This window comes from Notolepis coatsorum (assembly GCF_963971535.1).
Source record: "Notolepis coatsorum genome assembly, chromosome: 6".
NCBI lineage: Eukaryota > Metazoa > Chordata > Actinopteri > Aulopiformes > Paralepididae > Notolepis > Notolepis coatsorum.
Window position 1 is genome coordinate 52,958,564 of NC_140170.1, and position 144,179 is coordinate 53,102,742.

General features: G+C 45.9%; 1 protein-coding gene across 3 annotated transcripts; it reads right to left on the reverse strand.

Moving 5' to 3' along the window:
- Nucleotides 1-6,953: 6,953 nt before the first annotated feature.
- Nucleotides 6,954-107,109, reverse strand: LOC311229918 (phosphatidylserine synthase 2). 3 transcript variants are annotated; one of them, XM_084315990.1, is made up of 13 exons: nucleotides 106,917-107,109; nucleotides 94,392-94,727; nucleotides 69,269-69,370; nucleotides 58,293-58,375; nucleotides 42,628-42,695; nucleotides 32,531-32,665; nucleotides 29,617-29,667; nucleotides 28,675-28,788; nucleotides 25,365-25,483; nucleotides 22,137-22,251; nucleotides 20,709-20,854; nucleotides 7,612-7,797; nucleotides 6,954-7,121 (listed from the first exon to the last, which is right to left on the reverse strand). In XM_084315990.1, exons 2-13 carry the CDS (start codon nucleotides 94,610-94,612, stop codon nucleotides 6,962-6,964), a joined length of 1,500 nt encoding a protein of 499 aa, XP_084172116.1. In that variant the 5' UTR covers nucleotides 94,613-94,727; nucleotides 106,917-107,109; the 3' UTR covers nucleotides 6,954-6,961. The 3 variants fall into 3 exon arrangements, with proteins under 3 accessions (XP_084172116.1, XP_084172118.1, XP_084172117.1); XM_084315992.1 differs by lacking the exon at nucleotides 106,917-107,109 and adding an exon at nucleotides 106,095-106,327; XM_084315991.1 differs by lacking the exon at nucleotides 106,917-107,109 and adding an exon at nucleotides 106,091-106,327.
- Nucleotides 107,110-144,179: the final 37,070 nt, after the last annotated feature.

Below are 144,179 nucleotides of genomic sequence, written 5' to 3' on the forward strand. Positions count from 1 at the left end.
GAAGACGTATCAAAACCCTTTTTACGGCCTAAGTTCTGTTGATTAGATGTAAGACTAAGACCCCGTGGGAATATGGCCGACAACAAGAGAGACTTGTGGACATGAGCTCGAATCTGGTGACTGGACAGACCAGACCAGTTAGTAGGAGAACGTCATTGTATGTCAATTTACGTCAATTTATGATGAATTGAAAATGGGGGACCTGATGTAAACGAGACGAAAGTCTTTCTCTGGTCTGCATCCCCTTAACAATTGTATGTATTGAGCTGTACTGTACTGTACCCATTCTGCAATCTGTTAATAAACTTTTCAATCAATCAATCAATCAATCAATCAATGTTTTTTACTCTAATACACCGCTGTAAAAACTAGGGCTGGGTAAAAAGATAATAAAAAGATTTCCCCATTCTGAATCGATCTTCATTTGAATTAGTGATTATCGATTCATAATCCCTAGATCGATACATTTTTTTATCCCCAAATTTTGCCATTCCCCTTCCTGGTCGTCTCGTGTCCACTGTCCAGATCTCGCACAACGTGTTTGAATCTAAAAACATGGATCAAGTGAAAGCATCACTGAAGTCACCGCCAGGTGCAAAAGGCAGATGTCTGGTTGCATTTTGTATTTAAAAAACATGACGACAGAGAAGAGCTGGACAAAAGCAAAGCCATTATGTATACGCTGTGCAAAGTGGAGGTAAAATATTGTGGAAATACAACAAATCTATGAAACCACTTACTGAGACATCACCTAGATGTGATTATGCAAACACCAATGTTCCAATAAAAAGTACATTCATGTAACTGCTTGAGAGTCAATTATTAATGTAAACATTGATATTTTTAACAATGCAACATGTTAAGAGGGTTCCTTGAACCATTTATAGCATTGAATCAGAAATCGAATATCGAATCGTTTTGGGAAATCAGTGGCGATACCCAGCCCTAGTAAAAACATATAGGATTTTATACACATTCTAAACTTGCCTCGATTTCCAAATTAGTTTCTGTTCGCCTTGAGTTTTTAAAAAACACTTCAGGGATTCAGTGATAAAAACAGACACCATGTGCTCCAGGTTTTCTCTTGATTTTATTGAAAACATTATAAAACAACATGAGCTACAGCAGCATTTAATTTCTCTTGTCCCTCAACAAGCCAATTTAAAATGGCTCCATGTTCTACAGCACTTGGCCCATGGTGTTCACTCTACCGCCCTCGTGTGGCTGCAAGTGGAACTGCCCTGGACCCAAAAGTGCTAATTGGCTCGCGGTGCGACTGAACAGGTTTGATTGGGACCGATTCAGTTCAGCAGGCCAACCCTGAAATCGGGAGTTGATTCACAATTCATGAATTGAATTGGGTCACCCTCTGGAATTCACTGTGGCCTGAAATAAATGCACTTGCACCGATCCTAAACATGGATTTTGGGTACAAATCAAGAAGGATTTCCAGGCCGGGTAGAGTGGATAAAGTAATGCTATCAAGTCCTCCAGAGATGGACACGTTTAGAACCCTCTTATTGACAGCAGACTGCAGAGGGGACAATTAAAGGCGCTATAGATAACATCCAGCCAATATATGTGGCACTAGCGCACCAGCATGTCATTTAACCAATCGGGTGGATTCCACGTGGGGAAATGGGGAGTAGGGAGGGGATACATGCCTGCAACATGTAAACCACAACATTAATTTTGGACCCGCAAAAAGTCTTTTAAATTATAAATTCATTAATCAATATTTCTTTGGGGGGGAAAAGCAATACCTTTATTACACATCTTTCTAAAAGCTCTGTATGTATTTGAAATGATTACTCTACATACAATTATTATCTATAGCATAATTGGGAAAAATCCAAGACAAAACAAAGTGAATCCATACCAATACCAGTGTTATTTCCTGTCAAAACAGTAACCCCCCCCCCCCCCCCCCCACACACACTTTCAGATTCCACTCTGCTGTATGTGGCAACACAGATCTGCTTTATTAGCCAGGACAGAAACCATAATATGAAGGAAAGAGCCTTCAGACATTAAGTGCTGCTTACATTCAGTTAGAATGGCATTATTTCAACAGCTTCCTAGCTCACAAGACATTTTTGGCGCTATATATATATTCACACAAGCAGTTTTCTCTTTCATCAACATGAGTATGTTTTCTCTCATCAACATGAGTATGTTTTCTCTTTCATCAACATGAGTATGTTTTCTCTTTCATCAACATGAGTATGTTTTCTCTCATCAACATGAGTATGTTTTCTCTTTCATCAACATGAGTATGTTTTCTCTTTCATCAACATGAGTATGTTTTTCTCATCAACATGAGTATGTTTTCTCTCATCAACATGAGTATGTTTTCTCTCATCAACATGAGTATGTTTTCTCTCATCAACATGAGTATGTTTTCTCTCATCAACATGAGTACTACATGTTCACAGTATCCTACACACAACTGATAAACCTAGACCTGAACAGAGTGAAGACTAGACTCGCTAGTCCTCTGTCATCTTTGGGAAGTGCTTGTTCTCTCTCTCGGTCAGCGGGAGGTAGAGTCTACAAAGACGTCCAACCAAAGCTTATTTATTCCCCTCTATTGCTTTTAGAGAAGTCCCTTTTTGTGTCCATGTTCAACTCTTACGTGTATTTACCCTGTGATTCTAGGCAACACAAATGCTAATCGTTTGCTAGTAGTGTCTTAAATTCTAAGTCGTTCCAATTCTCGGCTACGTCACTTTTGTAATTCCACCTACCATGTGCTGATAACACGGTATCCAGAAAGATATACATTAGCCTTTGTTACAAGCAGAATGAGCTGGCTAAGCAGGTTAGTCCATATAGATTACTTGTTTATTCAGTTTGGGAAGATACACAATATACACACTAGCTAGCATATCTGTCACGCAGTTCAGCACCTGGAAGTACAGCTGAGGTGGTTCTGGTACCATGATGGTACTATGATGGTAAGATTACTATGATCGCACCATAATGGTAAGATTACTATGATGGCACCATGATGGTAAGATTACTATGATCGCACCATAATGGTAAGATTACTATGATGGCACCATGATGGTAAGATTACTATGATGGTACTATGATGGTAAGATTACTATGATCGCACCATAATGGTAAGATTACTATGATGGCACCATGATGGTAAGATTACTATGATGGCACCATAATGGTAAGATTACTATGATGGCACCATGATGGTAAGATTACTATGATGGCACCATGATGGTAAGATTACTATGATGGCACCATGATGGTAAGATTACTATGATGGCACCATGATGGTAAGATTACTATGATGGCACCATGATGGTAAGATTACTATGATGGCACCATGATGGTAAGATTACTATGATGGCACCATGATGGTAAGATTACTATGATGGCACCATGATGGTAAGATTACTATGATGGCACCATGATGGTAAGATTACTATGATGGCACCATGATGGTAAGATTACTATGATGGCACCATGATGGTAAGATTACTATGATGGCACCATGATGGTAAGATTACTATGATGGCACCATGATGGTAAGATTACTATGATGGCACCATGATGGTAAGATTACTATGATGGCACCATGATGGTAAGATTACTATGACGGCACCATAATGGTAAGATTACTATGATGGCACCATGATGGTAAGATTAGAATATCTTTGACAAAGTTCCCTGCATTGTCCTAAGCAGAGCGTAAAGTAAATTAACCGGTGCTACCTATACTCACATTATTTTCCCTTAACATATTGAATAAATAATATTATATTCCCCCATATTCTTTTGTCTCTTTTATGAATAACAACCGAAAATGAGTTGGAAAAAGTGAATTCGATTCCCCGGCGTCTGTGCGGACATAAAGGTCTGGCTTCCTCACGCAGTAAGGACAGAACTAATAGTCCCGTTTACTTTTCTGATAACTACATCACTGCATAACCCGTGATAACTACATCACTGCATAACCCGTGATAACTACATCACTGCATAACTCGTGATAACTACATCACTGCATAACTCGTGATAACTACATCACTGCATAACTCGTGATAACTACATCACTGCATAACCCGTGATAACTACATCACTGCATAACCCGTGATAACTACATCACTGCATAACCCGTGAATGTTCAGACCAGCTCTGGTTATGTGTGATGCTCTGCATGTACCCAGTTCAACGCTAGAGCCGCATTTTCGAATTAACTCATTCGGTGGCGAATGTCCGAATTTGATACAGATTTTGTCTCTCTTGGGCAGAAGTGTTTATCAGGCTGTGACGTACAGGTGTAGAGACAGAGGTGTTTAGCAGTACAGGTGTAGAGACAGAGGTGTTTAGCAGTACAGGCGTAGAGACAGAGGTGTTTAGCAGTACAGGCGTAGAGACAGAGGTGTTTAGCAGTACAGGCGTAGAGACAGAGGTGTTTAGCAGTACAGGCGTAGAGACAGAGGTGTTTAGCAGTACAGGCGTAGAGACAGAGGTGTTTAGCAGTACAGGCGTAGAGACAGAGGTGTTTAGCAGTACAGGTGTAGAGACAGAGGTGTTTAGCAGGCTGTGACGTACAGGTGTAGAGACAGAGGTGTTTAGCAGTACAGGTGTAGAGACAGAGGTGTTTAGCAGTACAGGGGTAGAGACAGAGGTGTTTAGCAGGCTGTGACGTACAGGTGTAGAGACAGAGGTGTGTTTTAACAGCATTACATCCCTTTACAAACCCATCTGGTCTGTCCTGATCTCTCCTCTATGGCCTCCGTGATACCAGGGGCTATAACTAACCCTGGCACCGTGTTATCCAACCAGCTGTCAAATCTAACTGGCACACTGCTATCCAACCAGCTGTCAAATCTAACTGGCACCATGCTGCTATCTTCCTGAACAGAACAGAGCTGAGCATGGCTTAGTATGAGTGTGATTGTCCAAGGAGCAGCCATTCATTCCACACTGCTGCTCATTTCTCATCACGTCCGAATTTAAATGAAGAGCAACGTTGTGTACAATCTTATGTTTAGGATTTATTCCGTTTAGAATCCTTCAAATAACCTGACATTTACAAAAAAACACCCAACCTAGATTTTTTTTTTAACATCATATGTCATTACTTAGGTGGATAGAATATGTTAAGACCTTTTTACAAACTAGAGTCCTTCTTTTCAAGAGTCTCCCCTGATGTCACCGTCACTGAAAGGGTCCATTCACTTTCAATTCATTCAGTTCAAAATGTTTCGGGTATATAAGTAAAATGTGCTCGATACGTAAAGATAACTCAAGGACAGAGCATTTATTCTGTTACTTGAAAAGGTGGCCAGAACAAGGCGGCTGGGTGGCACAGAGGACTAAGCGCTCGTCACCAACGCGAGAGACACTGGTATCGAATCCGGCTGTCAGCGTTGCCTCCGGCTTGGCCGGCCGTCATACTGGCTCAATTGGCAGTCAGCGGGAGGGAAGCCGGTAGGGTGGTATTCTGGTCGTTGTAAACAGCGACTCCTACAGGTAGGTCAGGGCGCCTGCACAGCGAGGGAGGGAATTGGGGAAGGTAGTGTGAGCCTCCCACACGTTACACTTCCCCAGTGAGAGTCCTCGCTGCCAGGTGAAAAGATGCTGCTGGCTGTCTCCTATGTCTCGGAGGAAGCATCTGATAGACTTCAGGGCTCCCTAGACCGACCGGCACATGCGAGCAACGACCAGGAAGGGGAGGGGGGAATTGGCATAACGACTAAATTGGGATGGGAGAAAAACACAATAAAAAACAGGAGGAGAAAAAGTGGATAAAAAAAATAATAAAGTGGCCAGAACACAGCTTCTATGTTTTTTTCTTTCTTTTCAATGAATGAATTCAGAAGAAAATCCACTTTCTCGAATCAGCTGAATTGACCAGTGAATTGATCCCCAAACCATGACCGACCGTTATAGGTTCCAGGGACGTTGTCCACTAGAAGTGCAGCGTGGCAAAGCGTTAGGGAGAATGTTCAATCATTTCATCAGAAACAATGAACATTCCAACGCTGCTTAGTTGTGTCGTCTGTCAAGGTCTAGTGTTGCATAGCAGTGGACAAGAAGTCCACCCTGAATCCATTCAACCGTTGACGTACACTAAAAACCACCAGCACTGGTAAAAATGTATTCCAACCCCCCCCCCCCCCCTCCCCCCCATCATCTGCACTGATCTGACAACACGGGATGGGGCCAAGCTAATGTATCTCCACAGCACTAACACCCATCCCTTGTTTCTGTGCCGACGAGAGAGAGAAAAGCTTTAGAGATTATAGGTATAAAGTAACATCACATCATCTACACAGATGTCGGTCAGCACCTCCTTCTAAGTAACAACCAGCTTTGTTTTTAACTACAAACCCAAAACCAGCATCCCTTCCAACACATAAATAACAAAAGATACATATTCTCCCACTTGCAATTGACCTTAAAATAAAAAATAAAAACAATATCAATAATACGATGAGGTAAATCCCTGTGGTATGAGAATAACTAAGACTGACTCCGCCCCCCCCCCCCCCCCTGCTGTAGTGTGATGTTTAACGATTAGCGTTAATGATGAATAACCCAACGTTGGAATGACTCTCGTCTGTTCAGGTGGTCACAGGAACGACAGGCCCCTCCCCCCTGCCCTCACCTGCCCTCGTCACACACAGACCCCTCCCCCCTGCCCTCACCTGCCCTCGTCACACACAGACCCCTCCCCCCTGCCCTCACCTGGGCTCGTCACACACAGACCCCTCCCCCCTGGTGCATCATGGTTCTACTTCATTTAGTCCTGCCCCCGCCCCCTCCCCCTAATTTACATTAGTCCCTTCTTCTTCTTTTACTTCTTCTTGTTGTTTCAACCAGTACAGACCGGGTACAACCCCTCCTCCTCCTCCTCCTCCTCCTCCCCCTCCCCCTCCTCCCCCTCCTCCTCCTCCTCCCCCTCCCCACCCCTCCTCCTCCTCCCCGCTCCTCCTCAGGACTTCCTGTGTCGCAGTGGGTCCATGTTCCCGTTCAGTCTGCTTCTCCCGGAGGGGGTCGTCGCCATGCTGCCATTACCCAGGGGGCGCTGCTCTCGCTCGCCGGGAACTTCCTGTTTGCGTCGGCGGGTCTCTTTGTAGCGGAGCGTGATGTCACTGTGTGGGGGGAGGGAGGGCGGGGGGGATATACACAGAGGTAGAATTAAAGGTCACATATTATACTCCTTTTCGACATGATAATATAGGTCTATTTTGTATAATAATTAAGGCTGTCAAAGTTAATGCGGTATTAACGCGTTATCGCCCGATTCTATTAACGCCACTATTTTTTTTAACTCACGATTAACTTTTAATAAAAAAGTTTTTTTTTTACTTTATTTTTATTTTTTTTTACTAGACTTCACTCAGGTGTATTATTGATGCTCTCATTGATACTATGTTTGTTTCTGAAGTGTGTGTGTGTGTGTGTGTGTTTGTCTGTGTGCGTGCATGTGTGTGTGTTTGTCTGTGTGTGTGTGTGTGTGTGTGTGTGTGTTTGTTTGTTTGTCTGTGTGTGTGTGTGTGTGTGTGTGTGTGTGTGTGTGTGTGTGTGTGTGTGTGTGTGTGTGTGTGTGTGTGTGTGTGTGTGTGTGTGTCTCTCTCTCACCGGAAGAAGAAGCGCCACAGGGTCCAGATGAGGATGAGGAGGATGCCCAGGTACCAGCATCGCGTGACGAAGAAGGGGATGGGCAGCATGATGGTGTTGGGGTCGTACTTCACCACGATGAGGAACTCGGTCACCGTGATGGCTGCCACCAGCCACGCCTGCTGCCCCAGCTTCCTGTGGAACCTCCTGTGGGAACCAGGGGGTCAGGGAACACTTCTAACAAGCTGGAGCAGGGCTTCTCACTTTTTCATACCGTGGATTTTTTTTGGCGACCCCACACTTAATGCAGGGAACAAAATTAACTTTTTGACTTACCAGCCATTTGGCTGGTAGATTTTATAAACTACCAGCCAGGCAGATTTTTTACCAGCCAAAAATTATAAATAGCTTTTTAGTACATCGCCATGTGTTATTATTACTATATAATACTCTCATATGCTATTTTCAATTAATATCATAAACAACATAAGGAATATTAGCATAATTATGAGTGGACTGAAGGAATGAGTCAGCGTTAATAGTTTTAAATGCAAATAATTTATTGAAACATAGAAGTGGGGTCGGGACACACACACTGTTTCAACTCACCACCCCCGCATCATATTGTAGTCTAGTCTGTCTTCAAACTTCCACTCCTCTCGAAACTTTTTTATATTTGAATATCAACATTATCTGTCCATCCTCAGTAATCCTCATTTTACTATAATATACTCCTGTCCTGAGTCCTGACTAGTGACTTCATCGTCTTTCCAAACGCACGCACACACACAGGGAAAGGGAGAGTGCCCCCCCCCCCCCATTTCTCTTTCCCCAGTCCACACTTTCTGCTGCCTCTGATCAGGATTAGCTTGTTAGCTTACGCTAACGTAACGTTAATTTCGGGCGATGTGGGCATAAAGGAATGACGACGATGCAAAGCATGTTAGATGCATTTGACCCGTTGTGAGAAGCTGCACTTGGGGCGGAAATGAGACCCGGCAGAGATTTTCAAAATAAGAGTATCGATATTAACTATTTTGTTACACGCCAGGTGGCGGGCAGACCTCTCATTGTTACTCGCCAAACCTTAAATCTGCCCGCCATTGGCGGTTGGCGGGTATTTATTTTGTTCCCTGCTTAATGTATTGCGTAATTTCACCGTGGAATTAAGGAATGTCAAAATAAAAGCACACGTTGTTGAACTTGATCATGCATATTTATTAGAAAATGTAATTACGGCACTATGTTATCAATACACATAAAATAAACGAGGCATATTTAGCTAAAATATTTTGCCAGAACATTAAAAAATATATATAATTCATTTTTTTTTCTTTTTAGTCTTTTTTACTTTCCAATGGACTGTCACCTACCCGCGACCCCAATTTGGGTCGCGACCCGTAGTTTGAGAACCACTGTACTAGAGTTAGGGAACACTTCTAACAGTTAGGGAACGGCTCTAACAGCTAGAGTTAGGGAACGGCTCTAAGGTGAGTTAGGGAACGGTTCTAAGGTGAGTTAGGGAACGGCTCTAACAGCTAGAGTTAGGGAACGGCTCTAAGGTGAGTTAGGGAACGGTTCTAAGGTGAGTTAGGGAACGGCGTTAGGGAACGGCTCTAAGGTGAGTTAGGGAACGGCTCTAAGGTGAGTTAGGGAACGGCTCTAAGGTGAGTTAGGGAACGGCTCTAAGGTGAGTTAGGGAACGGCTCTAACAGCTAGAGTTAGGGAACAGCTCTAAGGTGAGTTAGGGAACGGTTCTAAGGTGAGTTAGGGAACGGCTCTAAGGTGAGTTAGGGAACGGCTCTAAGGTGAGTTAGGGAACAGCTCTAAGGTGAGTTAGGGAACGGTTCTAAGGTGAGTTAGGGAACGGCTCTAAGGTGAGTTAGGGAACGGTTCTAAGGTGAGTTAGGGAACGGCTCTAAGGTGAGTTAGGGAACGGCTCTAAGGTGAGTTAGGGAACGGCTCTAAGGTGAGTTAGGGAACGGCTCTAAGGTGAGTTAGGGAACGGTTCTAAGGTGAGTTAGGGAACGGCTCTAAGGTGAGTTAGGGAACGGCTCTAACAGCTAGAGTTAGGGAACGGCTCTAAGGTGAGTTAGGGAACAGCTCTAAGGTGAGTTAGGGAACGGCTCTAAGGTGAGTTAGGGAACGGCTCTAAGGTGAGTTAGGGAACGGTTCTAAGGTGAGTTAGGGAACGGCTCTAACAGCTAGAGTTAGGGAACGGCTCTAAGGTGAGTTAGGGAACAGTTCTAAGGTGAGTTAGGGAACGGCTCTAACAGCTAGTTAGGGAACGGCTCTAAGGTGAGTTAGGGAACGGCTCTAAGGTGAGTTAGGGAACGGCTCTAAGGTGAGTTAGGGAACGGCTCTAAGGTGAGTTAGGGAACGGCTCTAACAGCTAGAGTTAGGGAACGGCTCTAAGGTGAGTTAGGGAACGGCTCTAAGGTGAGTTAGGGAACGGCTCTAAGGTGAGTTAGGGAACGGCTCTAAGGTGAGTTAGGGAACGGCTCTAACAGCTAGAGTTAGGGAACGGCTCTAAGGTGAGTTAGGGAACGGCTCTAAGGTGAGTTAGGGAACGGTTCTAAGGTGAGTTAGGGAACGGCTCTAAGGTGAGTTAGGGAACGGCTCTAAGGTGAGTTAGGGAACGGCTCTAAGGTGAGTTAGGGAACGGCTCTAAGGTGAGTTAGGGAACGGCTCTAAGGTGAGTTAGGGAACGGCTCTAACAGCTAGAGTTAGGGAACGGTTCTAAGGTGAGTTAGGGAACGGCTCTAAGGTGAGTTAGGGAACGGCTCTAAGGTGAGTTAGGGAACGGCTCTAAGGTGAGTTAGGGAACGGCTCTAAGGTGAGTTAGGGAACAGCTCTAAGGTGAGTTAGGGAACGGCTCTAAGGTGAGTTAGGGAACGGCTCTAAGGTGAGTTAGGGAACGGCTCTAAGTAGGGCTGGGCGATATGGCCTAAATATGATATCACGATATTTTCTGACCTTTCGGCGATACACGATACGCATCACGATGTTTTTCTTTTTTTCCCCAAAATTCATTATGAGGCTTACCAAGACAGTATTTGAGTTTGCAAGCTAACATTAAAGACAAAATAAAATACCCATGCATTTAGCATTTTTATATTATATATTAGATTTAGATTATTGGATTATTAGATTATATATTGCATATATTTAGCAATGAGATATTATATGATTTAGATATGAAATATGATGAATTGAAAATGGGGGACCCTGATGTAAACAAGACGAAAGTCTTTCTCTGGTCTGCATCCTCCAGTCCGCTGTTGACTGTTGTTGTATTGAGCTGTACTGTATTGTACCCATGCTGCAATCTTTTAATAACGTTCTCATTCATTCAGTCGGCAAACAGAATCATTTTGATTGACAGTCGCGTCTGCCAATTACGTCACATCGCTTGCACCCGCCCTGCTGTTCTTAGCACCAATCGGAAAGCGCGTATTTATTTTTTACTTCCGCCATTGGAGAGCTCAATGACAATAACAATGGCAGCTCGCCGCGGCCGACGTTTAGCTTTTAGCTCCGCAGAATGACTAAACGACTGGAGGCATAATGATTTTACTGGAACGGATGTTATAATAAAAGCCTTTCCATACATCTGTCTGATTGAAAACGTTATTAACAGACCGCAGAATGGGCACAACTGAGTCAGCACGGGCTGAGATATGAACGAGCTTGCTATATCTAGGTCGACCTCGGTCGGCACTATGTAAATACGCTGATGTTATTGAAAGTGTAACTATATAGAGACCTCTGAACAGGTCCTGCATTATTATTATTATAACGTTAATGCCACAAAACGAATGCCTTTGTTATCATAAGTAGTCACTTTTGATGCAGTAGTGTGTGTGGGGCGGCGCTGTTCAAAAGTGTCAACGTGTGGACCAGATTGACGCGACACAAGCCTCTTGGGCAAAACATCACGATATCCACGATACGTTTAAAAAGTGTATCGTTAATGAACTGTACCCGATATTTATATAATATCGTCATATCGCCCAGCCCTAGCTCTAAGGTGAGTTAGGGAACAGCTCTAAGGTGAGTTAGGGAACGGCTCTAAGGTGAGTTAGGGAACGGCTCTAAGGTGAGTTAGGGAACGGCTCTAAGGTGAGTTAGGGAACGGTTCTAAGGTGAGTTAGGGAACAGCTCTAAGGTGAGTTAGGGAACGGCTCTAAGGTGAGTTAGGGAACAGCTCTAAGGTGAGTTAGGGAACGGTTCTAAGGTGAGTTAGGGAACAGCTCTAAGGTGAGTTAGGGAACGGTTCTAAGGTGAGTTAGGGAACGGCTCTAAGGTGAGTTAGGGAACGGCTCTAAGGTGAGTTAGGGAACGGCTCTAAGGTGAGTTAGGGAACGGCTCTAAGGTGAGTTAGGGAACGGCTCTAAGGTGAGTTAGGGAACAGCTCTAAGGTGAGTTAGGGAACGGCTCTAAGGTGAGTTAGGGAACGGCTCTAAGGTGAGTTAGGGAACGGCTCTAAGGTGAGTTAGGGAACGGTTCTAAGGTGAGTTAGGGAACGGCTCTAAGGTGAGTTAGGGAACGGCTCTAAGGTGAGTTAGGGAACGGTTCTAAGGTGAGTTAGGGAACGGCTCTAAGGTGAGTTAGGGAACAGCTCTAAGGTGAGTTAGGGAACGGCTCTAAGGTGAGTTAGGGAACGGCTCTAAGGTGAGTTAGGGAACGGCGGCTCTAAGGTGAGTTAGGGAACGGCTCTAAGGTGAGTTAGGGAACAGCTCTAAGGTGAGTTAGGGAACGGCTCTAAGGTGAGTTAGGGAACGGCTCTAAGGTGAGTTAGGGAACGGCTCTAAGGTGAGTTAGGGAACGGCTCTAAGGTGAGTTAGGGAACGGTTCTAAGGTGAGTTAGGGAACAGCTCTAAGGTGAGTTAGGGAACGGTTCTAAGGTGAGTTAGGGAACGGCTCTAAGGTGAGTTAGGGAACGGTTCTAAGGTGAGTTAGGGAACGGCTCTAAGGTGAGTTAGGGAACGGCTCTAACAGCTAGAGTTAGGGAACGGCTCTAAGGTGAGTTAGGGAACGGCTCTAAGGTGAGTTAGGGAACGGCTCTAAGGTGAGTTAGGGAACGGTTCTAAGGTGAGTTAGGGAACGGCTCTAAGGTGAGTTAGGGAACGGCTCTAAGGTGAGTTAGGGAACGGCTCTAAGGTGAGTTAGGGAACGGCTCTAAGGTGAGTTAGGGAACGGCTCTAAGGTGAGTTAGGGAACGGCTCTAAGGTGAGTTAGGGAACGGCTCTAACAGCTAGAGTTAGGGAACGGCTCTAAGGTGAGTTAGGGAACGGCTCTAAGGTGAGTTAGGGAACGGTTCTAAGGTGAGTTAGGGAACGGCTCTAAGGTGAGTTAGGGAACGGCTCTAAGGTGAGTTAGGGAACGGCTCTAAGGTGAGTTAGGGAACGGTTCTAAGGTGAGTTAGGGAACGGCTCTAAGGTGAGTTAGGGAACGGCTCTAAGGTGAGTTAGGGAACGGCTCTAAGGTGAGTTAGGGAACGGCTCTAACAGCTAGAGTTAGGGAACGGCTCTAAGGTGAGTTAGGGAACGGCTCTAAGGTGAGTTAGGGAACGGCTCTAAGGTGGGTTAGGGAACGGCTCTAAGGTGAGTTAGGGAACGGCTCTAAGGTGAGTTAGGGAACGGCTCTAAGGTGAGTTAGGGAACGGTTCTAAGGTGAGTTAGGGAACGGCTCTAAGGTGAGTTAGGGAACGGCTCTAAGGTGAGTTAGGGAACGGCTCTAAGGTTAGTTAGGGAACGGCTCTAAGGTGAGTTAGGGAACAGCTCTAAGGTGAGTTAGGGAACGGCTCTAAGGTGAGTTAGGGAACGGTTCTAAGGTGAGTTAGGGAACGGCTCTAAGGTGAGTTAGGGAACGGCTCTAAGGTGAGTTAGGGAACGGCTCTAAGGTGAGTTAGGGAACGGCTCTAAGGTGAGTTAGGGAACGGCTCTAAGGTGAGTTAGGGAACGGCTCTAAGGTGAGTTAGGGAACGGCTCTAAGGTGAGTTAGGGAACGGCTCTAAGGTGAGTTAGGGAACGGCTCTAACAGCTAGAGTTAGGGAACGGCTCTAAGGTGAGTTAGGGAACGGCTCTAAGGTGAGTTAGGGAACGGCTCTAAGGTGAGTTAGGGAACAGCTCTAAGGTGAGTTAGGGAACGGCTCTAAGGTGAGTTAGGGAACGGCTCTAAGGTGAGTTAGGGAACAGCTCTAAGGTGAGTTAGGGAACGGCTCTAAGGTGAGTTAGGGAACAGCTCTAAGGTGAGTTAGGGAACAGCTCTAAGGTGAGTTAGGGAACGGCTCTAAGGTGAGTTAGGGAACGGCTCTAAGGTGAGTTAGGGAACGGTTCTAAGGTGAGTTAGGGAACGGCTCTAAGGTGAGTTAGGGAACGGTTCTAAGGTGAGTTAGGGAACAGCTCTAAGGTGAGTTAGGGAATGGCGTTAGGGAACGGCTCTAAGGTGAGTTAGGGAACGGCGTTAGGGAACGGCTCTAAGGTGAGTTAGGGAACGGCTCTAAGGTGAGTTAGGGAACGGCTCTAAGGTGAGTTAGGGAACGGCTCTAAGGTGAGTTAGGGAACGGCTCTAAGGTGAGTTAGGGCAGTGGTTCCCAAAGTCGGGGTCGCGACCCAAAGGTGGGCCGCGAGCAGCCACGGGTGGGCCGCGAGATGATTTAAAAAAAAATAAAAAAAAAATAAAAATAAATATTATTTTAATTTTTTATTTTTAAATTTTTAATTTTTTTATTTTAATTTTTTTTGTCAGGCCACTGAACTTAGAAGCAGGCCAGGACAGTGTTTCTAGTTGTATTCTAAAATTCTATTCTATTGTATTCTAAAATGTGACTATATGGTTTTATATTAACTTAATAAATAAACAAAAACGAAAAATCTACTTATTTCAACGAACATTTCAAACTAAATAACAGATTATGCACATAAAACGCTGAAAACAACCGAAGCAACAATAGTATTTTAATGAGGCTATTATTATTATCATTATTATTTTGCAACAAGTTAGCCCTCTCATAAATAGCACATATAAATGAATAACTAACTTGAACTAACTTAATAGGATTGAAGTGATATTTGGCTTAAAAAATCGGTCGCCTGGCAAAAAAAAATAAAAAAAAGCCAGACGATGTGCATTGGGCCGCGGCTCTCTGACGCCTTATTTTCTGGGTCCCGGCCTGAAAAGTTTGGGAACCCCTGAGTTAGGGAACGGCTCTAACAGCTAGAGTTAGGGAACGGCTCTAAGGTGAGTTAGGGAACGGCTCTAAGGTGAGTTAGGGAACGGCTCTAAGGTGAGTTAGGGAACGGCTCTAACAGCTAGAGTTAGGGAACGGCTCTAAGGTGAGTTAGGGAACGGTTCTAAGGTGAGTTAGGGAACGGCTCTAAGGTGAGTTAGGGAACGGCTCTAACAGCTAGAGTTAGGGAACGGTTCTAAGGTGAGTTAGGGAACGGCTCTAAGGTGAGTTAGGGAACGGCTCTAAGGTGAGTTAGGGAACAGCTCTAAGGTGAGTTAGGGAACGGCTCTAAGGTGAGTTAGGGAACGGCTCTAAGGTGAGTTAGGGAACGGTTCTAAGGTGAGTTAGGGAACGGCTCTAAGGTGAGTTAGGGAACGGCTCTAAGGTGAGTTAGGGAACGGTTCTAAGGTGAGTTAGGGAACGGCTCTAAGGTGAGTTAGGGAACGGCTCTAAGGTGAGTTAGGGAACGGCTCTAAGGTGAGTTAGGGAACGGCTCTAAGGTGAGTTAGGGAACGGCTCTAAGGTGAGTTAGGGAACGGCTCTAACAGCTAGAGTTAGGGAACGGCTCTAAGGTGAGTTAGGGAACGGTTCTAAGGTGAGTTAGGGAACGGCTCTAAGGTGAGTTAGGGAACGGCTCTAACAGCTAGAGTTAGGGAACGGTTCTAAGGTGAGTTAGGGAACGGCTCTAAGGTGAGTTAGGGAACGGCTCTAAGGTGAGTTAGGGAACAGCTCTAAGGTGAGTTAGGGAACAGCTCTAAGGTGAGTTAGGGAACGGCTCTAAGGTGAGTTAGGGAACGGTTCTAAGGTGAGTTAGGGAACGGCTCTAAGGTGAGTTAGGGAACGGCTCTAAGGTGAGTTAGGGAACGGTTCTAAGGTGAGTTAGGGAACGGCTCTAAGGTGAGTTAGGGAACGGCTCTAAGGTGAGTTAGGGAACGGCTCTAAGGTGAGTTAGGGAACGGCTCTAAGGTGAGTTAGGGAACGGCTCTAAGGTGAGTTAGGGAACGGCTCTAAGGTGAGTTAGGGAACGGCTCTTCAACTTCAACGTCAGGGTTTTTCGAACAGAAATAAAACAGTCCGACCCGGTTGACAGTCACGACGGCCCCGAGAAGCGACGAATTCCAGCCAGAGGCGCTGTGCAGCCCGGGCCACGTGCCACCTTCGCCCCCAGACCTTCCTAGCCGAGCCCGGAGCCGGTCGCGGCGCACTGCGACGGAGGAAATGCGCCTGGCGGTGGCACGGGCACGACGGGGGCCGAGTCCCACGAGGGGATCCCGACACACCCGCCGGCCGACCGTCGCCGAGTTGAATCCTCCGGGCAGACACCACCTGTTTACCTCTCAACGGTTTCACGCCCTCTTGAACTCTCTCTTCAAAGTTATTTTCAACTTTCCCTTAAGGTACTTGTTGACTATCGGTCTCATGCCGGTATTTAGCCTTAGGTCGCTTTCACATATAGTTTTGCTGGACTCGTGCGGTTCTGGTGGTGAAGTTGCAACATTGTTGCATTCTTCATTTGGTTCGCCTGCGTTCACATAGCAATCCGTCAGGCGCACCGAACCTTCTGAACAATGTCACGCGGTCGAAAAGGGCGCTCGTCTATTGCAGGGGTTCCCAAACTTTTCAGGCCGGGGCCCAGAAAATAAGGCGTCAGAGAGCCGCGGCCCAATGCACATCGTCTGGCTTTTTTTTATTTTTTTTTGCCAGGCGACCGATTTTTTAAGCCAAATATCACTTCAATCCTATTAAGTTAGTTCAAGTTAGTTATTCATTTATATGTGCTATTTATGAGAGGGCTAACTTGTTGCAAAATAATAATGATAATAATAATAGCCTCATTAAAATACTATTGTTGCTTCGGTTGTTTTCAGCGTTTTATGTGCATAATCTGTTATTTAGTTTGAAATGTTCGTTGAAATAAGTAGATTTTTCGTTTTTGTTTATTTATTAAGTTAATATAAAACCATATAGTCACATTTTAGAATACAATAGAATAGAATTTTAGAATACAACTAGAAACACTGTCCTGGCCTGCTTCTAAGTTCAGTGGCCTGACAAAACAAATTAAAATAAAAAAATAAAAAATTTAAAAATAAAAAATTTAAATAATATTTTATTTTTATTTTTTTTTAAATCATCTCGCGGCCCACCCGTGGCTGCTCGCGGCCCACCTTTGGGTCGCGACCCCGACTTTCGGAACCACTGGTCTATTGGACAGTGGAAATGTGTGTGTGGCTGCGAGCCTGTGTGTGCGCGCGCGCGTGTGTGTGTGTCTGTGTGTGGACTGCGAGCCCTCAGATCAGCGGAGGCGAGTTGTTCTATTGAAGCCGATTACCACCATCCTCTCGCTAAACAACTTGTACACCACGTTGTTATATATATATAATAATAACAATATAATAAGCCGCGTTTTTTCTTCCTTCTTCCCAAGATGCACAGTTCCCTAGATAGATAGATAGATAGATAGATAGATAGATAGATAGATAGATAGATAGATAGATAGATAGATAGATAGATAGATAGATAGATAGATAGATAGATAGATAGATGCAGTGTGCTTGTTTTGCATTGAATGCTGCGAGCAGTGGTAATAATTAGCACTTCCTATATTTGGTTCGCGTTTGGTCCGATGAAGCGAACCGAGACCTACGTTTTCAGGCGGACCAGAGTTCGCCTGCTTGGTCCGCGGACCGAGTTCAACGCGCATTCACACAAACCCGAAAAACCGGACTATCGAATTCTGGTCCGATAATCCGGACCAAACAGCCCCTGTGTGAAAGCGACCTTAGATGGAGTTTACCACCCACTTTGGGCTGCATTCACAAACAACCCGACTCCGAGAAGACCAGACCCCGGCGCGACGGGGGCCGATTACCGGCCTCACCCCGTCCACGGGCTGAGCCTCCTTCAGAAGGACTCAGGCCCCCGAGCGACACCGGGTAAACGGACCTCTGTACGCCACATCTCCCACGCCCGCCACGGGCGGGGATTCGGCGCTGGGCTCTTCCCTCTTCGCTCGCCGCTACTGAGGGAATCCTGGTTAGTTTCTTTTCCTCCGCTTAGTAATATGCTTAAATTCAGCGGGTTGTCTCGTCTGATCAGAGGTCGTAGTCGAACGTAAAGGGTGCGGCTCCCCCTGGGCGGGGGGAGGCTCGCGTTCTGCATGGGGTGTGAGGTCTCGTGACCGGCGCCGCGATCCCCCGGTCCCGAGTCGACTAACGAGCACGGCGGTAGACAGCTGGATAAAGACTGACGTCTCACCGGCAGCCACACGCAGACTCAAGAGAGCGACAAGGGGCGTGGGGGGAAAGGACTACGGAGAGAGGCCTCGTCTGCACTTAGGGGGACGAAGGCATCGCTGCCTGCGACGCCCCAACAGCAGAAGCCGGAGCTTCCGATTGATTGCAAAGCGACCCTCAGTCAGGCGTGACGCCGGGAGGAACCCAGGGCCGCGAGGTGCGTTTGAAGTGTCGATGATCAATGTGTCCTGCAAGTCCCATTAGTTCTCGCAGCTAGCTGACTTTTTTTTTAATAAATACCCACAAACTAAATCCTCAATTTGAATAAAGTGATTAATCTGATGAAATTAGTATTTTATTTATTTTATTAAATCAACTTTCTTTAACACTTTCAGTGCCCATCACGTCATATGACGTTTTATCAGCCCAATGCCTGAATGCCCACAACGTGTGTTAGCGTTTAATCTTTTTATTAGCGATCTGATTTCATATTTCATCAACCGAGTCTCCCGTTGGTACAGCAGCTCCTCCAGCAGCTCAGAATGGAAAAAAGCGCCCCCTATCTTCTATCCCAGGTCGCTTAGACTGACCTGGGATCAATCGATATGTAGAGGCTGATATGGCAAGCTGTCTGCTCAACATGGAAGTGATCGCGGGACGGGAATCAGCCTGGAATATATATTCACAGTAGCCAATCGATAGTAGACAGTAGTGATCGATTTTTGGAATGGTGATCAGGAATTGGAATGATCTTTTTGGAGAACATCTGATCTGAGGTAAGGAATCTATTTTACCAGTCTTGGGATAATCAGAGTTGTATTCGCTGAGATATCAACGTGTCCCCTATGTGTGTGTGTGTGTGTGTGTGTGTGTGCGATCGCTGATGAGGAACTCAGATAATCGATTTTCAGCTTGCGGCCCCAGCGTGCATACGTACACATATACTATCGATAATCTAGCGTTTATTTGAAAACTATTCATAAATAGGCAGAAAAATTACAATGTTTTTGTGTATTCTAGAATATTCCAGTAAACGTCTTTTATCATGGAATCTTTTTATTTTCCTTGAAAACGAGGGCTTTTCAAAATGCTATAAAACTAAAATGAACCGATAAAAAAACAATACGCTTCGACAATGTTGACTGGAAAACGAGTCATTGATAAGCGACGGGCAGATTAGACACATAGCCATAATTTGAAACATAGATTAGGCGTTATTAACGCTAACATTGAAGTGGATGGTGGGCATTCAACCGGTAAATCAAGGTTAAGCTTGGGCTCTGAAAGTGTTAATGAATATAACTCATCAGTTTTTATTTAATACTATAATATTAGTGTAGCCTAATCTTTATCTGCAACTGTGAAGAAAAACCCCATTGGTTTAAACAGAATGAATAGACACATTAAAAAAAAAAAAAAAAAAAAAAAAAAAAAAATGTTGATTTAGAATTTGAATGCCGACGTAACGAACGACGGTCCAAACGTTGGAACGTCTGGGCTCAGCCCTACTAGGGTGAGGGAACAGTACTCACAGGTCAGCCCCACTAGGGTGAGGGAACAGTACTCACAGGTCAGCCCCACTAGGGTGAGGGAACAGTACTCACAGGTCAGCCCCACTAGGGTGAGGGAACAGTACTCACAGGTCAGCCCCACTAGGGTGAGGGAACAGTACTCACAGGTCAGCCCCACTAGGGTGAGGGAACAGTACTCACAGGTCAGCCCCACTAGGGTGAGGGAACAGTACTCACAGGTCAGCCCCACTAGGGTGAGGGAACAGTACTCACAGGTCAGCCCCACTAGGGTGAGGGAACAGTACTCACAGGTCAGCCCCACTAGGGTGAGGGAACAGTACTCACGGGTCAGCCCCACTAGGGTGAGGGAACAGTACTCACGGGTCAGCCCCACTAGGGTGAGGGAACAGTACTCACAGGTCAGCCCCACTAGGGTGAGGGAACAGTACTCACGGGTCAGCCCCACTAGGGTCAGGGAACAGTACTCACGGGTCAGCCCCACTAGGGTGAGGGAACAGTACTCACGGGTCAGCCCCACTAGGGTGAGGGAACAGTACTCACAGGTCAGCCCCACTAGGGTGAGGGAACAGTACTCACAGGTCAGCCCCACTAGGGTCAGGGAACAGTACTCACAGGTCAGCCCCACTAGGGTGAGGGAACAGTACTCACAGGTCAGCCCCACTAGGGTGAGGGAACAGTACTCACAGGTCAGCCCCACTAGGGTGAGGGAACAGTACTCACAGGTCAGCCCCACTAGGGTGAGGGAACAGTACTCACAGGTCAGCCCCACTAGGGTGAGGGAACAGTACTCACAGGTCAGCCCCACTAGGGTGAGTGAACAGTACTCACAGGTCAGCCCCACTAGGGTGAGTGAACAGTACTCACGGGTCAGCCCCACTAGGGTGAGGGAACAGTACTCACGGGTCAGCCCCACTAGGGTCAGGGAACAGTACTCACAGGTCAGCCCCACTAGGGTGAGTGAACAGTACTCACGGGTCAGCCCCACTAGGGTGAGTGAACAGTACTCACGGGTCAGCCCCACTAGGGTGAGGGAACAGTACTCACGGGTCAGCCCCACTAGGGTCAGGGAACAGTACTCACAGGTCAGCCCCACTAGGGTGAGGGAACAGTACTCACGGGTCGTCCATGAAGTCGTAGATCTCCCTCATGGCCACGCCGCCCACGTTGACGAAGAAGACGAGGCGCAGCAGCACCAGGCAGTGTTCAGGGGGCATCCAGAGCACGAACTTCAGGTAGAAGGTGTTCAGCTCCGCCAGCAGGAACTGTGGAGCAGGGGCGGAGTCAGTCTGCCGTCTGTCTGTCTGTCTGTCTGTCTGTCTGTCTGTCTGTCTGTCTCACCCCCTTCAGTCTGCTGTCTGTCTGTCTGTGTGTCTGTCTCACCCCCTTCAGTCTGCTGTCTGTCTGTCTGTCTGTCTGTCTGTCTGTCTGTCTGTCTCACCCCCTTCAGTCTGCTGTCTGTCTGTCTGTGTGTCTGTCTCACCCCCTTCAGTCTGCTGTCTGTCTGTCTGTCTGTCTGTCTGTCTGTCTGACCCCCTTCAGTCTGTCTGTCTGTCTGTCTGTCTGTCTGTCTGTCTGTCTGCCGTCTGTCTGTCTGTCTGTCTGTCTGTCTGTCTGTCTGTCTGTCTGTCTGTCTGTCTGTCTGTCTGTCTGTCTGTCTGTCTCACCCCCTTCAGTCTGTCTGTCTGTCTGTCTGTCTGTCTGTCTCACCCCCTTCAGTCTGCTGTCTGTCTGTCTGTCTGTCTGTCTGTCTGTCTGTCTGTCTCACCCCCTTCAGTCTGCTGTCTGTCTGTCTGTGTGTCTGTCTCACCCCCTTCAGTCTGCTGTCTGTCTGTCTGTCTGTCTGTCTGTCTGTCTGTCTGTCTGTCTGTCTCACCCCCTTCAGTCTGTCTGTCTGTCTGTCTGTCTGTCTGTCTGTCTGTCTGTCTGTCTGTCTCACCCCCTTCAGGCTGCTGTCTGTCTGTCTGTCTGTCTCACCCCCTTCAGTCTGTCTGTCTGTCTGTCTGTCTGTCTGTCTGTCTGTCTGTCTGTCTGTCTGTCTGTCTGTCTGTCTGTCTCACCCCCTTCAGGCTGCTGTCTGTCTGTCTGTCTGTCTCGCCCCCTTCAGTCTGTCTGTCTGTCTGTCTGTCTGTCTGTCTGTCTGTCTCACCCCCTTCAGGCTGCTGTCTGTCTGTCTGTCTGTCTGTCTCACCCCCTTCAGGCTGCTGTCTGTCTGTCTGTCTCACCCCCTTCAGGCTGCTGTCTGTCTGTCTGTCTCACCCCCTTCTGTCTGTCTGTCTGTCTGTCTCACCCCCTTCAGGCTGCTGTCTGTCTGTCTGTCTCACCCCCTTCTGTCTGTCTGTCTGTCTGTCTGTCTGTCTCACCCCCTTCAGGCCATGGTTACACTTACAACGTTTCATTTTCAAATGATTTTGTTTGCATGTCCAAGTTAAAGGGCAACGCCGTTTTGGCAGGCAATTTAGTTTTTCCTAGCGGCAACGCTCAATACAGGGGAAATGATCCCCAGCAGCCTGTCTCACCCTCTGTTCACCCCCCCCCCCCCCTCACCATGAAGATAATCCCCAGCACGGCCAGCCAGCGCCGCAGGTTCGATGCCGGCTTCCACTCAAACTTCACCCAGCTGTACGGAGTGAACTGGAACGCTATCCTCTTGATCTTCCCCCTGGGGAGAGAGAGACACCAACCATCTATACAGAGTACTGAGAGAGAGAGAGAGAGAGAGAGAGAGAGAGAGAGAGAGAGAGAGAGAGACCAACCATCTATACAGAGTACTGAGAGAGAGAGAGAGAGAGAGAGAGAGAGAGAGAGAGAGAGAGAGAGAGAGAGAGAGAGAGAGAGAGAGACCAACCATCTATACAGAGTACTGGAGAGAGAGACCAACCATCTATAGAGTACTAGAGAGAGAGAGAGAGAGAGAGAGAGAGAGAGAGAGAGAGAGAGAGAGAGCGAGAGAGAGATAGAGATAGAGAGAGACACCAACCATCTATACAGAGTACTGGAGAGAGAGAGAGAGAGCGCGAGAGAGAGAGAGAGAGACCTCCGCAGACCAATGTCTCGCTACATGTCTCACGCTGTTTAGACTTCTGTCATGTCGTCGTCATCCGATGTCAAAATAAAGAGTCTAGGTTATCTCCGTTTTCCAATATTTCTAAATAAAACTGGCAGTTTTACACACTTCAATTAGAAAAGCCATTCAAACTTCTCAAGTTTCTTCAGATGATGAAAAAAGACATGGTCCAAATGTATATGAATTGGAATGGATGACGCTTAGCGATAGTAAAACTAAATTTAGCGTCATCGTTTTACCGGACCAATCCTACTCATTTAATCATGATCTAGCCCCTTTCATTTACATTTAGTCATTTAGCTGACGCTTTTATCCAAAGCGACTTACAAGTTCTGTACGACAGGTCATCAGGAAGGGTACAACTCTATCAGCTGAGTAACAATATTCATCAAAGTGTTGCGTGTTACAGTGTAGGTTAGTATATTAGGACAAGTGCATGACAGTACGGTTAGTTAGGTTTTTTTTTATTTTTTATTTTATTATTATTTCAGATAATGGTTGAAGAAGTGCGTCTTTAGTCGACGGCGAAAGATTGGACGTGTTTCGGCTGTCCTAACTGGGGTGGGTAGTTTGTTCCACCATTGTGGGGCAAGGACTGAGAATAGGCGACTTCTCTTTGATTACCCTCCCGGAGCTCGGATAGGAGTGGGTCTGAGGCGGCCAGAAGATGCAGAGCGTAGGGGTCTTGAGGGTGTGTAGTTAGAGACCATTGACCGGAGGTAGGCGGGAGCGGTTCCCTTTGCCACACGGTACGCTAGGTCGAGGGCCTTGAAGCGGATTCGTGCAGCAATGGGGAGCCAGTGCAGGTCTCTAAGAAGTGGGGTGACATGGGCCGACTTCGGTAGGTTTGAGATCAGGCGGGCCGCTGCGTTTCGTGACTGTGATGCACGCCAACAAGGTTTGGCCGAGTGAATCCACACTCTGTTGCTCCCCCATAGGCAACCACCCTATTTTAACTCTGAAGAACTGGTCCGACGCGAAACGTTCGTTATACAAGCATCGCAGAGAAATCTCAAAGGTACTCACAGTTGCATGAGGGTCTTGGACAGAGAACGGCAATGGTTTGAAAGCTCGGCGTTGCTAATAAACATTTGAAATAATTTTTATAAACGTGTAAACAGCGAAGAACTTATGGCTGCTCTCCCCCGAACGCCGCAATGAGGAGTAAGGTATATCTGCAGAGCCGCACTGCCGTCTCAGTGATGTTTATAAAAATGATTTAAAATGTTTATTAGCAACGCCGAGCTTTCAAACCATTGCCGTTCTCTGTCCAAGACACTCTGCAACTGTGAGTACCTCTCTGCGATGCTTGTATAACGAACGTTTCGCGTCGGACCAGTTCTTCAGAGTTAAAATAGGGTGGTTTCCTATGGGGGAGCAAGGGACTGTGGATTCACTCGGCCAAACCTTGTTGGCGTGCATCACAGTCACGAAAGGGGCTAATCATGATCCTGCCCTACTCTCACTTGGCACGGAGCGAGTGGTCAGAGTAAAATGCAGGTCGATGTCAACCAAAACGCCGAGCAGCGTTTTGTGTAACACCAAGTGAGTGGCGCGAACGTCCCGCGCATTCGAAAATTGGAGCTTCGCACTTGGAGTCTGCTTTGGGTCCACGCGGACCTCCACGGAGTCCGGTCCGCTCGACTATGGGAGGGCCTTAAGGGTTAGGATAAGACACCTAGTTTAAAGGTAAGGGTTAGGGGAAGACACCTACTTCAAAGGTAAGGGTTAGGATAAGACACCTACAGTACTTTAAAGGTAAGGGTTAGGGGAAGACACCTACTTTAAAGGTAAGGGTTAGGGGAAGACACCTACAGTACTTTAAAAGGTAAGGGTTAGTGGCTAGGTGGTGTAGTGGGCAAGGCGCTCGCCACCAATGCAGGAGACGCTGGGTTCGAGCCCAGCTCTCCGCATTGCTATCAGCTTGGCTGGTTGTTCATACTAACACAATTGGCAGTGTTAGGGGTGGGAAAGCTGATGGGTGGGGATCGGACGTTGTGGACAGCGACTCCTACAGGTCGGTTGGTGCGCCTCCCACGCAGACCCCCGCTGCTGAGAGATCGCGCTGTGCAGGTGAAAAGATGCGACGGCTGCTTCCTCGAGTACCGGAGGGGACACGTGATGTAAGGCTTCGTCCACATTGCAGCCGGCTTGTGGGAGGCATGGCCTAACAGCGTTCGAGACAGGGGAGGGTAGAATTGGACGATACGAAATTAGGATGGGAGAAAAATTTAAAATGAGAGAAAAAAGTTTATCAAAAAAAAAAGTAAGGGTAAGGGTTAGGGGAAGACACCTACTTTAAAAGGTAAGGGTTAGGGGAAGACACCTACTTTAAAAGGTAAGGGTTAGGGGAAGACACCTACTTTAAAAGGTAAGGGTTAGGGTAGGACACCTACTTTAAAAGGTAAGGGTTAGGGGAAGACACCTACAGTACTTTAAAAGGTAAGGGTTAGGGTAGGACACCTACTTTAAAAGTTAAGGGTTAGGGTAGGACACCTACTTTAAAAGGTAAGGGTTAGGGGAAGACACCTACAGTACTTAAAAAGGTAAGGGTTAAGGTAAGACACCTACAGTACTTTAAAAGGTAAGGGTTAGGGTAGGACACCTACTTTAAAAGGTAAGGGTTAGGGTAGGACACCTACTTTAAAAGGTAAGGGTTAGGGTAGGACACCTACTTTAAAAGGTAAGGGTTAAGGTAAGACACCTACTTGTATGTGGGGATGTGCCATAGGCCCTGCCACTGATATGGCTTCATAGACAACCAGCCAAGAGTCTTCATACCACAGTAGATACCCAGACCATTACAGACCAATACATCCATGATCCACTAGAGACAGAGAGACAGACCAAGACAGGGAGAGAGAGAGCGGGGGAGGGAGAGGAGAAAGATAATTGTGTGATAGGGTCAGATCAGAAGTGAGTATGAAGATCAGGATCACTTCACCTTCTCACCTGCTCTCAGGTTAGATAATAAAACATCTGCTCTGAGGTTAGATAATAAAACATCTGCTCTCAGGTTAGATAATAAAACATCTGCTCTCAGGTTATATAATAAAACACCTGCTCTGAGGTTAGATAATAAAACATCTGCTCTCAGGTTAGATAATAAAACATCTGCTCTCAGGTTATATAATAAAACATCTGCTCTCAGGTTAGATAATAAAACATCTGCTCTCAGGTTAGATAATAAAACATCTGCTCTCAGGTTAGATAATAAAACATCTGCTCTCAGGTTAGATAATAAAACATCTGCTCTGAGGTTAGATAATAAAACATCTGCTCTGAGGTTAGATAATAAAACATCTGCTCTGAGGTTAGATAATAAAACAGCTCTCTGCGTTGCTACCAGCTTGGCTGGTCGTTCATACTAATACAATTGGCAGTGTTAGGGGGTGGGAAGCTGGTGGGTGGGGATCGGACGTTGTGGACAGCGACTCCTACAGGTCGGTTGGTGCGCCTGCGCAGCAGAATCAGGAAGCATCGGGGGCAGCGTGAGCCTCCCACATGTTACTCCTCGCCACTGAGAGATCGCGCTGTACAGGTGAAAAGATACGACGGCTGCCTCCTCGTGTACCGGAGGGGACACGTGATGCAAGGCTTCGTCCTCACTGCAGCCGATCAGTGGGAGGCATAGTCTAGCAACGTTCGAGACAGGGGAGGGTAGAATTGAAGGAAGAATTGGCGAGGCGAAATTGGGATGGGAGAAAAATAGAAAAATAAGGAGAAAAAGTGGATCCAAAAAAGACAATAAAACATCTTCATCTGCTCTGAGGTTAGATAATAAAACATCTGCTCTCAGGTTAGATAATAAAACATCTGCTCTCAGGTTAGATAATAAAACATCTGCTCTCAGGTTATATAATAAAACATCTGCTCTCAGGTTAGATAATAAAACATCTGCTCTCAGGTTATATAATAAAACATCTGCTCTCAGGTTAGATAATAAAACCTTCTCATGGCAATATTTAATATTTCTTACCCAATACTGTGGTAAAAAAACTACTTTAATGTATCAAACTGCTGACTACTTAATTAAACAAGTTAAATTGCATCTTAACTACACGCACAAATTCTATTTTTCAATTTATTTATAAAAGATATATATATATATATATATATTGCTGAATTTCCCTCAGGATAAATAAAGTATTTATATTCTATTCTATATATATTTAAACCAAAACTTGTCAAATGTGGGTCAACTACATCCAGACTATAATGATGATCAAATCAGAGTCTGAATGTCATTCAATCTAACATTATGAACGTGAATAAACATAATAACATGCAACTAGGGGTGGGAATCGCCAGAGACCTCACGATATGATACTATCACGATACTTGTGTCACGATACGATAGTATCGCGATACTAAATATATCGCACTACACTGAGTATTGCAAAAAAAAAAATAAAAAAAAAATGTTGGTCTAATTTTATTTATTACCTTTCTTCAACTGCAAAGTAAAACTTTGTCAACATGTTTTATCTAATAAAATAAAGTTCAGTCTGTTCATCTCACTTCAATAATTTTTATTGCAGCTGGTCGTCCGTACTAATACAATTGGCAGTATTAGAGGGTGGGAAAGCTGATGGGTGGGTCCTGGGCGTTGTAAACAGAAAAATACTCCTACAGTTCGGTCGGGGCGCCTGCTCAGCGAAGGAAGGATCTGGAGGGAGGTAGTGCGACCTTCCACACGTTACACTCTCCCAGTGAGAATCTGCGCTGCCAGGCTGGCTGCCGGCTGGCTGCGCATGTGTCGGAGGATAGCATGTGATAGTCTCCGGCCTCTCGGACCAACAGTAGGGGGGGTGCGCAACAACCAGGAAGGGAGTTGGGAATTGGCATAACGACTAACAGTGGGATGGGAGAAAAATCGGAAAAAGAGGGGGGAAAAAGATAGTAAAAAAAAAAAAAGAAAAAAAGAAAAAAAGGTATTGCAGAACATGGTCTTTTCTCAAGCAGACAGATGTAAACACTGTAATCTGTGTTGCATGTACCTGACAAACTGAACTGTTTGTATTAGTCATATTACAACTTAACTGAATGCACGTGTGTGTGTGTGTGTGTGTGTGTGTGTGTGTGTGTGTGTGTGTGTGTGTGTGTGTGTGTGTGTGTGTGTGGACTACTGTACTATTACAGGTATTGAAATGAACAATGCAACTTCATTTTTTAAGAATAATTAAATATAGATACTTGGCGTCCCCGTATCGATACAGTATCGCCACGCAAAGTATCGTGATACTACTACGTATTGATTTCCCCCGCCCCTACATGCAACTGACCCGTTTCACATATCATATAAACAGTACGTTCAATACGTCTATGGTTCAGTGATTATTCACAGTGTCAGCTGACTGAATGACTCTGGTGTTCTCTGTGTGTGTGTCTGTGTGTGTGTCTCTGTGTCTGTGTGTGTGTGTCTGTGTGTCTGTGTGTGTGTCTGTGTGTGTCTGTGTGTGTCTGTGTGTGTGTCTGTGTGTGTGTGTCTGTGTGTGTATGTGTGTATACCTCTATTTTGAATCTCAGTCTTTGTTCTGGTGAATTACCTAGCTCATGGAAGTCGGCCATGGTTCTCCCCTTGTTAACTCATTCAACGCCAGTCACGAGTATAGTCGGGTTAACTAGCCATCCGTTCAGCGCCAATCACGAGTATAGTCAGGTTTTAATCGTTATTTCTTTTATTAGCGATATCCATTCATTTTCATCCATCCAACCTGATGTTATCGTTGGGAATGGGTCTGAGCTCGCAAAAGGGCAAATACCGCCGCCTATCGTCTCCCGGATGGTATTGCACATAATTGGATTGGATTGGCTGGGACTGTGCATATAAAAAAAAAAGTCCGGTACGGGTTTTGCTTCTCGGGCATGCAGTATCGTTGTTCCACGTTGACTGGGGGGACTGTGTGTGTGTGTGTGTCTGTGTCTGTCTGTCTGTCTGTCTGTCTGTCTGTCTGTCTGTCTGTCTGTCTGTCTGTCTGTCTGTGTGTGTGTGTGTGTGTGTGTGTGTGAACGTACGTGGTCCCACCAGCACTCTGAGAAGTTAGGCAGCTGGTGCTCCAGACTGTACTCTAGAAACTCAAACATCACACTGATGATCAAACACATCCACCAATCACGTATCACCAGAGTCTGAGGAGAGGAGAGAGGAATAGGAGAAGAGAGGAGAGGAGAGGGAGAGGAGGGGAGAGGAAGAGGAGAGGGAGAGGGGAGTAGAGTAGAGGGGAGAGGAAGAGGAGAGGGAGAGGGAGAGGAGAGGGTGAGGAGGAGGGGAGAGGAGAGTAGAGTAGAGGGGAGGAGGAGGGGAGAGGGAGGGGAGAGTAGAGGAGAGGAAGAGGGAGAGAGGAGAGTAGAGGAGAGGAGAGGAGAGGAGAGGAGAGGAGAGGAGAGGAGAGGAGAGGAGAGGAGAGGAGAGGAGAGGAGAGGAGAGGAGAGGAGAGGGGAGAGGAGAGGAGAGGAGAGGAAGAGGGAGAGGGAGAGGGAGAGGGAGAGGGAGAGAGAGAGGGAGAGGAGAGGAGAGGAGAGGAGAGGAGAGGAGAGGAGAGGAGAGGAGAGGAGAGGAGAGGAGAGGAGAGGAGAGGAGAGGAGAGGAGAGGAGAGGAGAGGAGAGGAGAGTGGAGAGGAAGAGGAGAGTAGAGGGGAGAGGAGAGGAAGAGGAGAGGAAGAGGAGAGTAGATGGGAGAGGAGAGGAGAGGAGAGTAGAGGAAGAGGAGAGTAGAGAGGAGAGTAGAGGGGAGAGGAGGAGAGGAAAGGAGAGGAGGAGAAAGGAGAGGAGACAACAGGAGATCAGCAGAAAGACAATAGAAAAATAATTCTAGAAGATTATACTAGAAGTGATATTTCACGATGGAACAGATTTGAACACATAAACACCAACACTAACATAAACACTAACATAAACACCAACACTAACATAAACACTAACATAAACACCAACACCAACACTGTATCCAGACCCACCTTGATGTACCACCCCAGGAAGTGAGCCGGTACAAAGCCATCTATCTTGTCCTGGAACAGAAACACAACATGTTCATGTCTACTGATCATAGTCCAGATGGAGCCCATGCTCCACTGGTTACAGTGGTTATAGTGGTAACAGTGGTAACAGTGGTAACAGTGGTTCTAGTGGTTCTAGTGTGATAGAATGGCCCTGTTTTTCGTTGCTAGGGGAAAGACGTTATGAGCTGTGAGTTTCTTCCGGTGTAAGTTAGACTAGGACACGAGGCTGAGACGAGCAGACTTTGAAACGCAGCTGACCGCAGAAATCCCTCCTCACCCTCGCAACGGGAGGGTGGGGGAGGGGAAATGCCACGACATCGCTAGCTTCGGCTAACAGGGAAGGTTTTTTTGGATAACAGCTAGGCCGCAACAATCACCGAGCGGGCCACAGGGGAGATCATTAGAATAAGGAATTTAGTTTCTTCAAAGACTTTCAAATTGTTTCCATCTTGTACGAGTCTATGTTTATGAAAATAAACATCACGATCTAAGGAAAGAGAGCACTTTGCCAGTGTGACGACCCCCACTTCACCATGCAAATGGGGAGTCTGTTGACTCAGAGAGCATGGTGGAGTGGGTAGGTCGTTACCCCAACTGGAAGCACCTGTGCAGTGCAGAGAGCTGCCTGCAGCACCAGTATATATGTTCCCCTGTCTAACCCCTCTGTCTGCTTTTCCCATCTCCCAGGACAGGTTGTAGCAACACTCAACTGGGAATCCTTTGACAATTCTGATTCCCACATTTGTTGTTTATGTCAATTATTGTTTCTTTAGATGGGTTTACTTTAAATATATTCTTTGTTAACTTGGTATCACGTGTGGACTCCCTATTTGTGACAAACCCCTGGTTTGCCATACCAGTGTTGAATTCTTTTTGAGACGAACGTATCCACGGAGTAGGATAGAGGGAATCAGTCAGTACTAGGGATGTCCCGATCCGATCACGTGATTTTCCGAAGATCGGGATAGACAAAAAAAATAAAAAATAAAAAATCTGCAATTTTTTTTTTATTCAACAAACATGACCATGTTCACGTCTTAAACTCATACTGAGGCCTTAGTTTTGGTTTTAAATTGCATATCATCATTAATTTATTTATTGTCACACAGAGCAGAAGAATTTTGCCAAAACAAACCAATAGTATCCAGCTGCAGAACGGCAGATCAGCCACACTCTCAGACCCAAATTTAATTTTTTTTTTTTTTTTTTTATTTATCCCAATTTCTCACATTACATTCACCCTGAATGTTGACGTTATCCAGGTGAAAAGTTAACTTCATAAATCATTTGATGTATAATTAAATCAAAGGAAATGCGTTTGGGTCTGAGAGTGTGGCTATTCTGCCGTTCTGCAGCTGGATACTATTGGTTTGTTTTGGCAAAATTCGTCTGCTCTGTGTGACAATAAATAAATGAATGATATGCAATTTAAAACCAAAACTAAGGCCTCAGTATGAGTTTAAGACGTGAACATGGTCATGTTTGTTGAATAAAAAAAAAAAGTAAAAAAAAAGTAAAAAAAAAAAATGTATCGGATCGGGAAATATCGGTATCGGTAGATACTCAAAATCACATGATCGGGATCGGATCGGGAGCAAAAAAACGTGATCGGGACATCCCTAGTCAGTACAATAAGAAAGAGATAAACACAACGCAGACAACTTCACAGAACCACAGGTGACGAGGTGATACTGGCTGATTACCAAATAATCCAACAACTGGTTATAGTGGTTACAGTGGTTACAGTGGTTATAGTGGTTACAGTGGTTATAGTGGTTACAGTGGTTATAGTGGTTACAGTGGTTATACTGGTTATAGTGGTTACAGTGGTTACAGTGGTTACAGTGGTTACAGTGGTTACAGTGGTTATACTGGTTATAGTGGTTACAGTGGTTATAGTGGTTACAGTGGTTATAGTGGTTACAGTGGTTATAGTGGTTACAGTGGTTATACTGGTTATAGTGGTTACAGTGGTTACAGTGGTTATACTGGTTATAGTGGTTACAGTGGTTATAGTGGTTACAGTGGTTATACTGGTTATAGTGGTTACAGTGGTTATAGTGGTTACAGTGGTTACAGTGGTTATACTGGTTATAGCGGTTACAGTGGTTACAGTGGTTACAGTGGTAGCAGCCATCAGGCTACACAACAGTTGTCAGCAGCTGGAAAACTAACGGTGGCAGAACTTGAGAACCTGTTAGAACATGTTGTGTCATGAAGTCTTAACCCAGATGTTGTGTCATGGACTCTTAACCCAGATGTTGTGTCATGGAGTCTTAACCCAGATGTTGTGTCATGGAGTCTTAACCCAGATGTTGTGTCATGGAGTCTTAACCCAGATGTTGTGTCATGGAGTCTTAACCCAGATGTTGTGTCATGGAGTCTTAACCCAGATGTTGTGTCATGGAGTCTTAACCCAGATGTTGTGTCATGGAGTCTTAACCCAGATGTTGTGTCATGGAGTCTTAACCCAGATGTTGTGTCATGAAGTCTTAACCCAGATGTTGTGTCATGGAGTCTTAACCCAGATGTTGTGTCATGGAGTCTTAACCCAGATGTTGTGTCATGGAGTCTTAACCCAGATGTTGTGTCATGGAGTCTTAACCCAGATGTTGTGTCATGAAGTCTTAACCCAGATGTTGTGTCATGAAGTCTTAACCCAGATGTTGTGTCATGAAGTCTTACCCAGATGTTGTGTCATGAAGTCTTAACCCAGATGTTGTGTCATGGAGTCTTAACCCAGATGTTGTGTCATGAAGTCTTACCCAGATGTTGTGTCATGAAGTCTTAACCCAGATGTTGTGTCATGGAGTCTTAACCCAGATGTTGTGTCATGGAGTCTTAACCCAGATGTTGTGTCATGGAGTCTTACCCAGATGTTGTGCCAGGGGTCGGTGGTGTTGCCTGGGTCGTAGATGAGGCAGTTCCCTCCGTAGTCTCTCTCCGGGAGCGGCACGCCCAGCCGGGGGTCGATGTACTTCATGAACTGTCGTCCATCGTGCACCGTCTGGGGGGAGAACAGGGTGAGTCGTCTGGGGGGTAGGGCTGAGCCCAAATGTTCGAACCTTCGTTCGTTACGTTGGCATTCGAATTCTAAATCAACATTCGAATTATACATTTTTAATACAAATATATATATATTAGGGCTGTCCCCGGCTAAGGATTTGGATAGTCGACTATGATTGGCGAAAATTTGCCGTTAGTCGACTATTAGTCGGCAAAAAAGAAATAAAAAAAGTATAATTTTTTATTTTTATTTTTATCATTCCATTTGGGCTGTGGGGGGTGCTTAACACATTCCCGCCCGACCACGGAGATGTCCGTGTTTCGGCGCCATGCTTAAAGGACGTCCGTGGCAAGGTTGTTTTGGCTTTTATTCCATTTTAATAACCTACTCAAGGTCACCGAGCAGCACTGCAGAAGTACCCTACTCTTTGAATTCTGAAAAGTGCATTACCGGCCAGATCCTCTTAGGGGCGCTGTCTCGATAATGCAGTGTGCCCTGTGGCAGAACGGCGCTCTCTTTTTTTTTTACTTTCAATGGAGTTTCCAGTTAGCTGGATTCTATACTGTAGCCTGTAGCTTGGAATACCTTTTGCGACGCCGAATTCACTATGCAGTAAAGGAATATATAATAATAATAATGCAGGACCTGTTGCAGAGGTCTTTATTCGGCATGCAACGACACTCAATGTTTTAGCGGTACACACAGCGGTTAGTTTTTTAGCACACACACCGGAACACACACGCATTGTCTCTTTAGAATCGCCGATGCGTCCAGGGTTGTCACCAGCTTGGCTGGCCGTCTGCACTGATACGATTGGCTGTATCAGAGGGTGGGAGAAGCTGGTGGGGTGGGTCCGGGTCGTTGTAAACAGCGACTCCTACAGTTCGGTCGGGGCGCCTGCTAAGCGCGGATTGGACGTGAGGGGGATAGTGTGGTCCTCCCACACGCTACGCCCTCTCAGTGAGAATCCGCGCTGCCAGGTGAAAAGAAGCGGTGATTGGCTGGACGTGTGTCGGAGGAAGCACGTGGTAGCCTCCACTCTCCCATATGATCTGACTGTAGGGGGTAAAGCGCAGCGACCAGGAAGGGACTGGGAATTGGCATACGACTAACATTGGGATGGGGAGAAAATCGGAGGAAAATGGAGGGGGAAAAAGACAAAAAAAAAAAAAAAAAAATCGCCGATGCGATTCGTATCTGCGATTAACCCATCCCATCGTCCTTCCCCCCCAAGGGCAGCCGGGAGCAGACAGGCGTCAACGTGAGCTGCGCCAGGGGACCAATCCAAGTGCTCCTGCCAGTCTTCGTCAAGGACGCCACAGCGTTAGCGATCTGTTGTTGTGCATGTTTTTCCATTGGGTTTATCTTATCGGGGGGGAAACCCTTGCGAGCACGGGGAGAACATGCAAACTCCACACAGAAAGGCCCGGGAGATACCCCACCTGAGTACCTGGCATCATGGAAACCTGGTCCCCAAGCGGGAATCGAACCCTGGACCTTCTTGCTGTGAGGCGACAGTGTTAACCACTACACCACCGTGCCGTATATATCATCAGCCAATGGATATATCGATCTACCAGATGGCGATCGATAACTGGGAAATCCTTTTGGGGATCCAACCGGCCCACGGTAAGATCTTTTTCACGTAAATTACATGCTGATCAGGCCTTGTTATGATAGCCATCCACCCGATCAGCGAATGTGGCTACTGAGGCTAACGCGGTTATTGGTAATCAATAATCAGAAACGACGTCCCCCGCCCCCCCCCCCCTTTCATGCATTCATGGTGGACCATGAATACCGACAATATGCATTTTGAGTTTTAGCTCTAGCTTCTGTAGTGCCGAAGCGCCCTGTATCTCGCCTTCCAGGAAATATACTAGCCCAAATCTCATATAACGCTTATATTCACGAGGCTATAAAATGAGAACGTATTGATGAATATTTTTTTTCTTTAAGCCATTTTGAAGGGACGGTTTATGGTCTCAATTGACAATGAGAATGGACAGATAGCAATACTATAAAGTATAGATTTAGCTCTACAAACAGCCTCACGAACTATGCAAGTCTGGCCGTCTAGAGTGATATTATACGGCCCCCAATGTGTTCATGTCTGAAGGAGTCGACTGAAGGCTTCTTGTCCTCTGCAAAAGCATGCAATTGGACCACTGATGGATACATCTTGATATTTGTCTAGTCTAGTGTGTTCATTAGATGGGTGAAATCCTCTTTCAGTGCCTCTGTGCCTGTTTTCGTAGGCAGTTAGCCTCTGGTATGCGTGCCATTAGCGTTAGCCACGCTTCTAGGCCTCTTTTCTTTTGGAAAGAATGATTAAAAATATATAAATATATATTTGTTTAGGTTTAGGTTTACTTTATTTGTTCAAGGGGGACAGTGTACATTAATAAAACATTTTACAAATGTAAATGCACCCAATTTTAGCCAAAAGGCTAATTTCCATTTATAAATATTATTATTATTTTTTAATAATTTTTTGTATTAGACTAAGAGTTGGCAGTCGACTACGGCTCCTTTCGACCGATTAGTCGACTAATTGAGGTCAGCCCTAATATATATATATTTTTTAAATATTTTTTAAATATTGAAACGTTGGAAAGTTGATTTAATAAAAAAGAAAATACTAATTTAATCAGATCAATCACTTTATTCAAATTGAGGCTTGAGGATTATTTTTTTATTTCTTATTTTTTAAGGTCCCATGCATTATAAATGGCCTTTTCCAGTGTTTAGCATTGTTTCCTAGCAATGGGGGATTATATCAATGTGGTCTGTGTCTCTAATTACCATATTGACTCATCAGTCTAGTCTCGAGTTCACGAGATCTTCCCTCACTCAACTAAGGCCATGGTTATACTTACAACGTTTCATTTTAGAATTATTTCGTTTGCATGTCCAAGTTAAAAGGCAACGCCGTTTTGGCAGGCAATTTCGTTTTCCTAGCGGCAACGCTCAAAAGGGGGGTTTCATTTTGAAAACTCGCCGGCAACAGTGCCACGTAAATATGCGCGAGCCAGATACGGAGCCGCTCACGCCCCCAACACCCATGCGCAGTAGACGCCGACGTCCGCATGCCCTTGATATGACAGATGATGATATCACAGAACGTTGCTAGAACAAGACGCAAATATTATTGCTCAAGATGTAAAATACGCTAGTGAGCAGGGGAGGCACTAGTGAGCAACGCATGGAGGACAACCCGTCACTTTCAAAACATTCTATCGACTATTAATAAGATGAACAGCGGCACGAACGAACGATTCGCCAAACTGGAGATACCTTTCCCCCTTTTTTTTTATACTACCAGCGGGGGGAAAAAAGAGTAAATAAATAAGGATACAAATTTATAAATTGTTCTCTTATTAATATAGACTATGCTTGATTTTTCCTCTTTAAATGCAGCTCTAGGACCATAGCCTAAATTAAGGCTGACTGAAGATAGCCTATTCTCTTTTAAATTATTATTACAATACTTCTATTATTATTATTATATAAGCTTAATTTTCGTTATCAAAGCATTCCCTCGAACGGACGGGTATGTCATGTATATGCGTGTGTGTGTGTATATATATATATATATATATAATTATTTCTTTTACTCCCAGGCTACATAATAATTTCCTGGTCAGGTCAGAGACATGACTTAATTTATTTGTTATTGCCTATACTGTAGCTACATAAGAGCGGGAGGATGGGGAGGTGTGTGATGTGTTTATGTGTGTTATTGTGCTCTCTTACATTGTTCATGATGTCCTATATCACACTATAAAGTCTGATTATGATGACTCCTAATATCAACCCTATACGGGATGGTAATATCACTTTAGCCAGCTGGAATGTCCGAACGTTAAATACTCCCGTTAAACCTAACCAATAAAAGGTAATATGTCTCGGAACATTGGCTTGCAGTTGCATTATTGCAAACTAAAGAAATGTGAATTCAAGAAGTTTAAAACGAAGTTTAGCCTATTAAATTGTTTAGAAGCCTATAGCCAATGTTCGAGACAAACTGCTCTGAAGGTCCAGATTAATGATTAGACTTAAGTCAAAAACACACGGCAGGCCACGGATAATAAACTATCAATTTATTTGGAATTCGTTAAAACGTATCCGTTGTCTTACTTATTATTAAACGTATTATTTATTTCTCCCAAATGAAGGTTCCGAAAAGTCCGTCTCCGTCACAAGCGTAATGTAGGCTAGACCGATAGACAGGTCGGTTCTTTATAAACGGGCGTTTATTATCTCGGGCTCATCATCACAACTCCTCGTCCCTCTCACGCCGTGAGAAGAACTATATTTATTGAATGAACAGTACAAATGCAACGGTTACTTACAATACAAAGGCGCTTAGCTCGCGCATCAAACAAAATTAATTTGCTCAAAAGAAATAAAATACCTCGTTGGCCGCTTGTCAAGAAAAGAACACTTGTTCAATGTCGTCCATCAGAGCGCGCCCGCTCACTCTTTCCACGGTTAAATGTGACAGAGATATATAAGAGATATATCTTTACACCGTTTATTTACTTGATAGTATTTTTATAATATGTCCTTTTACCGCGCTGTATAGACAGCGTGAGCCCACGCACCTGCGTATTGTAAATGCCAGTGTTGGGGCTGGACGCTGGAGAAAAGAGGCTGGTCCGACGTGCAGAAAATAATGGACGGTGAAGAGACGTTGGGCTGAGTTCGGTTAATGATGCCATAATTCTCTGCTGTGCTTAGACACACACACACACACACACACACACACACACACACACACACACACACACACACACACACACACACACACACACACACACACACACACACACACACACACACACACACACACACACACACACACACACACACACACACACACACACACACACACACACACACACACACACACACACACACACACACACACACACACACACACACACACACGCGACAAATACCTCCTGCGCATACAGGAGACAAACGGCGTCTAACCTGACTGCATAAACGCACCGTTCAGAAAAGTGAAATGAAACGAAATCGTTTCGTCTCTAATGTAACCGCAGCCTAAGCCGTTCCGATTTGACAGTATTGCTGACGTGAATAAGGTACTGATTCGCATATCTCCGCCCCCTCAACAGCAGAGCGAGTGGAAATACCTTCACTTCCTCAAAGTGAAGCGAGGCAGAGAATAGAGCCATATGAAATCTGCGTTCACGGAATCGCGGACGGAATCGCGGAATTAACCAATAAAAATGGAATCAACTGCAAAACGTGGAATATTGCAGAATTTGGCCTAATCTGGACTGAAATTCCGTTTTTGGGTGGAACGTTTGGTGTACACGCGACCGGGGAGGCGGGGACGCTACAGCGTGTTACACACAACACAGCGGTGCTCAAGCGTCTGGCTGCTTCAGTGTTAACATCGTCAAGAAGCTAAGAAATTCTGCAATAAGCCCTCAATTCAGAGCAGAACAGTATCCTAATGACTTTTATGCCTCCGGTGATAAGGTGTTTTGCAAATTCTGTCAACGTTCCCTGGACTGGACCCGCAAAAACACTTGCGACACTATTGTGATTAAATAGCTATAACGTTAGGACATGATAGCTTCTAGCTAAATCTAGTGCACCCATCCATTTGTTTAATGCAAACGATTGTCATTATACACTGCCCTTTATAATCTAAATAAACTTAAATAGCTATGAAACGTTACAGTACATAGGACTATAGATGGAAATGATAGCTTCTTGCTAAATCTGGTGCACTCATCCATTTGTTTAACGCAAACGATTGTCATTATACACTGCCCTTTATAATCTAAATAAACTTAAATAGCTATGAAACGTTACAGTACATAGGACTATAGATGGAAATGATAGCTTCTTGCTAAATGTAGTGCACCCATCCATTTGTTTAATGCAAACGATTGTCATTATACACGGTCCTTTATAAACAAAATAAACTAAACTAAAGGTAACTAAATTATGCATTACTATATTTCATCACAATATAATAGATATAGCTAGGCTAACATTGTCATTGTGATAATGTCAGTAGTAGCTAGCTGTATCTATTGTTTACACTTGAAATGTGTATTTTTATTTTGTCACAATATTAATTGAAAAATATTGTGTAAAATTGAACTGTATTTCTGAGTTGCAGCACTTAAACACATTAAATGGACTGTTATATCTTATTCAATTGTGGACATTTATTCATTCCCACTTATTAGACACTATTTCTGATGGTAAAATGAGCATAAAAAGCAAAATACAGAATCCTGAAATATTAAAACGGAAAAAACGGAATTTGGGGAAAAATAAAATGGAATTTGGAAAATAATAAAACGGATTTCATATGGCTCTAGCAGAGAACAAGCGAGCGAGAGAGGGAGAGAGATAGAGAGGGAGAGAGAGAGAGGGAGAGAGATAGAGAGGGAGAGAGAGAGAGGGAGAGAGATAGAGAGGGAGAGAGAGAGATAGAGAGAGAGAGGGAGAAATAGAGAGAGAGGGAGAAATAGAGAGAGAGAGAGAGAGAGAGAGAGAGAGAGAGATAGAGAGGGAGAGGGAGAGGGAGAGGGAGAGAGAGAGAGAGAGAGAGAGAGAGAAAGAGGAGCTTCTGTCGGGGAAACAAACACACACGCATTTTACACACAACCTGACGCGCGGGGCTTCTCCCTGGTAGAGAGAGGGAGGGACCTCGGGAGCACTCCATATCACTGTCAAAATATCTTTGCGCACGCTCCCACGTATTCCGATCCGTGCAATAATATTCACAGAGGTATATATTGTCATTTGAAACAAATTACCAATACATTGTCCCGTGGGATTATGCCCCCCCCCCCCCGCGGCGAAATTAATTAGTATCCCCATCAATCTCTCTATCTCTCTCTCTGTCTGCCAGTCGCAGACTGTGTGGGTGACTGTCACTCAAAGCACTTATGGGCGGAGCCCAGCACAAACTGCATGAAATCCTGAGGTTGAAAATTTTTGGTTTTGAGTACTTGATAAAAAATATAAAACAATGAATCTTTTGGAAAAAAACTTTACAGATGTGTTCCATAGACTCACAGGAATTGTGTAAAGTTGCCCAAATAGTGCTAGGAATAGCAAAGCATGGGACCTTTAATTAAAAACGAAAACGAAAAACCCTGACGAAGTTCGAATCCCAAAAACAAGCTTCGGGGAAACAGCCTTACTGGGGGGGAGAACAGGGGGAGTCGTCTGGGGGGGGGGGGGGGGAGAACAGGGGGCCGTCTGGGGGGAGAACAGTGGGAGTCGTCTGGGGGGAGAACAGGGGGAGTCGTCTGGGGGGAGAACAGGGGGAGGGGGGGAGAACAGGGGGAGTCGTCTGGGGGGAGAACAGGGGGAGGGGGGGAGAACAGGGGGAGTCGTCTGGGGGGAGAACAGGGGGAGTCGTCTGGGGGGAGAACAGGGGGAGTCGGTCTGGGGGGAGAACAGGGGGAGTCGTCTGGGGGGAGAACAGGGGGAGGGGGGAGAACAGGGGGAGTCGTCTGGGGGGAGAACAGGGGGAGTCGTCTGGGGGGAGAACAGGGGGAGTCGTCTGGGGGGAGAACAGGGGGAGTCGGCTGGGGGGAGAACAGGGGGAGGGGGGAGAACAGGGGGAGTCGTCTGGGGGGAGAACAGGGGGAGGGGGGAGAACAGGGGGAGTCGTCTGGGGGGAGAACAGGGGGAGTCGGTCTGGGGGGAGAACAGGGGGAGTCGGTCTGGGGGGAGAACAGGGGGAGTCGTCTGGGGGGAGAACAGGGGGAGTCGGTCTGGGGGGAGAACAGGGGGAGTCGGTCTGGGGGGAGAACAGGGGGAGTCGGTCTGGGGGGAGACAGCTAATAGTTGTCGTCGAAAATGTATAATAATCACAAGATACATTCAGTGCTGGTGGATCTAACTACATGGATTTATGGAAAGTTCAAGACTGGACCACAAAGCTTCTGGAAGCAGGGTTAAAGAATGACACGCCAAGGCGCTTCCAACATTCGTACCACGATGGTCTACCGGCAGCTGAACCAGTTAGCGTTAAGTCAGCGACGTTACATGTTACAAGAACCTGCCGATTCCTCCTGAGCAACGTCAGAAGGATACGCCCCTTCCTGACAAAAGAAGCCACCCAACTCCTCGTCCAATCAACAGTCATCTCCCGCCTCGACTACTGCAACGCACTGCTCGCTGGCCTCCCGGCCACTGCCACTAAGCCTCTTCAACTCATTCAGAACGCAGCGGCCCGCCTGATCTCAAACCTACCGAAGTCGGCCCATGTCACCCCACTTCTTAGGGACCTGCACTGGCTCCCCATTGCTGCACGAATCCGCTTCAAGGCCCTTGACCTAGCATACCGTGCGGCAAAGGGAACTGCTCCCGCCTACCTCCGGTCAATGGTCTCTAACTACACACCCTCAAGACCCCTACGCTCTGCATCTTCTGGCCGCCTCAGACCTACTCCTATCCAAGCTCCGGGAGGGTCATCAAAGAGAAGTCGCCTATTCTCAGTCCTTGCCCCACAATGGTGGAATGAACTACCCACCCCAGTTAGGACAGCCGAAACACGTCCAATCTTTCGCCGTCGACTAAAGACTCACTTCTTCAACCATTATCTGAATAAAAAAAAAAAAAAAAAAAAAAAATCTAACCCTAACTAACCATACTGTCATGCACTTGTCCTAATAAACTAACCTACACTGTAGCACTCAACACTTTGATGAACATTGTTACTCAGCTGATAGAGTTGTGCTCTTCCTGATGGCTTGTCGTACAGAACTTGTAAGTCGCTTTGGATAAAAGCGTCAGCTAAATGACTAAATGTAAATGTATCATTTTGTGCGCTAAGTGCTAACGCTAACGTTTTGAGAGTTATAGCGTCAAGAATTTAAGTACCCTAACTTTTCAGTTTTTTATAGCACTTTATTGTAAATCATCCCTCAGGGCAAAACGATGTTGTTTAGTCACATTTCTAGGAATTGTGTGCCTTAATATTTTTTTTTTTTTTATCCACTTTTTCTCCCATTTTCTACATCTTTCTCCCATCCCAATTTCGTATCATCCAATTCAACCCTCCCCTGTCACGAACGCTGTTTCTTGCCTCCCACAAGCCAGCTGCAATGTGGACTAAGTCATACATAGCACAAGTCCCCTCCGGTACTTGAGGTAACAGCAGTCGCATCTTTTCACCTGCGCAGCTCGATCTCTCAGTGGCGAGGAGTAACGCGTGGGAGGCTCACGCTGCCCCCGACACTTCCTGATTCTACTGCGCAGGCGCACCAACCGACCTGTAGGAGTCGCTGTCCACAACGCCCGATCCCCACCCATCAGTTTCCCACCCCCTAATACGGCCAATGTGTATTAGTATGAACGACCAGCTAAACTGAAAGCAATGTGGAGCGCTGGGCTCGAACAGGCGAGCCCAGCGTCTCCGCATTCGTGGCGAGCGCCTTGCCCACTACGCCACGTAGCCGCCCCCATGCCTTAATTTTATTTAAACAAAACATGAAACAAGTATATATTATAGGCTACTGTAGGCTTAGTGAACAGATATTGAATAATTAATTGACAGAAGCATCATATGGTACGCCAATGGTTTGATTACTATTTCACGTTTCATGTCAAGGAAAATATATTGTTTGATGTTTATCACGCCTTTTTCATTTTTGTGTATAAATGTCCGTTCTATATACTGTGAACTTTCATTAATTTGATCTTACTCCGAGAGACAGACCCTTCTGAGAGATTGAAATTATACATTATTCTATTTGTATGCTGTTGTAGGTATGTTGATATTTATTTTGTTTAAATAAATGACCTATAGCCTACTAGTTATGTCTCCCGTTGTATTGGTTTTCCCTCTTGTGGACATAATGTGCAACAATAGATATTCGAATGGTTCGAACCTATGTGTCTTTTTAGAAGGAATATTCTGTGTGGTAGTGATTTAGTTTCAACACACCCACCTGGAACAGGATGAAGATGAGGAACAGCTCGTACACCACGCTCACACATAACCAGAACCGCCAGTATGCTGTAGGATAGAGAGACACAGAGAGAGAGAGAGAGAGAGAGAGAGAGAGAGAGAGAGAGAGAGAGAGAGAGAGAGAGAGAGAGAGAGAGAGAGAGAGAGAGAGAGAGAAAGACACAGAGAGAGGGGAGAGAGAGACAGAGAGAGCGATGGGGGGGCAGAGAGAAAGACAGAGAGAGACACACACACACTGTGAGACCCTAAAACTCTACAAACGTACACTCAGAACCAAAAAACAACAATATGACAAACAGCAACTGACACTAATTGAGGAGGCAATCAATACAAACAACTTTTGGCAACATTGGAAACACATAAACAAACCACAAAAACAGGAATTGGCTATACAGAACAGTGATATATGGACAACCCATTTTAAAACACTATACCACACTGTTCAAATTGATGGAAACACAGAACAATCTCAAATTCTTGATAGATTGACTAAATTGGAGCTTGCCATAAAAGACAATGAAAACCCATTAGACTCCCCAATTATTGAGCAGGAACCGATTAAGAAACTACAAACTCTTAAATCTAAAAAGGTTTGTGGACCTGATGGCATCTTGAATGAGATGATGAAAAATATGAACAAGAAATTCCAATTGGCTATATTAAAACTATTCAATTTGGTCCTGAGTGTAGGATATTTTCCTGACATCTGGAATCACGGACTCATAACCCCAATCTATAAAAGCGGAGACAAATTTGACCCTAATAACTACAGAGGCATCTGTGTGACCAGTAATCTGGGGAAGGTTTTCTGTAGTTTTATGAATACCAGACTTTTAAACTTCCTTACCAAGCACAATGTCTTGAGTAAAAGCCAAATTGGATTTATACCAAAACACCGCACAACCGATCATATTTACACCCTACATACCCTAATTGATAAACATATAAACCAAAATAAAACCAAAATATGTGCCTGTTTTATTGACTTCCAAAAGGCTTTTGATTCTATTTGGCATACAGGATTGTTCTATAAAGTCATAGAGAGTGGTGTAGGGGGTAAAACATATGATATTATTAAATCAATGTACTCTGGTAATATGTGCAGCGTAAAAATTGGCAAAAAAAGAACAGAATTCTTTACCCAAGGGCGAGGCGTTCGTCAGGGCTGCAACCTCAGCCCGGCACTCTTCAATATCTATATTAATGAATCGGCTAATATACTAGAAAAGTCCTCTGCCCCCGGTCTAAGTCTCCACAATCGGGAAGTGAAATGCCTGCTCTTTGCAGATGACCTGGTTGTGTTGTCCCCCACAGCAGACGGCCTACAGCAGAGCCTGGACCTGCTAGAGCATTACTGTCAGGGCCCTGGCAGTAAACCCCAAAAAGACCAAAATAATGGTATTCCAAAAAAGATCCAGATCTCAGGACGTCCTACCAAAGTTCTCAATTGGTACAAAACATGTAGAGTACTGCACACATTACACATATTTAGGCCTACAACTAAGTTCAACTGGACATTTTAGGGAAAGCACGCCGGGCTTTCTATGCCATAAAAAGAAATATCCAAACAGAAATACCAATTCGAATCTGGTTAAAATGTATTGAATGTGTTATTGAACCAATTGCACTCTATGGCAGTGAGGTGTGGGGTCCACTTACAAAACAAGACTTTACCCAATGGGACAAACACCCCATTGAGACCCTGCATGCAGAGTTCTGTAAGATTCTCCTACATGTCCAGAGGAAAACTACAAACAATGCATGCAGGGCAGAATTAGGCCGTTACCCACTAATACTAAAAATACAAAAAAGAGCAATTAACTTTTGGACACACCTAAAACGAAGTGACCCCCTCTTGTACCATTATCAAGCCCTGCAGTGCCAAGAGCAGAGGAGCATCAGGAACCCCCTTACCCAGCTGGTCCTGAGGCTGAGTCCACAAACTTGCTCTCTTAACAGGAACAGAACACATCACCAATCAGAATAAATCAAATTACTACACAGCTAAAACAAAACTACATCACCTATTGGAAAACACAAACAAAAGCACAGAGCAAAATGCAGTGCTATCTGGCTCTAAATCGACAGTACACCATAGCAGATTACTTGAGCATGGTGACTGATCAACAACTAAAAAGAACCTTGACAAAATACAGACTGAGTGAGCACAGCCTCGCTGTTGAAAAGGGAAGGCACAGGAAAACCTGGCTCCCTGCAGAGCAAAGGCTATGCTGTCATTGCATCCTCAGTGAGCCTGAAACTGAGTTGCACTTCCTCACCAAATGTGAAAAATATAAAGATATTAGAGAAACGCATTTTTTAAAATTTGAACTAATAACTAAAGGTTTTCTTGCACTACCAGATACAGGAAAACTACCAGTCCTACTAGGGGAGGACTCAACAAGCTGTGAGCTAGCAGCAGCCTATGTTGCTGCCTGCCATAGACTGAGGGACAGTGAGTGACAGTCACCTGACATGTTTATGCCGTAATATTTTATGTTCTATTTTATGATGAAAATCTTTGTATATACTATGACATTAATATGTGTTTTGTAATCCATGCTTATGTTATCAACCATTTGCTTTGGCAACATGTACAAGCTGCGTCATGCCAATAAAGCCACTTGAATTGAATTGAGAGAGGGGGGAGAGAGAGAGACAGACACACACAGAGAGAGGGGGGCGAGAGAGAGACACACAGAGAGAGGGGGGCGAGAGAGAGAGAGAGAGAGAGAGAGAGAGAGAGAGAGAGAGAGAGAGAAAGAGAGAGAGAGATTATAAGTGTCTGTTCCCTGGAGCACCTCAGAGCAGTCTGTTCCTGCTAATGGGCCACTGTGGTGGTGTGTGCGTCTGTGTGTGTGTGTGTGTGTGTGTGTGTGTGTGTGTGTGTGTGTGTGTGTCTGTGTGTGTGTGTGTTGACATAAAACATCCTAATTGAGCTTCAATCTGGGAGTGGGAGTGTTTAGAGTCTAATTGTAGAAGTTTTCAATGGTCGTACTCGGTGCATCACAGTCCCGAAAGGGGCTAGCGTTACACCCTACTTAAACATGTCTGCAGCAGTGTGGCAGGCCTACCTTGTTGTTCACTCATGTTGGCTGTTACAGTAGTTAAAGTTACAACAGTTGTGCACGTTGGAATTCAGCTTGTTTCCAGGCAACATATGAAGTGCATTTCCATAGTTACTGAAGAGCAATCTGGTTGGGCTTTGATTTGATTTGATTAGACATTTAAAAAAATACAAGATTCCAGAAAAACGTCAAGGATGCTACACAAAAAAGTCAAGACTTATTTCCATTGTGGTCCTTGGTCTCAAGACAGACAATCAATACAAAACATGACCATAAATAACAATATGACAAACTAAACATAGACATAAACATTTTAAATGCAGTACAAACGTAGCCACAGACAACAATGTATCAGACAACATTTTCATGCATTTTTAAATCTAGTTTTTGACATTGTCGAGGAGCCATGATTTGACTTTTTTCTTAAAATTGTGTCTGTAGCAAAAAGAGGCGTGTGTGTGTGTTTATCCTAATGCAGAAAAAAGGATCCTGCAGCCTGTGTGACAATTTTATTCAAAATATACACAGATTAAAAACATAATATTTTTTAAAAATGTTATCTTTCTTAAATTGGGAAAACCGTGAAACCGTGATATTTCCTCAGACAATAATCATACCATCAAAATCTCCCAGGGAGACACAGGGTCAAAAGTGGAGTAAACAGGACTGAAGTGGACTGAACAGGACTAAACAGGACTGAACAGGACTGAACAGGACTAAACAGGACTGAACAGGACTAAACAGGACTGAACAGGACTAGCTCCACTGAAGTGGACTGAACAGGACTAGCTCCACTGAAGTGGACTGAACAGGACCAAACAGGACTGAAGTGGACTGAACAGGACTAAACAGGACTGAAGTGGACTGAACAGGACTAAACAGGACTGAACAGGACTGGCTCCACTGAACAGGACTAGCTCCACTAAACAGGACTAAACAGGACTAGCTCCACTGAACAGGACTAAACAGGACTAGCTCCACTGAACAGGACTGGCTCCACTGAACAGGACTAGCTCCACTGAACAGGACTGAACAGGACTAGCTCCACTGAACAGGACTGGCTCCACTGAACAGGACTGGCTCCACTGAACAGGACTAGCTCCACTGAACAGGACTAAACAGGACTAGCTCCACTGAACAGGACTAAACAGGACTAGATCCACTGAACAGGACTGAACAGGACTAGCTCCACTGAACAGGACTAAACAGGACTAGCTCCACTGAACAGGACTGGCTCCACTGAACAGGACTAGCTCCACTGAACAGGACTGAACAGGACTAGCTCCACTGAACAGGACTAAACAGGACTAGCTCCACTGAACAGGACTAAACAGGACTAGCTCCACTGAACAGGACTAGCTCCACTGAACAGGACTAAACAGGACTAGCTCCACTGAACAGGACTAGCTCCACTGAACAGGACTAGCTCCACTGAACAGGACTAGCTCCACTGAACAGGACTGAACAGGACTAGCTCCACTGAACAGGACTAAACAGGACTAGCTCCACTGAACAGGACTGGCTCCACTGAACAGGACTAGCTCCACTGAACAGGACTAGCTCCACTGAACAGGACTAGCTCCACTGAACAGGACTAAACAGGACTAGCTCCACTGAACAGGACTAGCTCCACTGAACAGGACTAAACAGGACTAGCTCCACTGAACAGGACTGGCTCCACTGAACAGGACTAAACAGGACTAGCTCCACTGAACAGGACTAGCTCCACTGAACAGGACTAAACAGGACTAGCTCCACTGAACAGGACTAGCTCCACTGAACAGGACTAAACAGGACTAGCTCCACTGAACAGGACTAGCTCCACTGAACAGGACTAAACAGGACTAGCTCCACTGAACAGGACTAGCTCCACTGAACAGGACTAAACAGGACTAGCTCCACTGAACAGGACTGGCTCCACTGAACAGGACTAAACAGGACTAGCTCCACTGAACAGGACTAGCTCCACTGAACAGGACTGAACAGGACTAGCTCCACTGAACAGGACTAGCTCCACTGAACAGGACTGAACAGGACTAGCTCCACTGAACAGGACTGGCTCCACTGAACAGGACTAGCTCCACTGAACAGGACTAAACAGGACTAGCTCCACTGAACAGGACTGGCTCCACTGAACAGGACTAGCTCCACTGAACAGGACTGGCTCCACTGAACAGGACTAGCTCCACTGAACAGGACTAGCTCCACTGAACAGGACTAGCTCCACTGAACAGGACTAAACAGGACTAGCTCCACTGAACAGGACTAGCTCCACTGAACAGACACCATGTGTGTGGACTCGGAGGACAGAACGTCAGGCTGCAGATTAAAAACAGAAATACACCCGGCTGCTTTCACAACAGCCATGAATAAAGTCCTTGTATTTCTTAAATTAACTTTAGCCCAACACAACAGATTCAGGATCAGCTGACGCGTGCTGCCGCCCGACTGCACCAGACAGACCATCCAAATACAGGCGGAGAGAGATTGTCAAAATCACCATCTATAGTCTGCAGACTGACTACATAGTCATTAACAAACAGTCTACATGTCTCTCTAGTCTACATGTCTCTCTAGTCTCTCTAGTCTACAGGTTTCTCTAGTCTCCGATAGTCTTGGCGTTCGCAGCAGCCTCGGCCCCATGATGCATCTGAAACAGTTCACACAGCGAGGGAATCAATCTGGAATTTCTTTGAGATATTTGATGGCATTTCTGCTTTATTAGATGAGGACAGTGAGTGACAGGCAGTGTTGCAGTACTCGAGTCAGAGTCCTAAACTGATTTTCAGGACTCGTGACTCGACTTGGACTTGAGAGAGCACTGATGACTCGGACTCGAGCATTGACTGCATTCGGACTCGGAAGGTGCAGGCGAAGACTCGGACATGTTACATGTTAATTGATCAATTATTATGAACATTTTTGTAATAGGCCCTAATCATTTGGCACTACTATATATTGATGGCTATTGTGTCACAAAGTAAATTAACTCATTTTGAAACGGTGACCGCCGTGTCATTTATGTTTAACTCATTCTGCGGCAATCACGGGTTAACTCGCCAACCGTTCAGCGCCAATCACGAGAAAAGTCGGGTTTTAATCGTTATTTCTTTTATTAGCTATATCCATTCATTTTTCATCCATCCAGCCTGATGTTATCATTGGGAATGGGTCTGAGCTCGCAAAAGGGCAAATACCGCCGCCTACGCCTTCCAGCCGGTATTGCACTCCATTAGAAATTATGTAGTTTCTTTTCTGGGCCGATCTGAGCCGTGCGGGCGGGGTTTAAATACTCCGGCAGGACGAGCGTTTACAACGATACATCTGCGATGCTGCCCCCCCCCCCCCCCCCCCCCCTTCATATGCAATGCCAGACAACGTGGGACGGACCTCCACGAGCAGTATTTGGAATGGCGATCAGCAGTAGTGCAGTGGCAAATTGACAGTAGGTCAACCGCTCCACGCGCGTGCGCGCACAGGTTTTTTTGGCACAGATTTATTTTTTTTTGCCTTGAAATAGAGAAGCTGAAAAAGGTAGCAGCGTATGAAACTTTTGTATCACAAACAGTACTGTATTTGCAAATCTGGTATATGTCATAAATGTATAGATGTAGCAGTACTGTCTATCTGTATGTCGTGTATGTCATATATGTTATGATGAATTGAAAATGGGGGACCCTGATGTAAACAAGACGAAAGTCTTTCTCTGGTCTGCATCCCCTTAACAATTGTATGTATTTAGCTGTACTGTACCCATTCTGCAATCTGTTAATAAAGTTTTCAATCAATCAATCAATCAATCAATCAATCAATTCAGCCATTGGGTGGGACGGTCATGTGACCCAAATCAGCCAATGGAAGCGAGGGTCCTTAAAGTGTGGGTCCTTAAAGTGTTGCGGTCCTGAGAGTGTTGGTGCTCTCGTCCTGCAGCTGGATACTATTGCCTCACAGCGCGGCCGTCAGCGCGCGGCCCAGATAGCGCCGCTGGCTCTGCGGCTCTGCAGCTGCATGCTTCTCCGGGAGTCGGGTTGGATAATGCCATGTAAAAAGTCGCATGCCTGACATATCGGCATGTAACTCGAGAACCGAGGCACGGATTTTGGCGATCCAGATGGCATTCGAACGGCAACGAATAGCGCTTTTTTCGGTAATTTATATGTTCGGCGAAAAATGCAGCCCCGAGCCTTCAGATGCTCGCAAAGGGCCGTGAAACTGAAACTGAAACTGAAAAACAGTGAAACCCCGGACATTTCGATGAATTAATAAACCCCCCCACCCGGACGCCCCGGACAGGGCGTGAAAAGAGGACATGTCCGGGCAAAAGAGGACGTTTGGTCAGCCTACTCTACCTGTGCTTTTGTTATGTAAAAACGGTGGCCGCGGGCCGAGCCGATACTTAGTTACAACGAATGGGAACAGCGGATTTTTGTGTGCGTGACTGCGCATACACGCGGGAACATATCCGTGCACGATTGCGCGTACTTCAGCCTCAGTGACCGAGGTAAAACGCCGTTATACCGCGTTATACCAGCACTGCAACACTGGCAATCAGATAATTGGATTCTTTTTTTTGCATTACATCAGAAACAAGGTAAGAACACTATATATCAAATCTTGCGTTGATCTGATATTTCTTTCTCCCGCGATCGAAGCTGTGTCTGTGGAATGTGTTGTGCTGTGTACCGTTGGCTGCGGGGGGGGGGGGGGGGGGGGGGGGGGGCAAGCGCCCCGCTACAAGCCTTGTTTCATTCTTGCATGAGGAAGGATCAAGTCAAGTCAAGAGTTTTATTTGTCACAGCATACAAGTATACAATGAAATGCGGGTGGTCTTGCCCGCAACGATGTGCAATATAGTAGTACAACATATAATGGAATCCAATAAACAACATTGTGCAATAAACAGGTAACATAGTGGGACATCACGGTATTTGTACATAGTTATTTACAGAGCATGAAGGACATGCTAGGTCCCTTGGTAGTGCAATACACTGTTACTATATGTTAAAGTGACCTTTCCTTTGTGGCCATAAGTGTGGGCGTGTGCAGCATGAGTGAGTGCTTTCTCATGTTAAAGTGGCTGCTAGTGTGCGAGCGTGCACAGCGTGCGTGTCGTGTGTGTGCTAATGTGTGCTTGTGTGTGGAGAGTTCAGTGTTCATTGTTCAAGGCTCTGATGGCCTGGGGGAAGAAGCTGAGCCGAAGCTTCTCTGTCCTAGTAGCTGGTGTTCGCAGGCGTCTGCCTGACCTCAGCAGCTGGAACAGGCTGTTATTGGGGTGGTGAGGGTCTTTCATTATTCTGCAGGCTCTGGATTTGCACCTCTTGTTGTATAGAACCTGCAGGGGAGGTAGTGCAATACCTGTGGTACGCTCGGCAGAGCGCACCACTCTCTGTAGGGCCTTCTTGTCCTGTGCCGTGCTGTTTCCATACCAGGCAGTGATGTTTCCAGTCAAGATGCTCTCTACAGCTCCGGAGTAGAAGGACTGGAGTATCTTCCCCAATACTCTGAACTTCCTTAACTGTCTCAGGTGGTAGAGGCGCTGCTTCGCCTTTTTTACGACTGAGTCTATGTGTGTTGACCATGTCAGATCCTCTGAGATGTGGACCCGCAGGTACTTGAAGCTGCTCACCCTGTCCACGGTGGCCCCGTTTATCCTCAGTGGTGTGTGTGTCTCCTGCTGTCCTCTCCTATAATCCACGATCAGCTCCTTGGTTTTACCAATGTTCAGGAGCAGGCTGTTGTCCTGGCACCAGCGTTCCAGTACCTCAACCTCCTCCCGGTAGGCCTTCTCGTCGTTGTTCGAGATCAGCCCCACCACCACCGTGTCGTCTGCAAACTTCACTATGGAGTTGGAGCTGAACTTGGCCACACAGTCGTGTGTGTATAGTGAGTACAGCAGGGGGCTCAGAACACAGCCCTGGGGGGACCCGATGCTCAGGGTGATGGTGTTGGAGGTCTGACCCCCCACCCTGACCGCCTGGGGTCTTTCACTCAGAAAGTCCAGTATCCAGGCGCTCAGAGCGGAGCTCAGACCCAGCTCGATCAGCTTGTCCACCAGTCTGGTGGGGACTATGGTGTTGAACGCTGAGCTGTAGTCAATGAACAACAGTCTCACATAGCCCCCCTTCTGACGGTCCAGGTGAGAGAGGGTGCTGTGCAGTACTTGGGAGACCGCATCGTCAGTGGACCTGTTTGGTCTGTATGCAAATTGCATAGGGTCCATATCACTGGGGAGGGAGGCACAAATGTGATCCTTGACCAGCCTCTCGAAACATTTCATGGGCACAGAGGTGAGTGCCACCGGTCTGTAGTCATTGAGACCTGCTGGGGAGGGTTTCTTTGGTACCGGGATAATGGTAGACATCTTGAAGCAGGCAGGGACCACTGACTCCTTCAGGGATCGATTAAATATGGTGGTGAACACAGGGGCTAGCTGGTTAGCACAGGACTTAAGTATGCATCCTGTTATTCTATCTGGGCCAGCCGCCTTCCTGGTGTTCACCTGCATAAATGCTCTTCTCACACTGTGTACCGTCAATGAGAGAGCGTCCCCGCCCCCCCCGCCTCCACAACAGCCGGCGCACCAGTGACGTCACTAGCTGTTGAGCTAGCAGCGCCACTGTTTGCACCAAACCGCGCGTAGAAGGTGTTGAGCTGGTCCGCAAGGGAGGCGTCGTCGCTCCCCATTGAGGGGGCGCTGACTTTGTAGTCAGTTATAGTCCTCAGTCCCTGCCATAAGCCTCTTGTGTCATTCTGTGCCATTTGTGCCTCCATCTTGTCGGCATACGTCCTCTTAGCAAGTTTAACAGCCTTGCGCAGAGTGTAGACTGTTGTCTTGTACTCTTCCATGTTTCCTGACTCTCTGCCAAGGTTATAAGCATTGGTGCGAGAGTTCAGAGCTGCTCTGATAGTACTGTCCACCCATGGTTTCTGGTTCGGGAACACCCTCGCCTTTTTTGTGGGGACAATACTGTCAGCGAGTGTTGTTATGAAGGACACCACAGTGTCTGTGAACTCGCTGACGTCACTGGTGCTTCTCTCGAACATTCCCCAGTCGACGCCATCGAGTGCGTCCTGAAGCGTGGCCTCTGATTGGTCGGTCCATCTTTTTACCTCACGTGACACGACGGCGTCACGTGATCTTTGTTTGTAAGCGGGGACCAACAAGATGGCGGCATGATCCAACGTGTTCATCGCTCCCGCTAATGGTGGAGCCGGTACAGCCTTGTATCCGGCTCTAAACAGGGTATAACAGTGGTTGAGTGTATTTCCTCCCCTTGTGGAGCAGACAATGTGCTGAAAGAAAGACGGCATGACTTTTTTCAGATTCGCCTGATTGAAATCCCCGGCTACAATCATGGCCGCGTCTGGATGCTTGATCTGGTGTGTGTTTAGATGGTTGTGTAGTTCTGCTAGTGCCCTGCCGACGTTCGCTTGGGGGGGAATGTATACGGCAGTCATGATTACTGCAGTGAACTCGCGTGGAAGATGGAAGGGGCGACATTGGATCGAGAGGTGTTCCATGTCGGCGGAGCATGAACGGGAGAGTATCTGCACTTCCCCGGAGCTAGTCCAGCCGTTGTTGGTCATAAGGCAGAGACCCCCGCCGATGCTCTTCCCGGAGGCCTCTGTACGGTCCACTCTGAAGATGGTGAAGGAGTTGGAGGGAGAGATGCTGTGATCAGGAGTCACTGGTTTCAACCAGGTCTCCGTGAAACACAGGATATTGCAGTCCTTCATCTCTCGCTGGAATCGGACCCGTGCTCGTAAATCATCCATCTTACTCTCTAGCGAACGTGCATTCGCCAGGAAGATAGATGGAATAGCCGGACGGTAAGCAGATCTTCTTAGCCTTAATCTGATCCCGCTCCTCTTCTCTCTGTGTTTCTTCTTTGTCCTGCGGCCGTCTTTGTCCCTTCTGATCTCCGTTGGCCATTCTTTGCATGATAAAGTGTCTCTAAACTCCTCTTTGAGTCCGGAGTTTAGGTCAATAAGTGACTGGCGGTCGTATGACAATGATAATGATAATAACGATAATCTAGCGTTGATTTCAGGAAGATTCGATAATCAGGCGAGAAATGACAACGTGATAAGTGGATTCCACTAAAACGCTATTATCGCGTCTTTTCCTGGGATTACTAAGGCCATGGTTACACTGGGCTAAAACAGCAACGTTTTGTCGCTGAATGATTACGTTTGCATGTCCAAGTTAAAAAGAAATGCAGTTTTGGCAGGAAAGCGCGTTTCCCTAGCGGGAACGCTGAAAAGGTGTTTTCGTTTTGGAAACTCGCCGAAAATGGTGCCATGTCATTTGCGTGAGCTGGATATGGAGCTGTTCTGCCCAATGCCCATGTGCAGTAGAGACTGAAGCCAAATTCTCCCCCTCCCAGACCCATGTCATGTCAACAAACCCTTACCACGCAAGAGTCGACTGCATGAGCAGCTCAGAGCTCCTCTTTCAACATAACAAGCATTAAACAAAATGGCCCAGTCATCTATTCACTTTTGTTTAATACATGAGGCGTTGTCTCGCTCGTGAGCTAATGTTAGCTACCTAGCTAACGTTACTTTCAGACCCTGTTAGTCAAGTTGAACAATCGCGCTGATTAATATAACAAGCTACAACAGTCTGCATTCCCTTAACAATTGTTTGTATTGAGCCGTATTGTATTGTACCCATTCTGCAATCTGTTAAATAACGTTTACATCCATTCATTCTGCTAGCATTAACGTTACTTGGCTGCTAGCCACAATGCTATACTGTTATACTGGCATATCCCAATCACGTTAGCACGTAAGCTAACAAAATCAGCGATATTTTTGTGGGACTAAACTCCGCTCTTGGTGGTCAATTGTGTTGATGTTAGTTTTGTTTCATCAACAAATCATCAACAAATGAGGCAGAACACACAGTGAATGTATCCGTTTTTGTTTATTGCACTTTATTTCTTGCTGAAAAATAAATGCTATGTGGCTAAATGGCTCATGCGAGGTATAAAGATGGTGTTTTATTTTTTTTTTCGGCTAGGTGGTGCAGTGGGCAAGGTGCTCACCACCAATGCAGGAGACGCTGGGTTCGAGCCCAGCTCTCCGCATGGCTATCAGCTTGGCTGGTCGTTCATACTAATACAATAGACCTGTCTCAAACCCTGCCCCTTTTCTTGATCCTCCAATCACAGCTGTCGCTTACCTCTGACTTCCTCGTACAAACAAAGTTTGTACGAGGAAGTCAGAGGTAAGCGACAGCTGTGATTGGAGGATCAAGAAAAGAGGGCAGGGTTTTGAGACAGGTCCATTGGCAGTATTAGGGGGTGGGAAGCTGATGGGTGGGGATCGGACGTTGTGGACAGCGACTCCTACAGGTCGGTTGGTGCGCCTGCGCAGCAGAATCAGGAAGCGACGGGGGCGGCGTGCCCTCCAAACGCAGACCCCCGACGCTGAGAGATCGCGCTGTGCAGGTGAAAAGATGCGACGGCTGCTTCCTCGAGTACCGGAGAGGACACGTGATGTAAGGCTTCGTCCACATTGCAGCCGGCTTGTGGGAGGCACAGCCTAACAGCGTTCGAGACAGGGGAGGGAAGAATTGGACGATACGAAATTGGGATGGGAGAAAAATAGAAAATGGGCGAAAAGGTAGATAAAAAAAATAAAAATAAAATAAAGATGGTGACTTTTGAGATTGAGCAGGATGTGGAGTGTCTCGTTCAACCTTTCTGATTGGTTAAAAATGGCCTTCATGTATGAACTACATCGCTACCTACTGCTTTGGCATTGTACTACATGTATATAGTAGACGAGACAAAACAACGTCTAACTTAACTCTTACTTGCCTGCCAATACGCAGCGTTCTGAAAAGCGAAATTAAACTAAATGAAATGGCCCTAGTGTAACCGCAGCCTAAGAATCACCAAAACTATACTCATATTCAAAACGGTATAAAACGGAAATGTACGGATGAAAAAACAATCTGTTTTTTGCATGTTGACCAGAAGCAACTCAATGACAATTGACGGTGTTATTAGACCCATAGCTATAATATAAGATATATTTTAAGCACTCGCAAATTTCGCAGTCTCCCCATTGATTAAAGCCCTGGCGTTCTAGCCAGAAGGTAGACAGCGACCCCTGGCGCTGAATGAGTTAAGGTAGACCTTTTTTTTTTGGTACGTCAGCTCTTTGACTGCCAAAGTGGAGTGGACTCAACCTTGATGACTTGGACTCGGACTCGGACTAGGGTAATGGGGACTCGACTCAGACTCTTCTTTGGTGACTTGGACTCGGACTCGAACACTGGGGACTCGAGACTCGACTCGGACTCTTCTTTGGTGACTCGGACTGGAGACTCGACTCGGACTCTGGATTTAGTGACTCGACTACACCACACTACAGAAGGTTAACCCTTTCACTACCACACTACAGAAGGTTAACCCTTTCACTACCACACTACAGAAGGTTAACCCTTTCACAACCACACTACAGAAGGTTAACCCTTTCACAACCACACTACAGAAGGTTAACCCTTTCACTACCACACAACAAAGGGTTAACCCTTTCACAACCACACTACAGAAGGTTAACCCTTTCACTACCACACGACAAAGGGTTAACCCTTTCACAACCACACTATAGACTGTTAACCCTTTCACTACCACACTACAGCAGGTTAAACCTTTCACTGCCACACTACAGACAGTTAACCTTTCACTACCACACTACAGAAGGTTAACCCTTTCACTACCACACTACAGACGGTTAACCTTTCACTACCACACTACAGAAGGTTAACCCTTTCACTACCACACGACAAAGGGTTAACCCTTTCACAACCACACTACAGACTGTTAACCCTTTCACTACCACACTACAGCAGGTTAAACCTTTCACTACCACACTACAGACGGTTAACCTTTCACTACCACACTACAGAAGGTTAACCCTTTCACTACCACACTACAGACGGTTAACCTTTCACTACCACACTACAGACGGTTAACCTTTCACTACCACACTACAGACGGTTAACCTTTCACTACCACACTACAGACGGTTAACCTTTCACAACCACCCTACAGAAGGTTAACCCTTTCACTACCACACGCCAAAGGGTTAACCCTTTCACTACCACACTACAGCAGGTTAAACCTTTCACTACCACACTACAGACGGTTAACCTTTCACTACCACACTACAGAAGGTTAACCCTTTCACTACCACACTACAGACGGTTAACCTTTCACTACCACACTACAGACGGTTAACCTTTCACTACCACACTACAGACGGTTAACCTTTCACTACCACACTACAGAAGGTTAACCTTTCACTACCACACTACAGACGGTTAACCTTTCACTACCACACTACAGAAGGTTAACCTTTCACTACCACACTACAGAAGGTTAACCTTTCACTACCACACTACAGATGGTTAACCTTTCACTACCACACTACAGAAGGTTAACCTTTCACTACCACACTACAGAAGGTTAACCCTTCACTACCACACTACAGACGGTTAACCTTTCACTACCACACTACAGACGGTTAACCTTTCACTACCACACTACAGAAGGTTAACCTTTTCACTACCACGCTACAGACGGTTAACCTTTCACTACCACACTACAGAAGGTTAACCCTTCACTACCACACTACAGAAGGTTAACCTTTCACTACCACACTACAGACGGTTAACCTTTCACTACCACACTACAGAAGGTTAACCCTTCACTACCACACTACAGAAGGTTAACCTTTCACTACCACACTACAGAAGGTTAACCCTTTCACTACCACACTACAGAAGGTTAACCCTTTCACTACCACACTACAGAAGGTTAACCCTTCACTGCCACACTACAGACGGTTAACCTTTCACTACCACTACAGAAGGTTAACCCTCTCACTACCACACTACAGACGGTTAACCTTTCACTACCACACTACAGAAGGTTAACCCTTTCACTACCACACTACAGACGGTCAACCCTTTCACTACCACACTACAGAAGGTTAACCCTTTAACCACCACACTACAGATGGTTAACCCTTTCACTACCACACTAGAGACGGTTAACCCTTTCACTACCACACTACAGAAGGTTAACCCTTTCACTATCACACGACAGACGGTTAACCTTTCACTACCACTACAGAAGGTTAACCCTTTCACTACCACACTACAGAAGGCTAACCCTTTCACTATCACTACAGAAGGTTAACCCTTTCACTACCACACTACAGATGGTTAACCTTTCACTACCACACTACAGGTTAACCCTTTCACTACCACACTACAGACGGTTAACCCTTTCACTACCACACTACAGAAGGTTAACCCTTTCACTACCACACTACAGACGGTTAACCTTTCACTACCATACTACAGAAGGTTAACCCTTTCACCACCACACTACAGACGGTTAATCTTTCACTACCACACTACAGTCTGGTAAAAGGATGTGTGTGTGTGTGTGTGTGTGTGTGTGTGTGTGTGTGTGTGTGTGTGTGTGTGTGTGCGTGTGTGTGTGTGTGTATGTGTGCGTGTGTGTGTACGTGTGTGTGTGTGTGTGTGTCTCACCTGGATGTGGTCTGGTAAAAGGACCGTCTTTTGCTTGAGTGACTCCGAAACACAGGAACACCAGGATGCTGGCCACGATCCCTCTACACACACACACACACACACACACACACACACACACAACGTGAGTACCATTTCTATTTTGTCAACATAAGAAACAGACAAACTGTTTAACGGTGCTGTAGACAAAGAAGAAGAAAGCCTTGCTCTACCCACTGAGCTACACAGGGAATGGAACCCCTAACCCTGGCAGTGTTGACCTGGCGTTCTCCGACAGCAGGAGAGCTGTTGACCTCTCAGATACAGGAAGTGGGCCAGGAGCAGGGATGAAGAGTGAGGAGGAGGAGGAGGAGGAAGATGAAGAGGAGAAGCTTAGCGGCTGGACTGTGTGTGTGTATATGTGTGTATATATATATATATATACTGTATATATGTGTGTGTGTATATATATATTATGTATGTGTGCATATATATATGTGCGTGTGTGTATATGTGTGTGTATGTGTGCATATATATACTGTATATATGTGTGTGTATATTTATACAACGGCATGCAAATTTCTCGATTCTGATTGGCTGAAACAGTCAACTTACACGTGGGTATTTGTCATAACCCAACGCTCTTGGTCCCAGGACCCGCCCACAACCGCATTACTATCACTCCGCCATGCAAGTTTTTAAGAAGTGTAAGCAAGATGGCGGACAAGCCGGACAGTAACATTATGTAAGGGATAATGTATAGCTACGAGGTCATTGTCGCAAAATAATTGACCGACACGGAGTTTAAAATACCGAGGCGCAGCGCCGAGGTGTTTTAAACGTCAATGAAGGTAAATTATTTTGCGACAATGATCGAGTATAGCTATACATTATCCCGCTTATTACATGGCTAACTTACTAACAAATATACCTAATTCATTGTACACCATCGACAAGACGAGATCAAATGCAAACGCAGTTGTTCTGTGGCTCTGTCAGACCAAATAAAGTGATTATTATTATCGGCAGTCGGCAGGTCTGTGGTCTGATTGCACTGATGACTGAGTGCAGCTGTGCATATGCTGAGCAGCACTGATACAGTGTTGTAGTGGGCTTGATTGCGAACAGCTGCGCACAGCGGTCATTATTGCTTGGCAGAGGTCCGTTATCGTGTGATAACGGACCTCTGACGCGCGCTATTGACCAATCACAAGCAAGCATTTCACATGTAATAAGAAAGGATATGGTGATAGGGTCATAACGACTAAATGAAAAACGATTCTGTCACGGCGAATGTCTTAGTTTCTTAAACAATGTTGGATGATGTAATTGATGGGTCATGAGTCATTGTGGAACAAAATAAAAACTGTGAGAATTGATTGATTAATTGCAAAAAATAAATAAAAAAATGTTTACCTACTTTCTATAGAAGCAGCTGGGAGGTGCGCTGTTTTAAGTGAGCGTGGACTATTGAATTGATTGATTGATTGCTAATTTTATTACTGTCCGCCTTGTTTCCAACTGGTTAAGTTTAGGCACTCTTTCGAAGTTGGTTAAGGTTAGAGTTTGTCTTTAGAGCAGGGCGATAGACCACCAGCCCTGATTCCAAACTCTAACCTTAACCAACTTCAAAAGAGAGCAACTTCGAAAGAGTGCCTAAACTTAACCAGTTGGAAACAAGGCGGACAGTAATAAAAATAGCAATCAATCAATCAATCAATCAATTCAATAATCCACGCTCACTTAACACTTTCAATGCCCAAAACGTGATAAGACGTTTTATCAGCCCAATGCCTGAATGCCCACGACGACAATTAGCGCTTTATTTTTTTATTAGCGATCTGAATTCATATTTCATCAACCGAGTCTCCCGTTGGTATGCAGCCCCTGTAGAAGCTCAGATGTGAAAAAAACGCCCCCTATCGTCTCCCAGATGGTAATGCACCCTTTTGGAATGGACTCAATGAAAATGGATGAGAAAAGAAAAATCCGGAATCCACATTTTACTTCTCAGGCATGTAACCCGAGCCGATCGGATTCATTGTGGAGCCTCAGAACAGCGTGGAATACATAATACAGTATGTAGCGTTGGATCAATAAAAGCGATTGATTTTTGGAATGGCGATCAGGAATTGGAATGATCTTTTTGGAAAACATCTGATCTGAGGTAAGGAATCTATTTTACAAGTATTGGGATAATCAGAGTTGTATTCGCTGAGATCTCAGCGTTCGCCCTATGTGTGTGTGTGTGTGTGGGCGATCGCTTTGAGGAAATCAGAGAATCGATTTTTCAGATCGCCTATATAGCGTGCATACGTACACATATACTATCGATAATCTAGCGTTTATTTGAAAACTATTCATAAATAGGCCGAAAAATGACATGTATTCTAGAATATTCCAGTAAAGGGAGATTATCATGGAATATTTATATTTTCCTTGAAAATGAGGGCTTTTCAAAATGCTAAAAAACGAAAATGAACCGATAAAAAAACAATCCGCTTTGACAATGTTGACTGGAAAACTAGTCATTGATAAGCGACGGGCAGATTAGACACATAGCCATAATTTAAAACATAGATTAGGCGTTATTAACGCTAACATTAAAGTGGATGGTGGGCATTCAAGCGGTAAATCAAGATTAAGCTTGGGCTCTGAAAGTGTTAAAACAGCGCACCTCCCAGCTGCTTCTATAGAAAGTAGGTTAGTTGTTTTACCTACTTTCTATAGAAGCATCTAAGAATAGAAAGTAGGTTCAAAAAGAAAAGAAAAGTTGGATGTGTTAGTTTGTTGGATGTCTAGTTGAAAGACAGTTGGATGTCTTGGTTTGTTGGATGTCTAGTTGAAAGACAGTTGGATGTCTTAGTTTGTTGGATGCCTAGTTGAAAGACAGTTGGATGTCTTAGTTTGATGGATGTCTTAGTTGAGAGACAGTTGGATGTCTTACTGAGAACAGTTGGATGCACTTCCGAGCTGCTTCCACATGGAGGCAACTTCTCTCCTTTTTTTTGGGGGGGGGGGACTACTTTTTCTGGCGGATGGTTTTTTCAATAAATCTTCAATTAATGTGTGTTTATTGTATAGCAATAAAGTTGGATGAATGCGCCAGTTGTATAAAAGCCATTACACCATGTGCAGTCGTGGGTTGTGATGTAATGCTTTAATATATTATGTATGTGTGCATATATGTATCGGCTATTGTAATAATTCTGCCTCATGAACATTGGCAAGCTTTCCATTTTTACACAAAATGAGTTCCCTTCTATCACTATCATTATTGTTTAAGCATAAAATTTGTTATAAGGTTGTTTAATTTGTCCTTAAAAAATAACTACACTTGGGGGAGCTCCAGTAGCTCACCACGTACCGCGCGGATCTGGGGCTGAGCGCGTTCGAATCCCGGACGGCAGCCGTGCCTTTTCCAGAGTGTCTTTCCCCCCCACCTGAACCCTTTCAGCCTGCTCTGTCGGTCGAACTTGACCAAGTATGAATGCGAAGAAAAAGCGATAAACGCTAAAAGAACCAGGTGACTGGTCAAAGTTTAAAAAAATAAAAATAACTACACTTACCAGTAGAACGCCTGTCATTCAGTGCTGTCGCCTAACACGTCACGGCCATTGACAGTTGCGCTGATACAGAGCTAACTAGTTATCAGTATAATCTAAAATACCTAACGTTAGTTAACATTATCTGATCAATTGAAAATGGGGGACCCTGATGTAAACAAGACGAAAGTCTTTCTCTGGTCTGCATCCCCTTAACAATTGTGTGTATTGAGCTGTACTGTATTGTACCCATTCTGCATTCTGTTAATAAAGTTTTCAATCAATCAATCAGATTTCTTTTGCAGCCTGGGGTTAATGTAAATAGTTAATGTAAATGTAAATAGCGTATTTTTTTACACAGCATTGCTAACACTTTGCATTAAGCTAACATTAACTTTACCCATAGCTAACGTTACCTAGCTAAACATACTACAGTCTTAGTAGCGCCAAAGTGTAGTTCCTCAGTGAACGAAAACGTAAACATTGTTATTTTGCTACTTTTACGATTAATTGTGAATCGTTTCATGTTGAGCTATAGATTGTGGATGAATACACACAGAAAGGTACACCGTGCCAATGTTCATGCTTTATTTGTTTTAAACGAGACGATTTAGAAATGTGTCCATTGGAAATACATTGCAATTTCAATTGAGGTGGACCGGCCGGAAACAACAATGACATAACCACTACACCTCCCTATATATGTGTGTGTGCATATATACAGTATATACTCTCTACTGTTCACTAGTTTTATCATATTTAAATGACTGCGCTGAAGTCTGGGGAAACACTTATAATTCTACACTACAACCACTTTTTATACTCCAAAAAAGAGCCATAAGGATAGTTCACAATGCAGGATATCGTGATCACACAAACATACTATTTTTAAAGTAAAAAACATTAAGGTTAACTGATCTTGTGGAATTCAAAACAGCACAAATAATGTATAAAGCAAAAGGTCATGTACTTCCAGGAAACATTAAAAAAAGAGAGGGGTTTTTATTGCATTTCAATATGTGGAGTGAAACTGTGGAACAGTCTGAATATTGTGCTAAAGCAATGTCCAAACATGAGACAATTCAAACAGAGTTATAAAGAAATTATTTTCACGAGGTACAAGGATGAGGAAGGGATTTGACATTCACAGGTGTATATATTTTTATTACATTTTCTTCATATTTTACATATATTTTTTATATATATTTGTATATATACAGTATATATTTGTTTTGTAAGGATTTAAATCAGTAAGGAATTACATTAATTTTGAGTAGTGGAAAAGGGGTAGGATTAAATAAGTGTATAATTCTTCCTACTCCTTTTCGAACTTTATTTCTTTTTTATTGCTAGAGATTAATGATTTGTTTTTGTTTTATTTACATGTTTGAAATAAAGATTTCAAATGAAAATATAAATGTGTGTGTGTGTGTGTGCGCATAATATATATATATATATATATATGTGTGTGTGTATATATATATATTAGGGCTGACCCCTATAAGTCGATTAGTCGACTAATCGGTCGAAAGGAGCCGTAGTCGACTGGCCAACATCTTAGTCGAATATATTTTAAAAAAAAACAAAAAAAAAAACAAAAAAAAATTATAATATTTTTTTTTATCATTCTTTCCAAAAGAAAAGAGGCATAGAAGCGTGGCTAACGCTAATGGCACGCATACCAGAGGCAAACTGCCTACGAAAACAGGCACAGAGGCACTGAAAGAGGATTTCACCCATCTAATGAACACACTAGACTAGACAAATATCAAGATGTATCCATCAGTGGACCAATTGCATGCTTTTGCAGAGGACAAGAAGCCTTCAGTCGACTCCTTCAGACATTAAGCACACCCCACAGCCCAAATGGAATGATAAAAAATTATAATAATAATAAAATTTAAAAATATTATTATTATTATTATTTTTTTTTGTCAACCAATAGTCGACTAACGGCAAATTTTGGCCAATCATAGTCGACCATCCAAATCCTTAGTCGGGGACAGCCCTAATATATTAGGGATGTTCGATATTGGCTTTTTTACCGATTTCCGATATAGTCCAACTCTTAATTTCCGATACCGATATCAACCGATACCGATATATGCAGGGTTTCCCCCCCCCCCCCCCCCCCAAAAACTGAATAATTTCAGGTAATTAACATTACATATCTCTTGTCGTGAAATTAACACATTATGCATACTTTGACAATAAATAAAATAATAATTTGTTCTTACTTGCTTGTCTGGGTAAATAAAGGTTAAATAAATGTAAAAAAAACTATATAATATCGGACATCCCTAATATATATATATATATGTGTGTGTGTGTGTGTGTGTGTGTGTGCATATATATATATATGTGTGTGTGTGTGTGTATGTGTGTGTGCGCATGTGAATGAATGAATGAATGAATGAATGAATGAATGAATGAATGAACACTTTATTTAACAGATTGCAGAATGGGTACAATACAGTACGGCTCAATACACACAATTGTTAAGGGGATTCAGACCAGAGAAAGACGTTTGTCTTGTTTATGTATATATATATATATGCATGTGCGTGTGTGTGTGTGTGTGTGTGCATGTATATATATATATGTGTGTTGCCAGAAATACTCTCCAGTAGCTTCTTATCCTGACGAGTTGCTGACCAAACCAGCTAATCCTGTTAATGACCTCACACCTCAATGACCTCAAATACTGCACACACACACACACACACACACACACACACATACACACACACACACACACAGCTCAGCCATCAGTTATTCCAGTCCTACTCCCGAACATAAACAAAAGCTCTGCAGAGCTGTGAGTCTCTATCTCAACCCCACAGACAGACAGACAGACAGACAGACAGACAGACAGACAGACAGACAGACAGACAGACAGACAGACAGACAGACAGACAGACAGACAGACAGACAGACAGACAGACAGACAGACAGACAGACAGACAGACAGACAGACAGACAGACAGACAGACAGACAGAGAGACAGACAGACTAGAGGGACTAGATTACAGTCTCATTATAAACCTAGAGAACAGGTTTCATAGAACTTGGAACAGCCAGAGAGCAAAGCGTCTAACGACCAAACATCCTCTGTTGCCGTTGGTAACATTGACTACCAAACACTCTCTCTCTTTCTCTCTTTTTAAAATCATGTTCTACTCTTTCTTTCCCAATCCTCTCTCGCGCATTCTTATCAAGGGGACGCTCTCATGAAGATAACTGTGTGTGCAGACAGATAGAACAGGTCAACAGGGACAGAACGACCCGGTCACTGAGACCTGGACAGACTCCAGAGAGGAGACAGACAGAGAGAGAAGACAGACTCAGAGAGGAGACAGACTGAGAGAGAAGACAGAGAGAAGACAGACTCAGAGAGGAGACAGACTGAGAGAGAAGACAGAGAGGAGACAGACTGAGAGAGAAGACAGACTCAGAGAGGAGACAGACTGAGAGAGAAGACAGACTGAGAGAGAAGACAGACTGAGAGAGGAGACAGACTGAGAGAGGAGACAGACTGAGAGAGGAGACAGACTGAGAGAGAAGACAGACTGAGAGAGAAGACAGACTCAGAGAGGAGACAGACTGAGAGAGGAGACAGACTGAGAGAGGAGACAGACTGAGAGAGAAGACAGACTGAGAGGAGACAGACTGAGAGAGAAGACAGACTGAGAGAGGAGACAGACTGAGAGAGGAGACAGACTGAGAGAGAAGACAGACTGAGAGGAGACAGACTGAGAGAGAAGACAGACTGAGAGAGGAGACAGACTGAGAGAGAAGACAGACTCAGAGAGGAGATAGACTGAGAGAGAAGACAGACTGAGAGAGAAGACAGACTGAGAGAGGAGACAGACTGAGAGAGAAGACAGACTGAGAGAGAAGACAGACTGAGAGAGAAGACAGACAGAGAGAGAAGACAGACTGAGAGAGGAGACAGACTGAGAGAGGAGACAGACTGAGAGAGGAGACAGACTGAGAGAGAAGACAGACTGAGAGAGGAGACAGACTGAGAGAGGAGACAGACTGAGAGAGGAGACAGACTGAGAGAGAAGACAGACTGAGAGAGGAGACAGACTCAGAGAGGAGACAGACTGAGAGAGAAGACAGACTGAGAGAGAAGACAGACTGAGAGAGGAGACAGACTGAGAGAGGAGACAGACTGAGAGAGAAGACAGACTGAGAGAGGAGACAGACTGAGAGAGAAGACAGACTGAGAGAGAAGACAGACAGAGAGAAGACAGACTGAGAGAGAAGACAGACTGAGAGAAGACAGACTGAGAGAGGAGACAGACTCAGAGAGAAGACAGACTCAGAGAGAAGACAGACTGAGAGAGAAGACAGACTGAGAGAGAAGACAGACTGAGAGAGAAGACAGACTGAGAGAGAAGACAGACTGAGAGAGGAGACAGACTGAGAGAGAAGACAGACTGAGAGAGAAGACAGACTGAGAGAGAAGACAGACTGAGAGAGGAGACAGACTGAGAGAGAAGACAGACTGAGAGAGAAGACAGACTGAGAGAGGAGACAGACTGAGAGAGAAGACAGACTGAGAGAAGACAGACTGAGAGAGGAGACAGACTCAGAGAGGAGACAGACTGAGAGAGAAGACAGACTGAGAGAGAAGACAGACTGAGAGAGAAGACAGACTGAGAGAGGACAGACTGAGAGAGGAGACAGACTGAGAGGAGACAGACTGAGAGAGAAGACAGACTGAGAGAGAAGACAGACTGAGAGAGGAGACAGACTGAGAGAGAAGACAGACTGAGAGAGAAGACAGACTCAGAGAGAGGAGACAGACTGAGAGAGAAGACAGACTGAGAGAGGAGACAGACTGAGAGAGAAGACAGACTGAGAGAGGAGACAGACTGAGAGAGGAGACAGACTGAGAGAGGAGACAGACTGAGAGAGAAGACAGACTGAGAGGAGACAGACTGAGAGAGAAGACAGACTGAGAGAGAAGACAGACTGAGAGAGAAGACAGACTGAGAGGAGACAGACTGAGAGAGGAGACAGACTGAGAGAGAAGACAGACTGAGAGAGGAGACAGACTGAGAGAGAAGACAGACTGAGAGAGAAGACAGACTGAGAGAGGAGACAGACTGAGAGAGAAGACAGACTGAGAGAGAAGACAGAGAGGAGACAGACTGAGAGAGGAGACAGACTGAGAGAGAAGACAGACTGAGAGGAGACAGACTCAGAGAGGAGACAGACTGAGAGAGGAGACAGACTGAGAGAGAAGACAGACTGAGAGAGGAGACAGACTGAGAGAGGAGACAGACTGAGAGAGAAGACAGACTGAGAGGAGACAGACTGAGAGAGAAGACAGACTGAGAGAGAAGACAGACTGAGAGAGAAGACAGACTGAGAGAGGACTGAGACTGAGAGAGAAGACAGACTGAGAGAGGAGACAGACTGAGAGAGAAGACAGACTGAGAGAGGAGACAGACTGAGAGGAGACAGACTGAGAGGAGACAGACTGAGAGAGAAGACAGACTGAGAGAGAAGACAGACTGAGAGGAGACAGACTGAGAGGAGACAGACTGAGAGAGGAGACAGACTCAGAGAGGAGACAGACTGAGAGAGAAGACAGACTGAGAGAGGAGACAGACTCAGAGAGGAGACAGACTGAGAGAGAAGACAGACTGAGAGGAGACAGACTCAGATAGGAGACAGACTGAGAGAGAAGACAGACTGAGAGAGAAGACAGACTCAGAGAGAAGACAGACTCAGAGAGAAGACAGACTGAGAGAGGAGACAGACTGAGAGAGAAGACAGACTGAGAGAGAAGACAGACTCAGAGAGGAGACAGACTGAGAGAGAAGACAGACTGAGAGAGGAGACAGACTGAGAGAGGAGACAGACTCAGAGAGGAGACAGACTCAGAGAGGAGACAGACTGAGAGAGGAGACAGACTGAGAGAGAAGACAGACTCAGAGAGGAGACAGACTGAGAGAGAAGACAGACTGAGAGAGGAGACAGACTGAGAGAGAAGACAGACTCAGAGAGGAGACAGACTGAGAGAGGAGACAGACTGAGAGAAGACAGACTCAGAGAGGAGACAGACTGAGAGAGGAGACAGACTGAGAGAGAAGACAGACTGAGAGAGAAGACAGACTGAGAGAGAAGACAGAGAGGAGACAGACTGAGAGAGAAGACAGACTGAGAGAGGAGACAGACTGAGAGAGGAGACAGACTGAGAGAGAAGACAGACTCAGAGAGGAGACAGACTGAGAGAGGAGACAGACTGAGAGAGAAGACAGACTGAGAGAGAAGACAGACAGAGAGAGAAGACAGACTGAGAGGAGACAGACTGAGAGAGGAGACAGACTGAGAGAGAAGACAGACTGAGAGAGAAGACAGACTGAGAGAGAAGACAGACTGAGAGAGAAGACAGACTGAGAGAGGAGACAGACTGAGAGAGAAGACAGACTGAGAGAGAAGACAGACTGAGAGAGAAGACAGACTGAGAGAGGAGACAGACTGAGAGAGAAGACAGACTGAGAGAGGAGACAGACTGAGAGAGAAGACAGACTCAGAGAGACAGTGAGACCTTGTGTTTCTTTTGGAAAACACCTTAATGGAAATGTCAGTTCTGTCTATCTGTTAATAAAAAAACTGAATAGTGACGGTAGTCAACGTAAACACAAGAAGGTATGGAAGGCTTCGAATTTCACAGCTTTAAGTGTAATTGATGGGGAGATTATTATATATATAGCCACATCAAATCATATAATTGTTATCAAAATCATACTTCGGGTATCATAGAACACTGCTATTCACAATATTATTGCATGTCCCAAGTATTATGATGAAGTTGTAATTGTACCAATATAATCACAATACTTGGGTCTAGATGTGACAACATTGAGAGTGGGAATAAACACTAGCCACCAACTAAATGCTGCTACGTGTGGCTGATAAATCAGATTGTACGCCGACGATAGCTTCATGTGGGTTATAAATCAGATTATATGCTGACGATAGCTTCATGTGGGTGATAGGGGTGTAACGATTCGACCTCACAACGATTAGATTACGATTCTTCAGGCAACGATTCAATGCATCATGAAATCTCTTCGTTTGACCACGATTCGATTCGATTCGATTAATTTTCGATTAATTTTCTATCAGTTAATTACCCCAAAAATGTTGAATACACAAATGTGGCTGGGGGAACTGATTCACTCAGCATGAATGGACTATAGGTCAATAAAAACAATACACACAACAACAAAAAAACATAAAAAAAATAATAATAATAATTTCGATTAATTTCGATTATAACCGAATACTTTTAAACACAGAAGCTATGGGTCACTACTGTTTAACAAGTTGATGATATTGCTTTCTACCGCGCTCTACCAAAGTAATAATATGATGGTTTTCATCACGACTGAACTAGCCGGTGGCCGTGCCGGTCCTCATGTGACCCACCTCTTGGTGTTGTAGGCAGTGTCCTGAGGTGTCTCCTCCAACAGGGTGACGTACACCAGAGCACAGGTCAGGATGAACAGCACCGTCACTGTGTGGGCTCGCCTGGAGGGAGGGAGGGGGGGAGGGAGAGAGAGAGAGAGAGAGAGAGAGAGAGAGAGAGAGAGAGAGAGAGAGAGAGAGAGAGAGAGAGAGAGAGAGAGAGGAGAAAAGAGATGGGGAGAGAGAGAGAGAGAGATGGCGAGAGATAGATATAAAAGAGATGGGGGGAGAGAGAGAGAGGGAGAGATAAGAGAGATTGTGGGTAAGGAGAGCGTAGGAAGGAGAGATGAGAAAAGGGGTTGAAGGATAAACGGTGGGAGAGGAGGAAGGGAGAAAGAGAGACATAATATTTAATATCAACAGTTGACATACAGGTGGTGGCAGGAACATACATCACCGGTGTGCCCTTGCTGTTGTCAGCAGCTTGTACCACAATCACAACACACATATTGTGCTCTCAGGAGGTAAAGAGACATTGTTATGACCCTGTGTGGTAAGGGTTTGATATATTGTGTACTTTCATATATTTGATACCGTTACTCATCCATTCACTTTCCTTCCTGGGTGCTTGTGTGTGTGTCTTAGTGCTTGTGTGTGTCTGAGTGCTTGTGTGTGTGGGTGTGTCTGAGTGCTTGTGTGTGTGTCTGAGTGCTTGTGTGTGTGGGTGTTTCTGAGTGCTTGTGTGTGTGTCTGAGTGCTTGTGGGTGTGTCTGAGTGCTTGTGGGTGTGTCTGAGTGATTGTGAGTGTGTCTGAGTGCTTGTGAGTGTGTCTTGTGGGTGTGTCTGAGTGCTTGTGGGTGTGTCTGAGTGCTTGTGGGTGTGTCTGAGTGCTTGTGGGTGTGTCTGAGTGCTCCCTAGACAGAGCAGAACACATATTTTTCAAAAACCAAAAAGTTAATCTTTTAATCTATACCTTATATCAGTAGATGTGTGAAGATCATCTCTAAACATTATTTCTAGTTTACCTGCTGTCCTACAGATGTCTCTAGTTTACCTGCTGTCCTGCAGACGTCTCTAGTTTACCTCCTGTCTGTCCTGCAGACGTCTCTAGTTTACCTCCTGTCTGTCCTGCAGACGTCTCTAGTTTACCTCCTGTCCTGCAGACATCTCTAGTTTACCTCCTGTCTGTCCTGCAGACGTCTCTAGTTTGTCTCCTGTCCTGCAGACGTCTCTAGTTTGTCTCCTGTCCTGCAGACGTCTCTAGTTTGTCTCCTGTCCTGCAGACGTCTCTAGTTTGTCTCCTGTCCTGCAGACGTCTCTAGTTTACCTCCTGTCCTGCAGACGTCTCTAGTTTACCTCCTGTCCTGCAGACGTCTCTAATTTGTCTCCTGTCCTGCAGACGTCTCTAGTTTGTCTCCTGTCCTGCAGATGTCTCTAGTTTACCTCCTGTCCTGCAGACGTCTCTAGTTTGTCTCCTGTCCTGCAGACATCTCTAGTTTGTATCCTGTCCTGCAGACGTCTCTAGTTTACCTCCTGTCCTGCAGACGTCTCTAGTTTACCTCCTGTCCTGCAGACGTCTCTAGTTTGTCTCCTGTCCTGCAGACGTCTCTAGTTTACCTCCTGTCCTGCAGACGTCTCTAGTTTACCTCCTGTCCTGCAGACGTCTCTAGTTTACCTCCCGTCTGTCCTGCAGACGTCTCTAGTTTACCTCCTGTCCTGCAGACGTCTCTAGTTTACCTCCTGTCCTGCAGACATCTCTAGTTTACCTCCTGTCCTGCAGACATCTCTAGTTTACCTCCCGTCCTGCAGACGTCTCTAGTTTGCCTTGTGTTGAGTTTCTGCTAAACCACTACCGAAACTCTGGTTGACCGACTGTGTTCACTTATGTACAGGTCAGTCTGGTTGGCGTTCAGTCAAGAGCTATCCGGCTGCAAGCTAGCCTTAGCACAAATTAATGGAAGCGGATACCGACCACTGGCCTAGCTTAGAACTCCGGGAGAGGTGTTTTTGACCGACAGCAAGCTAGTGGCTGGTCCGTATTCGCTTCCATTCATTTGGGCTAAGCTAAGCTAGCTTGTAGCCAGATAGTGAATGTACTCCCAGTGTCAGAAATATTGTGTCTATTACTAGGCTTGCTTAAATTGTGATGAAACAAAGAAGAATATGAATTATGATTTGTCTTTGCATCTTTGACGGTGAATAACACCATGCTAAAAATGACCAGACATGAAAAACTGCCACTGAGCTCGTTCAGTACCTTCTTGAGATCCCGTGTACACAAAATCTAAGGAAATGAATAAAGGGAAGATGATTAAACAGAAGGTTTTGTAGATACAGTACTGCATTCTCCCATCCGGACCAATGCAATTTGAAATATTATTATAGAATATAGAATAGCAGTGTCTCTCCGTTTGGGGGACATTTACATCCGAGTCGGGCTCAAGGACTGATCTGCTGTCTCTAGCGTATCAGCCGGTGTGGAACGCTGGGTCCAGGGCAGAAGGAACACAAGGTCCAGGGCAGAAGGAACACAAGGTCCAGGCCAGAAGGAACACAAGGTCCAGGCCAGAAGGAACACAAGGTCCAGGGCAGAAGGAACACAAGGTCCAGGGCCAGAAGGAACACAAGGTCCAGGGCAGAAGGAACACAAGGTCCAGGCCAGAAGGAACACAAGGTCCAGGGCAGAAGGAACACAAGGTCCAGGGCCAGAAGGAACACAAGGTCCAGGCCAGAAGGAACACAAGGTCCAGGGCAGAAGGAACACAAGGTCCAGGGCCAGAAGGAACACAAGGTCCAGGGCAGAAGGAACACAAGGTCCAGGGCAGAAGGAACACAAGGTCCAGGGCAGAAGGAACACAAGGTCCAGGGCAGAAGGAACACAAGGTCCAGGGCCAGAAGGAACACAAGGTCCAGGGCAGAAGGAACACAAGGTCCAGGGCAGAAGGAACACAAGGTCCAGGCCAGAAGGAACACAAGGTCCAGGGCAGAAGGAACACAAGGTCCAGGCCAGAAGGAACACAAGGTCCAGGCCAGAAGGAGCACAAGGTCCAGGGCAGAAGGAACACAAGGTCCAGGGCAGAAGGAACACAAGGTCCAGGCCAGAAGGAGCACAAGGTCCAGGGCAGAAGGAACACAAGGTCCAGGCCAGAAGGAACACAAGGTCCAGGCCAGAAGGAACACATGGTCCAGGGCAGAAGGAACACAAGGTCCAGGGCAGAAGGAACACAAGGTCCAGGGCAGAAGGAACACAAGGTCCAGGGCAGAAGGAACACAAGGTCCAGGGCAGAAGGAACACAAGGTCCAGGCCAGAAGGAACACAAGGTCCAGGGCCAGAAGGAACACAAGGTCCAGGGCAGAAGGAACACAAGGTCCAGGGCAGAAGGAACACAAGGTCCAGGCCAGAAGGAACACAAGGTCCAGGGCAGAAGGAACACAAGGTCCAGGGCCAGAAGGAACACAAGGTCCAGGGCCAGAAGGAACACAAGGTCCAGGCCAGAAGGAACACAAGGTCCAGGCCAGAAGGAACACAAGGTCCAGGGCAGAAGGAACACAAGGTCCAGGCCAGAAGGAACACAAGGTCCAGGGCAGAAGGAACACAAGGTCCAGGGCAGAAGGAACACAAGGTCCAGGCCAGAAGGAACACAGGGTCCAGGGCAGAAGGAACACAAGGTCCAGGCCAGAAGGAACACAAGGTCCAGGGCAGAAGGAACACAAGGTCCAGGCCAGAAGGAACACAAGGTCCAGGCCAGAAGGAACACAAGGTCCAGGGCAGAAGGAACACAAGGTCCAGGTCCAGGGCAGAAGGAACACAAGGTCCAGGCCAGAAGGAACACAAGGTCCAGGGCAGAAGGAACACAAGGTCCAGGCCAGAAGGAACACAAGGTCCAGGGCAGAAGGAACACAAGGTCCAGGCCAGAAGGAACACAAGGTCCAGGGCCAGAAGGAACACAAGGTCCAGGGCCAGAAGGAACACAAGGTCCAGGCCAGAAGGAACACAAGGTCCAGGCCAGAAGGAACACACTGTCCAGGCCAGAAGGAACACAGGGTCCAGGCCAGAAGGAACACAAGGTCCAGGCCAGAAGGAACACAAGGTCCAGGGCAGAAGGAACACAAGGTCCAGGGCCAGAAGGAACACAAGGTCCAGGGCAGAAGGAACACAAGGTCCAGGGCCAGAAGGAACACAAGGTCCAGGGCCAGAAGGAACACAAGGTCCAGGGCCAGAAGGAACACAAGGTCCAGGGCAGAAGGAACACAAGGTCCAGGGCAGAAGGAACACAAGGTCCAGGGCAGAAGGAACACAAGGTCCAGGGCAGAAGGAACACAAGGTCCAGGCCAGAAGGAACACAAGGTCCAGGCCAGAAGGAACACAAGGTCCAGGGCAGAAGGAACACAAGGTCCAGGGCAGAAGGAACACAAGGTCCAGGGCCAGAAGGAACACAAGGTCCAGGGCCAGAAGGAACACAAGGTCCAGGGCCAGAAGGAACACAAGGTCCAGGCCAGAAGGAACACAAGGTCCAGGGCAGAAGGAACACAAGGTCCAGGGCAGAAGGAACACAAGGTCCAGGGCCAGAAGGAACACAAGGTCCAGGGCCAGAAGGAACACAAGGTCCAGGCCAGAAGGAACACAAGGTCCAGGCCAGAAGGAACACAAGGTCCAGGGCAGAAGGAACACAAGGTCCAGGCCAGAAGGAACACAAGGTCCAGGCCAGAAGGAACACAAGGTCCAGGGCCAGAAGGAACACAAGGTCCAGGGCAGAAGGAACACAAGGTCCAGGCCAGAAGGAACACAAGGTCCAGGCCAGAAGGAACACAAGGTCCAGGCAAGAAGGAACACAAGGTCCAGGGCAGAAGGAACACAAGGTCCAGGCCAGAAGGAACACAAGGTCCAGGGCAGAAGGAACACAAGGTCCAGGGCCAGAAGGAACACAAGGTCCAGGGCAGAAGGAACACAAGGTCCAGGCCAGAAGGAACACAAGGTCCAGGCCAGAAGGAACACAAGGTCCAGGCAAGAAGGAACACAAGGTCCAGGGCAGAAGGAACACAAGGTCCAGGCCAGAAGGAACACAAGGTCCAGGGCAGAAGGAACACAAGGTCCAGGGCCAGAAGGAACACAAGGTCCAGGCCAGAAGGAACACAAGGTCCAGGGCCAGAAGGAACACAGGGTCCAGGGCAGAAGGAACACAAGGTCCAGGGCAGAAGGAACACAAGGTCCAGGCCAGAAGGAACACAAGGTCCAGGCCAGAAGGAACACAAGGTCCAGGGCAGAAGGAACACAAGGTCCAGGGCAGAAGGAACACAAGGTCCAGGGCCAGAAGGAACACAAGGTCCAGGGCAGAAGGAACACAAGGTCCAGGGCCAGAAGGAACACAAGGTCCAGGGCCAGAAGGAACACAAGGTCCAGGGCAGAAGGAACACAAGGTCCAGGGCCAGAAGGAACACAAGGTCCAGGGCAGAAGGAACACAAGGTCCAGGCCAGAAGGAACACAAGGTCCAGGCCAGAAGGAACACAAGGTCCAGGGCCAGAAGGAACACAAGGTCCAGGGCCAGAAGGAACACAAGATCCAGGGCCAGAAGGAACACAAGGTCCAGGCCAGAAGGAACACAAGGTCCAGGGCCAGAAGGAACACAAGGTCCAGGGCCAGAAGGAACACAAGATCCAGGGCCAGAAGGAACACAAGGTCCAGGGCCAGAAGGAACACAAGGTCCAGGGCAGAAGGAACACAAGGTCCAGGGCAGAAGGAACACAAGGTCCAGGCCAGAAGGAACACAAGGTCCAGGGCAGAAGGAACACAAGGTCCAGGGCAGAAGGAACACAAGGTCCAGGGCAGAAGGAACACAAGGTCCAGGGCCAGAAGGAACACAAGGTCCAGGGCCAGAAGGAACACAAGGTCCAGGGCCAGAAGGAACACAAGGTCCAGGGCAGAAGGAACACAAGGTCCAGGCAAGAAGGAACACAAGGTCCAGGCCAGAAGGAACACAAGGTCCAGGCCAGAAGGAACACAAGGTCCAGGCCAGAAGGAACACAAGGTCCAGGCCAGAAGGAACACAAGGTCCAGGGCCAGAAGGAACACAAGGTCCAGGCAAGAAGGAAAACAAGGTCCAGGGCAGAAGGAACACAAGGTCCAGGGCAGAAGGAACACAAGGTCCAGGGCAGAAGGAACACAAGGTCCAGGGCAGAAGGAACACAAGGTCCAGGCCAGAAGGAACACAAGGTCCAGGCCAGAAGGAACACAAGGTCCAGGGCCAGAAGGAACACAAGGTCCAGGCAAGAAGGTCGAAAGGGGGCAGAGAAGAGGACCTTGGCACTTCGTATTCAGTTCGGAGTTGAGAGGATCCACTGTTCAGCTTAATGAACCGTTTGTCAATAAACCTGTTACCAAAAGAATACAGAGGCCTGTCTCGTGTATCTTATCTCAAGGGCAGCTTTCATTCCATCAAACAACACAACGCAGAGACCCATCCTAAGGAATACAGGATAATTACTATAGTAAAAAGGCGACGAAAGCTAAAAAGCACCCGGCTGGTGCACCTTCTCTTTCTCCGTTTCTTAAGTTCTGTATGTTGTAACTGTCTCTCTACACAATAAGCTGGAAGTAAGTGATCCTCTAAAGATGGAGAGCGGTGTCCATATAGCTTCGACCGTTCCCGCCCGAGGCCAGGGGGTGGACATTGATCTTTGTTACGACAGCTAATACTACACCGAGAGTCTGGCAAACACCACAACGCTATCTGTGGGCTTTTATCTCGTTCCCAGCCCATGGCTGTGGGCCAAGCTGTGGCGCAAGTCTTACTATCCACACAATGGTGCAAGTCAGGGTCTTTCTACACAGGGTCTCACCCCTAGACTGTTTTTTGAGAACAAAATAACTTCAATCAGAGCTAGTATCATTAGATGAAACCGATCTCAGTAGAGTATGCAATGTAACCATGAGTAACTTTACATGCATCACACTAACCGTAAAAAACTGTCTCAGAAGCGAACTCCACAACCTCAGATATTGATCCCATCCCCACAGGAGTCTTTAAGCGAGTGTTTGATAGCGTCTCCAGTCCGGCCCTGGACATGATAAACACACATACCTTAAAACTGGCGTCTTCCCAGATGCCTTTAAAACAGCTGTTGTAAGCCTCTATTACAGAAACCTAAACTGGACAACAACACAGGAGCAAAACACAGACCAATATCATCGACCATTTATCAGTAAAATATTGGAGAGAAGAGTCTCAGTCCAAATAAATTCCTATCTTAAAGAAAACAACCTCTTAGAAGTAGTGCTGTCAGGCGATTAGACAAATTAATCTAATGAATTGCATTTTAATCGCATAACCATTTTATGCCTGATATTCTATATTCTATAATCATATTTCAAATAGCATGTGTCCAGATGGCAGAATTCAGTACTGTATCTACAAAACCTTCTGTTTAATCATCTTCCATCTATTAATTTGCTTAGATTTTTCAGGTCTGGATTTTTTGAGCATGGTGTTATTCACAGTCAAAGATAAAAAAAAAATGTATTGATATTCTCATTTGGTTCATTACAATTTACTCAAAATAAAGTTTTCATTCAATCAATCACCGCGCAGATTGATTGATTGAATGAAAATGTTATCAACAGATTGCAGAATGGGTACAATACAGTACGGCTCAATACGGATGCAGACCAGAGAAAGACTTTCATCTTGTTTACATCAGGGTCCCCCATTTTCAATTCATGATGAATTGTAAGTAAGGGTGCAACTTGCACCGTGCAATCCATTCTTTGTGGATCTAGCCCACAGTATTTCTGACACTGGGAATACATTCCCTGAGATTCATAGATGTCCCTAGAATCAGATACAGTACGAAGAACATGCAAATGGACCATATTAAAAAAAAAAGTCTGTAAATGTGTATTCTACATTCTTATGGAATGAATGAGATAAAAAAGAAATTATAATTTATTTTTTATTTTTTTGTAATTAATTTTGAGTTAATTTTCATAACGCGATAATTTGCTGTGTAATTAATTAATCGAATTAACGCGATAAACTGACAGCCCTACTTAGAAGTCTTTCAGTCAGGTTTCAGAAGATACCACAGTACGGAAACTCACAAAGGTAATTAGTGACCTCAGACTCAACTCTGATGCAAATAAAATCTCCATCCTTATCCTATTAGATCTCAGTGCAGCTTTTGATACTATTGATCACAACATCCTAATAAATGGACTTGAAAAGCGTATCGGTTTCTCTGGCTGCGTGTTGAACCGGATCAAAACATATATCAGAGGAAGGATGTTTTATATTAGTCTAGGAGGCCATACACCAGAGAAACATGAAAGCCGCTACCGGGTTGCACAAGGCAGCTGTTTAGGTCCATTGCTCTTTTCTCTCTATATGCTACCGCTCGGCGACATCATCAGAGAGTATGGTATAGATGTCCACAGCTATGCGGATGATACACAATTGTACATATCCGCTGAACCAAATGATGAGACAACGATAAACTCCATTACCAACTTGCCTGTCACCAATAAACAAATGGATGAACGATAATTTTCTCAAATTAAACGAGGACAAAACGGAAGTCCTACTTGTTGGGCCCAAATCAAAGAGAGAGACGCTAACAAATAATCTAGGAATTTTAACCACTTTGATTAAACCGGAGGTGACGAGTCTCGGTGTCGTCCTGGACTCCGATTTGAACTTCAACACCCATTTAAACAAAGTGACCAAAATAGCCTTCTTTTATCTCAGAAACACAGCGAAGGTACGACCATTCATAAATCAAAATGATGCAGAGAAGCTAATTCATGCTTTTATATCTAGCCGACTAGACTACTGCAATACACTACTCACTGGTGTTCTGAAGGTCCAGATTAATACCTAAAGTCCACGTTTATTATTTTCTATACCATATATATATATATATATATATATATATATATATATATATATATATATATATATATATTGTTTTATTTATATACGATATATATATTTACTGTAGACCTGATAGTGTTTTATTGTTCGCCTGTGCTCCTTGTATCGCGCGCTGCATACAGCACGCACCCATTGGAACAGAGAAAGTTACCGTTAGTTATGTACATACAGCGCGAGCCACTCACCACATATTGAACGGAGAAAAAAATATACCGTTAGTTGGAGAATAAAGTGAGGAGAGAGAGGTGTTTTTGTGGTGTGGTGGTAACGTTAGTGCCGTTATTAGTTAGAAACGGTGTTGTTGGAAGTGGAGTGCCATACTCCAGCATCAATCTGCCGACGGCGACGGGGCAGAGGATAACAGAGAGAGAAGACGTTTAGACCGAGTTCGGTTGAGGCTGAACTCAGATAGCATTAGCAACCAACGGACTGTTAGCTAGTTAGCCCCAGTATAAAGGGCTAACGAACTACCAGAAGCTCGGGCGTTGTTTGGACAATAGGAACCCGGTCCGTATGAGACCCTTCTAGCCAGCGACTACCCGGCGGTCCTCATGGTCACCGTCTACATCAGCCTCTGGAGGGTCGTCGTCTCCGCCCTCAGACTCCTCCTCACCATCCACCTCCAACGGCCTGGTGCCATTCATTTAGGAACCATAATTCATTCGGACATTGTTATATATATATAAATTATATTAAAGTATAATAATTAGGATACTGTTTATAAGAAAATTGTATTAACCCCATTATATTTGTTGTTGTTTATATTTATTTACACATTAAATGTGATTATTCAACCTGGTACCCCTGTCCCCTCCCATTTAATGAGTGCCCGCCATTTTGTGTACATTTAATATTGGTTAATTAATCATTTAGTATTTGTCAAGCTCATTATTTAAATACAGTCAGGGTTGTGTAGCCCCTCAGCTACAACTGGTCTCCCCAAGAAAACTACGTACTGAAAGACTCCAGGTCCTTCAAAACTCTGCAGCTAGACTACTAACTAATACCAAAAGGAGGAACACATAAAAATGGACCCTCACCTGACCTTTGAAGCACACATAAATCAACTATACAAAAATTCTTTCTACCACCTTAGAAACTTCGCCCCTCACTCACTCTGTCAGATGCCGAAAAGCTCATCCACGCCTTTGTTTCCTCCAGGCTGGATTACTGCAACGCACTCCTCATTGGGATCCCTAGCAAGAACATCCAAAGGCTACAATGTATCCAAAACAGCGCTGCTAGGATCCTGATGAGAGTACGGAAATACCACCACATCACTCCCACCCTCAAGTCCCTTCACTGGCTCCCTGTCTCACTCAGGATTGAGTTCAAAGTCTCCCTGCTCACCCGCCAATGCCTCTACGGAAACACCCCACCTATACCTCAAAGAACTCATCACCCCTCACTCCTCCTCTCGACATCTCCGCTCTGGCCAGGCAAACCTCCTCCAGCGCCCAAGGATCAATCTCTGCACTATGGGAGATCAGGCTTTTTGCTCTTCCGCTCCCAGTCTGGGGAATGCTCTCCCCGACTACCTGAGAGCACCACAGACTGTGGATGCTTTTAAGAAAGGCCTCAAAACTCACCTTTTTAGTAGAGCCTTCTGTTGATTTTTATCAAATGTTTAGCTCCACACATTTTATGTTCTTTTACCAATTTCTTTTATCAGTTTTATTTATTCTATGTTTCTCTATGTTATTCTATGTTTTAGTCTTGCCTATTTTTATATTCTTTCTTTCCTTTATTCTCGCTAGTTTTTAAGTTCTTTTAACTGTAGCGCTTTGAGATTTGCCCCGCAACTGTAAAGCGCATTACAAATAGAATCTATTATTATTATTATTATTAGTCCTGTCTTAGCTACTCTACTAGGGCCGTCTTAAATACTTTGAAGCTTCGTTCGATGGGCATGGGATTCGAATATGAAAATAAAATTTGATTATTAAAAAAGAAATTTTTATTTTCCTTTTTTTTTTTGCTAAATCAACTCTGCCTCTCTTTGTTAATTACAACAAGCAATGCTGTTTGTTATTTAAGATGAGGTCGGACTCGGCACTGACAGATTTGTGTTCATTGTGCTGCTTTTATAAAGCCTCAAATGACGGCTTACAATATTTCATGAAAGCAAAGTGTTTTGTTTGTCTAAGATTTAAAAAGGTTTAAACTTTACAGCACTGACAACGTTGAACAAAGTGCTGTACAAGTTCTCACAACATTAAAAAAATTATTTAAAAAAATATATATATATATTTTAATTATTTCTTTATTATTTTTTTTATTTCGAAGCTTCGAATTAAAATAGAATCTCGGCCCCGAAGCTTTAAAAAAAAATCGAAGGTCAGCCCTATACTCTACACTGGCTTCCTGTAACTTTTAGAATTGATTTTAAGGTGCTTCTCGTCACATACAAAGCTCTAAATGGACAAGGTCAGCTACATTGCTGACTCTTTAATAAACTGCACACCCGTCAGAACACTGCGATCATCAGATGCAGGTCTATTAGAGGTCACCAGAAAGAGAGTCATAAGATCGGTGACGCAGCCTTTGTAAACTACGCCCCAAAACTGTGGAACACGTTACCCAACAATATTAGGGAAGCCAATACGTTAGACATTTTTAAAAGGCAGCTTTACCAAAGCATTTGACTGACTTTACACTATTATACTGCACTATTTCTCTGTGATTGACATTGCACTATTTATCTATGTTTTATTCCCCATGTTTTTATTCTCTTTTATTTTATATATCCGAGGCTGGACATCCGACATCCGTACTAGTCAATTACTGTTTTCCCACAGATAGGCAGGATGTTTTGGGACCGTGAGCAGGAAATGTGAAAGGCTTTACAGACCAAGTCTTGGTGTCTTTATTATTTATTATTATTTGTATAGCACTGCACTATTTTACTCTGTCTATTGCTTTTTATTACAGGTTCGAAACTGTCGGGTATTAAACTGTGTGGGTATCAAGCAAGAAAGACTGTCAGCCAGGCTTTAAAATTGTGTAGGACCCAGGCCTAGAACTGCGCCCTGAGAGGGAGGTTTGAAGGGTCAAACAAGAGGGAAGACTGTCAGGTTTTAAACTGTGGATACCAAACAGAAGGTAAAGACGACTTTGAACTGTTAAACAGTAATCCAGAACTATTTTATTGCACTGTAAAAAACTGTGATTTTATAGTATGGCTGCACTTTATGTGCTCATTTCATCATTCATGTCTTTCACATTCTACTAAAACTCAATCAAACCATAAACAAGGTGGCCTGTTGGGATGTTAGATCCTAATGTGAAAAACTGTGATTTTATATGTCTGCTCATTTTACCCTTGGTATTATTTTACTTATTATTTAAACTTTTATTTCTACGCCCCACTATCCGCTGGGTGCATACTATGACCTTTATCATGTTTTATAACAGATTACAGAAATTCAAGAAGCCTATTGGAACGTGAGGTTCTGATATAATTTGATTAATATATCTGCATTATTTTATCCCACTTTATGCTTTGCTCTTGCTGCTTGTTTTACACTGATTTTATATCTTATTTCTTACTGATGTAAAGCACTTTGCACTGCAATCCCCTGTATGAAAGGTGCTATACAAATAAAGTTACTATTATTATTATTATTATGCAGAGGGAATGCTCTCTAACCTATTTGTGAAAGACCCTCACCACCCCAAAAACAGCCTGTTCAAGCTGCTGCGGTCAGGCAAGCGCCTACGGTCACACGCAACAAGAACAGAGAGACTACGGCTCAGCTTCTTCCCTCAGGCCATCAGAACACTGAACTCTCCACTCACAAATACACATGAGCACACACACAACACACACGGCAAAAACAATCACTTTAAACAAAATGTCACTTTAAAAAATAGAATATTTAGAAACACTTTAAAAGGATATGTATGTATATAGTTTAGATACATTAAGAGTTAACATTGTAAAATGTTAGCCTAATGACTGGACCTGATGCCACGCTCGCTACAGCTGAGATGGAGGGAAGCCCAACCTGAGACTGTCCTGATGCCACGCTCGCTACAGCCGAGATGGAGGGAAGCCCAACCTGAGACTGTCCTGATGCCACGCTCGCTACAGCTGAGATGGAGGGAAGCCCAACCTGAGACTGTCCTGATGCCACGCTCGCTACAGCTGAGATGGAGGGAAGCCCAACCTGAGACTGTCCTGATGCCACGCTCGCTACAGCCGAGATGGAGGGAAGCCCAACCTGAGACTGTCCTGATGCCACGCTCGCTACAGCTGAGATGGAGGGAAGCCCAACCTGAGACTGTCCTGATGCCACGCTCGCTACAGCCGAGATGGAGGGAAGCCCAACCTGAGACTGTCCTGATGCCACGCTCGCTACAGCTGAGATGGAGGGAAGCCCAACCTGAGACTGTCCTGATGCCACGCTCGCTACAGCTGAGATGGAGGGAAGCCCAACCTGAGACTGTCCTGATGCCACGCTCGCTACAGCCGAGATGGAGGGAAGCCCAACCTGAGACTGTCCTGATGCCACGCTCGCTACAGCCGAGATGGAGGGAAGCCCAACCTGAGACTGTCCTGATGCCACGCTCGCTACAGCCGAGATGGAGGGAAGCCCAACCTGAGACTGTCCTGATGCCACGCTCGCTACAGCTGAGATGGAGGGAAGCCCAACCTGAGACTGTCCTGATGCCACGCTCGCTACAGCTGAGATGGAGGGAAGCCCAACCTGAGACTGTCCTGATGCCACGCTCGCTACAGCTGAGATGGAGGGAAGCCCAACCTGAGACTGTCCTGATGCCACGCTCGCTACAGCTGAGATGGAGGGAAGCCCAACCTGAGACTGTCCTGATGCCACGCTCGCTACAGCTGAGATGGAGGGAAGCCCAACCTGAGACTGTCCTGATGCCACGCTCGCTACAGCCGAGATGGAGGGAAGCCCAACCTGAGACTGTCCTGATGCCACGCTCGCTACAGCCGAGATGGAGGGAAGCCCAACCTGAGACTGTCCTGATGCCACGCTCGCTACAGCTGAGATGGAGGGAAGCCCAACCTGAGACTGTCCTGATGCCACGCTCGCTACAGCTGAGATGGAGGGAAGCCCAACCTGAGACTGTCCTGATGCCACGCTCGCTACAGCTGAGATGGAGGGAAGCCCAACCTGAGACTGTCCTGATGCCACGCTCGCTACAGCTGAGATGGAGGGAAGCCCAACCTGAGACTGTCCTGATGCCACGCTCGCTACAGCTGAGATGGAGGGAAGCCCAACCTGAGACTGTCCTGATGCCACGCTCGCTACAGCTGAGATGGAGGGAAGCCCAACCTGAGACTGTCCTGATGCCACGCTCGCTACAGCCGAGATGGAGGGAAGCCCAACCTGAGACTGTCCTGATGCCACGCTCGCTACAGCCGAGATGGAGGGAAGCCCAACCTGAGACTGTCCTGATGCCACGCTCGCTACAGCTGAGATGGAGGGAAGCCCAACCTGAGACTGTCCTGATGCCACGCTCGCTACAGCTGAGATGGAGGGAAGCCCAACCTGAGACTGTCCTGATGCCACGCTCGCTACAGCTGAGATGGAGGGAAGCCCAACCTGAGACTGTCCTGATGCCACGCTCGCTACAGCTGAGATGGAGCGCAAATTCATACCGTTTATACCGTCCACCCCTAGTATATATATCATATACTATATATCTTATATCACATTATATATGATTTGTATACACTATTGGGGTGCACCGATATATCGGTCGGGTATCGGTATCGGCCGATAAGTGCCTTGTTGACTGCTATCGGCCTATCGGCCGATAAGCTCAAATGTGCCGATAGCAGTCGCCGATAAATACCCATCAATTTGTGTAGCGTCAAAAGGCAAAAAAAAAAAAGTTCACTCCGACATCCGTACTAGTCAATTACTGTTTTCCCACAGATAGGCAGGATGTTTTGGGACCGTGAGCAGGAAATGTGAAAGGCTTTACAGACCAAGTCTTGGTGTCTTTATTATTTATTATTATTTGTATAGCACTGCACTATTTTACTCTGTCTATTGCTTTTTATTACAGGTTCGAAACTGTCGGGTATTAAACTGTGTGGGTATCAAGCAAGAAAGACTGTCAGCCAGGCTTTAAAATTGTGTAGGACCCAGGCCTAGAACTGCGCCCTGAGAGGGAGGTTTGAAGGGTCAAACAAGAGGGAAGACTGTCAGGTTTTAAACTGTGGATACCAAACAGAAGGTAAAGACGACTTTGAACTGTTAAACAGTAATCCAGAACTATTTTATTGCACTGTAAAAAACTGTGATTTTATAGTATGGCTGCACTTTATGTGCTCATTTCATCATTCATGTCTTTCACATTCTACTAAAACTCAATCAAACCATAAACAAGGTGGCCTGTTGGGATGTTAGATCCTAATGTGAAAAACTGTGATTTTATATGTCTGCTCATTTTACCCTTGGTATTATTTTACTTATTATTTAAACTTTTATTTCTACGCCCCACTATCCGCTGGGTGCATACTATGACCGTTATCATGTTTTATAACAGATTACAGAAATTCAAGAAGCCTATTGGAACGTGAGGTTCTGATATAATTTGATTAATATATCTGCATTATTTTATCCCACTTTATGCTTTGCTCTTGCTGCTTGTTTTACACTGATTTTATATCTTATTTCTTACTGATGTAAAGCACTTTGCACTGCAATCCCCTGTATGAAAGGTGCTATACAAATAAAGTTACTATTATTATTATTATTATGCAGAGGGAATGCTCTCTAACCTATTTGTGAAAGACCCTCACCACCCCAAAAACAGCCTGTTCAAGCTGCTGCGGTCAGGCAAGCGCCTACGGTCACACGCAACAAGAACAGAGAGACTACGGCTCAGCTTCTTCCCTCAGGCCATCAGAACACTGAACTCTCCACTCACAAATACACATGAGCACACACACAACACACACGGCAAAAACAATCACTTTAAACAAAATGTCACTTTAAAAAATAGAATATTTAGAAACACTTTAAAAGGATATGTATGTATATAGTTTAGATACATTAAGAGTTAACATTGTAAAATGTTAGCCTAATGACTGGACCTGATGCCACGCTCGCTACAGCTGAGATGGAGGGAAGCCCAACCTGAGACTGTCCTGATGCCACGCTCGCTACAGCCGAGATGGAGGGAAGCCCAACCTGAGACTGTCCTGATGCCACGCTCGCTACAGGTGAGATGGAGGGAAGCCCAACCTGAGACTGTCCTGATGCCACGCTCGCTACAGCCGAGATGGAGGGAAGCCCAACCTGAGACTGTCCTGATGCCACGCTCGCTACAGCTGAGATGGAGGGAAGCCCAACCTGAGACTGTCCTGATGCCACGCTCGCTACAGCTGAGATGGAGGGAAGCCCAACCTGAGACTGTCCTGATGCCACGCTCGCTACAGCTGAGATGGAGGGAAGCCCAACCTGAGACTGTCCTGATGCCACGCTCGCTACAGCTGAGATGGAGGGAAGCCCAACCTGAGACTGTCCTGATGCCACGCTCGCTACAGCTGAGATGGAGGGAAGCCCAACCTGAGACTGTCCTGATGCCACGCTCGCTACAGCTGAGATGGAGGGAAGCCCAACCTGAGACTGTCCTGATGCCACGCTCGCTACAGCTGAGATGGAGGGAAGCCCAACCTGACTGTCCTGATGCCACGCTCGCTACAGCTGAGATGGAGGGAAGCCCAACCTGAGACTGTCCTGATGCCACGCTCGCTACAGCTGAGATGGAGGGAAGCCCAACCTGAGACTGTCCTGATGCCACGCTCGCTACAGCTGAGATGGAGCGCAAATTCATACCGTTTATACCGTCCACCCCTAGTATATATATCATATACTATATATCTTATATCACATTATATATGATTTGTATACACTATTGGGGTGCACCGATATATCGGTCGGGTATCGGTATCGGCCGATAAGTGCCTTGTTGACTGCTATCGGCCTATCGGCCGATAAGCTCAAATGTGCCGATAGCAGTCGCCGATAAATACCCATCAATTTGTGTAGCGTCAAAAGGCAAAAAAAAAAAAGTTCACTCGCGACCTACCTGCACAACGCCCGCCGTCCCCCACACACACACACAAGCTACTGCATCAAAGTAACTACTTATTATTAACAAGGCATTCGTTTTGTGGCATTAGCGTTATATAGTTAGTGTTACACGGACAATAACATCAGCATATTATTATTACCCATAGCAGCAAGGCATTACTCCGAGTCCGTTCATTAGCTACCGGGAGATGCAAGACTAACGTTACTGGTGAAAATGTGATTTGCGTTGGAATACTCCTTTGTCAACTTGCTGTACTTTGCATTATGAATAGCCCCAACTTTAGCCAAGGTAACGTTATGGCTAAACCTTTAACAATAGTTAACGCTAGCTTTCGGTTAGCTGTTCAATGCTATTAATAACACAACTCCCCGTCAACACCCTCTCTCGGGAAGATGGCATTTAAGAAAGTATCTGCTGTTAAAATGAAGTGTTACACGTTCAATAACAAGCATATTATTTACCCGAAGATAGCAGTAAACAAGGCATTACTCCGTTAGTCCGTTCATAGCTCGGTTCCATTCCGTTGCTCATTCCGTACCCAACTACACATTCTGCAATCTGTTAATAAAGTTTTCAACCAGACAAATGTATAGAAAGGCTTTGTTTTATTATAACATTTGTTGCAGTAAAATCATTATGTCTCATTTGGTCATGCGTGGAGCGCCGGTCGGCGGGCCGGGCAGCTAACGTGAGTGTGTTCTGCTCTGCTCTCGCAAACAGAACAATGGCGGCATGCCCGGAAGTAGAAAAATTAATAAACGCTTGCCGATTGGTGGTAAGGACAGCAGGAGGTGGGTGCTAGCGGTGTGGCGTAATTGGCCGAATCGACTGTCAATCAAAATGGTTCCATTGCATTGGTTGAAAGCTCTGGTTGAGAGAATAGTATCCCGCTGCAGGCCGCAAGAATGGTTCCATTGCATTGGTTGAAAGCTCTGGTTGAGAAAATAGTATCCCTCTGCAGGCCGCAAGACGATACTGGGAGAGAGATAGTGATACCATAAACATATTTCTTGATGTTTCCTTTTTTTAAGTAAGTAAAGAGGCCTACAAATACAAACATACACATACAAATATACAGTAGTTTCATTAAAAAAAAAATTAAAAAAAAAAAAAAAAAAAAAAAAAAATATTACAAATACTTATATACAAATATACAAATATCGGTATCGTATCGGTATCGGCCGATAGTGTTAGTTGAACAATCGGTATCGCTCTTTGCCATGTATGTGTGTATGAATATGTGTGTGTGTATATATATATATATATATATATATATACAGAGCAATGCTATAGACATCATGTAGTCATTAGGGGTGTAAATATTTGACCCCACAACGATTTGATTCGATTATGATTATTCAGGCAATGATTCAATGCATCATGAAATCTCTTCATTTGACCACGATTTGATTGATAAATCAGTTAATTCCTCCAAAAATTTGGAATACATAAATGTGGCTGGGGGAACTGATTCACTCAGCATGAATGGACTATAGGTCAATAAGAAATCGACCAAGAAAATATATATATACTCGTCACCTTAGGATCGATGCATTGTTACACCCCTAGTAGTCATACAGTACATACATATGGGTAGGTGTGTGTGTATGTAGACCGTGACATGTGCAGGTATATGTGTGTATAGTGGTTAACCGTCTGTAGTGTGGTAGTGAGGTTAACCTTCTGTAGTGTGGTAGTGAGGTTAACCTTCTGTAGTGTGGTAGTGAGGTTAACCTTCTGTAGTGTGGTAGTGAAAGGTTAACCGTCTGTAGTGTGGTAGTGAGGTTAACCTTCTGTAGTGTGGTAGTGAAAGGGTTAACCTTCTGTAGTGTGGTAGTGAAAGGGTTAACCTTCTGTAGTGTGGTAGTGAAAGGTTAACCGTCTGTAGTGTGGTAGTGAAAGGTTAACCTTCTGTAGTGTGGTAGTGAAAGGTTAACCGTCTGTAGTGTGGTAGTGAAAGGTTAACCGTCTGTAGTGTGGTAGTGAAAGGGTTAACCTTATGTAGTGTGGTAGTGAAAGGTTAACCGTCTGTAGTGTGGTAGTGAAAGGTTAACCGTCTGTAGTGTGGTAGTGAACGGTTAACCTTCTGTAGTGTGGTAGTGAAAGGGTTAACCTTCTGTAGTGTGGTAGTGAAAGGTTAACCGTCTGTAGTGTGGTAGTGAAAGGTTACCCGTCTGTAGTGTGGTAGTGAAAGGGTTAACGTAAGGTTATGTATATAACCAAGTTCTATGAATTCTGGTGACGCTCAGCATCAGTCTGCACTGACTTCACTTTGTGAACGAGCACTGAATAAAAAATTCCACAATGTACCTTTACATACCAACATTCGTCTGGCCACACCCCTATCCACTTACCTTCATAAGCAGGTGTGTGGTCACCTACTCGCCTCCTTCCCAAACTTTCACCACAAGGCGAGATCAAGGGCTGCAGCGCCGTCCTGACGCTGAGCGTCACCAGAATTCATAGAACTTGGTTATATACATAACCTTACGTTCGATTTCATTCTGGCCTCCGCTCAGCGTCAGTCTGCACAAGAGGAGCTGAGCGGAAGCCAGAAGCTCGACAAATGTACCCCGCTGAGGCCCCCCACAACCATCAGACCGGGGAGGACCGAGCCCCCCGACCCTCCCTAATGGAGGGATACCCTCCCTATTGGAGGACGGGAGGGAGATGGATCCGACCGTGCGAAGAGGAACTCAAGCAACTCAACACACAGGGTGAGCAGATCGTGGCTTGACCCCACGACTACGCACACGCACAACCCGCATGCCACCAGGGAACGAACGGAAGGAACAACCCTCGTTACTGCCCCCAAAATCACGGGGTCAAGAGCAAACTCAACCCTGTGGCAAGGCCGTAGCAGCGGAGCGCGAAGGAAGACCCAGACCCACTGAAGGGACTGGATCCCCTGGAAAAAGGGGGGCCCGGAGAGGTCAATGACGCCAGGCATCAAGACCCCACCAGGCGGTCACTTAGTGACACCGCCCCCCACATCGCCAGCGTATTCGGACAGGGCCCCTCCAAGAGCGGGCCCTTTCCCCCCAATAGTACACCGCCTGGCACACTGACCCTGCAACACAGGCAGTCAGCATGGCCGTAAAGCATTCAAAAGGTTAACCAACGGAAGCAGGCAGCGCACCGGGGAAACCAGGCAGCAGGCTGTAGACCCGAGCCTGGAGCACTGCGGACGAGACAGGCGCCAAAGGGGTCAACTGAAAACAGCCCCCCCGGCGGAAGGGGCGTATGCTGGCGTTGTTGCGCACCATGACAAAGCCTCCATAAAAAAAAAACCACCCAGAGGGGTCGAGGCAGAGAAGGCTGACACGATTGGCAGACGTCATGAACGTGCAGGGGCACACTCAACCGGGTAACCCGGGAGTTGACTCTGCTCCAACACACCAGGGAATCAACCACCCTCTTGGTACCACATACGGTGGTTGTTCCTATAACCCCTCAAGAAAAAAGGGGTTATCCCAGGCCTACGGTTTCAACGAAACATTACTTCGGACCGGGCCCGGCGGCTCGGGAAGCACACAGGGTTACCAGAGGAGGTCCAGAAGACCACCCCAACAGCCCCCTTTTCGCCATGCGTGAGAGGAGAGAAGGAAAGGAGAACCAGCCCCTTATAATAGTGCCAGGTACAACGTGTACCCAACAAAGGGTCTCCATAACGCCTAACCCTGTGACACCCGGGCCGACCCGGCATTTTTCCCCCCGAAAAAAGCACAAGTCCCTCAGGGTACCAGAACAGCAGATCGGACAACGGGTTAACTGACCTGGACCAGCACGACCAGAACCAGTCCCGTGCCCTAACCACGCCGACATGCCCACTCCAGGAGAGGGGGCAGGTATGCGTGTTGATCTAAAACATGAAAAGAGGGCGCCACCCAGACGGTCCTATTTATACCGCGCTCAGTGGCCCAACCCAAGGGCGTGAGACCCCTCTACCTATGTTCTGATCTATTCCGTTAACATCCCCCAGATATGAACGAGAATCCGTCGAGACCCAGTAACAGGCTCTCGGAAGAGGAAAAAATCCCCCATCCCAGTTGCCCTATAAAAACGCTGTTTTAATAACAAGCAACCAAGGCGTACTAGCCTCCCGCATGATTCTTAACAGAAACACCCCGAGCCAGCACTATGTATGCGTCGGGACCCAAAACATATCAATGGACAGTCTAACCAGACCCCATATTGATCCTTCAAGGCGCCTGGGAGAACGACAAGAAGGTTGTCATGCTTCATATTCTCCACTCTTTTTCATTAAAAAAGAAAGAAACACTGTCTAACATAAATCCCACGTGACGCAGCAGAGGGTAAAAATTGTTTAAATTTTTACATCCCGCCACCCTCACCACAGAGGAGAGACGGAACTCCTCAGAGAGACTTCCCATGTGAGCCATAGATTGAAAAGTCACGGTAACATTGAGTCATCTGACCAACCGACTCAAGTTACACATATATCGAGCGTAGTAGAACAGTAAGTTCCTACGCTCTGCCCCGACAACGTGACAACAACAGACCCTACATACGGGTCTAAACTCACGGAAGCCGTCGTCCAATAGAAACGTGCCTAGTGACGTTTGCTATGACGGGGGGAACCCAAGACTCAATCGCCTGTGATAGGTGCGGAATCTGGGAAACCCTTCCCCCCCCCCCGTGCCAAGCTGCCCAACAGCTTGACCCTGACCGAATGAAAAGAGAGTCCCAGAAACCCCCTGACCAATCAGAAGAGGGAAGGAGGGGTTTATCCGGTACCCCCTCGCAAGCCCAACCCTTGCATATGACAACAACAACAGCCATATGATACCTTCAGTAGCAATGCCAATGAATAGCGCAAGCTAATTCAATGCACGCTAGCCACAGACACATCTGTGAACAGGGTTTATAGCAAGGCCAAGTTGTGTATGTGTGAACCCGACACCAAATCTGATAGAGAGAGAGAGCGGCTGAGCCGTGATACGTCTTCATACGAGCATTACTGCAAACCAACACAATAGTGTTGCAGCTCAATATCACTGTTTAAGCAACAGAGCACACAACTAACCTCTACCTTTATGTGAAGATTCAGGTCGAGGCAGAAAAAACCCTTTTTCAACCGAGTGTAGGCTGCAGGCCTTGCTTAAGCTCTAACATGAAAGTAACGTTAGCCCTCCTATCAAACCCATACTAGCGAAAGATTCACACGTTGCATCCCCATCATATGTTTGGTGAATAAACACACAGTTTGTTAACAAAAAATAGTCCCTCCTTAGGAGGGACTCTTTATTTTTCAACAAAATCATAGTAGGGCCGGGAAGGGAACAGGGGGGGACCACAGAGGGAAAAAGTCAATGAACTTAGCGACGCCTGCCACGAGCCGCTCGGGGTTTTCCACCCCGTGGAGCCCCGGAGGGACGGTAAACGATCGGCGGCTAGTCTCGACGATCCCTACCGTCACCTCTGGGCGTAGATGGGCCGGCTGCAGTGGCGGAGGCGCCCTCTCTCCTCCTGGCCTTCTTCACCGAAGGTCCAGCAGTGGCGGTGGTAGCAGCGGCGGCCACGGTGGAGGAACCTCGGCGACGTGGTGGCCGTCTGACTCCACCGGCAACATCGGGCGGGGGGAAATGAGGCTGGAGCACGGAGCGCTCCTCCTGCATCTCCCTGCAGGTTGAGGTCATCAGCTGCAGTGCCGACCCGAATAGTTTAGCCTCGGAGAGGGGTGCCGTCAGAAGTGGAGTCCTCTTCTTCTCCGGCACACGCGCCTGCTCCAGCCAAAGGTGGCGCTGGATCAGAGTGGCCAGGGCGCGCACTTTCCCAGCGGCTATAGCCTGCGGCTGAATCAGATGCAGGATGGCTCCTGCCGACTGGGCGAGCTGATCATGTTGTAAATCAGTCAGCTCCGTGCCGCCCGTCAATATCCCGGACATGAATCTCGCCAGCTGCGCGATGTTGGAAGTGGCAGCTAGAGATTGTGTCCCGGAGATAAATGACTGGTCACTCCAAAACGCCAACCGCCTCGTCGATTTCCCTTGGGGAACCGGCTTCCGTAACGGCTCCCACACCACCTCAGGACAAAGGAGCGCCGCCATCAGCCTATCAAGCCGTGGCACGCCCTCCTTCATGCCGTCTACCAAACCCACCACCCGCGTGACTTGCACGTAGACCTGTCCCTGACGGACGTAGGCCACCATTGAAGGGAAAAATAGGTAGACAACGTCCACCCTTCTCACCGGGCGACGTTGCCATAGAAGACCTATGAGATCGTCAGGGACAGGAACAGGCAGTGGCTGCGGCACGTCGTTTGCGACTGCCGCCGCCGCCATGAGCTCGGGGAACAAAGCACGCAGTTCCCCCTGCATACTTTACTCCTCCGAGCTTGCGTCCCTCACATGCAGCAGACTACTGGTTAAGGAGCCACATTCTGATGTGGCTGATAGCAGGGCATCCCGCCGCCGAGTCGGAGGTTCTAACCCAACATCTGCGGACGAGGAACCCCAAGGAGACATCTCACCCCCCTCCAGTGTTACCTGGACGGGCGGGAGACATGTCTCCACCGGGCCTTCAAACAAGAACCCGTCCGCCTCTATCATGTAGTCCTCTGTTTCCATCGGCCATGTAGAGACAGACGCATCCTCATCCGGCTCCAGCAACTCACCAAAACCAGGCCGTTCGCGTCTGCAAGCCACCATCTTGCGACGGGAGCGAGCTGACGCAAAAGGTTTGCGTCTCAAATCCCCCGCAACCAAAGGCGCCGGCCGCCCAACAGCGGACGACTCCCCGGAAGCAGAGGAACCAGAGCCGGAACCAGGCCATCGCACAGGAGACGGCACTGGTGCACCAGCTCCTTGGAGAGGCAAACTACCCATCGGACGCCTACCGGGCGTGGCTGCCGACCACGAGAGAGGCCTCAACCCCGCTCCAAGACGCACGACAGAGGCGGCAATGGAGAACCGCTGGTGAAGAGTGGCGTTGCGAGCGCGACCCTCCGAGGTAGACATTATGACTTAGCTTTTTTCTTTTGAAATATATGAGAGAAGAAAAAAGCAAGAAAAAATGTAAACACGTATCAACTTTCTTCAACTAACAACCTCGTCAAGTGTGGGTATCTACCGAAGGCACTTCCTTGTGGTGAAAGTGAAGAAGGAGGCGAGTAGGTGACCACACACCTGCTTATGAAGGTAAGCAGACGAGCCAGACGAATGTTGGTATGTAAAGGTACATTGTGGAATTTTTTATTCAGTGCTTGTGCACGAAGTGAAGTCAGTGCAGACTGACGCTGAGCGGAGGCCAGAATGAAATAGAACCTTCTGTAGTGTGGTTGTGAAAGGGTTAACCGTCTGTAGTGTGGTAGTGAAAGGGTTAACCTTCTGTAGTGTGGTAGTGAAAGGGTTAACCGTCTGTAGTGTGGTAGTGAACGGGTTAACCGTCTGTATTGTGGTTGTGAAAGGGTTAACCATTTGGTAGTGAAAGGGTTACCTTCTGTAGCATGGTAAAGGGTTAACCCTTTTGTCGTGTGGCAGTGAAAGTGTTAACCTTCTGTATTGTGGTTGTGAAAGGGTTAACCATTTGGTAGTGTGGCAGTGAAAGGGTTAACCTTCTGTATTGTGGTTGTGAAAGGGTTAACCATTTGGTAGTGTGGCAGTGAAAGGGTTAACCTTCTGTATTGTGGTTGTGAAAGGGTTAACCATTTTGGTAGTGAAAGGGTTAACACGTTCCTTTGTAGTTGATCCTACTCCTTCCTGGTGTTACATGCTAACCTAACCTGCCCCTTTAGGAAGCAGGGTCACACTCACCAGAAGAAGGTGTTGGTTCCTTCCTGGTGTTACATGCTAACCTGCCCCTTTAGGAAGCAGGGGTCACACTCACCAGAAGAAGGTGTTGGTTCCTTCCTGGTGTTACATGCTAACCTGCCCCTTTAGGAAGCAGGGGTCACACTCACCAGAAGAAGGTGTTGGTTCCTTCCTGGTGTTACATGCTAACCTGCCACTTTAGGAAGCAGGGGTCACACTCACCAGAAGAAGGTGTTGGTTCCTTCCTGGTGTTACATGCTAACCTGCCCCTTTAGGAAGCAGGGGTCACACTCACCAGAAGAAGGTGTTGGTTCCTTCCTGGTGTTACATGCTAACCTGCCCCTTTAGGAAGCAGGGGTCACACTCACCAGAAGAAGGTGTTGGTTCCGTCGTCAGACACCTCGCACTCCGTGTTCCTCCTGCCCAGGGCTCCTTTGGCAGCCCTGGTCCTGGTCGGCGTGCTCTGCTCCGGACCACCACCGGGGGGCGCTGTGGCGTCCAGCGCTCCGTCGTTCACCTGCTCCCCGACGGCGGGACTCTTGGTCGGAGCGGAGGCCGTGCCGCTCTTCTTCCAGTCTGGCTTGGTCATGGCTTCCCCGAGGTCCTCCGCTGGAGCGTCCGCCGGAAGGCCCGTCTGCTGCGTGTGTTCTGGTCCTCCCTGAGGGTCATCCGCTGCCTGCCCCGCCCAAACCACCGGGCTGCATCTGCGGTCAACACAAACCAAGAGTTCATTTGCAAAAAAAACAATAAACGCAATCCCTGGAGAAAGAATGAACCGACTGTCGTGAGTTACTGTTAAGACACTGTTAACACATCATTCTGAACCCTGATAGGGCTGGGCGATTCGTGCTAAAATGTGAATCACGATTTTTCTCTCTAAGAATTGAGATCACGATTCTCTCACACGATATTTTTTTCAATAAAATCATTTATTGCACTCTTTCTTAACACATTGTGCGCCATAAACGGCGTAAGTCGTTATTGCCCGCCATGCATTGAATGCCAACAACGGCGTAAATCGTTTTTGGGATCAATATTACATTTTTTTCGCCATGGCATTCATAATTCATCCAGCCTCCCTCCGGACTGCAGCGGCACCCTGTCTGAGATGGCAACGCCTCAATACCGCCGCCTTGTGGATGGTCGAGCGAGTTACACTCACGCCAAACCGGAAGTGGCGATCGGTGCATCGAGGAAATTCCTCCGGCAGAGATATCTTGTAGCGTGTATAGGGATGGGTACCGAATTCGGTACTTTTGAGGTACCGAACCGAAACACGTCGGTACTACAGAGTATCGAATCAAGTGAGAAACCGAAAAAAAAACAAAAAATAAATCGAAAAAAACTTTTTCTATTAAACTTTTTTTTTTTTTTTTTTTTTTTTTTTGTCAACGTTCACACGCACAATATATGCTTACCTAGGATTTGACTTGATTCAACAACAAAGCAGTCGGAGCAATGACAAGCCGGAAACTGTCGAAATTGTAGTTATTTGAAGTTTTGATTTTTTTTTTTACGACTGAGGTAGGTAAATAAAATTTCTTGAGACTAAAGTACAGAAAAAAGGTACCATTGGGTACCGGTATCGATTCACAGGTACCGGTACCGGTTCAAATGTGAAAGGTACCCATCCCTAAGCGTGTATCAATACAAACTGGAAATGGATCTAGGAGATCAACGTCAAATAATTGGGATCTTTTTCCTCCAGTCTCATCGGCGAACGGTAAGAGGACACTAACGTTATTTTCAGCCCGATTGTCCATTTCTTTGTTTGCAATCAGTCTGATCAATAGATCAACCCATACTAAATGAAGCCGTTACTGACGATCAAGGAATTATAAACGACGCCCCCCCCCTTTCCTTCACGCATGATGAAGCATAATGTATACCGATCATATACATTTGAATTTTTTAATATAGCGTGTATAGGAAAGAAACGCCAATCGATAATCTATCATATGCGTCAGGGCCTATAACTCTTGTTTTTGGAATTACAGCAGAAAAGCTTAAAAACATACTTATATTCTCGAAGGTATTAACTAGGGCTGTCTTAAATACTTCGAAGCTTCGTACAACTCTATCAGCTGAGTAACAATATTCATCAAAGTGTTGCGTGTTAGTTTATTAGTTAGTTAGGTTAGTTTATTAGGACAAGTGCATGACAGTAAGGTTAGTTAGGGTTAGATTTTTTTTATTTTATTTTTAAAATTTTATTTCAGATAATGGTTGAAGAAGTGCGTCTTTAGTCGACGGCGAAAGATTAGATGGGATTCGGCTGTCCTAACTGGGGTGGGTAGTTCATTCCACCATTGTGGGGCAAGGACTGAGAATAGGCGTGTAGGTGGTGTATATGTGTTTGAGGATGATATCCTTCAAACAGGCAATAGTGATGATATAATTTGGGCAGTGCTGAGCTGGGTTACTTTCCTCCAGTGTATTCGTCCCCCGGCCGCACCCAATGGCCCCATGCACACACACACTATAATATTATTATTATTTTTTTTTTTTTACTTCGATTTTTTTTTTTATGTTCGAAGCTTGTGTCATCGAACGAAGCTTCGAAGCTTCGAAGTATTTAAGACAGCCCTAATCATTAGATTATGTGTCAAAACGGTGTGAACATACTGGTACAGGATTACCTCCATCAGAAACGAGGTAGAACATGTAGAGTTATAATCATGAGATCTTAGGTTTGTTATAATGAAGAGACGATATGACACAGGCGATAGCTTTCGAGTCCGTGCATCCTTTATTTAACTCCCTCCCGTCACACATCAAGGTTCCTACCGCACAAAGGTTCCTATACAAATACAACCTAATACTACATCTCCCTTCCTAGGATAAATAACTTTCCCTGAACTTAGGATAAATAACTTTCCCTGAACTTATAACATGACAGTCTCAACAATCAACCATAGTAGCTAAATATAACTAACTAATAATATTTTCCGCTTCTTCTGTATAAAGTTATTTGCAATTATACAACACATTAGAATGGTAACTTAACTTCTTTCTTAGAGAAGGGTGGGGTAGACTGCCCAGCCCTTCTGCAGAGTGTGAGGATTATTCTGCCCCATATCTCACTGTTTTTTTTTATTTTAATTTTTTTTATTATTATTATTATTAGGGACTTAACTACGCGTGCACACAAAGTCCTTTAGGTGCCCTGGAGGGCCCCTCACTCTAGGTGGGTATCGTCTCTCAGTCATTAAGCTCTGTGGCTGCCGCTGCTGTTGGTTTTGAGTCACTTTAGCGACATGTGTCTCCACTACATCCGTTTCACGGTTCACCCATGGTGTCGTCTCAGGTAAGTCGGTTTCAGAATCTGGAGCCACCAGGGTTGGGGAGAGGTGAGACCTGTTTCTCCGTAGGGTACCTCCTCCGGGCGTCTCCACAAGGTAAGACCTGGGTGTGCCTGCCATAGACACCACTGTGCCTCGCTCCTTAGTGTCTCTGATCCACACATGTTCACCCGGTTGGATGATGGGCAACCGATGTGTTCTGTGTCTTCGATCGTAGTTCAGTCGCTGTTTTTGTCTGTAAACTTGTTCTGTCCTTCTTAGTTTCTCTGTGTCGGCACATCTTGGTTTTAGTTGGGACGGGATGACAGGAACAAGAGTTCTGATTTTTCTCCCCATGAGAAGCTCCGTGGGACTGAATCCGTTTGCGAGTGGGGCGTCGCGGTAGGCCATTAGAGCAAGGTAGGGATCACTTGACTTTTTTATCAGACTTTTTATAGTTCTCACTGCGCGCTCTGCCTCCCCATTGCTCTGTGGAAAGCGAGGACTGGATGTCACATGGCTGAAACACCAGTCCTGTGAGAACTTGCGGAAACACTCTGATGCATACTGTGGGCCATTGTCCGTGCGGACCTCCTCTGGGATCCCGTGACGAGCAAATATTGACTTGAAATGCTGGCTCATTGCCTCTGATGTTGTGGATGTCAGTTTGGCGACTTCCACATATCTGGAATAATAGTCAACGATGACTAGGTAGTGTTGGTTGTTGTTTTGAAACAGATCTGCTCCGACAGTGGACCATGGTCTTGTTGGGAATTCTGTTGACATCATCGGTTCTCTTTTGTTCACCCTCTCACGTGCACATGTGTCACAGTTCTCTACCATCTTTTGCAATTCCTTGCTAAGGCCTGGCCACCATACTGACCTTTTAGCCCTCTCCCTACACTTTGTTATCCCCGAGATGTCCTTTGTGCAGCTTTTCCAGTATGTCAGCTCTGAGTGCTGCTGGGATGACTATTCTCTCCCCCTTTAGCATCAGTGCATTTTGCACCGTGAACTCTCCTGAGAGTGGCAGGTAGGGCTGCATCACGCGTTCTATGGAGAACTTATCTGGCCATCCTTCCACACAGTACCTCTTAAGCTGGCATACTATGGGGTCATTGTCTTGGTGTGTTTGGATCTCTCTGAGCCTTTTCTCTGTAGCGGGCAGGCTTGTCATGATGGAGTCGACATACAGGTTTATTTCTTCCTCTTGTAGCCCGTCTGCTGTGCTGCTTACAGGAGCTCTGGAGAGCACGTCTGCTGTCGCGATGTTTTTGCCCGACACATGTGATATGGTGTAGGAGAACCTCATCAGTCTCATCCTAAGCCGTTGTATGCGTGGTGGAAGTTGGTCTAGGGTCTTCGAGCCTAGCAGAGGGACCAGAGGTTTGTGGTCTGTCTCAATGTGGAAGTCTTTCCCAATGAGGAATTCCGCAAACTTCTCACAGGCCCATGTGGAGGCCAGTGCCTCCTTTTCTATTTGAGCGTATCTCTGTTCGGTGTTGGTGAAGGCTCGCGAGGCATACGCCACCGGTTTCCATGCTTGTTCAGCTTGCCTCTGGAGAAGGACTGCACCCAGCCCATATGACGAGGCATCAGCGGAGACCAAGGTTTCTGCGTTTGGGTCGTACAGTGTCAATCCAGGGGGTGTAGTCAGTTGTTTTTTTATATTAACGAAGGCCTCCTGTTGTGGGGGCCCCCATGCCCACATGTTTGACCTCTTTAGCAGATCTCTGAGTGGAAGGGTCTTCTCCGCCAGGTGAGGCAGAAACTTTCCAAGATGATTTACCATCCCCAGAAATCCTCTCACGTTCCTCGGTTCTTTCATGGCTTTCACTGCGTACACTTTGTCTGGGTCTGCGCTCACCCCTGACCCCTCGATGACCTGTCCCAGGTACTTGATTTTGCTCTTGGAGAACTCACATTTTCCAGCATTGAGCGTGACCCCTGCCTCCTGGAGTCGTGTCAGTGCTGTGCGTAACCTCTCATCATGCTGTTGTTGTGTGGCTCCCCAGATGAGCACATCATCCATCTGACACACAACGCCTTCCAGACCCTCTAGGATTTGTGTTATGCGCTTCTGAAAGTGCTCTGGTGCAGACGATATTCCAAAGCACATGCGGTTATACCGATACCGTCCAAATGGTGTCATGAAGGTGGTCAATAGCGATGACTCCTTTGACAGTGGAATCTGCCAGAAGCCTGAGTTTGCATCCAGCTTAGAGAACACTCTGGCTCCGGCGAGCTGTCCCAGTGTGTGTTCAACTGAGGGAAGTGGATGCCTCTCCCTCTTGACAGATTTGTTCAGTTCAGTGAGGTCTGTGCATATTCTCACCTTTCCCGTAGCCTGCTTGGGAACCACCACCATTGGTGCACACCAGTCCGTCGGCTGTTCCACCTTTGAAATTACTCCCTGTTGCTCCATGTTTTTTAGTTCTTCCTTTACTTTTGGTAGGAGGGGGAGGGATATCCGCCTAGGAGTGAAGACAGAAAAGGGCTTAGCCCCTGGCCTTAATACAATATTGTATTCTCCCTGCATTTTCCCCAGACCATTGAAGAGCTTTGGGAATTCCTGTTTCACATCTTCTTTTGAGACTAAAGCTAGGCTGATGGCATCCAGCCTTGCCACCAAGTGCAGTGCTATGGCAGCTGACCGGCCTAGCAATGGTACGGCCAGTTCCTCCACAACGTAAACATCCTGTTTTGTGATCCTCTCACCTTTCTTGAGTGTGGCTGTGAATTTCCCCTTTACATTCAGTGGCCTTCCTCCTGGCCCCTTTAAAGGCTTTGTTGATCTCCCCATTTTACTGAGCTGATCCTGACTACACATGGTCTCTGGCACTGCTGTTACATCCGCACCTGTGTCTATCTTCCACACAATGTTGCAGTGGTCCATTTTTACTTCTGTCATCCATGGACATCTGAATCGACAGTCAGTGAGCCAAGGAATGAAGCCTCTTCATCCCCATCGTAGTCATCCCCCTCATAGTCATCCCTGTCATCTGTCAACGTGGCTATGTGCCCCTCAGTGCTCCTTCTAGCTCTGCACACTCTGGCATAGTGACCCTGCTTCTTACAGTGGTTACACAGTGATTCCCTAGCCGGGCATTTCTGTCGGCTGTGGCCTTCCATGTCGCCACACCATATACACTGTGTCTGCTTAAAATTAATTTTCTGTGCTATTCTCTTACCCGACTGGAATGACTGTGGCCTGGCTTGTGTATATTTAGCTCTGCCCCGCTGCTGGGCCTGCATACTATCAAGCTGTGTATTTGTAGAGTCCTCTTTAAAGTTTCTCTTGAGAGCTTCTTGTTGTTTCTTTACCTGCTCACTCTGTCTAGCCTTGGTCATAGCTTTTACAAGTGTTAGGTCAGGGTCCATTTGCAACTGTTCTGAAAGTCTTGAATCCCTCAGCCCAACCACAAGTCTGTCTCTCACCATTTCATCATGCAGTGTCCCATATCCACAATGTTCGGCCAGGCAATGCAGTGCAGTAATAAAATTATCTGTCGACTCCCCCGGCTCCTGCTGCCGCTGGTTAAACTTGGCCCTCTTGAAAATGACATTTCTGCGTGCTATGAAGTGAGCATCCAAACTGTCTTTGACCGTCTCATACTGAGCCTGTTCTTCGTCGCTCAGATGCAGGGAAGTCAGAATATCCTCAGCTTCTTCTCCCATAGTGTAGATTAAAGCATTCACTTGGTTTTCTTCTGCTTGGGTTTCTAATCCCGACGCAATCCGAAATCGATCGAATCTTTTTATCCATTTTGTCCAGTCTTCTGCCTTGAAAGTGAATTTCTCCGGCGGGGGAACCTGAAACTGGCTCATACTTTCGCTTTTGCGCTGTTGGGCTCGCGCTGCTGTCTCTAAACTCAAACTCAAACTCAAACTGTACTAACGTTACTGTAGCAGCCTACTCTAAAGTCTATACTACTTAGTTAACGCTATATCTAATGTTCAACCCCGCTTCTGACACCATGTTGAGTTATAATCATGAGATCTTAGGTTTGTTATAATGAAGAGACGATATGACACAGGCGATAGCTTTCGAGTCCGTGCATCCTTTATTTAACTCCCCCCGTCACACATCAAGGTTCCTACCGCACAAAGGTTCCTATACAAATATAACCTAATACTACAGAACAGTCATGTCATATTTAATGGGAGACATTAACATAATTTGGTCAATAGGTGGCAGTATAGGACTTGTGTTCAGTGGCTTCGCCTTCTAGGGAACCGTACTTTGCTGTCTACAGGCACACGAGGCAAGCTGAGCCTCACAACCGAGAGGACTCAGAACCAGTAACACCATGTCTGCGCCTTCCTTTGTCCAATGACTAACTACAACCTGTTTCATAGGTGGGTAATACATTACAAAACACACATAAAGGTTAACAAGGATACAGGCAATGTCGAGGACCCAATGAGGTGATGTTTGAGTCAACTAGTCAAGTTTAAGAAATTTAAGACGACAAGTAACGTGATTTAGAAGTTGACCGTCTATTGATGGCGCCGTGTCTCGTGGTACATTAACATAGAGTGTTGAAATACAATTGCCCATTTAATCATTAACATGTCGGAGTTAAGTATCTCCAAGGGGATTATAAAGGTTTATGTTTTGAAATACATACTGTTTGGGTTGAATTGCTGTTTAGTAATTGTGTACAAGTGTTAAAGACTGTTAGAGGGAAATTACTTTAGCTCACACTAGCTAGACGTTAGCTAAACACCGGAGCTGTTCCACATGCTCTCTCTCTCTCTCTCTATCCCGCTCTCCGTTAAATGTAAATATAAATCTATTCCCTTGGGTTACACCATGATCACGGTTTAGCAAATTCCTAGTAAGGCTGATATCTGGAGCACAAATATGAGTGACACCGAGGTGTTGAGGTATTCCTGTACACTAGAGAATAGTGGATATGACTGATGATAAACGAATGATGATAAAGGTAACAGCTATTGATGATGTAAGGAATTGTTTGACAGAATTAGAATGACAGTGTTATTAAAAGAAGACATACAATGGATGTTCTCTTCCAATATGCCTAGAATGCTCCCTTTTCACGTGCTTATACTTAAGACGTCAAATATGTATAAAGACATAATTAATTACAATGTACAGTATATAATGCTGGATAACTACATTTGAAAGGAAAATGCTATTGAAGTGAACCAGGGTATCCTAAAAGGGTAGAATGTGTGTTGCAATGATGAATATGCTTTTGAATTGATGACAAGAATGGAACTATAATTGAATTTATTAAAAGTAAGGCTGTCAGTTTAGCGCGTTAATTAGATTAATTAATTACACAGCAAAGTATCGCGTTATGAAAATTAACTAAAAAATTACATTTTTTTTTTTTTTACATAATATTTTTTTTGTATCTACATTCATTCCATAAGAATGTAGAATACACATTTACAGACTTTTTTTTTTATATGGTTCATTTGCATGTTCTTGGTATCTGATTCTAGGGACATCTATGAATCCCGGGGAATGTATTCCCAGTGTCAGAAATACTGTGGGCTAGATCCACAAAGAATGGATTGCACGGTGCAAGTTGCACCCTTACTTACAATTCATCATGAATAAAAAATGGGGGACCCTGATGTAAACAAGACGAAAGTCTTTCAAGTTTCTCTGGTCTGCATCCCCTTAACAATTGTGTGTATTGAGCCGTACTGTATTGTACCCATTCTGCAATCTGTTAATAACATTTTCATTCAATCAATCAATCTGCGGGGTGATTGATTGAGAGTAAATTGTAATGAACCAAATGAGAATATCAATACATTTCTTTTTATCTTTGACTGTGAATAACACTATGCTCAAATTTACCAGACCTGAAAAATCTAAGCAAATTAATAGATGGAAGATGATTAAACAGAAGGTTTTGTACTAGATACAGTACTGAATTCTGCCATCCGGACACATGCCATTTGAAATATGATTATAGAATAATAGAATATTAGGCATAAAATGGTTATGCAATTAAAATACGATTAATTAGATTAATTAATTACAAATCCTATAATTAATTAGATAAAAAATCGCCTGACAGCACTAATTAAAAGTAATGTAAATAATTGAACTACATGATGGTATAATGTTATGATGATGATTGATTGAAGATTCTCATGAATAAACAAATGCTGTTGTAATAAACAACCGAGAGGACTCAGAACCAGTAACACTGTCTGTGCCTTCCTTTGTCCAATGACTAACTACAACCTGTTTCATAGGTTAAACATATCTCTGCTATCAGGTGCCATATCCTGGTACCTGTAACAATTGCATAGAAGTATATTATTTTCTGAATTCAAACTATAACAAGTCATGTCCCGTCATCCATGAGGGTCTGACTCGGCACTAGTCAGTCTGTCAGTTGCATCCAGCCCCCGGCGCCTCGCCCTCTGCTCCTGAGATGTCTGTTTACAGAGCACATCCGACACAACAAGTCTAACCATCGTGCTCTGATGTGCTCAGCGGCGAGCGACGCGACGGTTGGAGCGCTGTGCAGATTGTGCAGATGTTGCTCCTCTCTGACCCATGACACAGAAAGGTGGAGTTTAAATAGCAACATCCCTGTCAGCCCATATTTCAACACATATTGCAAAAAAAGGAAAGGGAAAAAAAGACAAGCAGTGTCAGATTGTGTTCACAGCGTTCACCGTTCTGCTGTCTGTCAAGGACACTTCAGTCACATCATGATGAATTAAAAAATGGGGGACCCTGATGTAAACAAGACGAAAGTCTTTCTCTGGTCTGCATCCCCTTAACAATCACTCAACTAACCGCCTCGGCCAGTCCTTCATACCAGCGGCCATCAGGCTCCACAACAGTGGGCAGGGACTGCTGCCAGACATCCAACTACAACTACTAGGAACCTAAAAAGGACAATAATACTACCTTATGGCATACTGCACCTTATGTGAATACTGTATATTCCAGTTAGTTAGTTAATTATATTGATTTGTTATATTGTTTACACTGCTTGTAGTACTACCTGTACCTCCCCTCCCCCATGCTGCTATGATGCCTGAATTTCCCCAAGGGGATCAATAAAGGAATATCTAATCTTATCTTATTGTACCCATTCTGCAATCTGTTAATAAAGTTTTCAATCAATCAATCCCATTAAGAAAACCTAAAGACTACACTGGCTGACCTGGTTCATGTGGGTGAACACTTACATGCTTGTTAAGTTGTGAACACAGAATGAGATGCTTTTATATATATATATATATATATATATATATATATATATATATGTATATATATATATATATTAGCTCATACGGCAATCCAATAACATGTCTGGGTCTATCATTGAATACAGTTAAATTGGCTGACTGAGTACTGACCCGTTGTAATATGTGAGGTTGTTCTGCAGGCTGGGAGAGAAGACAGTACTACTGAGTCACTAGTTAGTCATGTGGCTACTCACCCTGCAGAGAAGACCCATAAAGTCTCTCTCTGCTTCCAGACTGACTAGTCTAACTAACCATGTAGTACTCAGCAGACTGACTGGTCTAACTAACCATGTAGTACTCAGCAGACTGACTGGTCTAACTAACCATGTAGTACTCAGCAGACTGACAGACTAGTCTAACTAACCATGTAGTACTCAGCAGACTGACAGACTAGTCTAACTAACCATGTAGTACTCAGCAGACTGACTGGTCTAACTAACCATGTAGTACTCAGCCGACTGACAGACTAGTCTAACTAACCATGTAGTACTCAGCAGACTGACAGACTAGTCTAACTAACCATGTAGTACTCAGCAGACTGACAGACTAGTCTAACTAACCATGTAGTACTCGACAGACTGACTGACTAGTCTAACTAACCATGTAGTACTCAGCAGACTGACTGACTAGTCTAACTAACCATGTAGTACTCAGCAGACTGACAGACTAGTCTAACTAACCATGTAGTACTCAGCAGACTGACAGACTAGTCTAACTAACCATGTAGTACTCAGCAGACAGACAGACTAGTCTAACTAACCATGTAGTACTCAGCAGACAGACAGACTGACTAGTCTAACTAACCATGTAGTACTCAGCAGACAGACAGACAGACTGACTAGTCTAACTAACCATGTAGTACTCAGCAGACTGACAGACTAGTCTAACTAACCATGTAGTACTCAGCAGACTGACAGACTAGTCTAACTAACCATGTAGTACTCAGCAGACTGACAGACTAGTCTAACTAACCATGTAGTACTCGACAGACTGACTGACTAGTCTAACTAACCATGTAGTACTCAGCAGACTGACTGACTAGTCTAACTAACCATGTAGTACTCAGCAGACTGACAGACTAGTCTAACTAACCATGTAGTACTCAGCAGACAGACAGACTAGTCTAACTAACCATGTAGTACTCAGCAGACAGACAGACTGACTAGTCTAACTAACCATGTAGTACTCAGCAGACAGACTGACTAGTCTAACTAACCTTGTTGTACTCAGCAGACAGACTGACTGGTTTAACTAAACTTGTTGTACTACCCAGACACAGACAGACTAGTCAGTAATAACCAGCAGTAGTGTTCAGCAGACAGACAGACAGACAGACAGACAGACAGACAGACAGACTATAATAACCAGCAGTAGTGTAGTTCACCAGACAGACAGACAGACTATAATAACCCTGGTAGTGTAGTTCAGACAGACCATAATAACCCTGGTAGTGTACAGTAGTTCAGCAGACTGACAGACAGACCATAATAACCCTGGTAGTGTACAGTAGTACAGTAGTTCAGCAGACTGACCCACATAGATCACATGTTCCTCTGTTAGCCTGCAGCTCCAATCTGGCGGCTCGAGGCAGAAAGCAGGTCACAGCTCTTATCTCCTGTTGTCTCTCTCTCTCTCTCTCTCTCTCTCTCTCTCTCTCTCTGTCTGGAGTCACGGCTTCACGGGGACACGACCTCTCTACTCCTCTACAATACACACCACTTTATCATTTCATTTCTTTACAATCTTAGCTGCTAAATATTATTATTATGTGCCACGAAAAAATAAAATCCCGGCCGATGACATGTTGTGAGTGTGTCGTCACTTCCGATCTGACGTCACAAGATTTTCGACGGACATTTTTTTATGTATATAATAATATAAAGGTTATTTAGTCAATAATAATAATAATAATTATTATTATTATTATTATTATTATTATTATTATTATTATTATAACGCATATTATATATTATAAATTAATACATTATGCTAATCCCAGGCCTTAGCTATGGAAATATTAGTTATGCGATTCTGAAATCCAATAAGAAATGCCTTCTGTTCAATTATTATCTTACAGTTAAATTATTCCATCCTATTGTTAAATTATTATCTTACAGTTAAATTATTCCATCCTATTGTTAAATTATTATCTTACAGTTAAATTATTCCATCTGACTGTTAAATGATTCCACTTTACTGTTAGCTAAGCTACTGATACTACTACTAGTGAGCCACATTTGAACAATACACCACACATGTTTCCTTTCAGCAGATTTATACAGAAATCTAAAAAAGTAGTTTTAAGTTATTATTAATTAAAAGCCCCTCACAGGTACATTGTGGTTCAATTCAACTCACCCAGTGAGCTCCTGGTGATCCACTCGATCTGAACAAACAGGTGGAGGACAGTCAGACTCCTCTCAGACCTCTTTCAACTACGACACGTCCTTGTTGTCAGAAGCTTTTAAAAGCCTTGCTTTGAACACGGTCATGGCTGGTTAATCATGACCTTTGTCTAGACTGAATGAAACCACCGGATTCTAACCCGACGAGGCTCTGTCTCCACAAACAAGACACAATATTGGTTTTGGTCAAATCCCATTACACCCCTCCCCGACCTAACAACCCTGAGCCAGTGCAGCATTCTGCAGCCTCTGTCTCCCTCTGGCGGCGTGACGTGGAACCAGTGAGCTCTCAGGAGACCCCAGAGCACCAGGGACTTGGAGAGACTCAGGGGTCAAAGGTCCTTTTTGTTTTGGTCTGATGTGTGGGTCGGATTTAGTGGGGGGGGGCGGGGGGGCTGCTCTCACAGTAACGCAAGCGGAGCTCTTCCGCTAGTGGCCGCTGTTTGACATATGTATGAATGAATGAATGAATGAATGAATGAATGAATGAATTAATTAATTAATGAATGAATGAATGAATGAATGAATGAATGAAAACTTTATTTAACAGATTGCAGAATGGGTACAATACAGTACGGCTCAATACATACAATTGTTAAGGGGATGCAGACCTGAGAAAGACGTTTGTCTTGTTTCCATCAGGGTCCCCCATTTTCAATTCATATAGACATTTATGACATACACAACATACATGACATTTATGGCATAGGGACATATAGGTATTTAGTACTGATACATTTGTGACATAAACGGTATTCAAATATACAGTACTGTTACCCCTAGATCCTGACAGAGTATATACATATGATGGGGAGGGGACTGTACATTAGGAGGGGGTGGGTGGGTGGGAGAGAAATATACATACGGCGGGGAGGGAATATATACATGCGGTGGGGAGGAGACTGTCTATTAGGAGGTGGTGGGGGTTTTGGGCATTTACGGTGGCCAGTTTAGAATTGCAGCCTCCCGTAGGTGCTCTTTAACACTTTAACTGCCGAGGTTAAATTCATGATATACCATCCCTTGCCAGCTCTATTTAACATGGAGAAGTTCCCCTTCTTTGCAGGGCTATAACTTTTTAAATTCTATTGCTAGATTGCCATTATTAGGGCCCATTCAAGGTCCTATATGTATTGTTCATGGTGTAGCAACGTTAAACTTTTTCATTCACATATTCATACTAAAATATGGTCTAAAGTATAAGTATGTTTTCATCTCTTTCTGCAGCTTTCTCCAGAACGTGATTTATAGCCCCAAATGCATTATATTGATGATGAAATACAGTTTGGTAGGAATCTGTGCGAGATCAAAAATTTCAATTGGACGTACTTCTAGAATTTACTACACGTCATCTGATGTTGACCGGATGGGCGAGGGGGCGTTTATAATTCTGTGGGCAACGTTATACCATTCATCTAATGTGGGTCATATGTTCATCATAGCAGTTTATATCGAACACGGTAATACTACACGCTAAAACTCACCCCAGTCTCCTCGGGCCGTTGGGCGATCAGCGTGGAGTAGACAGTTTTCCATTATGGGATGTCGAAATACCCGATCTATTTCCAGGTTGTATAATAGTATATACATCCAAATCATGTTGTTTTTTCGAGTTATTTCCACCGATCGATGTTCACTGTGTGAAGACGGAGTCTCTCTAGCATTAGCGAGTGCCCGGACCCCATATGGAGTGAGTCCTACCGGGTTAAAGGTTGACATCCGGTTTAGATCTGCCGATCGGCCACCAGATAGCGCTCTTGAACCGCTAGAGGATTGAGAGGAGATCAGAACTGTGTGTCAAGGGCTCCGGATGGAAAATATGATTCCGATCACAGATTTTTGAAATATTGATATCAAAGACGAGTTCCGGCGTCCGCGGCAACTTGAGCATGGCGGGGAATGACGAGTTCCGGCGTTTTCGGCAGTTAAAGTGTTAAGAGCTGTTTTGAATGTGGGCAGGGATTCACATTCCTTTACAGCTTTGGGTAGGGCGTTCCACATTGATGTGGCATAATTGCTAAATGTATTTAGTCCCTTGTTTGAGCCAAATCTGGGTTTCACATGATTTGTGGAGCTCCCTCTGGTGTTGTGGTCATGGTATTCACTGACCTTTGGGAAGTATTTTGACATGTACATGGGTACCTTAGTCGTGTAGTGTATCTTGTAGACCAGGCCCATTGCAAGTTGCTGTACTCTGTCGTCTACTCTAAGCCATCCTAGGTAGTCAAAGTGGGCAGGGGTGAGGTGGGTTCTAGGAGTAAGGTCAAGTAGTAGTCTAACCAGTTTGTTTTGAGATGTTTGTAATTTTGTTTTTAGCGCCTTTGAGGTGCTTTGGTACCATGAGGTGCAAGCATAGTCGTAGTACCCTTGAATGAGTGCTCCTGCCAGAGTCTTCAGGGTTTCTTGTTTACCAGAGAGGAGATCCGATACAAGAATCGAGTTCATTGGTTGACTTTTTTAATTACATTGGATGCCATTTTGTCACAGGAAAGATTTGCCTCTAGGATGGAACCTAGGTATGTAATTTCATATTTCTTTCTTTCTTTCTTTCTTTCTTTCTTTCTTTCTTTCTTTCTTTCTTTCTTTCTTTCTTTCTTTCTTTCTTTCTTTCTTTCTTTCTTTCTTTCTTTCTTTCTTTCTTTCTTTCTTTCTTTCTTTCTTTCTTTCTTTCTTTCTTTCTTTCTTTCTCTCTCTCTCTTTCTCTCTTTCTCTATTTCTTTCTTTCTCTTTCTCTCTCTCTCTCTCTCTCTCTCTCTCTTTCTTTTTTTCCTTCTTTCTTTAGTTATTTTGTTTGTTCTTTCTCTCTCTCTCTCTCTCTTTCTTTCTTTCTTTCTTTCTTTCTTTCTTTCTTTCTTTCTTTCTTTCTTTCTTTCTTTCTTTCTTTCTTTCTTTCTTTCTTTCTTTCTTTCTTTCTTTCTTTCTTTCTTTCTTTCTTTCTTTCTTTCTTTCTTTCTTTCTTTCTCTCCTTTGTTCTTTCTTTCTCTCTTTTGTTCATTCTTTTAAATCAGCATCAACTATTTAATTGACCCTCCTCATTTCTGTATTTTATCTACATTTATTTTCTTATATTTGTATTTAAACGGTGACATGCTGTTGCTTAGCTTGATTTCTCGGTCAACGTTCCACAGAGTCGCCCCGCAGACTGAGACTGTAGCGGCTTCAACAATATGTTGGCATCACAGGCGTCGCCCTGAGCTGGTTCAAGTCCTACCTGACTGGCCGGAGCTTCTCAGTCCAACAACAACACTTGATTCTGAGTCAAATGTACGTATTTGGTTTTTTTTGGCATTTGAATGGGTCTTTACAGATGTATTTTTTACTTACTTATCCCCATTACGCTGGCTGGCGCATAGGGCAGCAACAAAGTTTACTCATGTGGGCCTTCACATCCAGATGTTGTGGTTTCTTTTGTTGCCGTTTCCGTAGCATAATTTTTTCTTTTTTTCTTTTTACATAATAGGGTTGTGTCTAACCTCTGGCCATTGCTGGCCATTGGAAGGGGTGGAGTTGGTTTGTTAGTCCTCTCCCCTAAACCTAATGTCTTCCAGGTAATGGGTTACATTACAGACTCACACCACATGAGACCAGACAGGCTTAAGGTTGTGTACAAGCTGTCCCGGCACGTCAAGCCCAACCAACTCCGGTTACCATGTACTGTAGGTGGCAGTTGACTAGCAATCTACTACTACTGGCAACATGAGACAGTACAGATGTATTACCTTTGAGAAATAAAAGCAGATCCAGTCAGTTTGTTGTAGGTTTGAGTGCGCTGTGTATCTTTGTCCTGCATGGTGATAAGTGGTTAGCATGGATACCTGCTGTCTACACACCCGTGATAAGTTGACAGTTGGTCAAACTACACCTCAAGTGAGAAATAGCTCCTTTACTGATAATTAGAAAATGACAACATTAGCTAAAAGAACAAAACAAGTGCCTTTGGCTCAGAAATGGGTCACATTACATGTTCCTCAGGTAAATTCCAGACTCGGAAATACTTGAAATAAGGCTTTTAGATTTTGAATATTGACTATCTGGAGCAACTGGGACATTTTTAAAATGTGCGTTTACATCTTATGTAATTGTTTTAACCAGTGCTCATATTTGTGTCTTATTGTCTGATTTATCTTTGTTTTTGTTATTTCTTTGTTGTGTTTTTTATTGCGTTCTGCCTGTTGTAATCTCTTCATTATTGAACATCATAGGTGTAAGCTTCAGGGGGGGGGGTGCAGAGGACATGTCCCCCTCAATATTGAGAAGGGGTCAATTTGTCCCCCTCAAAAAATATAGCTAATAAGTAAATTAGTTTGAATATGGCCACCAGTGATGTCATCGGGGACATTTAATCCTTGTGTTAATTACAGCTCAATGAAATGATAAGGTAGCAGTCCCTATAAGACAAGGTGTTGTGTTAATTACAGCTTAATGAAATGATAAGGTAGCAGTCCCTATAAGACAAGGTGTTGTGTTAATTACAGCTCAATGAAATGATAAGGTAGCAGTCCCTATAAGACAAGGTGTTGTGTTAATTACAGTTCAATGAGATGATAAGTATAGCAGTCCCTATAAGACAAGGTGTTGTGTTAATTACAGCTCAATGAGATGATAAGGTAGCAGTCCCTATAAGACAAGGTGTTGTGTTAATTACAGCTTAATGAAATTATAAGGTAGCAGTCCCTATAAGACAAGGTGTTGTGTTAATTACAGCCCAGTGAAATGATAAGGTAGCAGTCTGTAACTGAGGGGTACAATTCCCTGACTGTATTACTAGATATGATACTTACTACCACTACCTTTGTACTTAATATTCGGCCACCCAGTACACGGCATAAATATATTATCATGAACACTCTCACGTAGATGAAACGGATCCAACACAAATGTACGAATTAGAAACAGGTCTTTATTTCCTACACAGCGATGGTGTGTAGAATAAGCACTTAATCACTTAATTACATTTATGAATTGAAATAGTATGCACTTTTATGGCAAGGAGTATTCGTCGGTATATCAATAGAAAATGTCCAATCTCTGAAGGCGCAGGTGGTAAATATACGACCTGGAATAGTTAAGGAATAACAGCAATGATACTTTAATGATTATAGGCTGGATACACTAGAGGGGGTTAATCCGGTCGCTTGTAAGCCGACAGGAGTAGGAGGGGGGGGGGGGGTAGAATCCAGCTGCCTCGTCCGGCCAAGGGTATCCCAGGTGAACCCACTGTAGTGCCGTTCAATGCGCCGGCGATCCTTGGACCACAGATGAAAGCAGGTGGACTCTTTGTGGGCCGGCTCTCTCCGGTCCACGGGGGAGAGACGTGAAGAGACCTCGTCTTGCAGAGCGTCTCCTCACCTTGCGTCCTCTCCAGGGGGGGGGGTTCCAACACACGGCAGTGTCGGGGGTCTTTATCCATGGAATAATCAAAGTATCCAAAGCATAATCCGTGCCTGGGAAGGCGGGCTGTCGTCGGTAGAATAATCCGGTATACAGGTCCACTCGCTCGTCGGCTCTGGGGCTCCTCGGGTGCAGCTTCACATAGGGTCAACCACCCTGGGTAAGCAGCCAGTTCTCTGCCCGAAACGATGGGGTACTGACCACGGTAGTCTTCTCACCGCACGAAGCACTATATATTAACAGACGATTATTAGCTTAATAGACTACGTCCAACTCGACGATATAGTGCCAAATATGACTATTCAAATATTAATATACACGATGTCTCAATACCGATGGTAGGCGAACTTGGCCTTACTCCCACACGTGGCGTCGCGGGGAGGCTTTACGTCTGTGACTCTATTGGAGGGTAAGAAACTGGACTGAAAAGAAAGTCCTACTTTAGTAGCGCAGTATATATACGCACTATGAACAAATAGTCCCATTAGTGGTGCGGTAGCCAAATTCCTACGCGGAACTAGGACTTGTTCGTACATGTCGAGCGGTACGTTTGAACTGGGTCTGAGGGGTATGGCAGCCTGGCACCAAGGTCTCGACCAATAGTAGAATGGAGACTATTATGGGATGTTCAGTAGGCTAGAATGGATATTCAATGCATATTGTACAAGGAATATACAAGGGATATCAGGGAATATTAGAGAATATACAAATACAATTAAATATATATATATAAATAAATATATATATTCGGTTTAATCTGGCCCTTCACAACAGCCACCCCCTCAGTTAAACAGAGACAGATTAATCGCGTTGTCTATTTACACATAAGGGTTTGCTGTAGGGGTCAGTCAACTTCACAAAGTCATAGGGTTGTAGGGTCATGGTCATCATCGATTGTGTCTGGGAGTCGAGGCAGTTCGATGAGCCTCGCCACGGGACGGGTGTAAGTGCGACCCTGGACGAGCACTTCAGCTGCTCGGACCTTGCCGTCGGCACCGGTGATCACTTTGCTTACGCGGCCGGCCGGCCACATAGCTCTGGGCAGTGATTGATCAATAATCATGACGACTGTTCCTTCTGTCAAATTGTCTCTCTCCTTTACCCACTTCTGGCGGGTCTGTAGAGACGGTAGGTAGTGCAGTAGGAAACTGTTCCAAAACTTGTCGGCTAATACTTGGCTGTACCTCCACATTCGTCGGCCGTTCGCTTCTTCAGGCCGGTACATTGTCTGGGGTAATGCAGGATCTAGCCGCCCCATCAGGAGTGTGTTGGGGGTAACTGGGTCGATATCCGCCACATCACTGGAGACATATCCGAGGGGCTTCGAGTTAAGTACTCCCTCAATCTCCGTGAGGACTGTCATTAGGACTTCCTCCGCCACAGTCTGGGCCCCAAGTACTGCGTACAGGGCTGTCTTTATGGAGCGCACTTCTCGTTCCCAAGTGCCACCGAAGTGGGGTGCGTTTGGGGGGTTGAATTGGAAATCAACCTGTGCTGGAGCGAGGTGGGTCTTAAGTTCTGGGCCCATAGCTTGGAAGCTCTCTCTCAGCTCTCTTTCGCCGCCTTTGAAGTTTGTCCCATGATCGGACAATAGGGTAGACGGTCTTCCTTTCCGTGATGTGAATCTACGGAAGGCCATAAGGAATGAGTCTGTGCTCATGGTCGGGAGAAGCTCGATGTGTATCGCTCTGGTGGTCATGCATTTGAATACAATACCCCACCGCTTCTCGGTTCCTCTTCCTTTCTTTATGTGCAGCGGGCCAAAGCAGTCCATACCCGTTGAGTGGAATGGCTTGTCACCGATTCGGAGGCGACATGGAGGAAGGTCAGCCATCCTTGGTATGCTGGGCTGCGCGCGCCACTTGCGGCAGTCTAGACATGTTCGCTGGAAGCGTCGTACCGCCTCTCTTCCTTGTAGGATCCAGTAACGACGTCTGATTTCCGCGAAGACTCTTTCTGCTCCTGCGTGATGTACATCCTCATCGTATTTCTTTATAATCAGCTCTGTGACCTTGTGTCGGCTGTTCAATACGATCGGGTATTTAATGTCATCCGGTAGATTGGGGGCTCTGCGTAGGCGACCACCCACTCTGATGAGGGTGTGAGCGTCGCTCTCGGGGGCCAGGTGAATTAATCTGCTGTCGGATGGGACGGGCTTTCCTCCCTGTAGACAGGCCAATTCATCGGGGAACGAGTCTCTCTGGGCTCGCTGCAGTAGAAGCAATTCTGCTTCCTCGTAGTTAGCTGCTGACATATCAGCGGGGGACTTGCACTCCGGGTGGTACCGCAGGAATGTTCTTTGTTGTGCACTCTCTATGGACGTGCAATCGTTTATGTTAGGGTCGGTGGAGGCTACGGTGCTCAATCCACAGAACACAGACTTCTTAATTTCCACCTCTTCTGGACTTGCTTCCCTCGGGATAGGCATGGGCCACTGTCCTTCCGGGAGTCTTAGGAATGCGGGGCCGTCACTGTAGACATTGCGACGGGTGAGGTCATCCAGGGGCATCCCCCGGGTGATGACGTCAGCTGGGTTCTGTTTTGTATCAACGTAGCGCCACTCTGTTTCTCCGGTTAACTCTTCGGTTAGGTCTTGAATCTCGGTGACTCTGACTCCCACGAAGACTTTGTACTTGCATGAGTCCGATTTGATCCAGGCGAGTACTGTCGTGGAATCTGACCACAGGATTGTTCTAGACACCGGTATGGTGAGCTCACGTTGGATGAGCGTGGCTAGGTGCGCTCCGGCTAGGGCTGCGCAGAGCTCTAGACGTGGGATAGATTGTTGCTTGCGTGGGGCTATTCTCGAGCGGGCGAGGACAAATGCTGTGTAGATCTCTCCCCCCTGGTCTTGGGCCCGCAAGTAGGCTACTGATCCGTATGCGACCTCTGAGGCGTCACTGAAGACGTGTAAGTCCATTTTACATGTCTCTGGCCTCACCGTGGGTGGGAAGTAGCTTCGGCGCATATTAACGCCTGGGAGTGAGTGGAGCTCCATCTCCCACTCTCTCCAGGTGGATGCAAGGTGTGCGGGAATGGGGTCGTCCCAGCCCTGGTCCTTGTCCCACAATGCTTGTACAATCATTTTTGCCCTGGTGGTGTACGGTAGAATACATCCTAGCGGGTCATATTGTCGGGCGAGTGTTGTGTACACACTCCGTCTGGTGGTCGGCGCCGCCGCCGGCCTTCCCTGCTCCGTAGTCAGGGGCTTGTGTCTGTAGTGAAGCGAATCTGTTTTGAATCGCCACACCAATCCCAGGGTCATCTCCTGGGCTTCTCCCGGGATTGTAGCCATCCAGGTCTCGCTGCTGGCTGCCTTGTCCTCGGAGGAGAGGCTGCGCAGTACTTGCGGATCGCTGCTGGCCCACTGCCTGAGATCAAAGCCGCCTTTGATCAATGAGGCGCGGAGTTTAATCAGGAGAGCCTCGGCTTCTTCCTGGGTTGAAAGGCTTTGTAGACAGTTGTCTACGTAGAAGCTGTTCTTTACGCTGTGTCGGACCTCTTCGTCCGCTGCTGGGTCCTCTGCTACCTGTTTCTGTAGTGCAAATGTCGCACAGCAGGGGCTGCACGTCGTTCCGAAGGGGAGGACTTCCCATTGGTAGATGGCTGGGTGCTCATCTCCTGGCTTCTCTCTCCATAGGAACCGTAACAGGGGCTTGTCCGCCTCTACTAATCTCACCTGCAGGAACATTCCTTTAATGTCCCCGCTGATGGCCACCTTTTCCTGGCGGAAGCGGAGTAGAACGCCGAGTAGGGAGGGGCCGAGTGTGGGACCGGGCAGTAACTCTTTATTCAGATTTTGGGATCCGATCTGGTAGCTGCAGTTAAATACTATGCGGTCTTTACCGTTGTGATGGACCTTGTGGTGGGGCACGTACCACGATTCAGTGGTCTGGTCAGCCTCTTTAATGTCCATCTTTGTGACGTGTCCCGCTGTGATGAGCTTCTCAATCTCAGCGCGGTATACACTCTCTTGGGCGGGGTTCTTGGCTAAGCGCCGCTCCGTGTTCAGCAGGTACCGTTCTGTGGCGTCTGTCTTGGCGTGGAAAGTAGGCATTCCTTCTCGCCGCAGGAGTGGCGTGGCGTATCTCAACACGCCGTTGACCGGGACTCTCTTGGTCCCTGTCTCGAGGAGGTGAATTGCGTAAATGTCATCTTTAGAGCGAATGTCTTTCTTTCCGTTCTTAAAGGGCATTTGTTCTAGGGTCCATAGCCGCTCTACGTGTTGCAGGAGTGCGGTTTCTCCCTCTGTGACTCGGGAATGGAGACATCTAGTGGCTGTACTTCGGTTGAGAGATTTGGCGAGCGGGCCTTGGAGAGTCCATCCCAAACGGGTCTCGACTGCTGCAGGACAGCCTCGGGGTCCGGTATGAACCCGGTCTATCGGGACAATGAGGTCTGCATGGTCGGAGCCTATCAACAGGGTCGGCATAGCATTGTCTATGAGCGGGATCGGTAACTTGCGCAGATGTGCATATTTCTCCATCAGCTTGGCGACGGGGTATGTGTACCGCGACAGTCCTATTTCTTGGCTGGTGAAAGCGTCTGCAATCTGGTACCGTCGCTCAGGCTGGCCGCTTGCTGCGATAGAGAATGAGACATTCTCGCCCTTTATCGTCTTCAAATCTCGTCTTATTGTCCGAATTGTCATTTGGGTTTCGCTTCCCCGCAGCCCTAGCTGGGCCGCAGCGGAGGCGAGCAGCAGGGTCTTCTCTGACCCGTCATCGAGGACGGCGTAAGTGTCCAGGACTTTATTCTGGTAGCTTAGTGTCACACGCACTACTTTTAGGAGTACTCGGGCTCCACTGCTGCTGGCGGGATCGATGTACATGACGCTCGCTTTGCGGCTGGATGGTGCAGGTGAAGGGCGCCGTCTGTTACTGTCGTGAAGTATGTCCAGATGGGCTCCATCGCACTTGGTGCACCTTTTCTTTAAGCGGCATTCGGCTGCCATGTGTGAGCGCGCACAGCGAAAACAGCGCTTGTTGGACTTTATCCATTGACCTGCTTCCTCCGCGTTCAGCTTGGGGAAGGAGTCACATTGCGCTAGCCAGTGTTCTTTCTCACAGTAGGGGCACACTATCTTCCACTTCTCCGTTCTGGAGGGGGTACTGTGGCTCCTGCTGCTCGGTACTGACTCCGATTGGTGCATCACAGTCACCGATCTTCTTCCATCATTTAGTCGTCTGGTTCCTTCTCTGGAGCCAGGGGTGCTCCGTCCGAATGTATCTAGCCGTAGGCTGCTGACTTCTCTCGCCAGGAAGTCTGCTAGATCGAGGAGGTTCGGTTCGGGGCCATTCGGGTCTCTGTGGTCCCTCTGCCGCCTAAAGCGCTCCTGACGAGCGGGCGGCAGCTTCTCCAGAATCCTTTCCACATTTGAGTTGGCGTAAAGTTCATACTTCCCCTTCTCTCTTTGCGCTCCCAACATCCCTACCAGGGACTGCACTCTGATGGACAGGTCGTCCAGTGCTCGATTGTCTATTGCTGGGGGTAAGCGGGCGATGTGTCGGATCTCCTGGATCACGTAATCCCATATGCGCCCATACCTCTGGTCCAATGCTACCAGCGCTGCTGTGTATGGGGTGGTGGAAGTCGCGTAGGCGAGCGCTATATTATGTGCGCGGGGCACCTTTAAGTGCTGCAGTAGGATGGCGTATTTGTGGCGTTCATCCAATACATCCACCAACATGGTCTCCAGACACATGCGGAGTTCTGTATACTGGGCCCGGTTCTCTTGGGTGAAGTCGGGTACCATAGGCGTGCCAATGTATGACGCTGACTGTGGATACATCGGCGAGCGTTGGGGGAGAGGCCTCCTAGGCGAATCTCCTCCCGCTCCTTGGTATGGGCTGGTACCGGCAGTGTACCATGGCCCGCTTGTCCAGGTGCTGTTCCTCGGTGCGGGTCGTGCGTCGTGCTCACCCGTGTATAGAGTCGGGGGTCTGTAGCGCAGCTCCGCGGGAGTATAGCCTGGGCTGTACCGGACCTCCTGGTCCGGTAGAGTACTGTGCTGTCTTCGGGCGTGGTTCTCCTCCTCTTCCTCTTCGTCTTCAGTTAGGTCATCCAGTGCTTGTAGTCTCTGGTTTAGCCTCTCCACAGGATATGCTGCTCCTTCCCGGTTGCTAGGTCTCGCTTGGACCGGTGGGGGGAGGTGGTCTGTGGGGGGTATAGACCTCGTCTGTTGGTCAAGTTCAGGGTTGTTTACTCGGCTAGGGGATGCCGCCCTGGAGGTGTGTCTAGACGAGTTCCTGGAGCCTCTGGCGGAGGGAGAGGGTGTTGTCCGTCTGATCAGCTGTTCTATTAGTTGCGCTTGCTGTCTGTCGCGCTCTGCGTCCCGTAGAGCACCAGCAGCTGCTCGCTGGCTGTCTGCTCGGTCTCGGGCCACATTCTCTTCCATCTGAATGCGTCTTATTTCCAGGCGTATGTGCTCTTCTTCGCTCCGTTGCTGTAGCTGCAATCGATCGCGTTCACCCTGGAGTCTATCGCGTTCAGTAGAGGCTTTCAGGCTGACGAGGAATGCCTGCTGTAGGGTCCTCTCTGCCTCGCTGGGAGAAGGCGGTTGTATAGGGGAGCCTTCCCTCGGGGTACTCCTTGCGGAGCCTTAGAGCTCTATCTCCACGGTGCTCTCCCCGTCTTCTTCCGTGCCGAGTTCTCTCTCGGTAGCGTTGTATTCCTCCCGGGACTCATCGGGGACTACTTCTTCAGTACTGGCGGGGTGTGAAGTCATGTCTGGTTCCCACTGGTCCCCACCGTGAACTTGGTCAGTTACATTAGAGCCCGTAGGGGCCTCTATGGTCGGGGTAGTCTGGGCGTTGGGGTTAGACATACTTTTACTTTCTAGTTTTACCGCGTTTACTGTTAGTAGAAGACTAGGTTGTTGACTGACAGCGTAAGCCTCTAAGTACTGAGGGAGCCGTCGTTCGCGCTGCGGGCGTTGGTTAGGAGGATCGTTTCGTGGAGTGTTCATCATAGGCCATTTCAATATTAATAACACTATATTAATATTACACTAATTACCATCCGGCTCGAAGGACCAATTGTAACTGAGGGGTACAATTCCCTGACTGTATTACTAGATATGATACTTACTACCACTACCTTTGTACTTAATATTCGGCCACCCAGTACACGGCATAAATATATTATCATGAACACTCTCACGTAGATGAAACGGATCCAACACAAATGTACGAATTAGAAACAGGTCTTTATTTCCTACACAGCGATGGTGTGTAGAATAAGCACTTAATCACTTAATTACATTTATGAATTGAAATAGTATGCACTTTTATGGCAAGGAGTATTCGTCGGTATATCAATAGAAAATGTCCAATCTCTGAAGGCGCAGGTGGTAAATATACGACCTGGAATAGTTAAGGAATAACAGCAATGATACTTTAATGATTATAGGCTGGATACACTAGAGGGGGTTAATCCGGTCGCTTGTAAGCCGACAGGAGTAGGAGGGGGGGGGGGGGTAGAATCCAGCTGCCTCGTCCGGCCAAGGGTATCCCAGGTGAACCCACTGTAGTGCCGTTCAATGCGCCGGCGATCCTTGGACCACAGATGAAAGCAGGTGGACTCTTTGTGGGCCGGCTCTCTCCGGTCCACGGGGGAGAGACGTGAAGAGACCTCGTCTTGCAGAGCGTCTCCTCACCTTGCGTCCTCTCCAGGGGGGGGGTTCCAACACACGGCAGTGTCGGGGGTCTTTATCCATGGAATAATCAAAGTATCCAAAGCATAATCCGTGCCTGGGAAGGCGGGCTGTCGTCGGTAGAATAATCCGGTATACAGGTCCACTCGCTCGTCGGCTCTGGGGCTCCTCGGGTGCAGCTTCACATAGGGTCAACCACCCTGGGTAAGCAGCCAGTTCTCTGCCCGAAACGATGGGGTACTGACCACGGTAGTCTTCTCACCGCACGAAGCACTATATATTAACAGACGATTATTAGCTTAATAGACGTCCAACTCGACGATATAGTGCCAAATATGACTATTCAAATATTAATATACACGATGTCTCAATACCGATGGTAGGCGAACTTGGCCTTACTCCCACACGTGGCGTCGCGGGGAGGCTTTACGTCTGTGACTCTATTGGAGGGTAAGAAACTGGACTGAAAAGAAAGTCCTACTTTAGTAGCGCAGTATATATACGCACTATGAACAAATAGTCCCATTAGTGGTGCGGTAGCCAAATTCCTACGCGGAACTAGGACTTGTTCGTACATGTCGAGCGGTACGTTTGAACTGGGTCTGAGGGGTATGGCAGCCTGGCACCAAGGTCTCGACCAATAGTAGAATGGAGACTATTATGGGATGTTCAGTAGGCTAGAATGGATATTCAATGCATATTGTACAAGGAATATACAAGGGATATCAGGGAATATTAGAGAATATACAAATACAATTAAATATATATATATAAATAAATATATATATTCGGTTTAATCTGGCCCTTCACAACACAGTCCCTATAAGACAAGGTGTTGTGTTAATTACAGCTCAGTGAAATGATAAGGTAGCAGTCCCTATAAGACGAGGTGTTGTGTTAATTACAGCTCAATGAAATTATAAGGTAGCAGTTGTGAGGATTGGTCCGATTCCGCACGCTTCCAGGTACCAATTACCTTCGCGCACCTGAAGTGAGTTTCAAATCAGCTCGGTGGAGCCCTTATATTCTCTGGGGTTCTGAACATTCGGTGTCGGGTCGTTTTGACTTACCACTAGCTGCTGCTTGTTTTCCTCCTGTGTTGTTCACCGTCTGTTTCTCCAGGACGTCTATGGAAGTCGCCGCTGTTGCTCCTCTCAGCTATCCGTTGGATCTGTGCCTCGTTGACCGCTTTGCGCAATTGCGCCTCGGTGAGTTTTGGAAACGTACTTTTTTGGATGCTCTGTTTTTTCCTCGCATTTTCCTGGACTCGGGACCTTTCTGTTTTTTGTGTGTTTTGGGAAACACTGAAGATGTGTCGCTTGTGTTAGTACTGGACTCAGCTAAATAAGACTGGACTGCCTTGTATTCCATACGCTCGTTTGTTGACATTCTCTCTCTCTCTGTTCCTTCCCGAGTGGATCTCCAAGTAGCTGCAGAGTCGCAGAGTCAGAGGCGCAACGCCACAGTGCCGTCTCTGCTCTGAGCCGAGCTGCAGAGCCGCAGACTACTCTGCCCAAGAACATTCTCCACTTGTGCCTTTTGTTGTTTTAGCTCATCTCTGTTTTTGGAAATAAATACGCCCTGGTTTTTGGCTAACTCTGAACTACCTGTCTGTGCCGTGCTGTTGGGGTTGTTACAAACCATAACATTACGACCCGACCATGTCGACCCCAGCCGACACAGACAGAGTTAGGGCAGCTTGGGGTCTGGGAAGGCCAAATCAGAAGTCTCTGAGGTTCACGCCCCTTTCCAAGATGGCTGCACGTTTGTGAGTTTGTCTCTGTTTTTACCTCGTCTAATGTCGGCTAAACTGGATTAAATTCCCATTTTTCTTGGAAGCAACAGTAGTCTACATGCTACATGAAAATCAACCTTTGAGCTGGACTACGTGCTTACTCCTAAACTCCTGCTTGCTGCTACAATAGCTGAGTCACTGTCAACTGAGCTGTGAGTTTGTCTGATTGATAATCAATCAATCAGTCTCTGTTTTTACCTCGACTAATGTCGGCTGAACTGGATTAAATTCCCAATCATTTTGTCTGGAAGCAACAGTAGTCTACATGCTACATGAAAATCAATCTTTGAGCTGAACTACATGCTTACTGCTAAACTCCTGCTTGCTGCTACAATAGCTGAGTCACTGTCAACTGCGTCTGACTAAACACCACCAAGCATCACCACCAACTGTGCTGCTCTTCACTCCTCTCCTATAATCGGTCTGCTCATCTCACACTGCTTGCTGTTCCCGGGCCTGGCTCCGGGTCTAGTCAACGACCCCTTACCCCTCTGCGATCCTCTCATACCTCCCCCTGGTCTCGTCCAACTGCTACCCCTCGAATCCCCTACCCTCTCGTACACATTTGTGTTCAAAGCCGTTCTGTTGTGCATCGAACTTTCGCTGAAATCATGCGTGTTGCGTTCGCTGTACTAACTCTGTTCTATTTGCTAACACAAATGGAACAGCAAGGAAATGGACTTGGTGAACTTTTCTCGTCCCGTTTATCACTCCAGCACACAAAATCCACTTGGACCTTTCTATCTAGGTTCAGGTGTAGTAGACCTACTAGAATTGTGACTTTATCCCCAGATCAATTGTCTGTTACCATGATATGTCACTATGCACTAAAAAACTATTTCACTATGTCAACGGACTCTCTTTTCTACTCCATTCTAAGCTCTGATGTAAATTCAAAGTGTAACTCCCCTAAAATGGCTAAATTAAGATGCATGGTTGTGTTACTGCTGATGATCTCTGGTAATGTTCAACCAAATCCTGGTCCTGATCTTCATTGTATTCAGACTCTTTCTGACTTCAATGCAAGATCTGGACTTGGCATCATTCATGTAAATGTTAGAAGTCTCTTGCCGAAAATTGATTTTGTTCGAATCTGGGCGCAGACAACGGGAGCTGATATCATTATAATTTCTGAGACTTGGTTAAACAAATCTATTTGCGATAACGACATTTCCATTGATGGCTATAATTTAAGTCGTACTGATCGTCCTAAACGTGGTGGTGGCATAGCTGTCTATGTTAGTAACGAAATCTATACCTAAGCAGTTCGAAATAATCGCCTTACAAATTGAATTATCAAAGGGTTGCAATGTCACGGTTGTCGGCTGTTACAGACCTAATTCTGCTGTAAAGGAAACGTTAGCCGCAATATCTGACATTATTTCCCAATTAACGGACAATGAAATAGTCATTGTTGGTGATTTCAATTGGGACTGGTTATCTCCGGCGTCAGATGAATTTAAAGCATATTGCAATTCAATGAATTTTACGCAATTAATACTCTCCCCAACTCGCCCAAATCTGAAATGTCCTGAAAAATCTACACTTATTGACTTGTTCTTAACAAATAATCCTCATAAGTATACCTCGATAGGCATGTTTCCTAATGACGTGAGTGACCATTGTGTTATTGCGGGTGTTAGGGATACAAAGATATCGAAGTCAAAACCTCGCTACATTATTAAACGTGATACAAAGCACTTTTTTGAACAGGGATTTTGGCAGGATATGTACCTAAATGATTGGAGCAGGGTCTCTTTAATACCTGACGTTGAATTAGCATGGAATCTCTTCCTGGATATGTTTTTGCCAATTGTAGACAGACACGCCCCCTTTAGGAAGTATAGAGTTAGGGGCAGGGATAACCCCTGGTTTTCTAAAGATTTATCCAACCTCATACGAGAAAGGAATCTCATCTGGGCCAAGGCAAGGAAGGCAAACTCTGAACCTCTCTGGACCACTTTTAGATGTTTAAGAAATAAATGTACTTCCTTAGTAAAGAAGGCCAAATCAAGTTTTTATCTCACTCTCACAACAGAAAACCTAAATAACTCACAGAAATTTTGGCAGACAATCAAATCCTTATCCCCAAATAGCACAGCTGGTCTTCCACCCTGTATTGTATCTGGTCTATCTACTGTGTATGAGAAAACTGAGATGCTCAACTGCTTTAACAAACACTTTGTCTCTTCTGGGTTTCTCTTTGATCAAGTAACAAACAATACCACAACACGGGTCCCACTTGAAACTGAGCCCCCATCACATAATACATTTGATTTTCAGCCCTTCTCTATTGGTGAAGTGCATAAAGCCCTTAAGAATTTGAATCCTAAAAAACGAGCTGGGCCAGACAAACTGGATCCCTATTATTTAAAGCTTTCTGCTGATTTTATTGCAGAACCTCTAACTTATATTTTTAACTTAACCTTGACTTGTAATGAAATACCCAAGATTTGGAAAAAGGCTCATGTTCTAACCCTGTTAAAAGGTGGTGAGCCTTCAAACCCCAACAACTACAGGCCAATTTCTAATTAGTCAGCTTTAGCCAAGATACTGGAAACTCTGGTAAGTAATCAGCTGAAGGAGTTCTTATATAACAATGCTATTTTATCTTGTGATCAATCTGGTTTTAGGAAATGTCACAGTACCGTTACAGCAGCTACAAAGGTAGTAAACGACATAATTGGGGCTTTAGATAGGAAACAACATTGTGCTTCCCTTTTTATTGATTTTTCAAAGGCATTTGATACAGTGGACCATAATATAATGAAGCATAGGCTAATTAATGTAGGACTGTCTGACTCTGCTGTTGGCTGGTTCTGTAATTATCTTGCTGACAGGACTCAATGTGTTCAGGCTGATGGTTTTTATTCTGATGTTTTATCTGTCCACAAGGGGGTGCCACAAGGTTCTGTTCTAGGACCATTGTTATTTACAATCTATATCAATAATCTAGGCAAAAATGTTCCAAATGCAAACTTTCATTTTTATGCTGATGACACTGTCATTTACTGTTGTGCTAATACGTTGACAAAAGCTCTGGAAAGTTTGCAAAATACGTTTAAAGAAATAGAATCCCAACTTCAGCAACTAAAGCTTGTTTTAAATCCGGAAAAAACAAAAATGATGATTTTTACTAAATCCAAAACAAAAATGCCTTGTCTTGCCTCTATACACACATCGCAATGCATTCCTATTCAGATTGTGTCGACTTTTAAATACCTTGGCTTTTTACTTGATGACAGCTTGTCTTTTAAACCACACGTTGAAAGCCTGGTCAAGAGGCTAAAAGTGAAGTTGGGTTTCTTTTTCAGAAACAAATCATGCTTTTCTTTTAATGCAAAGAAGCAACTAGTTGCTGCCACTTTTTTACCAGTATTAGATTATGGTGATGTTTTATACATGAATGCCTGTTCCACCTCACTACACATGTTGGACACTGCTTACCATGGTGTATTAAGATTTATTTCTGGATATAGATCACTTACCCATCATTGCACTCTGTATGCTAAAGTTAACTGGCCGTCCTTGACTGCCCGTAGACTGCTTCATTGGTACACCTTCATTTATATAGCAATTATTGGTCAGCTCCCTTTTTACCTCGGTTCATACCTCACCATCACATCAAACCCATTTTACAGCTTACGATCCCAGGACTATTTATATGCCTCAGTACCCAGAACCCGCACAGAGTTTGGGAAAAGGGCCTTCATGTTCTCTGCTCCCTCTGCCTGGAATGGACTTCAAAAAACTTTGAAACTGCAGGCCCTCACTACCATATCTGATTTTAAAGTTCAAATTAAGGGCATTTTAAAGAATGAGATGGGAGAATGTCGCTGCTTCACTGCATAATGTGCTGTTATATTTTATGTTTTTAACCTGACCTTCTCTCCCCAGCAACCTCCTGCAGGGCCTCACCTTCCATCCTCTTTCTACCTTTTTACCCTACCCTCCAATCTCCCCCAATCCCATTCAATCTGATTTGCTGCAGCTCAAATGTATCCCCTTGCCCCACTTTGCCTTTTATGTCTTTGTCTCTGTTTTGTGTATTTTTGTATGTTTGTTTTTTGTTTTTGCTGCCATTTTGGCCAGGTCTTGCTCGAAAAAGAGATCTTTGATCTCAAGTGACTACCTGGTAAAATAAAGGTAATATATAGGGCAGCGTTGGCGGTCCAGATCCAGTTGACCAACGACCACACCCAACAGTTAGGTGCGGCTGCGGCTGCTGTGCAGGACCTCCGGGCCCAGGTCCAGCTTATTCTGGATTCCCTTGACACTCTGGCCACCCAGCAGACTACCCAGGGTAATCAGCAGGCTGATATTCTGCACCAGCTACAGGCTCTCAGTGCAGCATTTAACACCCTGCTTTTAACCCCACCTGTGCCAGGAGTTCCAGCCAGATCACCACCCGCCGCCGCGACAGACCCCGCACCTCCCGACCTCGCACCTCGGGAGCCCCGTCTCTCCAACCCACGTTTGTTCGACGGTAACTTCGAGGAGTGTGCCACGTTCATCATGCAATGTGAGTTGGTTTTCATTCATCAACCCAGCCGATTTACGTCAGAGGGAGCCCGAGTAGCCTACATGACTAACCTGCTCACAGGCCGAGCAGCACAGTGGGTCACTGCTTCCTGGTCTATGAGGGCTGATTTTTGTTTCTCATACCCAGACTTCGTGGCAGAGCTCCGAAGGGTTTTCCACCACCCAGCTCGTGGCCAGGACCCGGGAGCTCGGTTGGGCACCTTCCGGCAGGGCAGTGGCAGTGTCACCGACTACGCGCTGGAGTTCAGACTAGCCGCAACCGAGAGCGGTTAGAATGATCGGGCGCTTCATCTCACCTTCCTGAAGGGACTCAACGACGCGGTAAGGGACCAGCTCGCGACCCGAGAGGAGCCCGATTCTCTCGAGGGCCTAATCAGCCTCGCCATTCGCATCGACGGACGCCTCCGGGAGAGGAGGCGTGAGCGAGCACGACTGGGACCCCCAGAGGTTCCCCAGACCCCCCGTACTCGTGACTGTTCTGCTGACCGTCCTGCCCCCTCCGCGACTTGTCTCTACTGCGGCCGGGATGGACACCGTATCTCCAATTGCCCTACCCGGCCAAAAGACCAGGCTCGCCGGGACCCCGGGAGATCCTGGTGAGCCGTTTTTCCTGTTCCCACACCCGTGCACCACCTAACCGTCTGACGAGCGTCACCCTAGCCTGGGCGGACCAGCGGGCGACGGTGGGTGCACTCATTGACTCGGGTGCTGATGAGAGTTTCCTGGACGTTGAGTTTGCCACCCAGGCCAACATTCCACTTGAGGACCTTGAGAGGCCCTTGGAGGTTTTCGCGCTGGATCAGCACCGCCTGGCTGACATCACTCAACGCACCTGTCCTGTCCTCCTCACCATTGCTGGTAACCACGTTGAGAGACTCCAGTTCTTTATTACCAGATCCCCTCTTGTCCCAGTAGTCCTGGGTCGGCCCTGGCTCGCGCTGCATGAGCCCCACATCGCCTGGTCCTCCGGCACCACCAGGGGGTGGAGCTCCTCCTGTCATGCCCAGTGTCTTCAGGCGGCGTCCAGTCCTTCGCCCCGGAGTTCTCCTTGTGTGCCGCCCTCGGACCTCTCAACTATTCCCCCCGAGTACCACGACCTCTGGGAGGTTTTCAGCAAGTCCCGGGCTCAGGCCCTTCCGCCTCACCGGCCTTACGACTGTGCCATCGACCTCCGCTCAGGGGCCCCCCTTCCCGGCAGCCGCCTCTACAGTCTGACCGTCCCTGAGAAGGCAGCGATGGATAAGTACATCTCTGAGTCCTTGGCAGCAGGCCTCATTCGGCCCTCGTCCTCCCCGGTGGCGGCCGGTTTCTTTTTTGTTGGGAAGAAGGATGGAGACCTTCGGCCCTGCATTGACTATCGCCAACTCAACGAGATCACCATTAAGAACAAGTATCCTCTTCCTCTCATGAACTCCACCTTCGAGCCCCTCACCCAGGCTACCGTCTTCACCAAACTGGACCTCCGGAGTGCCTACCATCTGGTCCGTATCCGAGAGGGCGATGAATGGAAGACCGCCTTCAAGACTCCCAGGGGTCATTACGAGTATCTGGTGATGCCGTTCGGCCTCACCAACGCTCCGGCGGTATTCCAGGCGCTCATGAACGACGTCCTCCGTGACATGCTCAATGAGTTTGTGGTGGTATACCTGGACGACATCCTCATCTTCTCCAAGACTCTTGAGGAACACGTCCAGCATGTCCGCCGTGTGCTGGAGCGCCTCCTCCACAATCGGCTCTTCGTTAAGGCAGAGAAGTGCCGTTTCCACTCCGACTCCGTCGATTACCTAGGCTTCATCGTGGAGAGCGGCCTGACCCGAGCCGACCCTCGCAAGATCCGGGCCGTGGAGGAGTGGCAGGAACCCACCTCTCGGAAGGAGCTACAGAGCTTCCTCGGGTTCGCAAACTTTTACCGGAGATTCATCCAGAACTACAGCCAGGTGGCGGAACCACTTACCAGGCTGACCTCTCCCTCCCTGCCGTTTGACTGGTCTCCAGCGGCCTGCGCTGCGTTCCGTTCCCTCAAGAAGAGGTTCACCACCGCCCCGGTCTTGCTCCACCCAGACCCCAAGAGGCAGTTTATTGTGGAGGTGGACGCCTCGGATACTGGACTAGGGGCTATCTTGTCTCAGCGGTCGGCGACGGACCAGAAGGTCCATCGTGCGCTTTCTACACACGTCGTTTCCTTCCTGCCGAGAGGAACTATGACATTGACACAAACAGGGGAGTCACGAGCGCCGTTTGCCCCCACAGGGAGCCGGCCCGGAGGGACGGTGCTGGGGAGCCTCCTGGTCATGTCGATCCCTACCGTTCCCTCCGGGCGTGGGACGACTGGCTGCAGCGGTCACGGCACTCCCTCCACTCCTGGCCTTCTTGGCGGAAGGCCCAGCAGCGGCGGCGGTGATGGTGGCAACGGCCGCTTGGATATATTGTTTGAACATTTTGATGCATGACATTCATGACATGGTTAAGTTTAAAGAATAATGTTGATTATTGGTATAATAAATAAATAAATAAATAAATAAATAAATAAATAAATAAATAAATAAATAAATAAATAAATAAATAAATAGATAAATAATATATATATATAATATAGGTTATATGTGGTATATATATATATATAATAATAAATAAAAATAATAATAATACATAATGTAAAATGTATTGGTAAATGCTGAATGAATGTTCTTAATGAAAATGCATTTGGTAATTGTTTATTTGAATGAACTGATATAATATAGGCTAAATGTATTAATGTTAATTATAATTTATGATATTATTATAGCCTATGTATTATGTTGATGTTGAAACATTTCCTTTCATACCCTTTCAGGTTTATAACCTGCTATTGTGACTGCTATTGTGACAACCATTTGTCAACCAAAATAAATGACAAACTAAGGTCAAAGAAGTCACAGAGTTATATCCATCCTTGATCACGTTGCCTGAGCCCTTCATGTGGGGAAAATAAGAACAAACTTGACACTAGTGGGGGGTTTTGATGATAAAGTGATGATCTTCAAAAAAGATTTGTTTGACTGGCAACCCTCTCAGATCGATTTGAACCATCTGCTCCTCTTTTCAAGAAAATAAACATTCTGACTGTGTCTGAGCTGGTTAATTCTTTACAGATATGTATATTTGTGTACAAATGCATTTATGATCATCATCACGATCTATCAAGTGGTTTTAATATTTTTTTTTTCTTTTAATTCGGATGTTCATTCGTATGTTACACGTCAGTCCAGGGACCTGCATATACCTTATTGTGGTACTTCACTTAGGCAGTTCTCAGTGAGGTATAGAGGGTCCAATCTTTGGAATGCAGCTGATCCTATACTGAGGAAATCTCCATCTCTGCTTATTTTTAAAGCAAACTACAAAGAATTTCTCATATCCAAAAGTAGTAGATAGATAAATAGGTCATACATGTAGGTATGCATTTGGTTATGTGGGTGGATAGGTTTGTAGGCAGGTGGGTGGGTTGTTATATATTATTACTATGCACTGCAGTATACAGTTTATGCATGTATGTACTGTGTGTATGTATGTTTGTATTAACACGTATCTTTTGAATGTATTCTGGTATTTTATAATATATTTTTGTATGTTTGATTTTATAAAACAGGGGAAGTTCTCGATAAGCCTCTAGGCTTCTAACTTCTCCTTCACAATGGTTATAACTTATTATGTATTGTTTTTACTTTTGTTTAACTGTGTTAATAAATAAATACCAAAAAAAAAATACAAATACAATACAAAGTGATGATAATTTTTCTTAACTTAACTTAATTCTAGGTATGAATAACAATAACAAATGTCTCTCTCAACCTGAACAAGTAGCTTATTCAAAGTGCTTTAGCGAGGTGGTTTTGTATGACCACCAACAGGCTGCTGATCAGCAGGTAATCAGCTACGTTATTATAGTTGATCATTAACAGAAGCGTTTATATATTTTAACTGCGCGAAGTGTTTCATCTTATTTTTCGCATTAGTGTTTTTATCTAATAGAAGAGTTAGATTTTGACAGATGGAGCTGGAAATTGCAGACGGATCTCGCAGTACCTATTTTTTGACACTGGAGGGAGGCAACAAACTACACATGATAGATAGATAGATAGATAGATAGATAGATATTGATTGATTGATTGAATTGATTGATTGATTGATTGATTGAAAACTTTATTAACAGATTGCAGAATGGGTACAGTACAGTACAGCTCAATACATACAATTGTTAAGGGGATGCAGACCAGAGAAAGACTTTCGTCTTGTTTACATCAGGGTCCCCCATTTTCAATTAATCGTAACATATGTGACATACATGACATACCGATAGACAGTACTGCTACATCTATACATTTATGACATACCAGATTTGCAATTACAGTACTGTTTGTGATACAAAAAGAGTCCAGAAAGAAAAGAGTATATACATTAGACGTAGAAACTGTACATTGGATTGGGTAGGTGGGGGTGGGGGGGGACTGTACATTGGAGGTGGATGGGTGGGTGGGGGGGGGGGGGGGGGTTGGGTAGGAGTGTGGGGGGGGGGGTTGGGTAGGAGGGGTGGGTGGGGGACACTGTACACCTGTACAAACAAACACTGTACATTGGATTATTGACAAGACCATACTTGGTAATTTACTGTACATTGGAGGGGGTTGTGTTCGGACATTTACAGGGGCCAGTTTCGAGTTGCAGTCTCCCTTAGGTGTTTTTTGAGAGTGTTTTTGAAAGTGGGTAGTGATTCACATTCCTTTACAGCTTTGGGTAGGGCGTTCCACATTGATGTGGCATAATTGCGAAACGTGTTTAGTCCCTTGTTTGAGCCGAATCTGGGTTTAACATGATTTGTGGAGCTCCCTCTGGTGTTGTGATCGTGGTATTCACTGACCTTTGGGAAGTATTTTGTCATGTACATGGGTACCTTGGTCGTGTAGTGTATCTTGTAGACCAGGCCCATTGCAAGTTGCTGTACTCTGTCGTCTACTCTAAGCCATCCTAGGTTGTCAAAGTGGGCAGGGGTGAGGTGGGTTCTAGGAGTAAGGTCAAGCAGTAGTCTGACCAGTTTGTTTTGAGATGTTTGTAATTTTGTTTTTAGCGCCTTTGAGGTGCTTTGGTACCATGAGGTGCAAGCATAGTCGTAGTACCCTTGAATGAGTGCTCCTGCTAGAGTCTTCAGGGTATTCTTGTTTACCAGTGAGGAGATCCGGTACAAGAATCGAGTTCGTTGGTTGACTTTTTTTTATTACATTAGATGCCATTTTGTCACAGGAAAGATTTGCCTCTAGGATGGAACCCAGGTAGGTAATATCTTCTTTCCTTGTGACAATATTGTCACCCACTGTAACTGAGAAGCCGTCGGTCTTGCTGAGTTTGTTATTTGAACCGAAGAGAATGGACTCTGTTTTGCCCATGTGTAATGATAGTTTGTTATCAGCTAGCCATATGCAGATTTTGCCTAGTTCTGAGCTGAGGGTTTTTTCAACCTGTAACTTGTTCTTGTCAGAGACCAGCAGATAGATAGATAGATAGATAGATGGATGGATGGATGGATGGATGGATGGATGGATGGATGGATGGATGGATGGATAGATAGATAGATAGATAGATAGATAGATAGATAGATGGATGGATGGATGGATGGATGGATGGATGGATGGATGGATGGATAGATAGATAGATAGATAGATAGATAGATAGATGACAGACAGACAGACAGACAGACAGACAGACAGATAGATAGATAAACAAAAAACAGCGTCTGTGTAGCGTTGTTTATTCACTGTGTCCATGGAAACGCCACTGAACACAGCCATAAAAGTATGGTTTCCTTATGCAGAAAATATATATATAGTCAGTTTACTTTTCTGATAATTACATCAATGCATAATTCATAAATGTTCAAACTAACTAAATTTTTAGTTTACACCAAAGTTATAGCCACATATTATTTCAAACTGTATGTATTTATATATGTAGGCTATGTGTGTGTGTATTTAAATGTATGTGTATTGTTCTGTGTTTTTGTCTGTGTTTTGAAAAATCTACTAACCAGATTGTAAACGTGTACTTTTTAGCCTTTTGAGAGTAGCCATGTCAGGGGAAAAACAGATTGAAACGTTGGTGTTTTGGGTAGAAATACAGAACGTCGAAATTATCAATGTAATCAATATTCCAGATGTATGTTTGCCTTTATCCACTAGGGGGCACTGTTGTACCTCACTTCTACATTAAGGCGTCGCCCTGCTGCGTGGTGATATTCTGGTATGTCATCCAGATGATGTCACTGGTGAAGTGATTGATAACATTTCCTGGATCAATATAGAAGCCAATGATTCAGCTGGTTGGTTAAACTCACCCACACACACCACACACACACACACACACACACACACACACACACACACACACACACACACACACACACACACACACACACACACACACACACACACACACACACACCCACACACACTCACTCATCATGGCTGTTGGTCCCCTGTGTATATGTAAGGTCATTGTCGCAAAAGAATTGACCGACACTGCGTTCTGGAACAACGACAATGACCGAGGATAGCTATATATTATCCCGCTTATTACATGGCTAACTTACTAACAATATACCTAATTCATTTTACACCATCGACAAGACGAGATCAAATGCAGACGCAGTTGTTCTGTGGCTCCTCTGTCATCGCCGGCAGGTGTGGACTTGATTGCACCTGATGTAGTGCAGCTGTGCGAGATAAAGCTGGGAACGAGGTTATAGCTTTCGTGACTGCGATCAAAATGCTTCAAGTTCAAGTTTCAAGTTTCTTTAATAATTGTCATACAGAAGTACAGAATACTTTCATACAAAATGCTTCTTACTGTTACGCTCCAGAGACTGTGCTAGACAAGATAGTATCAAATAACATAGTATAGCATGTAATTTAGAAGAAGAAAATGAGGTCACAGTGTTCGGTATAGACATATGTACAATGTTCTGAGTTACCATATAATATACAATACTATGCAGTGTACTAATGTACAGTACTATATAGTGCAAAGCAGAAATGGGATGAGGTACAATTTAGGTACAATTTACAGTAAGGTGTACGAGTTGTAGTGCAATCCTTCATCAATAAATATAAAGTGTGTGGAGTGGGTGCTACAGTGTGTTTGTTTAAAGTGAGTGTGTGCGTGTGGATGTGTGTGCTATGTGCGTTTGGTGGTTGTTGTTGTGTAGTGTTCATTGTTCGTTTAGCAGCCTGATGGCCTGGGGATAGAAGCTTCTTCTGAGTCTTTCTGTGCTCGCCTTGAGACTCCGGTATCGCTTGCCTGACCGCAGCAGTTCAAAGAGGCAGTTGTTCGGGTGACTGGAGTCTTTAATGATTCTCTTAGCCTTGCCCTTGCAACGCTTGTTGTAAATGTTCTGGAGGGTGGGGAGCCCCCCTCCAATTGTGCGTTCGGCTGAACGTGTCACTCTTTGTAGTCTGCTTCGGTCTTGTGCAGTGCTATTCCCAAACCAGGAGGTGATGTTGCCGGTCAAGATGCTCTCTATTGTACATGAGTAGAAGTTCTTAAGGATCTTCTGACTGACTTGGAACTTCCTTAGGCGCCTGAGGAAGTAGAGGCGTTGTCGTGCCTTCTTCACAACACTGTCAATGTGTGTGGTCCATGTCAAGTCCTCGGATATGTAGGCTCCGAGGTACTTAAAGCTGTTGACTCTCTCAACCGGTGCCCCGTCGATGCTGAGGGGGCTGTAGTCCTTGACCCCCGACCTCCTGAAGTCCACAATCATCTCCTTTGTTTTGCTGACGTTCAGGGAGAGGCTGTTTTCCTGGCACCATCCCGCCAGGACCTTGACCTCTTCCAGGTAGGCCCTCTCGTCGTTGGCAGAGATCAGGCCCACCACCACTGTGTCGTCAGCAAATTTGATGATTGTATTGCTACTCCGCTGAGCCACACAGTCGTGTGTGTACAGGGAGTAGAGGAGGGGACTCAGAACACAGCCCTGGGGGGCCCCTATGTTGAGGGTGATGGATGAGGAGGTGCAGTTGCCTGCTCTCACCACCTGGGGTCTGCCAGTCAGGAAGTCCAAGACCCACTGGCAGAGGTCATAGTTCAAGCCCAGGTCCCTGAGCTTGGCTATGAGTATGGAGGGGACTATGGTATTGAATGCCGAGCTGTAGTCGATGAATAGCATTCTCACATAGTTCCCCTGCCTCTTGTCCAGGTGTGATGCTGCTGTGTGCAGCACATGGGCTATGGCGTCCTCCGTGGACCTGTTGGGGCGGTATGCAAATTGCAGGGGGTCCATGTTGATGGGGAGGGAGGAGCAGATGTAGCCCTTTACTAGCTTCTCAAAGCACTTCATGGCTATGGAGGTGAGAGCTACAGGGCGGTAGTCGTTGAGGCAAGCAGGCTTGGATTTTTTGGGTACAGGGATAATAGTGGACTTCTTCAGGCAGGTGGGGATGACAGCCTGTTCTAAGGACAGGTTAAATATGTCAGTGAATACTGGGGCCAGTTGGTCGGCACAGACTTTTAGGACGCGGCCGGGGATGCCGTCCGGACCTGCTGCCTTCCTGATATTCACTTTTTTAAAGGTCCGCCTCACCTCATGCTCTGTTACCCTGAACACTGCGCCTCCATCAGCAGCCGACCCCCCCCCCCCCATTGCCGTGGCTTGTGAGCTGGTGTTGTTATTACCAGCATCAAACCTCGCATAGAAGGTATTGAGGTCATTTGCTAAGGAGATGTCACTGTTCAGTTTGAGGGAGGCGCCTTTGTAGTCTGTCATCGTTTTGAGCCCCTGCCACATAGCTCTAGAGTCAGCTTGTTCAAACTGGAGTTCAATTTTATCCCTGTAGCGCCGTTTGGCCTCTGACACTGTCCTCCTTACGTTGTATCGCGCCACCTTGTGGTCATTCATGTTGCCTGCCACTAGGCCGTCGTTGTATGCTTTGGTGCGCTCTCTCAGAGCTTTACGGACGGATTTGTCTACCCAGGGTTTTTGATTTGGGTAAACTCTCATTTTGGTAGTGGGGATTGTTTCTTCCACCATAGTACAAACATAGTCCAGCACTGTCTCCGTGTAGACATTAATGTTATCTGTGTCGCGGAACACATTCCAGTCTGTGCAGTCAAACGCAGACTGGAGCGTCTCCTCTGACGTCAAATCCCATTTCTGCACCTCTCGCGAGACTACAGGAGTACTTTTGATTCTCTGTTTGTACATTGGTGAAAGAAAGATGGGCGCGTGATCTGATTTACCAAAGCCACTATCAGAATGAGCCTTGTAGCCACCTTTAAATTGCGTGTAACAGTGATCTAGGATGTTACCGCCTCTGGTGTTGCAAGTCACATGCTGATAGAAGTCAGGTAATACCTTTCTCAGATTGGCGCTATTGAAATCACCCAGCACTAAAATGGCGGCGTTAACGTTCGCCGCTTGTATTCTATTTACCTCGTCGTGGAGTCTGGAGAGCGCGACGTTGTTACTGGCTTGCGGTGGAATATACACTCCTACAAGGATGATCGCCGTTAACTCCCTCGGGAGGAAGAAAGGACGACACTTGATGGTTATATATTCCAGGTCTGGGCAGCAGTGGTTGGATAATTCCTTCACGTTAGTTGGATCGCTCCAATTGTTGTTAAATATGAAGGCAATACCTCCTCCACGTTGTTTACCGGACTTTGCTGTACGATCCTTGCGGTGGATAAAGAAGTGTTCGGCTGGTTGGATAGCGTGGTCTGGAACGTCCGGCGTGAGCCACGTTTCGATGAAGCAGAGAACGTTGCAGTCTCTGACGTCTCTTTGGTATTGAATCCTTGCTCGGATGTCATCCAGTTTATTGTCAATTGATTGTACATTGGCTAGCAATATACTGGGCAATGGCGTTCGGTGGCGTCTGGATCTCAGCCTGTTACGGATCCCAGCTCTCTTCCCACGCCGTCTGGTTCCTTTGTTCCTGGGATCAAGGAACAAAGGATCTGGTCCCATTCTCCGGAGAATCTCCTCAGGCCATTGTTGCGGTTCGGAAAGCTGGTCCATTGATTGATTGATTGGTCAATAGCGCTCTGTTGCCCCTAACAGCGGTCATTATTGCGCGTTGCCCATGACAGCGGTGAATTATTGAGAAATAATTGACCGCTGCTAGGGGTAACAGAGCGCATTAGTTTACGTAAGTGACCCCCCGCACCCCCCATTCTTTCATTCCAGCAGCAGCTTTGTGTAATAATAATAATGACCAGGTGGGGGCAGCAGTGGACAGAAATAATCTGAAGGGCATCACTCCTGGAATAAATAAGAGGGGAATTGAGATGACTGAAATTCTTAGTTCCAAATAATTTTTTTATCTACTTTTTCTCCCAATTTTTTTCTATTTTTCTCCCGTCCCCAATTTCGTATTGTCCAATTCTACCCTCCCCTGTCTCGAACGTTGTTAGGCCATGCCTCCCACAAGCCGGCTGCAATGTGGACGAAGCCTTGCATCACGTGTCCCCTCCGGTACTCGAGGAGGCAGCCGTCGCATCTTTTCACCTGCACAGCGCGATCTCTCAGCGGCGAGGGTCTGCGTGGGAGGGATACGCCGCCCTCGTCGCTTCCTGATTCTACCAACCGACCTGTAGGAGTCGCTGTCCACAACGTCCGATCCCCACCCACCAGCTTCCCACCCCATAATACTGCCAATTGTATTAGTATGAACGACCAGCCAAGCTGGTAGCAACGCAGAGAGCTGGGCTCGAACCCAGCATCTCCTGCGTTGGTGGCGAGCGCCTTGCCCACTGCGCCACCTAGCCGCCCTAAATTCTTAGTTCAATTGAGTATTAATTTCACCTTGTGAATGGTTTATTTCACCTTATGAATGGTTTATTTCACCTTATGGGGTGACAGTGGCTCAGGAGGTTGAGCAGTGGTCTGGTAATCCGGAGGTTCCCGGTTCGATTCCCACTCCTCCCGGGCAGTGTGTCGAAGTGTCCTTGAGCAAGACACTTAACCCCTAATTGCTCCCGATGAGCAGGTCGGCACCTTGCGTGGTCGCCTCCGCCGTCGGTGTGTGAATGAATGGCTAAAATGTGAGGAGCAAATTGTAAAGCGCTTTGGATAAAAGCGCTATATAAATGCAGCCATTTACCATTTACCCTATGAATGGTTTATTTCACCTTATGAATGGTTTATTTCACCTTACTAATGATTTATTTCCCTTTATTAAGGGAAAACTGAACTGAACAAGCTGGTGAGGAAGGCTAGCTCCGTGGTGGGAGTCGAGCTGGTCAGACTAGAGGTGATGGCAGAGAGGGGGATGAGAAGGAAGGTGGCTGCTATCCTGGAGAATCCCTCCCACCCCCTCTACGACGAGCTAGTCAAGAAGAGAAGCACGTTCAGCCACAGACTCATACCCCCCCCGACACTCAACTAACCGCCTCTGGCCCATGAGCAGCTAACACTGGAGCGGTTAAAGCTGAGGTGCCTTGCTCAAGGGCACAGCGAGCAGGCATGTGCACACATAGAGCCCAACGGGTGCACAAGCACCTGCCCTTTTGTGCCTCATAAAAAAGTGCCCTTTTTATGCCAATTCTTTTTACCATATTTTCTTTTTTACCTCCATATAGAGAGAGTGATCTGCAATCTGTTTGGGTTGGGGGTGCAATTCCTAACAGGCTCAACCAAATGGATAAAAGTTCCCATATTATGTGCTTTACACAAACTAAAAACAGATATTACATTACATTACACAAACTAAAAACAGATATTACATTACACAAACTAAAAACAGATATTACATTACACAAACTAAAAACAGATATTACATTACATTACACAAACTAAAAACCGATATTGTCTGAATTACTAGAAGAAAGAAATGCACCACCTTTGGCTGATAGTAATTTATTAATTTCTTAGGATTTCTTTTGGTCTAATAAATGTTTAAGGTTCTTAGATGGATCCCCTGCTGCCTCCTCCTCCTCTTCCTCCTCCTTCTACTCTTCCTCATCTTCCTCCTCTTCCTCCTCCTCTTCCTCATCTTCCTCCTCCTCTTCCTCCTCCTCCTCTTCCTCATCTTCCTCCTCCGCCTCCTCCTCCTCTTCCTCATCTTCCTCCTCCTCCTTCTAATCCTCCTCCTCCTCCTCCTCCTACTCTTCCTCCTCCTCCTCCTAATCCTCCTCCTACTTCTTCTCCTACTCTTCCACATCTTCCTCCTCCTCTTCCTCTTCCTAATCTTCCTCTTCCTCCTGCTCCTCCTCCTGCTTCTCCTCCTCCTCCTCCTCCCTCCTCTTCCTCCTCCTCCTCCTCCTCCTGCTCCTGCTCCTCCTGCTCCTCCTCCTGCTCCTGCTCCTCCTCCTGCTCCTCGCTCCTCCTCCTGCTCCTCCTCCTGCTCCTCCTCCTCCTCCTCCTGCTCCTCATCCTGCTCCTCCTCCTGCTCCTCCTTCCTCCTGCTCCTCCTTCCTCCTCCTGCTCCTCCTCCTCCTGCTCCTCCTCCTCCTCCTCCCTTCTCATCCTCCTCCTCCCTCCTCCTCCTCCCTCCTCATCCTCCTCCTCCTCCTCCCTCCTCATCCTCATCCTCCTCTTCGTCCTCCTCCTCCTCTTCGTCCTCCTCCTCCTCTTCCTCCTCCTCCTCCTCTTCCTCATCCTCCTCCTCATTCTCCTCCTCATCTTCCTCCTCCTCATCCTGCTCCTCCTCTTCCTCCTCCTCTTCCTCCTCCTCCCTCCTCATCCTCCTCATCCTCCTCCTGCTCCTCCTGCTCCTCCTCCTCCCCTCCTCCTCCTCCCTCCTGCTCCTCCTCCTCCTGCTCCTTCTCCTCTTCCTCCTCTCCTCCTCCTCCTCCTCCCTCCTCCTCCTCCTCCTCCACGGGGAGCAGCGTACTGGCTCATGTTAGGCAGGCCATGCATTATGCAGCAGCTTAGGTCACTGCGCTGGATCTCCATGTCCTCGGCTACAGTCCACCTGTCGCTGCTCTGGTCGTAGCGCTCCACGTTGGAGAGGATCCCGGAGTCATTGGAGCCTCCGACCACGAAGAGCAGGTCGTCCAGCACCGCGATGCCAAAGTAGAGGCGGGGGGTGAGCATGTTGGGCAGGGCGCTCCAGGAGTCAGTCAAGGGGCTGTAGGCCTCCGCGCTACGCAGGACGTTTCTACCGTCCCACCCTCCCACCTGAGGACAGGACACATGAGAGGCATGTTTTAGTGTGTGGCTCAGGCAGGCAGACACTGTATTAATCCATTTAGGGAAATGAGGGCATCACAGAAGCATTGAAAGTCAAATGATACATATCTATAAAAATATCTAGTATAAAGCATTTGTCTCTGTGTGCACCTACCGCATAGAGTTGTCCTCCGTAGGCAGCGACTCCCAGTCCATGACGACTGCTGCTCATGGGGGCGATCAGAGTCCACTGGTCGGTGTCTGGGCTGTAGCACTCAGCTGTGCGCTGTGACCTCGTCCTGTTCTCGCCACCACAGATGTAAACCTGTAATAAGAAAGAATATTCTAATTTAGTTTATATATTCCATTTGATTTCATTCTACTTTAATTGTCTGTTAATGTTGATGCACCAAAGGACCCAGACACATCTTTTGTATGTGCAAGCTTACTTGGCAATAAAGACATTTATGATTTCTGATCTAACGTTCCTTGTGTTCATCTAACACCCTGTGTCCCTCAGTTCCACCCACCTTGCCCTGGAGGGCTGCTGCCCCGGCGTGGCTCCTGCGCTCCAGCATGGGTGAAATCACTGTCCACTGGTTGGTTTCAGGCTCGTACGTGACCACGCTGACGAAACAGCGGTGTGAGTGCATGGGAGCCGCCTGCAGCCAGCTGCGAGTGACGGGGTTGAACCTGCTCACACTGCTGAGACGCTTACTGCCGTCCCAGCCGCCGACGCAGTAGACCAGACCGTGGAGATAAGCTGTGCCGTGCCACCACCGGGGACTCTCCCCCTCAACACTCACGTCCATCCATCCACCAGCTCGGATATTGTAAGCCTCCATGCCATTGGTCAGGATGCCGCCACTACAGCCTCCGATGGCCAATAGGACCTCTCTGGGCAGGCGTGGGCGGGTCAGGGGGTTTGGGAGCCTGTCGGAGCCAGGGGGGTTCAGGACGCTGAGGATGAGGGGCCTGCAGTTGTGGCTGTCCCTCACCAGAGGGTTGTTCTGGACGTTGTTCGTGAAGTAGTCAGGCCTCATCAAGCCCATGCGAACCTGGGAAGAGACAAGCAGACAGCGGGTGTAGACGGTTTCTGTTGCTAGGGAACAGTTTGGACCCAAATGTTTGAGAACCACTGTACTAGGGAACCTAGTGTTGTTTTAATGTAATGCACAGTAATACAATTAGTTTTTTTTTTTTTATATAAATGTTTTTATTTGATTTAATTTTCATACATAAAACAGAACATAACAGTACAATAATAATAATAACAATGACAACAGCGACGACAACAATAATAACAGTAACATGAATCATAATGACCTTGACAAGAGACAGACAAACAAGAAAAAGTTAAATAATAAAAATTTAATTAAAAATAAATGTGGCTCAGGCACTAGCAACCATGTTTGTGTATCCGTAATACAATTAGTTACCTTGGGCAGCAGCAAAAGGATGTGTGTTTTACGCTCCTCACGGGAGTGGTCGATCCAACAGAGGACGGCCTCGAACACGTCTCCTCACTCTTCACGTTCAGATCATCCCTCTCGATGATGTCCACCAGTTGCTGCGGGGACAGCTCCACAAACTCCTGTGAGACATGCAACATCTCCTCAAAGTGGCACACGGTGAAGAGATGGGCCTTGCGCATCAGGTCAGGGCAGTTGTAGATGTCCGCGAACCTCCAGATGCCGACACAGTTTTCCAGAGACAGCTGGCCTTCTAGGAAGTCAGAGCACGCTCCTACTATGCCAGTGACGAGAAGCTGGTCTGCAGCCACCAGAAGCTCTTCCACATTCTCCGCTGTCACCAGCACAAAGCGTGTGTAGGCGTACTCTATGATGAGCTGCATCATACCCAGGGACACGCCAGGGATAGTGTAGACCGCTTTCTCTGAGTCGCTCCAGCGAGTGAAGAGGGCTCTGTGGGACGCAGAGTATAGAGATATCTGATGAGTATACAGTAAGCAACATTCTGTCCTGTGTAGTAGGGCTGACCCCTATTAGTCGAATAGTCGACTAATCGGTCGAAAGGAGCCGTAGTCGACAATACAATACGCTATAGTGCAATGCACGTAAAAAAAAAAAAAAAAAAAAAAGATTTAAGGGAATCGAACTTGTCACAAACGGACCATAGGATCCACAGCCAAGCAGCGTTACCAATTGAGCTAGTTAGTCGATGGTAAAAAAGGGGGGATTACTGCTACATAATGCTGCCGCGACAAAGCTCCGCCGCGACAATATTATTAAACAGCGGCTCTGTCATTGAAGTGGGAAAAGTGAGCCGTATTGTATATTAGTATATATATTATTGCACTGCGATGTGAAAGGCGCCGCGAACTCCTGCCTAATGCTGCGGGCGGCGTTGAAGGCGGAAAGCGCCTGTGAACCACAGCAGCCTCGTTGCCGCGTCCTGGGGCTGCCGCGGGGCGTGGCCGCGGTGGGTCACGTGCCTGTCGGGGCCAATCAGGCCTACCCCGGAAATGGGAACGGTTGCGGAACAGCTACAGGCCTCCTGAATAGGGAAAGAAAGCCCAGACGTTACAATTCGTTATTTATTTCACCTTATCAATGATTTATTTAACCTATTATTGATTTATTTCAACAACAATAGTTTTTTTTTTTTTTTATAACTTTCTTTTTATTGTTTTTCACAACAAGCAAACAATCACAAACAACAAGACATAACAAAAACACAATCCCGGGCTGCATTATTAGTGTCACTTTACAAAAATATACTTTTCACATGCTGAGTTCTCAATTCTCTTACTTTCCCTATAGGTATGGCGAATATTCTTTACAACTATACATCAATACATCATCCACTGGTTGTCGTCATTACCATATAAAAGTCCCACTTTTCCCAGTACTTCAAACCTTTCTCTTCCTGTAATCTGAGAGTAAAAGTAAGTCTTTCCATTGTGTATATTTTGCCTATAATGGCCAACCATTTTTCTTTTGTTGGAGGTTCTTGTTGATACCAGAGACGCGTGATCGCTTTCTTACTTGCTGCTAAAAATATTTTCATCAAATATCTGTCTCCTCCTACCAATTCCTCAGGTAAGTTACCCAGGTATAAATAGGAGAAGGTCTCCGGTATCTTAAAATTCAATATAACCTGCATGGTGGAGTGAACATCTTGCCAATAACGTTGAATTCCTGGACAATTCCAAAAGATATGAGAGTGGTTTGCCTCCCTCTGGCCGCACTGTCTCCAACATGGTTGCTCTATGCCTACTTGTCGGGATTTGATTTTGGGAGTTATGAAGAATCTAGTCAAGTTTTTCCAGCAGAATTCTCTCCATGTTTTTGAATTAGTCGAGCTACATTGAGTTCTGCACATGTTCTCCCATTCGTCTTCGGTTATTTCAATGTTTGATTCCTTTTCCCAATTTGTCTTAATGTAACTTGTGGAGTCAGTTCTGGCCTGAACAAAGCTATTATACAATTTTGACACAGTTTTACTCATCTTGTCCCTGTATGCCTGAATGAATATCTGAATAACACTGTCTATTGGGGTATTGGGCTCAGACACCTTTACCTCTTTTAGAAAGTACTGGCGTAGTTGTAGGTATCTGAAGAAGTCGTGTTTATCCAAACCGTATGTATCTTTCAAGGTTTGAAAGCTCACAAGTTCTCCATTCTCTACCATTGTGCTGAATGAGGTAATACCTCGGAGAGCCCATTCCTTAAATGTTTGATCATACATTCTTGGTTTAAATCCTAAATCGAAGGCAAACCACCTCAAGATCTTAATCCTTTTTTCTAACTTGAATTGTTTCACAATTTTGAACCATGTCTGTAGGGTGTGTACAATAAATGGGTTTAAGTTTCTATATAGGGTCTTGGCCTGCTGTCTATCACCAATTACTGTCTGGAGTGGTATATCAAGTGATTTCACTTCAATGTCCTTCCACTTCGCTTCGTAGTCCCTTTCACACCAACAGACCAAAGGTCTTATTTGCGCTGCATAGTAATACTCCTTCAGATTTGGGAGGGACATGCCTCCCTTCTCTTTAGGGAGTTGGAGTGTCCGGAACCTAATTCTCAGTTTTTTCCCGCTCCATATGAATCTAGAAATCATCCTGTCCCACTCGTTAAACTGTTTAGCAGGGATTTCCACCGGCAAGGACTGGAAAAGATATAGTAGTCTAGGGACTACGTTCATTTTTACTGAGTCTATTCTGGAGGTGAAATCCAGGGGGGCTAATGAGCATCTTTCTATATCTTTTTTAATTTGTGTGTTTAGGGGCTGGTAATTTGCTTCATACAATTTTGTTAAGTCCTTAGTCAGCCTTACTCCCAGATATTTTATGGACTTCATGTTCCAATTTAAATTGTAGTTTTCTTTTATTTCTCTTGGGGGGGTATAGTTATATGTAAGTATCTGTGTTTTTCCTATATTTAGTTTGTATCCCGAATGTTGACCATAGGTTTCAATAAGGTCCATTAGTCTAGGGAGGCTCAGACTGGGTTTTTTTAAGTAAATTAAGACATCATCCGCGTATAATGCTATCTTATGCTCCGTTTCTTTTATATTAATACCTGTTATATTGGGGTCTTCCCTAATTGCTTGGGCTAGCGGTTCAATGAAAATCGCGAACAGGGCGGGGCTACATGGACAACCTTGGCGTGTACCGCGTTCTAGGGCGATCGGATTTGTTAACCGACGTTTACTTTTATTCTCGCTGTGG

What these genes read in the sequence shown, in the direction of transcription:
- LOC311229918 (XM_084315990.1), bottom strand. Translation starts at nt 94,612, where the DNA reads ATGACCAAGCCAGACTGGAAGAAGAGCGGCACGGCCTCCGCTCCGACC. An exon ending in TCATCTTCATCCTGTTCCAG is followed by an intron (nt 32,666 to 42,627) that starts GTGGGTGTGTTG and finishes TTCTCCCCCCAG; the next exon opens with ACGGTGCACGATGGACGACA. An exon ending in ACCCCTGGCACAACATCTGG is followed by an intron (nt 29,668 to 32,530) that starts GTAAGACTCCAT and finishes TTTCTGTTCCAG; the next exon opens with GACAAGATAGATGGCTTTGT.